This window comes from Gordionus sp. m RMFG-2023, chromosome 2, assembly GCF_954871325.1.
Source record: "Gordionus sp. m RMFG-2023 chromosome 2, tfGorSpeb1-WG-v2, whole genome shotgun sequence".
In the NCBI taxonomy this organism is placed as follows: domain Eukaryota; kingdom Metazoa; phylum Nematomorpha; class Gordioida; order Chordodea; family Parachordodidae; genus Gordionus; species Gordionus sp. m RMFG-2023.
Genome location: NC_088776.1, coordinates 6,422,939 through 6,548,447, shown reverse-complemented (window position 1 = coordinate 6,548,447; position 125,509 = coordinate 6,422,939). Strand labels below are relative to the sequence as shown.

At 27.0% G+C, this 125,509-nt stretch overlaps 4 protein-coding genes and 1 long non-coding RNA gene across 5 annotated transcripts; 3 read left to right on the top strand and 2 right to left on the bottom strand.

Moving 5' to 3' along the window:
- Positions 1 to 12,554: 12,554 nt before the first annotated feature.
- Positions 12,555 to 60,493, top strand: LOC135924022 (uncharacterized). The gene is made up of 30 exons (XM_065459070.1): positions 12,555 to 12,604; positions 18,041 to 18,198; positions 19,341 to 19,446; positions 19,532 to 19,755; positions 19,807 to 19,977; positions 20,726 to 20,887; positions 20,935 to 21,036; positions 21,151 to 21,273; positions 24,644 to 24,764; positions 24,999 to 25,211; positions 27,081 to 27,298; positions 27,722 to 27,884; positions 28,317 to 28,498; positions 28,783 to 28,888; positions 30,499 to 30,565; positions 34,751 to 34,850; positions 35,017 to 35,122; positions 37,129 to 37,352; positions 37,398 to 37,568; positions 38,103 to 38,264; positions 38,387 to 38,467; positions 39,593 to 39,661; positions 39,778 to 39,898; positions 41,343 to 41,555; positions 42,369 to 42,586; positions 43,539 to 43,701; positions 45,201 to 45,385; positions 45,468 to 45,573; positions 60,042 to 60,256; positions 60,360 to 60,493. Exons 1-30 carry the CDS (start codon positions 12,555 to 12,557, stop codon positions 60,491 to 60,493), a joined length of 4,434 nt encoding a protein of 1,477 aa, XP_065315142.1.
- A 4,304-nt stretch (positions 60,494 to 64,797) lies between these two features.
- LOC135924021 (nitrilase and fragile histidine triad fusion protein NitFhit-like) lies at positions 64,798 to 73,833 on the top strand. Its single transcript, XM_065459069.1, has 9 exons — positions 64,798 to 64,914; positions 64,962 to 65,117; positions 67,860 to 68,072; positions 68,246 to 68,629; positions 68,849 to 68,968; positions 69,867 to 69,989; positions 71,167 to 71,289; positions 71,513 to 71,717; positions 73,231 to 73,833. Exons 1-9 carry the CDS (start codon positions 64,798 to 64,800, stop codon positions 73,413 to 73,415), a joined length of 1,626 nt encoding a protein of 541 aa, XP_065315141.1. The 3' UTR covers positions 73,416 to 73,833.
- A 1,334-nt stretch (positions 73,834 to 75,167) lies between these two features.
- Positions 75,168 to 75,787, top strand: LOC135923301 (uncharacterized). The gene is made up of 3 exons (XR_010571179.1): positions 75,168 to 75,292; positions 75,342 to 75,465; positions 75,733 to 75,787. It is a non-coding gene; the product is annotated as an uncharacterized LOC135923301 (long non-coding RNA).
- Positions 75,788 to 76,068: 281 nt separating this feature from the next.
- LOC135923716 (uncharacterized) lies at positions 76,069 to 89,874 on the bottom strand. Its single transcript, XM_065458623.1, has 12 exons — positions 89,857 to 89,874; positions 89,258 to 89,445; positions 88,061 to 88,318; positions 82,866 to 82,959; positions 82,472 to 82,654; positions 82,316 to 82,408; positions 79,895 to 79,966; positions 79,452 to 79,614; positions 79,238 to 79,379; positions 76,633 to 78,931; positions 76,287 to 76,381; positions 76,069 to 76,186 (listed from the first exon to the last, which is right to left on the bottom strand). The coding sequence occupies exons 2-12, from the start codon at positions 89,414 to 89,416 to the stop codon at positions 76,130 to 76,132; spliced, it is 3,615 nt and encodes a 1,204-aa protein (XP_065314695.1). The 5' UTR covers positions 89,417 to 89,445; positions 89,857 to 89,874; the 3' UTR covers positions 76,069 to 76,129.
- A 22,550-nt stretch (positions 89,875 to 112,424) lies between these two features.
- On the bottom strand, positions 112,425 to 116,984 carry LOC135923961 (putative uncharacterized protein DDB_G0282133). The gene is made up of 10 exons (XM_065458992.1): positions 116,945 to 116,984; positions 116,691 to 116,885; positions 116,597 to 116,647; positions 115,952 to 116,554; positions 115,640 to 115,855; positions 115,339 to 115,547; positions 114,626 to 114,773; positions 114,227 to 114,283; positions 114,048 to 114,139; positions 112,425 to 112,919 (listed from the first exon to the last, which is right to left on the bottom strand). Exons 1-10 carry the CDS (start codon positions 116,961 to 116,963, stop codon positions 112,671 to 112,673), a joined length of 1,839 nt encoding a protein of 612 aa, XP_065315064.1. The 5' UTR covers positions 116,964 to 116,984; the 3' UTR covers positions 112,425 to 112,670.
- Positions 116,985 to 125,509: the final 8,525 nt, after the last annotated feature.

Sequence of the window (125,509 nt, the reverse complement as noted above, 5' to 3'; positions counted from 1 at the left end):
GAAAACTGATGATATATAAAATTATTTTTTGAATATATATTGGACACTATATTATAAAGAGAGTAGTATAAGCTTCCAGTCCTCTTTAAGGACATCCTTATTCATTTATTAAGCAACATAAATAATCCGTTCTGTTATAGCTGCAAAATACGCAAATCCAGAACATCTATACATATTTTACAATAGTATTATAAATCTAATAATAATAATTTATTATCATTTATAAATATGAATATGCTTCATTGATTGTCAATTTTTACACAATTTGTTACGTTCTTCGTGTAGTAACCTTTGCAACACGGAGTCGGTTTTAGACATTCCTTGAATAGGCCTCTTATATAGTTTTCTCCATAGATTCTCTGGCTGTTATATAAAATTGAAAATTGATAACATTGATAATTCTCGGCATTTAATACAAAATATTCATTAATTTTTCAATATTACTTTGGGACAGGATGCCAACAATAGTATTCTTTTGTAATATCGCAAATTTTTAAATTACACGGGAGATATTGGGTTTGAGAGCTATATATATTAGATTTAATAGAAATCTCGTGTCGAATATTTTTTATTTATTGAATGATCATTAAGAAATTCCTCAAAGACTAAGGAGGTAATTTTAGGCTTAGAAATATAATGTCTGTTCATTTTTATATATTTTTTTAAAATTTATATCTTAACATTATTATCTCTTTTATAATTGCTAATTCTCCCATCCCTAAAGACCTATTGCCTAATTAAAGCTAAATATTCATTCACTTATTGCTGTTGTTTTATAAAGTAAATATATGACCACAAAATCTAAAAATCTCTCTGATATTCCAGATGATGCCATTTATTTAATATTATCTAACCCTCGCTGTTGGATATTTTTTTTTGCACCCAGTAACATACATCCCGGGTTGGCCCCATAATTTGCCCGCATTAATACATTAGCTCATGAAATCGAATAGTTGACGCAAAAATCATGTTATATCATAAATTTTAATGATAAAAATCAGCCAATGGAACTTACAGATGTGCTTTAGGACACGAATAACATTTCTTCCTCCTATATTTAAACCCACAACCTCCGCATGGTTCGGTACAAGGTGACCATTTTGTCCATGATTCCCAAATATGCGTATCATTGCTGGAATTTTTTAAAGGTTGTGCTTCTTAAATGATATTATTCGTGTTTTTTTTTTAAAAAAAAAATATTTTGCATGAGTGATTGCATAAATCATTCTTCACTTGTCAAAAATTATAAATTTTCAATCATCCCTTCTCCCACCCCCTCACTTTCAGCTATTAAAATTTTCAGTTTTGCTTAGAAATTTTAGGAATTATTAGATTCTATTACTTCTATTAGTATGGGTAGATCTATATCCCAATGGTATCAAGGAAAAGTTGAGCCTTGGAGATTTTACGAAACCTGGATATTTTTTCGCTAATTGATTGATGGGTGTGAGGTTTTTCGCCACTACGTCGATTCTCATTTGTTGTGGAGGGTTTTTGTGAGATTTTATCAAGTTATAATTATATATTAATGGCATGCTTAATGCTATTGAGTTAGGATTAAATAAATGCCTGAGCTCTTTAGGCCCGTCGGTGTTTCCATCAATCACTAAATTTATGAAGTTATTTCTTGTCAAATATTTTGCAACGTTACTTTTATTTCGTATAACCGTGTCAGTATTAGCGTGATTATATAAATTATTCGCATCGTAAAATGGATATAAAATGTCATTTGAAACACCATCTAATTGACTTTCCGCAAAACCTAAAACACGACTATTATGATATTTATTTAAGTTTTTAGAGATTGGAGAATGGTAATACCTTGAGTTGATGGAAGTCACCGTGGCTTTCTTTTCGTCGTGAGTAATGAAATCTATCAGCTCGAAATTTGGGATGATGCCGACAGATGACAAAGTAGTACTTAACTGCCTTTTAAAAGGCGCCAAATCGCTATAATTATCGGTGTATTTGGGATTGGTTATCGATTGGTATTGCAGAAAATTGGCGCTGGTTACTTTGTTAAAAGCATAAGTGTTTATATAATTACTGTAATCAATCAAAGGATTTCCATCATACTTTCTATTATTCTCAGAATAGTATGCATTATAAGATGGATCGTGAATGTAATTATTTTGTCCGTTGCTATTATAATAACTGATCTCCGGGTACATAGGTAACGGTATCATATTAGGGAAATAGTATGGTTGGTAAGGATTATATCTAAAATCTGAAGGCTTATAAAAGGGCATACTGTTAGATGCCCGGTCATGCGGATAATAAAACGGATAAGGCCCAAAATGCAATGGATATCTACTTAGTCTATACGGATTTATTGGATGATAGTATGGAAATCGAAAATCATTCGTGTTGTAATCATAATCGAAGTTGTTTTGACTTAATTGATCATAAGCGTTTCGGTATCCGATTGGGCTAAACCCATTGTTTTCATCATTTAAATGTAAATGGGGTTGGGTTTGGCGATGACGTTTCTCAAAATGATTATTCCAACGACTTTTAATGCGATAATTTTTATTTTTAATATTTGGTCTGCTTGTAATTTTTGAGTAATACGGGTGTTTATATTTCGGTTTTTTTATCCAATCCTTGTTCTTAGCATGATGAAACCTAGGGGGTTTGTATGTTTCCTCTGGGTATATCGGTGCAGGCTGATATTTATCCTTAATGGGTGCGCAATCGCAAACATTTTGCTTTGGAATCCTTTCAACGTCGATCCCGCAAACTAAAACCACGTTTTTTAAAATATCGAATAGTTTAATATTTGTTCATGTCAATTTTATTTTAAATCTTTATATTAATTTTTTTTAAATACTTATTCGAATTAGGGACCAGCCCGTTTCGATTATATCAATACAACCGGTGCCTAAGCCACATATGGTGAATTTATTTAAATAAAAAGATTTCACATTTGGACGAAAGCCTGATGTGTGTTATAGTACACAGTAGATAGGCCATCTGATGTTGGATTGGTGTTTCAAAAATATAATGCGAAATTTCACGATTTTTAAATTAAAGAAAATATATTATAAATAATAACGAGATTAAAAGGACTCAAAAACATCCGTAGGAATAAAAGTCTTAGGAAAATATATCTATATATATTTTAAAAAAATATAATCCATACTAAGCTTAATAAAGCCAATAAAATTTAAGGGAAGGTAGAGAATTTGTCACCTAAGTAAAGTCCATCTTGTCGGCCCTAATTAGATATTAAAAATCTAATACAGCTCAGAACATCCAGAAGATTGGGCTAAAAATACGAGCCGGACAACTTAAGCAAATTAACCGGGTTGTTCAAAATATTTTTTCGGCGCCGGCCAAAATTTCGCATTTTATTTAACCCTGAACAATGCAAGATCATGATTTTCCCTTCACAAAAAAATTATTGACTTGTTTGCATTTATTTTAAAAAAATTATGAATTATTCAAAGTAGTTTTGTTAAATTGTTTGAGTAGATTTTTAAAAATGGCCTGATTAATATTTTAGCCTAAATAAAATTATGTAAGCCTCGAGATTTGGCAAATAGAGGTTCGAACATTTCTACCCCATCTAGAAGCTAAATTTCCAGGCTTACATAATATTATTTTGGCTAAAATCTTAATTGGGCCGTTTATTAACACTACACCCTGTTTAATTTTATTTTTTCACTTCAAATTTTCCAAGGATCATGCAGATCTCCGATTAAAATTATCTCACGTTTATCCTAATAATTTTTACCTCGCCTATAAAAATTACTGCGCGTTGGTAGGTTAATATGATTATTATGAATTTTCGATTTACCAATTGAGACTCTTGCTCGAAATCCTTTTCCTCCATAATTTGATATCTCGCTCGAAGAGTCAAATATTAGAAGCAGCGTATCCTCCTCCGAATATATCGCGTCGGGAACATTAATGCTCGAACATATTCTGATAATTATATGTATATAATATCTATATGTTAGCCTCAATGTGTTATACTCTTATCAACTTTAAATCGTTTTATTGAGCGCGTTTATTTTTAATTTAAAATTTTGATTTTTGCCGAAAATGTATTCCAGCATGTTTAGAATACCTATCTCATGAATTGCGAGTCATTTATAATTTATATACAAAATATATGGAAAAATTTAATATAAATTATATTAATTTTAAATGTTCATGGAAAAATTGTCTGAAATCCATTGCTTAGGTATTTTCCAAACATGACAGAATACATTCCTGGTAAAATGATTTTTTAAATTTTTTAAAAACTCGCTCATTAAATGATTCAAGGTTGAAAAAATAACACATTGCCAGAAAAAGCACGAAGAAATTATCACTTTAAAAATATTTTTTGGATATACCGTGCTCCGGTTAACCCTAAATCCTTCGAATATTTTATTTCTATCCAATGGGCACAAGCACCTCCCTTAGATAGTGGTAATTGCAGAGGAGCCGATTTAACAAACATGAATTTGAGACGTCCATTCGTACTATTTTCACAATCGGCCTAATTTAAGTTTAAATACACTTGTTCATATAACAGGTTTAGAAGAAATAAATATTATTTATTTAGAATTGATTTGACGATTATGAATTAGTAACTTTCTTCACCGTAAGGTGTTGATTTTTTAAATGTTATTTCTTTGAGAAAATATCAAAATACATCGGTGATAATATGAAATCAATTTTAGAATGGCAGCTGGGTTTAGATAGTTAACAATGGTCCCAAGACCCTGGTTTGATTCTACATTGAGACCAGTGAGGTTAAGGTTGGGATAGGGTTAATAGAATTTTTTTAAATGGAGGCATACTTTTTATTATTAAATAAAAGTATTTTGGCCTAAATTTTCGGGCGAGGCCCTAAATCATTTTAAGAAAATTTGTCCGGTTCGATTCCGAACAAATTTTTTTTTTCATCTGTCCCAGAAAAATTCGACCCGAAATAAAAAATATTTGTCTACCCGATTTGGCCCGAATTCATTTAAATATAGAAAATTTAACATTTTTTAATTGTAAAAAAAAATATTCCACAAATAAAAAATATTGGCACCTAGTTTTTTTTAAGATATATAAGCTTATTTCCCAAAATTGAATGATATCATATTTAAACATCTAAGCCCTTTTTAAAAAATGGGCCCGAAGCCCTTTTGGGCCGGGTACGAGCCGGAATATGCAGATCTTTAAATTGGATATTTTATGAAAAACACATTTTTAAAAAAAAACCCAACTAGTCCGACGGGGAAAGTCACTAGCCAACATTTATCAATGAAATTTAATTTTATTTAAGAGAATATTTTAAATGTATCAAACACTTTTCCATTTGGATCATCACCTTGATTAGCCATATGCATTCCTGGTTTAGCGTATAATGTTGAGGATGATTTGGCGATGAGATTTCAATGTGACGGAAACTTTGATTGAGATAATGAAGACCAACATTTTCTGGGCATTCAACTTTTATAATATAATAACTTATTTATATTCATTGTTTTACCTTTAAACATGACCTCTAGATGTTAATTACCAATATTATTTTAGCATATTAAGCATGTAGAAGTAATTAATTTAATTCTCTCTCACCCCCTCTTTTTCCTTCTCCTTACCCAAGATAAGAAAATTTATAGCGAAGCATAAATTCAAAATTTCTATGACCCTATATTTTATATATAACTTTTTATTAGCTATTAAGGGAATGGCAAGGAGGAATTTACATCCATCAGAAAAGATTATTTTTCTATATATGATCATCTTTTATTCATAAAAGGAATATATAGATCGTTCGTAGGAGTGTATTCAGGACTATGCATCATAGACCAGTTAGCAAATTTTAAAAGCTTATATCATCTATGGCGTGCGTTTTTTTATTATTTTGAAAGATCCAATTTTACCGGAAGCGTATTTCGGCATGTATAAAGTATAACTACTCTACATTAATTTTCGGCAATTTCGTCATAAATTTTCATTTTTTTCATTTAATTAATTCTTAAAATTAAGATCTGATGTTGAATTAACATTCAAGAGAATAGCTAACGCAAAGCTAAATTCCCGATTAGAGTTCCACGCCAAGGTTTTAAGATGGGGGGATTGCCTCTAAAAATTTATGTCCATCATTGTTCAAAGTAACGAAAAAATAGAATAGTCAACAGATTGCAGATCAATGTAGAGTTAATCAACCAACGGTATCTGAAATCATAAGTGCTTGATAGAAGTGGGAATAGGAGTGTAGAATAGTGTGTTGCTACATATGGAAAAGAAACAGCCTCATCTAGTAAATGATCTGGAAAAGTAAAATGAACGGCAAAGCACGCCTAGATAAAATGGATCCGCAAATCAATAATGGATAATTGAAGACCGAATTCCAATTCCACCGTTGGAAGTGAGAAGTGTAACTTGAAGCCAGAAGAGGTCATTAAAACGAAGATTGGCTATTTTTTCATTTCTTTATATGTTTTGAGTTTTACGGTAAATTTGAGGATAGCAATGGGTATATTTTCCAGGTTCGATATTAAGTGTCATAATTCAGGTTTACTTGTATTTCGACTTAGACCGATTGTGAACCCTCCCCCCTCCCCTTCATCTATTGTATTTTTTGTTTTGTTTAGTTTTTTATATTTTTAAATGAACAAGCCTCAACTTTCTTAACATCCAAAAATTATTAAATTTTTTTTTGTTAATTTACCGGTTCCTGTATCTGGTTTATCGCATTTGTTTCCCGTTAATCCAGTTGGACATAGGCACCTCTTACAATTTTTCGGACTTGGATAACCTGAGTTTAAACAAACAGTATCATTTGCCGGACAAGAACCTAATAGAAACGAGTATAAGATCGTTAGAAAGTTAAAAAAAAAAAATTTTTTTTGGTTTAACTATAATTATTCTCATATTTCATATCAGATTTTTTTGAAGATGTGTTTTGCTCAAAATTTTGAGCAAAGAATCTTTGAAGATCATAAATGTAAAGAATTTTTTTCAAGAAGATCTAGTTCCATTTTTAAAAATATTGTGACTCCATGTAAGATTTTTTCCAATTTTTTTTTTTGGAATTTTAGGTAAATTTGATCAAAAATCATGTTAGAGTATTCTTAAAAATATCTTCAGAGATTCAACAATATTTGAAGATTTTTCATTTTGAATAGCTTATCAAACTATCTATCAAATATTAAAATTTATTATGCTTTTTACTTTTGCAATACAAGTTGTTTATACTCATGCTATCATAAAATGAGACTTTGTGAGAGCTTCCCATAGTTGTTTGATAATAAATATTTGAACTTAATATTGTAGGTTCCTTCGTAAACTTTTTTTGGAACATCTATATTATTCAAAAAATAAATAATCTAATTAAGATTATCATCATAGGTTAAGGCTTAATTGTAGCGTTTAGACCTTTCAATTTTAATGTAAAAATAAAAATTAGCATTGAATAGCTCAATTTCTTGATCGCTAACAAATGCTGTAATTAGGCCCTAGCCACAGAAGTATAAAGGATAATATGAAGAAATATATATTAAATTTTACACATTAAAGGAATTTATTATTTGATGAATAAGATATCTATCATACAATGCGAAAATTCTCCTATCGATTGAAAGAAGTTTTACAGATATTTATACTTAAATCAATCTAGTAGGGATTGCGCCTTTAAAATCAGTTACGGAAAAGTTTTATATGATAGATCAATATTAGACATGTTATTTCAAGCATCTTAAACTTAAATAAACTTACGTATTGAGGTATATGCATCAGGCTACCATAATCATATGGTATATTCATGAGGTTACCTCGATCAATGCTAAATGCCTCGTAATATTGAGGATCTGCCTTAATATTTTGTTAACGTATATAATTAATGCGTAAATTATTTTCACCCCTTTGCTTTTCAAATTAGAGATAATAGTTATAAAAGCTTCTCCTTTTATATATAGTATATATATATATATATATACTGTTTGAGAATCTTAAAAAAAAAGATTTTTTATTTACATATAATATCATATTATCATTAAGTATATAGACCCAATACATAGTGTTGTTAAGAAACCCGATTCAGGTGGATTTTAAAAAACTGCCCGATTAAGATTATAACCAAAATAACGTTATGTAATCCTAAAGATTTTGTTCATAGCTGGCAGAAATGCTTGGACATCTATCTGCCATCTTGATGCTCACATAATATTATTTTAGTTAAAATCTTAATCTCATTCTGAAAAAATCGACAACAACACTACCAATACTTTCATTTATAATAGATCTAATTCAACGTATCTATTTTCTCAAACGTAACCTCTAACTTATATTTTTATTATTAAATAAAATAAGAATTTACGTTGAATATATGGAGATACAGATGATTATCTCTATCGGTGCGAGTGTGTGTATGTAACAATCCTAAAGCGTGTCCGACGACTTTTATAATGTCACCTGTCTAAATATGTTTAAATTAATGAAAAAAGATGAATATATAAATAATTTGGAACTTAAGAATTTATTGGTTATTATATTTAATTTAATAAATCAAATTAAAGATTGTATGTGGTGGCATTGACTCAAAATAAAAACCAAAAATTCTCATAACTAGGTGAAAAAAAAGGAGAAGAATTATTGGACGCGTGATAATTTGAAAGATTCGATCTTTATTTCTTATAAACCTTAGAGTTACTTTTTTTAAAATCAATAGAAATTTAGATTAATCACGTGATTGGCGCCCTAAGCCAATTGTTAATATTTAATATTATTTATTTTTAAGAGAAAAAAAAATTAACACTAACATTGGCGCATTTTGGAAAATCTAAATAGACCTTTTGTTGTCCTCCTACTCGTCCAATATATGAGCGACACCTTAGAAGTTGATAAAAAATTTTTTTAATAAAATAGGGTTTTTTTAAAAAATTATATTTGGTTGATTTTTGGATTAAATGTTGTTTAATTATTTTTAAATAATAATGGCAAAAAAAATTACGTGTCATCATTCGTATCTTCGAATTGGATGTAATGGTCGGAACTTTTGGTCAACCTAAATTCTAAACACGTGTAGTCTGTCCAGGCTTCGAGAGCCAACCTTAAAATTTGAGTGTCGATATCGGCTTGCAAGGTTAGAAAATAATCAAATTGTCTTTTTTTTTAAATAATAATAAAAAAGAAAGCTAAACGCTGCAGGTAAACCAGGCCTGCAAATAAGCTCCATATAGAAAGATTAGGTCAAACATACCGGTTCAGTTTAGAATCATAGCCGCCCTAAACTTTATATATATACGTATACCTTTTTTTGATAAAATCAAGCAGTTATAGGGCTATTTGCTGACAACCGGTTTTATAAGTAAGCTAGCTAGATTATTATATAAATCATGCTGTTTTACATCCTATAGAGTCTCCTATTTTGTAATTTATGATGTTAGAAGTCCACATAAATTCATCCATAGACCCGGTAATCGCGTTCCTCTTAGTCCGATATTTAAACTTTGGCGGATCGAAAAATGAATATTGTTCGCGATCTATCATGATGTCCCCTTCAAAAATCCCTTTAAAGTTTTGCACATGCTTCAATAAGTTTGAGTATAAAATATATTTTTTTAAAAAAAATTGATTTATTATTGCAAATATTTTAAAATATGGTATAAATATGTATATATGTTAGAGGCATAATCTGTTTTTCTTCCTGCAATGTGTTATTTTTTGAGCGTGTTTCTTAAAATAAATCTGATTTTTGTAAGAAATGTATTCCATCATGTTTGAAATCCCTACCCTATCAGTCTTTTTTCCCTTGAACTTGTGACTTAATATATCTATCTTATATTAGTTTTTCCATAGATTTTTTTATATAACTGATAAATGACCTAAAGGTTAACTGCAAAATTATCTGCAATTCATAAGATAGGTATCCTAAACTGCTGGTGTATACATTTCCCATAAAATCAGATTTTAAAATTTTTAAAAAAAAACGCACTCAAAAAAATGATTTAAAGTTTAAAAAAAATAACACGTTGCCAAAATAAACCAGGAAAATTTTGAGCAAAAAATTTTTGAAGATCAAAAAAATTGAAGATCATTTCGTAAAATTTATGCAATTTTATTAAAAAAAACATCTTGGGAAGTTTTTTTTATTCTTTTTAAATAAAAAAATAAAGAGAAAATTATAGATTTTTTTTTACTAAAAATATTTTTCAAAACTCTTCTTTGAGCTTTCTCAAAATTTTTAAAATCTTCACATTTTTTGATCCTCAGATCAAGATCTTTAAGGGTTTTAAAATTTTGAGCAAATGTTAAACCCTGAGAAAAAAAACACATGATTCATTGCTCTATTAATTGTAAGCCTAAATGTAAAAATATTTAAAATAAATAAATGCTATAAAACAAAACTATTATAATTCACCTTTAAATAGGATCCTTGAGCCTGGTAACTTCCATAATTAGTTAACACGTATTTCACCCTTTCCCGATATAATTTTCGGAGTTCGTTTAAATCTTCGGCCGGTATTCCATCGATTATGAAAGTATGGGACTGAATTAACAGTTTAATATAATGGTTGGAATATTATAATTTTGGGTAAGGCGATAGTTTAATAGGTTTTTCCGATATACGGAGTAGGTTTTGAATTTCAAATTGAAATTTCTTTAAAGATTCATTATAAAATTGGCTGAAATTTATAGGTGTATTATACACCTATGGAATTCCTTTCCGGTTAAAATCAGATTTTTAAGTTTAAAATGAGGCGCTCATTTTATACAGAAATTTTAATTTAAAATTCAAAACCTACTGCGCATGTCGGGGTAACCTATTAAACTATCATCTTTCCTAATTTTGAAATGATTTTTATTATTCAGTATAGAAACCAATGGTGTTGTTAAACGTCTCGATTTAAGCCGAGTTGTATATATTCTTAATTAATTTAAGATATTTCTAATAAAAAATAAGTCATTTATCATAAATCCTAAATTTATGCAAATTGGTCCTTATGGGTACTTAAAAACTAAGTTTATTTTTCTGAGGGATGCTCATAAATATTAGTATAAAAAAGATTAAATTGGTTATTTTTTGTTTTGTTATAAGTGTTGGAAACTTTAAATTTAGTTAAATATTATAGATAACCTTAGGGACTCAAAAAATAAAATTTTAGTATGTCTAGTTCTATTATTTTGTTCTCTATGCCACTCCATTCTGACGTCAATGCCCTTCTAGAGCATCATTTTCATCAGTATTAATCCCATAAAAGAATAGAAAAATAAATAAGCTACATCTCAAATATTAAGACAAATAATCATTAATACTAGTTTTAACCATTAAGAAATTAATAAAATTTCAAAAAAGTGTGTATTTTTTACATCTTCATTTTCATAGTATTCCTTTGAATGAATAATAGTTATAACGACAATCAAAAATTGTATCGAAGCGATAAGCATTAATTTAATTAATCACATCAATTGCTAAATAGTCCCAAAATTTAAACATTTTTTTTTCAGAATCCAATATAATTTTTTTTAAAAGCAATATTTAAATTTATTGTAAATTTTTTTTTTGAAAAGTATGAACAAATTTTTTCGTTGTTACAGGTTATTTGCAAAGTGCAAATTTATCGAATTACATATAACTTTATATTGCAATATTTGTTTTAACTTAAATAGTATTCTCGCATTTTTTTTGCACCTTGTTAAAATTAATTTTAATTAAATTTATTTTTCACCTTAGTAATTTATTATTGAGGAAAAAAAATAAATTATATTTTTTATAATAAAGAATGGTATTTTATTTTTAATATAATCAGGAAAAGTTGAATTCGATTATATAATTTTCCACTAGGAAGAAATAATAATGGAAATTAGAGGTTTGCGCTGGCTTATTTTCGCCACGCTTACACTAAAGAAAATTCACGTCAATTTTTGTTGGCCCGACCCGACCCTTTGAATTGCAAAATTTTTATCACGCCTGTCGATAAAAATAAAGCAACAGCTTGCGTTTTTTAAATTGTTTTTCAATTTTACACTATACCATTTTTTGTAATGCATTGTGGGCGTTTTGCAGCAAACACCCAATTATGTTGCATTATTTTACATCTTCGCAATTGGTGTTGTTTTTAAAAAACGGCCCGATTAAGATTATAATTAAAATAACATTATGTAAGCCTATTTTGCTCATAGCTGGCAAAAATGTTTGGACATCTATTTGCCGAGTCTCGATGCTTTCATAACATTATTTTAGCTAAAAAAAAATTATATCGGGTTTTAACAAAACTACTCGCAATAATTAAAAATTCGCTTAATAAAGTCATCACATTTATATAAAACAAAATAATTATTATAATGCGTTCGCCTTTCAGCTAGTAAGAGAGATTATTGATTACAGAATAATCGTTCCAAAAAAAAGAGGAAAGATTTAAAATTGACAATTAAAAAACTAATAAAGTTATAATGGAAATAAGGGTTTTTCTATATAAATAAAATCCCGTTTTGGGTGTAGTGCTAAAAGTATTTTTTGGGAAAAAATCTTAAAATGGGTAAGGTTAGAGGTTAGGTTAAATATATTATTTTCGATTTTCTGTGATTCATGTAAAATTTCTAATCCCCGCTGATTTGTTCTCATGGCATTTTTTTACGGTCCATGCCCATCTCTAATGGAACTTGAAAAGAAGTAATAAAGAAAATAGGCCTCATTAAAGATATTAATTAATACTAACCTAGAAAGAGGATTCATTAAAAGTGTACATACACAGACATAGACTGCTGCTCAACTCCCAATTGAATAATGTATAGTCAATCTTTTGGGGGCTATTTTTAAATTAGCAGGTTTCCATTATCATATGCTTAACATAAGGTTAAAAAAATCTTAAATTTTATCAAAAAACCATTAGAACAATACTTTATCAATAATATTGTATATTATTTTGCTCGAATAAAAAATATCCGATTTCATCAAAAAGTGATTTAAATATATTTTATGAAATTATTACCACATATATTTGGATATTATATGATAACAATCCTTTATAATTATTATAAATTATTAAAGATAATTTCAAAGTATTCTCTTAATTTATATTTTATAAAATAAATATTTCTTTTAAGTCAATATCTTTTTGTTCAGCAGATTTTTTAGCAGTAGACATGGAATAAAGATGTATACTTCACAAGTAAATTTATTTAATTTTTAAAATAAAATTGAAATCTAGTTTTTTTTAAAATTATTTCTTGATTTTTTCAATATTTTAAAACCTAATTGTACACATTATTATCTTGATTATTTTATATAATTTAACTTATATCAATACACAAAAAATATTAAGAAGTTGCCTAATTATAACCATGATCTTGATTATTTTCAATAATTTAAATATCAATAAAAATATATTTTTTGCCAATAATTAATTCTTTTTTATATAAAATATATATTCTAATGTTTTTTTTTTACAAATTTTTATGTTTATGAATTATTTTGGTTCTTTTCTTTCATTTTGTAATTTTTCAAATTTACTCTTCCAAAATACTTTGCATAAATTTTTTTTAATTTAAGCAATATTTTATAAAATAAATATTTATATTTTGTTGTAAATGAAACCGGTATTTTTGTTATATAAAAAATATAAATAAAATTTTTAAAAAAATACTCCATCTTGCGGAAACTTCTTTAATATTTTATGTTTCCTATTATAATATTATTTTAAAAATTATAATAGCATCATAGTCGTAGCCAGGATTTTCCTAATGAAGAAATAAATAAATCTCTGGGAAAGACTTCGCTCTCCAGACTCCCTTTTTGTCTAACCTTCGGCTCGCTTTTGCGTGCTTTGGCCGGGTTTTCTTAGCCTATATATAGCTAGAAATTATTTTTTTACAGGATGAAAAGGTTAATTTAAAAAACAACTCATTATCATTATTTAAAATGTTTATAATAATCAGATATAATTTTTATTTATTGACGAATAGTTATAAATTTAACTGCTTGATCATGGTTAAATTAGGATTCATCAATAAACAACTAATAAAAATTATGTTAATAATCAATTCAATAACTAATCTGTATTTTATTTAAGTTAACACAGAATAAATTTTTCTTTAGTAAAACAACAAACAAGTTAAATATTTTTATAATGCCAATCGAAAATGCTTTGAATATAATTATTGACACAAAATGTTGCCGAATGTATAGTCTTTACAATTTTTTCACGGCGCGGGCCGTGAAATTACGCGTGACCCATCGTGTCACGTCACAGCGTGAGTGTGAATAAATTTTAAATTCCAAGGCGTGATTGGGCGTGACGGGCCTTCCCAAAATTTTCCCCGGACGTGATCGGGCGTGAACATAAATTTCCCGTGAATCACGGAAATTTTAATTTTTATAATTGTTTTTTTATAAATATAAATTTGCAATTTTATAATTATATTATATATTTTCTTATTTAATTTAGTTCTTTTTTAAAAGAGAATATTTATGAAAACTAAAAATCTTCCGCATTTTATAAACAACATCCGGTAAAATTTCGTTAGTTCTATTTTCTTTTTATGTTTAGGTGTATTTTATCAGAGACTCTATGCTAAATTTTTCGTAAATTTTTTACAGAAAAGTCAGTTATATTTTATTTGTAAAAATCTTCAATCTTTAAATGCATCAGAAAGTGAAGGATTTTACAAGCTAGGCCAAAAGATAGTTGGTGTTACTATGGATAACAAAATATAAAAGCTGTGAACCGGAAAACTCTTATAAATACTATAGGTCCAAAAATATACAATGAAATAAAATTTAAGATTAAAAGCATATCAATAATAATTACTTGTCCATAATCACCGATATTTGGACGGATGACTATAAAAATTAAGTTTTTAACCATTACAATTTTAAATTAAAAACATTTGTTTTGGCCACAGGACAATGGGTGAAAAAAAACGTCAATATTAAAAGTGTAGTAAATTTAATTTTAGGAGAATATACAGAAGTAGAAAATTACTTAAATAAATGTATAGTTGTGAATGATAACGGAGCAAATCTTATAAGTGCATTCAAAGGACGAAACTCTAGCATGTATATGCCATATACTAAATAATATTATGCATTATATTTTTGACAATTGTTTACTGAAATAGCCTTAAATATAAATGGTGTAAAAAAAATAGTACAATATTTCAAACAATCTACAGCTAATAGCAAACTAAGTCACACCCTTAAACAAGATGTAATAACGAGAATAACAAGATGGAATTCTGTATATATCATGATATAGAGTTCTTAAAATTATATTCTGAAATACATGTATACTTGTTTTGTTTAGCAAACAAGAATTAAAAATATTAGCCACAATTAATATCAGCACATATGATAGTTAGATAAATTTTTATCAATATTTAAATAATGCTCGGATAATCTGAGAGCAAATTCTCGTCCCACAATAAATGAAGTTTGTCTATGGAAACAAAAATTAGTAAAATTTTGTTAACCTTATGAAGGTGATACAATAATAATCAAAACCTTAAAATGCAGAATAAGATTTCTTTTAAAAGATTATTATGCAGCCACTACATAAGGTAGGCTTAATTCTAGATCCTAATTTCAAAAGACTTAAGTTTTTAATAAAAGAAGAAAAGGATGTATATATATATATAAAACAATCTTAAAAATGCTAAATGATATAAAATTAGATGATATGCATAAGTCGATGCCAACTATCATTTATAACTTTCCTAAATTATCCTAAACTCATAAAAAAACCTTATATCATTTATAACTTTCCTAATCATCCTACACTCATAAAAGACCGTATATTCTAAATAAAAATTTAGAAAATTTCTAGATAATTCTGATTAAACATCAACATCACCGATGAAAGCTGTGAAGATAAACTTAAAAGATTCATATAAGATAAATAACAAGACAATATTTTGAAGTTTTGGAAGCAGGAATATTTATTTCCTTTTTTGAGAAAATTAGCGAGTAAAATTTTGTCAGCTGCAAGTTCGGCTTCTAGTGAAAGGTTATTTTCTGTAGCCAATCTCTTATTAGAGGAAAGACGTACACAATTGAAATAAAAAAAGATGGGCACTCTTCTTTTTCTTAATAATTTCGATTTATAGATTTATTTTTTGTTATTAATATGAATTATGAAATAAGAAAAATAAATAGAATAAATTCAAAAAAGTGTAAAATTATAGCAATAGTTTTGAAAAATTTAAAAACACCGTGAATTTTCGGGCGTGACGGGCATGAATCAAAATATTGCTTTTCGTGAGCGGGAGGGTTGGGTCAAAAATTTTTTGGTAAGCGTGAATGGGCGTGAATTTTTTTTATTCCAACCGTGAGCGGGTGGGCCGTGAATGATAAATTAGGCCCGCGCCCACCTCTAATCGATTCATTTGCTTTTATCCCATTAACAATTTGTGATACTCAAATAACAAACATTTTTTTAAAAAAAAATTGAATTTATAAATTGAAAACTAAAAATTGGCCAAAAATAAAAATATATGCCAGTTGGTCCATCTCTGAAGTGTGGCATTGAAACTATCTAACAGATCACTGTATAAATTTACTAAAAAAATCTAGAGATATTGATAAAAAGGATATATTCAACTATATTCTAATTTATTGAAATATATTATCGCAAAATGTTGTTCAAAAATGAGATTTTGAGTTTAACATTACTTTTAATATTAGGCAGTTTTTATACCCATAAATTTGGCCCCCTATTGTGCGAATGAGGGTCGTAAATTATTTTTTTCATTAAGCAATCTGATTTTTAATTTGTATGAAAAGAGCCCACATCTCCTGATTCTCTGCTACAATAACTTCAACGTCAGAAATGATTCTCTCCGATCTTTGTAAACGATTGTATGTCTTGCAATTTTTCTAAGCGATGCATGGGTTAAGGAATGATAGGAGGCGATATTAAAAAAAATTCCTCATATATCGTATATGTTATCTTTTATCAGAAATAATCTTTTAAAATGTTATATCAGAATCTCTTAGGCATTTAAGAACTCTCTTAACCTCTTTGAGGTTCCAATTGGAAAAATTTACGAACGTTCTAGAATTTAGCCACTTTTCCTGAGAATATTTATATCATTTATTACAAAAAAAAATAAATCTCATCTTTCCAGATGATCATGACTCACGAGGTTGTTAGTATTACAAAAAGGATTAAACTTCCATAATCATATGAGTGACGCACATTTTTCTGAAAAATCCCTAATAGCTAAAGAAAATTCCGTAATCATTTTAAAGGTAATTCCCCTGAACGTAAAACTAATTTAATTCTTATTATTTACGAATCAAACTTTAAAATTGGAATCCGGAAAATAAGTGTTCTGGTGTATTAAGAAAATAAATATTTAAAAATAACGAATTATGAAATATTTTTACATCTTAATTAAATTTACTTTCCTTTTACATCGTTTTTTTTTCTAAGTTTTTAATTCTAAGAATTATTATCAATTTCTATGTTATATGGTTTTCGCAAAAAAAAAAAAAAAATTTTTAAAAAATTAAAACATCTGATTTGAGTATAATCTATTTTATAATTATTATCAATTTATATATTATATGGTTTTCGCAAAAAAAAAATTCTTGGAAATACATCTAAGTTGAGTATAAGCTAACTTTGTCTTTCTAATACATATTATAATTATTATCAATTTATATATTATATGGTTTTCGCAAAAAAAAAAAATTCTTGGAAATTAAAACATCTAATTTGAGTATAAGCTAACTTGATCCTTCTAATACATATATTATATGTGAAAATATTTATACATTAACATAATATAATTTAATCATGAATTCAACATTAATTTTGTCATATATACTACTTACCTAGTAAAAAAATTGAGGAAGAAAGTAATTTTATGTTTTGTAAACTATAGTCTATTAATTTAGGTTAATGTTTTATCGATTTAATTAGGAATGCCGTGTATATAATTTTAATAATCAGGAAATGTGATTTTTTTTTATAGATATGACTTTTTAATCATTTCTAAGAAATTTAAAGATTATTTTTTTATGATTTTACAACTTATTTTTTTAAAAAAATATATATTATATTAATATGATAATTTTAATCTTTGTGCTTTGGTTATTAAAATTTAGGGATATTGGAGCATCTATTCAATATGAATTCCCGGAAAATTCGCAACCCACTCCCATTCATTTAGAACATTACCAAATTTTAGAAGCCATATCGAATGCTGAGGCGCGCGTTTGGGAATTGGAAAATAATGGCGCCTTGTTGCAAATTCTAAAATTAGGTATATTTTTACTAAAATAAATTTATAAATATATACAGAGTGATAGTTATGTTTTCAACTTTTTAAATGTATACTATATTTATTTATATTATATTATATAATTGTCTGCATTTTTAAAATCAGTATATATTTCCCATTTGGACAATATTTCTAATTCATATATCTCTCATTCATTTATTAGTAACCTTGTTAGGAATAAATGGACATCATTATTTGGGTTTGAAATTTTGTGTCCAAGTAGGTAGGAGTCAAATTATACAATTTGAATGTATACTATACCATGCTCCATCCATTTTAACATATGGGTAGGGTTGTTAAAAAACCCGATATTTTAGCCAAAATAATTTATGTAAGCCTTGATATTTTGCTCTTAGATGGCCTTTGGACCTCTATTTGCTAAATCTCGAGGATTACGTAATATTATTTTGGCTAAAATCTTAACCGGGTCGTTTTTAAAAATCCCCGAATCGGGCTTTAACAACCCTCCATATGGGTTTAAAGATGTTTAGTGATATACCAAAGCCAAATCAATTATTTTTTTCAGGAAATAAATTAAATAAAATTGACGATTAATTAGTTTTTCTTGAAGAAAAAACATATCAATTCCAATTTAAATTATTATCATAAAACATTAGATAAAAATAAATACATCTTAGACATAGGCGTATCCATGATTTTGCCAATGGTTGGGAAAGCACTATTAGGTGAATTACCCCATAAATTTTATTGGAGATCCTTAGGCCCCACTTATTGTAGGCATTGGCTATATTTTATCTAAAAACTATAGTTTTGTACCTAAAAAATTGAATAATAGTCATTTTCGGGAGAAGAGGATGGTAGTGGGGGGGGGGGGTATAGAGGGGAAATTTGTATTAGCTTAAAATGTTATCTACAAGAACAAGCAAATTTTGGGGGGGGGATTAGTTTCTTACTCTATAGCTATAGCTATTTACCTAGTAATGTTTATCATTTCAAATTTCCAAGGTATCATTTGTATAAAATTCTACTAGGGAAAGTTATAAATGGTACTTTTCAAATGATCAACTTTATGAAAATAATATTTTATCCCCCAAAAAATGACATAATTTAAATCTAATCTTTCATCATTTAAATGATTGATTTTTTTTTATTCACAAACTTAGATGAAATAGATAGCGTGATACTGAACAGCTCTCCTCATGTATTCAGAAAAATACGCTTAGGATTTATAAGCGTATTCGCGTCCGAAGCTTTGGCACATTTATTAAAGTCGGTTATTTAAAAAAAAATTATATAACGATCATTAATTATTTATAGCATTTCATTTTTTTGATTCATTTTACTAAAAATCCAGGGATCATTATAACAAATACCAATTAGCAGAATACCTCAATAGCCTGAATGTTTATAACACAACTTTGGATTGGGATTGCCCGTTTACACCATCTGTGTTTAGTAGAAGATTTTGTAATTCGCAATACCGAGAAATAGATGGCTTCTGCAACAATATTAAAAATCCGATATGGGGAACTACATTCAGTCCTTCTATAAGATTTATTCCCCCGGATTATGGAGATGGTAAATATTTAATAAAATGCTAATTTTCATAAATTAGAATTTTGATTATAGGTTTAAACACTTTGCGTCTATCGCATGATGGTTCAGAATTGCCTAACCCAAGATTGATAAGCACCGAGATATTACCAACTAAAACGGTAGAGGACCCATATTTTACTAGTATGGTTATGGTATTTAGTCAAATGATGGATCACGAATTTGCCTTAGCTTCAAGTCCATCTGGTAATTAATTCAATCCTTTTTTGATGTAGACATTATATATTTGTCATATTAGGCTATGGAATCCATGGGGATTAGGCATCTCTCACTTTTATATCATTAGAGATTTTTAAATTTTAAAAAAGTCGGATTTGATTATAAATTTTAGACAATTTAACTATCAACTATGGCGTATCTTTTTTGAAATCTTTATGAAAATAGAAAAAAAAAAAGAAAAAAAAAAGAAAGAAAAAAGAAAAGAAAAGAATAGAATAGAAAAGAAAAGAAAAGAAAAGAAAAGAAAAGAAAAGAAAAGAAAAGAAAAGAAAAGAAAAGAAAAGAAAAGAAAAGAAAAGAAAAGAAAAGAAAAGAAAAGAAAAAAAGAAAAGAAAAGAAAAGAAAAGAAAAGAAAAGAAAAGAAAAGAAAAGAAAAGAAAAGAAAAGAAAAGAAAAGAAAAGAAAAGAAAAGAAAAGAAAAGAAAAGAAAAGAAAAGAAAAGAAAAGAAAAGAAAAGAAAAGAAAAGAAAAGAAAAGAAAAGAAAAGAAAAGAAAAGAAAAGAAAAGAAAAGAAAAGAAAAGAAAAAAAAAGAAAAGAAAGAAAGAAAGAATTCGCAGCGTGGATGCCCTATATTTGAAATATATTCCCGGTCAAATCAGATTTTCATATTTAAAAATCGCGCTCAGCAAATGATTCGAAATTGAGAGAACTCGAATCTCATGAATTCCATATTTCAATACAAGTTACATCATTCATTAATATTATATAAATTAGGTTTTAAACAAGGTAGATTAAAGTGTTGCGACAAAAATTTCGGACACCCCCAATGTTTACCCGTTTATTTACCAAAGAATGATTATTTTTTTAGTAAATTTCAGCAAACCTGTATGGAAGTAGTGAGATCATTACCCGCCATATCGAGAGACTGTCGGCTAGGCATAATAAAAGATATGTTCATTATGTATATAATATAATAAATTTAGGAATTAGACAACAAAATAACGAAGCTACTTCTTATATAGATGCCTCTCAAATCTATGGTTCAATCCATTCAAAAGCTAACAGCTTGAGAACATTTCATAAAGGTTTCTTCTCATAATTGATTTCATTTTTTTTTCTCTTAAAAAAATATAAAAATTTGTTCATGTAAAATTTTATCTTTAAAATTTGATTTTTTTTAAAATTATTATTATTATAAGGATTTTTAAAAAGTCAACCCAATCCCTTCAATCCTCATGGAAGAGAGTTACTTCCTGTTGAAATGAATCCAGCCTCCGAACAATGCGAAAACAAAACAAGAGAATTTAAATGTTTTGTTGCAGGTCTATTGTTCTTAAAATACTTTAGATGGTGAGCTTTATAAGAATTATCATAGAGTTTAAAACCGTTTAAATATAAAGCGTTGGGAATTTTCAAAAAAAAATTTATGCCATGATTTTAAATTTTTTTTGGTTAATTCATGTATATGTTAGCGTTAATTTGTTGTTTCCAGCAGTTATTTTTTACAATTTTAATTTTTTTGAGCTCGTTTTTAATAAATTTAAAAATCCGATTTTACCAGAAATATATTCTATCATGTGGAATATATGAACTGTAAACAATTCTGCTCTTAACCTTGTCAAATTAAGAAATGTTAAAACTAAAATATGATACTAAATCTTTATTAAATACTTAAATATAAAGTGAAAACATAATCAAAATAAAAGAAAAATAAAATTAACATAAATTAAAATTAAAAGTTTACAAATTATTAAGTTCGCAAAATAATCATCATTATCAAGTAAAATATCCTCGATTATATATACTTTTCTATCCTATTCTTTTACATCGTCTTTACTCAAATAATATAATAATTCGTTTGTTTTTCTGTTAACAGTCGATTTGAATATTACTTCTTTTTTCTCGATTTTATTTCAAAGTAAATTTACATATTACAACACCTTTACACTCAGATTAGGCCCCACATTCTGCGAATTACCAATATTCGTGCATGTATCATTACTGTTTTATTTCCTTTGCTCACTTACATCACCGATAGATTCTGTTTCTTGTCTTAGTCTGTTATTGATGAGCTCTTAGCACTGACAACTTGACGCATGCTTTTAAACGATACACGATTGCTAGTCAACGATTATCGATACTACGTCTTAAATTCTCCTGATAAATTAATTTTTTGCTTGTTTCTAACGTTCTCTTGTAACTAATGATTATTGCTTTATCTTGATCAACGATGTGCGATGCTTGATCTGCCATTTTTCACGAATTCTTATTTCTTAGATCATCGATTTTGTATCTTATACTAAAGTTTTAATAAGCAATTGGCGATAATTTGTCAACGATTAACGATTGCATCCTGGTATTGACCACTTGTTTTACCTAGTCGCTTGTCAATATATCAACTTCGCCTTAAGATCTCTTGTACGATAAAGATTTCTTTTATCTTTTGATCTCAAATAAAAATTCGATCTCTACATGAGCTCGATGGCATAAATTTTCTACTGACGAAAAGCCGTTTCTCTTTATGAAGATTTTGGTAAATCCACAACCTAATATTATATAAAACGATCACTTGTACCTATAACGAACTCTTGTGACGATTCTTTTTAGCTAAACGCCTGTTGCAAGTGAGTGCAAGCTTGAGTTGAAGTTGCGTATAGAAAGTTGATTAATTTATTATCGATGTTAATTAGATCTCTCACTTAGAATTCTTATTATAGTGGAATCTAATAAAAGAAAGAATAAAATATATTTAAATAAATTAGGATAAATATATATATAATATAAAAAGAACGAATTAATGAACTTGACGATTTTATTTCGATAATGAATAAAATATAAAATTTAGAAAAAATTATAATAAAAAATTTAATGATTCGTTAATGGTAAAAAATTAAAGTTTTTATACTCATAAATTAAATTATTTACAGTTATCGCTATTCAAAAATATATTTAAACAATTTATAAACTAAAAAAACTAAATATTCAAATCTATTTTCAATTTGCTTTTTTCTGTTTATCATAAATATAATCTACCGTTAAACATGAAAATTACCCAAAATAAAATTTGAATATATCGACAAATATTATGATATAATTAAACGAACTCATAACAAGAAATATTTGCATAAATAAAATAATATTGTCTAACTATCTACATAATCACGACAACGACTAATTCTATTCTTTTCCGAATTACGACCATTAATATTAATACCATTGATTTATTGCTCTCATTCTTTGTCTTCGATGGTTATTTCATAACCCTTCTAGTGTTGTTAAACGGCTCATCGGCTCAAAACGAGCCATTTAACAACACTATCCCCTCCCCCCTTTATTTAGAATTTCTTTTCAGAGTTAATTAGACTCTCTACTCTCCAACATCATTGTCATTTTATGAAGTGTCATTTAGACTGAATATGCCCATAGAACATAATGTTTCGGTAACAAATGTTGTAGTTGAGAATTAAAGAGAATACAAATAAATTGTATAAATAAATTAATTACTAATACTTTATTAATTAATATAAATTGTAATTACATAATCATAACTAAAATAAAAAAATTAAAAATATTAAGTTCGCAAAATATTCATTATCAAGTAAAATATCCTCGATTATATATACTTTTCTATCCTATTCATTTACATCGTCTTTACTCAAATAATATAATAATTCGTTTCGTTTTTCTGTTAACAGTCGATTTTAATATTACTTCTTTTTTCTCGATTTTATTTCAAAGTAAATTTACATATTACAACAAACCTTTGAGTGATTTATAATTTATATAAAAAATATACGGAAAATCGAATAAAATTTTTAAAAAAAACGCGGTCAAAAAATGATTTAAAGTTGAAAAAATAAACACATTGTCGCTAACATAATATATATAATTTTTGCTTTTTTTTTTCTGTTTATATTTATAAATAATTTGGCTTTTGATTTTTATCATTTAGCTATTAAGCATTCATTTTGGAGAAAAATAATAACAATAAAAATCATTTTAACTCTATTAATAATTTAGTAATAAATTTCTTTATTAATTTCCGTCATAATTTTGTTCCCAAAAAGTAGCCATACTTATATTTTCTATTTAAATTTTACGCATATATAAAAATTCTTTAGCTTCGTCTGTAAAAAGCCTGATTTTTGTGCCTGATCTTTAATAATTTAGTTTAATCTTTAAAAATCACATTGCCACATTATTCAAATTCCCGTAAATTTTATTATTTGAGTAGATTACCAATAATTTTATACCAAAAAGTCCATCATATAATGTTAAGCTATTATGAAATTCATTATCATTATTGCCTTCTAGTATAAAAGAATTTTTCTATCATATTCCAGCAAGATGTTAATATCATAATTACTTTATCTTTATTGAAATGTTGCTTGAATGATATATATAAACTTGATTTACAACAGATCAAAAATAATAATCGATATTATTCAACATTATATGAATATAAAAGAAATTTAGCTTCACATTTTTATCCAATAACTTTTTAAGCAAAATATTTGAACCGATTTGTTATTAAATGGATCCAACTATACTATATCGCTAATGTAATGAGGGAAGGAATACCTTGTTAGAGTTGAGGTTTAGCCATTCCTAAATTTTAAAGGGCAAGGTATTTAAAAAATAATAAATATCCAATATATAATATCATTTATTTAATAAAAAAAACAAATTTAGGTGATGAAAGAGCAAGCGAGAACTCACTATTGGTATCTATTCATACATTATTTATGAGGGAACATAACCTAATCGTTAATAGTTTAGCGCATTTCAATCCCCACTGGGATGATGAAAAATTGTACTAAAATATAGTTTAAATAATTATTGGATTAAAATTAACATAATATTAAATTTATATGGTTGTAAGTTTCGATATTCATCAAAATTGTTAGCTATATCTCAGTTTAATTTCTAAGAATTTGTCAATTATATTTTAATATCAGTATAATTCTTAAGGATAATGTTGAGAAAAAAAAAATTATGTTTAATCTTATCGTAACTTATCAACATTTAATATCGAATCATTATATAGGTATCAAGAAGGTCGTCGAATAGTGGCAGCTTTAATTCAACACATCAGTTTCAAATCGTTATTACCGATTATAATCGGCGAACATTTTATACGACGTTTCAAGTTGGAATTAGCGGACACGGGTTATTTCGGTGGCTATGACGAGCATATTGATGCTACTGTTGATCATGGATTAATAATCGCAGCCTTTAGATATGGACACAGTATTCTTAAGTAATGTTGAGTTTGATAATATCATTGGAGTAACTTGGGTACCTTTATCACGGTGCGAGGGGGAGGTAAGGAACCAAGGTTTTCATTAAAAATGAAGGTAATAGGGGTTTGTGAATACATTCCTCCCATTAGATTTAGATTTCCTTAATTTGAATGTTAGAGGGTGGAGGCCTAATATGGTCATTAGATTAAAGCAATGGAGAAGTGCTTGGAATAACCTGGGGAAGTGGGGGAAGGGGGGATTTTCCCTTAACAAATTTGCAAGTTTTTAAATATAATTTTAGTTATTATTAATTACTTCAACACTTCTCTAACCTCCTATCAATAAATATAAAACATTATAAACAATATTTAAATTTATGGGGGACACCACCCCCTCTCCCGCCAAAAAAAAGAGAATAAAATCTTGGATAAGTTTATGAATAATATGATAAATCTTATAAATTTTTGCTTACAAAAATATTGAAAACTCTATGATATAAATTTACCCGTCATTTAACATCTATTCTTGTATTTAGCAAGGACTTGCAATATAACAAGTAGAAATAAAAGAGAATGGAACAACATTATTTTTTAAAATTATCCAGAATTAGGAACTTTCAGAAGATATTCTAGAATTTTCTGAGTTCTTATTAAACATCAGGGCTTCTCGTAAAGTTTTGAATATGAAAATTTGGAAATTTTTCCATCGTAAAAAAAAAACTTAATCGAAAGGTGTACCAAAAGCCAACAAGAAAGTTTTAATTTTAAAGGAACTAATCGGGAGAATAACACAAAAATACTATTGTAAACGTTCCAACTCCCTGCTTAGTATTTAGAAATCATGATATAGCAAATTTTTTATTATATTCAATACGTGTAAAAGTAATTACTTATTGATTCTACTAATAAGGCTAAGATTATACCAGAGATTTTCGCAATTGAGCGCTCAAGCATGTTGTGTTTAAAAAATATAGCTAGACAAGAGGTTTAAGTCCATTCTAAAAATTTAGATATTTCGGTAAGTCACTGAAACTAGGGGAAATTTTTAATATTATTTCTTTTTTTTAATTTTTTTTTTTTTTTAATTTTAAAATAATAAATATGCGATTGGGTAGCTATTGGTGGAAATTTTTTGATGTAATAATAATTCAAAATTTCATTACTCAAAAGTTTTAAAAATTGTATAAATTTAGTAAAAATTTTCTCAATTCTTTAATTTTAGATTAAAAATGGCTTATTTTTCGTTGAATTCGCGTAATTTTCGAGATTTTTTTTTTTTTATATTTAGGATATAGTCTAAAATATATTTTTTTAACATTTAAAAAAAGGCGTGTGATATATTGGATGCTATTAAGTTAGGGACTATTGAATCAAATACTAGATAATTAAGCAATTATAAACAACGATATTATCGATAGATATAATTTTAAGGAAAAACTTTAATAGTTCTATATAAATTTATATCATTTTACTTAAAATGACATTTCTTTCTTTCTTTTACTTTCTTAAACATTCACATATATATAAATGACAGGAAATTTTATTCCTTCGCCTTAGAATCGATCCCTAATACACCAAAAAAAATAAATATTAAAAATTTCCCCTAGCAGTGTCTTACCGTTATTTCGAACGGTTGCTTAAAATCTTTTATCGTCTGCTCGCTAGTTTTAATTGATTTCAAATAATTTCGATGTTTTAAAGTAATCGATGAATATGATAATAAATTTTATCAAATGCCTTATTTCTCAAAAGCTTACAAACTGGGATGCTATGGTGGTAGTTAATACAATTTATAAATAAGATAAAACTCGAATTACACAAATATTGCAGATTCCCTTTTTTTATAATAATTTTAATATCTATTCTATGAATTCATGTATACACAAGCAAGGATATATTTCGCGTTAGCCGTAATCGCAAGTACCAGTCCCCTCTGCACTTGAGAACAGACTTTTTCAGAACTGAAAATATATACACTGATGTATTTCCCAAAGGGATGGATTCTATCGTGCGGGGAATGTTTCATCAACATATTCAATTGATGGATAACAATATAGCCGAAGACGTTAAAAATCATTTATTCGAATTTGATGATAAGCCCTTTGGTATATATTTAATTTTTTCAAAAATAAAAAGAAAATGTAAGTTAATATTATGACCCATATTTCTGTTAGGTTTTTATAGAAATAGTATACAATAATTTTTTAAATTTTGGATTTTTTGGATGAGGCAAGGTTTCCATGTCTAGGCCAATGTAAATATGTTAAGAACACAAACCCATACTCTTAAACAAAATTTTCATTATCAAAACATCATCAAGATTTTAACAATAACAGATGACCCTTAATTTCTAACTAAATAAAACATTTGACTAACCATTATGATTTAGTTAACAAGACTAGAGCGCTTCTTAACTAGTCACTGCTGGATTAAGTAAACAAACTCCTTTAAACGACTTCTACTTAATTTTAATGCAATTTAATAATAAAAGAATTAGACATAATAAAAAACTTTAAAAAAATAATAAGGAATGGATTTGATGGTTCTCAATTTGATGAGAGGCAGGGAACAAGGCGTTCCTGGATATAATGAATGGAGAGAGTTTTGCGGATATAAGAGATTTGCTGACTTTTATTCAATGGAAGCTGAAATGTATACCGGAGCCGCCGAACGCTTTTCTAACATTTACAAGTTTGTCTAATGTTCCATAAAAAAGCATTAAGCCTGTGTCCAGGTTCCTCTTAGTTTTGAGACCTATTTCGTATAGCCCAAGCTTTTTGAACTAGTGCACCCTATTTTGGTTTGTTTTAAGTGTGTGCATTTAAGTCAATATTTTGGTTTGGTGAGAGTCACAAGGGCACTTTACCTGCTTAAATTCTAAATATCATTTGCCTTATTAAGATGGTTAGAAGAGGCTACGTAGATAGCTAAATAGTCTACTTGTTTAGAAATAAAACAAGTCAGGACACGGTATAAACTCTTATCTTAAAATTTGAAAAAAACTTGTCTAAATTATTAGTTTTAATTATAATTAAAAAATTATTTTCGAGTATATATGTTATGTTAAGGCAAATTGATTTGTTTTCATTTTACTTATAATAACCCCCCCTCCCTTCAATTCAGTCATCCAGATGATATCGACTTATTTCCTGCTGGGGTTTCAGAACTTCCAAATGGAGCTGGAATATTAGGGCCGACCTTTTCGTGCATCATAGGATTACAATTCCATAATTTCCGGTTTGGGGATCGATTTTGGTACGAAAATCATCTTAGACCAGGAGTTATTGACTATCCTTTTCGTCCGGGTAAAATTGTATAAATGATAATATTTGATCATTTATATTTTACTAATTATATTATTCGTTAGAAATTAAATTAGTATTAATAACAGTTATTTGATAAATAATTAATTTTTAAAAAAATCTAGACTCATAAAAATCAATCCTCAATGAACAGGAATGTTCGAGAAGAAACTAAATTTATTTAAGGAATTTAAAACAATATTGAAATTTACGAGAAATTATTTTCGTTCAGGCCTAAAAAAAACTAATAAATAATTAAAATAAATAATCATGTTTATTTTAAATAGAACAATTGCAAGAAATAAGGAAAATGACGCTAAGCAAAATCGTATGCGAGAACACCGATACCATACTAGAAATACAAAGGGATATATTTAGAAAGTCAAGTCTGGAGTAAATATTTTTTTTTATGATCCACGAGGATTTCTGATAATTCTAGCCATTAATTTTTTGGGGTATTTTTTTTAAAAAATTTGTATAAAAATACATAGCAGCTCAAAACAAAATAATTACGGCAAAATTGGCCAAAAATAAACGCTGACAATAGTTCAGACATTAGAATATACATTTCTCGTTCAAATCAGAAAAATCAAAATGTAAAAATTGTTCTCGGGAAACGATTTAAATATTAAGAGAATCCGATGGCAATATGGATTCAATTATCTAAATTTATATATTATACAAAAATAGGGATGTACCGATATTTTTATCGGATCGGGCCGATATTTCACCCATTTTAAAATATCGGTTATTGGCCAATATTATAAAATTTTCCGATCCGATATAAAATGGCGTCTTTAACAAAAATTAAATGTTATAAAATTAAAAAAAAAAATTATATCTAAAATCAATCGTAATCTATTTTTATGTATATTTTTTTTTATAATAATAATTAATTAATAAACATTCTGCCATACTGTTATTTTTTTTGCTCATTCTGTTTATAAAAGTGTGCGATAATCTCTTCAGAAACTGGTTTCAGTGAAGCTGGTGATATTGAGAGTTACCATCGCCGCAGGCTGACCTCTGATAAATTGGTAATTTGGTATTTCTAAAAAGAAATCTTAGATATATTAATGTTAAATATTATTTTAAATATTTATTTCAAATTTTATAATATATTTGTTTATTACTTATTATGGATTAATGTTAATACTTATTATATAATAAAATGATTTAACAATAAAAATATTTTATATACTTTTAGAATAGCGATTGAATTGAATATTAACTATAACTGATCATTATAATATATTTAAATGACATAAGTTATGGTATAGTTAAATTATAGATGTTATACTAATAAAAAGTATTAAAAACCATTGGTACTTTTACAGAATACAAAATTAGATATGATATCGGATCGGTAATCGGCCGATATCAATTTAATATCTGGAATATCGGATCGGCCTCCAAAAAGTGGTATCGGTACATCCCTACAAATAAATTTAAAAAAATTTTTTTTAAGCATTTATACGTAATGATTTTTTTTGAATGAGATTTTTCTTTTATGTTTGAAGGTTTTTTTTTAATTTAACTTATAAACCAAATACGAGTGGAATAATGAATTATTCGTATTTTCTAATTCTTAATGGCTCGAATAAGAGGAGTTAATTTTATTATTTATACAATTGCGAAAGAAAGAAAGAAAGAAAGAAAGAAAGAAAGAAAGAAAGAAAGAAAGAAAGAAAGAAAGAAAGAAAGAAAGAAAGAAAGAAAGAAAGAAAGAAAGAAAGAAAGAAAGAAAGAAAGAAAGAAAGAAAGAAAGAAAGAAAGAAAGAAAGAAAGAAAGAAAGAAAGAAAGAAAGAAAGAAAGAAAGAAACGAATTCGTTTTTAAATGGGCCTAAAACTTAATATATTAAACAATAATATGATGGGTTATGCCGAGGGTTTGGATTTAATGTTAACTATCGATTATTATTTGAATTATTTTTTTCCTGTTTTAGTTTTATGATAATATCTCTGTAGTTTATTCGTGTTCCTAATTCATTTTATAATTCAGTAACCCGATTTTAAATTGCGAACACATACCCAACATTGACTTTTCGTTTTGGAAGGAAGATACGCAGGCTGGATGAAACGTTACATCGTGAATCAGAAAAGATATTTATAAATATATTTTTTAAAAAAGAAGATATTATGCCACAAATCGCTCATTATTATAATATACATAGACATATAAATAATAAAATAATATATAAATCAATTGTCATTGTTATACTCCAGCTACCTACATAAGTAAAATTGCACTATAATCTTCCTAAAACAAGAAATATATATATAACAATAATATTTTTAAAAAAAATAAGGAATAACAAGGAGGGAAAAGGGAGTGTTTCGAAGAAACACTTGTAGTTCCCTTTTAAGATTTCGAATTGAATTTTTTGTATGAGGGATAGGGACTCGTTTTTAACCCATGTCCTTATTGAAATTTTTCTACCCAATTGATTTTAAAATTTTAGGGATTGGGGACCGGGGTTTCCCAAAACGCTAAAAATTAGAGGAATAAAAATAATAGAATTAAGAAGAGACCTATATTTATTGCATTTATTGATTTCTTAGAGTTCCAAGGGATCAGTATTATTATTATTATTATTTTAATCTAATTCATAAATGAACCTTGTTATTTGTACCTTGAATTTCATATATAATGGATAATTTGTTTGAATAATTAAGCCTCCCCCTCAGAAGGTGCAAATATATATCGTATTATCAAAAAAAAGGATAAGAAAAACCGTCTAAGGAGTAAATATAAGTGATTTAAATAGCCACTCATAAAATGTGTTATATAATACGTTGAGCTCGTGTTTCAAAGGTTTTATATTTTTATTTGAATCCATAGTTTGCACACTTATGTTTATCAATAAATAGGTTTTGATTAATGTATTCAGGAAAATCAAAGTCTAATATATGGAAAATTATTTAGGATTCTATATGGGGTAGAACCTTGTAAGTCAACTAACTCTACTAAAAGCCAAACCTCGGGACCAGGGTCTAACATTAAAAAATGAGGCGGGCTTAGGGCTAAAATTTAAAATTTCGAGGCTAGTCAAGCTGGGGCTTGAAAAAATGTTTAAAATTTCTAAAAAAATAAATGTATATATTCGAATTTCTCTTGAAATTAGAATAATTTAAGAATTTGTATTTTATTCTATATTTTATATATAAATGCGCTCTAATTATATCTTTTAATTAAAAGTTTCGGGGAGAACCAGACTCCCTGTAATAGGGGCAGGGTCTGGATATGGATGAAAAGGCTAAATTTGCAGGGCTTTAGAGGGACACTAGGGTTGGCGAATTACCTAGTGCATAAAAAAAATTCAGCGAGAAATATATCATTTTCGGAGAGGCAAGCGTAGCAAAGCTGGATGTATATATAAGAAACCTACAGGCCCTGCCCTAAGCCCGGCCCGAGTACACGGCTGGGCCTTATTTTGATTTTTTAAATATACTCGGGCCGGGTCTAAAAATAATTTTAAAAAAATATTCGGGCCGGGCCGTATATTTTAAAACCAAATTTTTGAAATCGATTATTAGCTATAAAAATCAAAAATAAATAATATATTTCAAAAAAATTGGGGCCGGGCCATAAAAATGGTATCACTGCAGGTCTCTGATATATATATATGAATGAATAATTTTTAAATTTAGGACTTTTTAAAAAAATATTTATTTGTTATTTTTTTTAAAATATTTTGAAATAATTACCTCATTTATGAATATAAATCACTTTAATTCATTTTTTAACTTAGTTTTATTGAATAATAATCACTTCTATTCTTTTTTTTTATTTCAGTTTTATTAAATATTATCCTTTTTTATTTCTTTTTTATTCTCAATCATTCTAAAAAATGGAGTGTATCTACTTAGAATAATTTTATCGATTTAATATATTTTTTATAAATATGAATATTCAATAGAATGTAGAATAGAGATTTGTTTGGATCGTCACTCTCACATATGATTATAATCTATTACAAATAAATTGGGTGTTTTTCGAGTGGCAGGTAAAGTTCAGACATGTTGAATCATTATGAGAACTAGGGTTAGATCCTGTGAAATCATTTTTTGTGTCAAGGTTACCTAAATATTTCTGTGCTGCTGGGTATATGATATATAGCAGAAAGGAAGCTAGTATATGATTTAAAGTAAGTATCCATATTTTAATCTAAATTAAAAAAGAAAATGTACATTTTAAAAAAAGGGATTATAAATCATTATATGGCAATTATAAAAATCTCTTTCTATATGTATACTTAAAATTTTTTTATTACTATTTTAGAAATTAAATGCTAGTATCTCACCAACCCCGGTATCTTATCACCTCTAGTCTTCTTCAATAAAAATTTTAAAAATATAATGTGAAAAGGAGAATAATATTTCCATCTATCCCAAATCGATTTTTCTGTTATTCTTAATATGTTCGGCTTATGATTCCAAGTTATTAAAATTATATAATATGTGATCATGATGTTTATGGTTACATTATATAACGAAGCATCAACAGTGTATAATTTAAAAAAATTTATGCTAATTTAAATATATTTTTTTCTTGTAAGAAGTGTATTTAAAATAAACTTTCACTTCGTACTAATCCTTTTGAAAAGCGATTACTTCTAATATAGGTTATAAAATTTTATAGAATATAATTTATATTTTAGTTATTATGAGTTTTCTTCTTCCTTAACGCAACAAAAAAAAATCCATAATTAACTTTAAATAATTAAAAGATTAACTCTAACCTATATATTAATTGATCAAATTATTTGTGTTAAACGACAAATGAAATTTTTTTGTAATAAAAAAAAAGAACCAAATATTATTCTCTAAAATATTTCTAAACAACAAGCAGTTGGGTGGAAAAAAACGTGATTTTTTGAAATTATAAGGTAAAATTTTTATTACAATATATATTTTTTTTAAATAACATTTTAATCAATTTACTATACGTTTGGTTGGAAAAACCAGAGTTATTTAAAGTGAAAACGATATAAATATATTTAATAGGGATTTTTTTTTTAAATTTAGGATTATACCTCTTTGATCCTTTAAGCAACTTTATTAATACTTAAATTATTTTTAACAGACCATTTTAATTTTGACGGAATCTTGTTCTAGCATATATTGATTATTTACTCTGTTAATTTTAGACTGAGCTCCAATCATGAATTTTTTTTTGATTTACATGAAAAAAAATATATAAATTAAGAATAGTTCAGTCAGAAGTATAAGGTAGAATTGTCTGAATCTAAGGGTAGCTAAAATGCGTTTGGGTTAAAATCAGATGCATTGATTTCAATAAATTTACCGAACCCCTACCAAATAAAACTCGCTAATATTATCACGATAAAAAATAATGATTTGTCAGCATATAACATATTGGAAAATCTGGCAATACGTGCATCAGTGTAAAATGACTCATACATATACATTTCTGGCGGTCACCATTTTCAAATTTTAAAAATAGAAATTTAAATTTATATTGATTTTTATATATAAATTATAAAATATAAAAAAAAGGTTTATGGCGAAAATTCTCTTAAAATTCATAAGAAAAGTTTTAATTTTTTTTTTAAAGAAAGAAACAGCTTCAAGTCTGTATATTTTAAAATAAATGAACAGCGACTTCTTCGTGGGTGTGAGTGGTAGGGGGCCGGATGCTCCAAGAACGTCATTAAAATTGGGAAATTTTTATTTGGATTTTCATATTTTGCTAATTTTGATGATGGGAATAGGAGTAATATCAATCATTGGCTAAGTAATTTGTAAAAATTCCAGTATATGGAATATAGCAGATTTGCATTTATGGTAATTACCTTGACTGATGTATCATTCATTGAAATGCATTTTTGGAGCATCATTTAATACAAATCCTCAGCTGATGACGGCATTTCCCATATAGGAATTTTTTTATATAATATTTTATTATAGCTCGACAAAATTAGTCAACGAATTTCATTATTTAGGAATTTAGGTTATCAAATGTATACAAGATAACTTACAAAAAGGCCAATTTTAGTTAATTAAATTTTGGAATCATATGTTATTCGAATTTTTGGAAAAAAATATTTTTCCTCCCCCCAGTTCGACTAAATTCTGATATACATGTCATATATCTTTCGCTAATAAATATATTGAATAATGTTAGGAAAATGAAATTTGTATTGATTTATTGGTTATCGATATGGACTTGCCAATATATCGCAATCGTTTCTCCAAAATTCCGTTTTTATCCATTTGAACAACGATCTCAGAATGTATTAACACCTTACGAAGTTTATAAAGCAATCCAAGACGCCGAAAACCAGGTCAACGAGATGGAAAAAACGGTGTTGAAGGATATCTTGAAAATAGGTTTTTTTTCATAATTGAAATTTGGGTATATTTCGATGAATGGAAGACAAATAGTTGAGTATAGTTAAAATTATAGATAATGAGGGAAAAATCATAAAAAATAAAAATTATTCAATAGATACAAAAAAGAAAAAGATAAAAATTTATTTTTGTTTCAAAATTTTAGATGAGAAAGATAGCGTCATTTTAAACAGTTCGCCATACACCTTTAGGAAGATACGTTTAGGGTACATCAGTTCGATTGCAACAGATACTCTTGGATCCCTACTTAAGTTATATAGATACTATAATCTTTGTATCATATGAAAAATCGATTCTATTCAATGATTTTTCTAATTGGTTAAAATTGAATATATCTTCCAATGTTATTGGATAAAAATATATGAATATTTCATTATTTTTAGATAATATATATTTTTTACCATATTATTTTGAACAATAATCAATAATTTAATTTCAATTACATTTAATGCATAAAAAATTTTAGATAGGATATTTATTTCATCATATACCTTTAAAAAGTTTATTTGAGTTAGAGGTATGCAATTAGAATGGGGGTTTTTAACGCGAACAGCCGCTTACAGATTATTTGTAAAAATTTTAACCGGCTCGAATTCCTATAATTTTTATGCCAGCCTACTCGCCTCTAGTTTTAGAACAATTTTTACCGCTCGCTTAACTGCACAATTTTTAAGATTTATTAGCCCATTCTCCCAAGCCCGCTCATAGTATGGGTGGGTGTCGGCGAGTTGGCTAAAAATCTTACTGCTGCAGACCTTTAATTTGAGCATATCTATTCCATAATTATATTTAACTTAGTAACATATTCCTTGTCCAATGGGTGCACATAATACCGGAATAATAAAGTTTTTGGTAGAATAATTTAAAGATTTAATTGGAAGAGATGGGGCACCGCAGAATTAAAAATATCAATTAACAAAAAAAAAATGGTCATAAATTATTTGGAAGAATGATCTAAATTACAATAATTAGAGGCAGTTTTTAACTAACTGGGGAAAATTATATAGGTCGGTTCACTTCTTTCAGCGGATCAATATGAGGGTTCGGTTACTGTTGACTAAATGATAGGTTCCGATTAGGGAATCAGTTTGTCATAGCGATGAACTCCCTCGTATATTAATTGATATAATTAATCATTAAGATCGCAAAATTAAATATTAAAATAATATTAACCTACTGCCGGGTATGGCTGGCAACGATGCCGATATTTTTTTTGGTTTTCAATACCAAATGCGATCCAATATAAAATCAAGCATTGTACAATGATTTTTAAAAATAATTTCACTCAATGTTATTACCGATAACTAATATATCGTTCCTTAATGATATATTGGTTTAAAAACAATAGCTCCAATACAATATTATTTAAAAATTATTAAATAAAAGATTTTTAAAACTTTTAATAATAATAACCAAAACAAAAATTAAAGAAAATAAAGTTAAATTTTTTTTTTATTTTCAAGGAATAAACTTAGTGTTGTTAAACGGCTCCTTTTGAACCGATTTTTAAAAACGGCTAACTCATTATTTTAGCCAGAAAAATATTACCTACGCCTGGAGATTTTTCTAACAGATGTCCAAATCTTTGTGCCATCTATGAACAAAGTCTTTAAGCCTGCGTAATATTTTTCTGAATAAAATATTGAGTTAGCCGTTTATGAAAATCGTCCCAAATCGAGCTGTTTATAAACTATTACATATGTTAGCGGCAATATGTTTTTCTGGCAATGGGTTATTTTTTCAACCTTAAATCTTTTTGGAGAGCTTTGATTTTAAAATTTTAAAAATTTGATTTTAACCGGGACTTTCCGTAATGTTTGGAATACCGGCCCTATTCCTGGAATTCAATTCAAATCCGATTTTTTGAATTTAAAAAACCGCTCAAAAAAATGATAAAGTTGATAAAAATAACACGTTACGCGAAAAAACACATTGATTCTATGACATATATAACAACTAAAATTACATATAAATTTATATTAAAATTTTTTAAATTATGTTAATCATTTTAAGATAAATAAATAAATTTAAAAACCCGTGATAAACAGGTTTAAACCGTTCCAAGGTATTTATAATGATTTGGTTCTCTCCTTTTTAGATTTTATTATGATAGTTAGGTAGGTTCAATACCCTGCTTCAAATACATTAGTAGGTGATCTTAGAATTTTGACTAATCAGAAAAATCCTTTGTAAATTAAGTGTTCCCGAAAAAATATATATATATATTATAATTATATTTTTAAAATACATAATTTAGTGGGCAATTTAACAAATATCAACTCGCAGGCTACCTAAACAGTTTTCCACTTAATAGCACCACTATCGGCAGGGGTTGCCCGTATACATTCGAAATATTTAAAAGGCGAATATGTAACCTTATGTACAGAGAAATAGATGGATTTTGTAATAATCTTAAAAATCCCATTTGGGGCTCCGCCATTAGTCCACCAATACGTTTCATTCCTCCTGATTATGGAGATGGTATTTATATTTTAAAAAAATATATATATATAAATAATTAACTAGGCTTAAATTCCCTTCGCTTGTCTTTCGATGGTTCTGATTTGCCAAATCCAAGAATTATTAGCACCGCTATATTGCCTACCCGAACTGTGGAAGATCCAACGTTTACGAATATGGTGATGGTTTATGGTCAATTTATGGACCATGAATTCGCTCTAACCTCGAGTCCAACAGGTTAAAAACATAGGCAATTAAAAATATTCAATTTTATACTTAGAGTCATCAATCTTTTTTGAATCATTTTATTCCGTTTCTTTCTGGACTAAGTAATTTCTCATTAAACTAGAAACCCAATTAAATAAGTTCCATTTTGAGAACGCAAAGCTTGTGAATCTGCCTTTAATAAACATTTTATTTGGGGTCGCCGGACATATAAGAGAGTTTTTTTTCCTAAGAAAAAGTGATGTTTCAATGTCAAAGTTGCCTATTGTGGACGTGACAAAAAGGGAAAAATATTATATTTTCTAGGAAGGAATATTTTAGCCGTTTTGAAGTTTCGGCGACTATGATTAAAGTGAAGTGTTGATTTAATTTTGCGATATACTTCCAAACTTGAGGTAGCCTGGAGTGAACGTTATTCCACTAGGGAGTTTTTTTTATTCTAAGGTATTGATCCCTATAAGTTCTAGTCCCGACAAAATAAGAGTAGTAGATAGGGCCTTTATTTATTTATATTCTAAATCATTTTTTTCTATAATTGATTATCAGGGTTTAAACTAGGTAAATTAAAGTGCTGCAACACGAACATTACCCATCCTCAATGTCTACCAGTTCATTTGCCACCAGATGATCATTTTTTCGGTAGACTTAATCAAAATTGTATGGAAGTTGTCAGGTCGTTACCGGTGATTTCTAGAGAATGTCGATTAGGTATTATTATACTAAATGTTTTTTACTATTTAAATCGAGACTTAGAATAAAATGACATATTTTAAAATATTTTACTTTGATCTTTATATAAACTACCATTTAATTATTTTTTTTACTGCAAGGTTTCAGACAACAAAATAACGAAGCAACTTCTTATATTGATGGTTCTCAAATTTATGGTTCTATCAACTTAGTCGCTAATGGTTTACGGGAATTTGAATATGGTGCAATATATTATTTATACGAAATAAACTATACATCATGACCGTTATTAACACTAATTAAAAGTCAATAAATTAGTAAAAACTTTATACTAATACTTTAACCTTTCAATGGCAATCTCTCTTCCTTCTCTTTTTATCTATTTATATTTCACTCCGATATATAGCATCCTAACCCGATCATAACACATTATGTTTTCTGAGTCTTCCTCTGTCATTCACATTTTTAATCTTTGATGCTTATCCCATTTCCCAGATATACCCAAATTTCTCTCATTGGTATTTCTGATCCATTAAATTGATGAGCCTTTTGTTTTATTGGGTGGACCTTTCTCTCAGGCAATAATATTTTAATTTCAGTAACACTCATGACTGTAACCCTAGCTGAAGTATCTAATAACACGATATTTTTCCATCCAAATTAACAGTTACTCTCGGGTATATTTCATATAAATTTACATCATCAATTCCGTGAATTTTTAAATTTTTTATATATTTTTGATTAAACTCTCTTTAGTGAGATTCAAATCATATCCTTCTTTATACCTTCCTTTCACCCTATCCTCTAATATCGTATCCTTTGTACCTATTATTCCTGCAATTTTTCGCCATATATCCTACCTTAATGTAGATATAACACCCTACCGTATCTTTACTCCAATAATTTCTTGAGTTTTCTTACTATTCCTTTGTATTTCTACTAGAAAATGCAAAGCCTGAACCCGTTTAAAAACCACCTCCCAAAGGGAATTCTGTAGATAAAATTTATATTAGCCGAACCGGACAATTTATATATAAAATATCAGAGCCATATAAGAGAATATAATATAACATATAAAAGCCTTAATTGATATTGGGAAAAAAATTAAATACAGATATTAATAATGTGAGGGCCACAAAATTCGTATAAAAAAATTAACGCTGAGTTTTCGCGGGCTTTTCCATGATGGGCCAATGATATTATCACCTTTCTTATTAATATATATAAAAAAATTTATATCGTAAAAAATTAAATGGTGTATATATTAACAAATATTTTATAGGATTATTGAAAACTCAATTCAATCCATCAAATCCTTCTGGGCAAAACTTACTACCTGTGGGTAATAATCCCGCCTCTGAACAATGCGCCAATAAAACGGGCAGATTTAGATGTTTCGCAGCAGGTATGTAGAGGTAATTACCATCTTTCATTTTAGAACCCCTTTATTGATTGTGCATATTAAACAATTTTTAATCTATAATCCAAAATACAAGTTTTTATTATTATATTACCAATGTGTTTATTTTAGGAGATGAAAGAACTAACGAAAATTCCCTCTTGATAGCAAGTCATACTTTGTTTATGAGAGAACACAACCGAGTCGTACGAAATTTGGAAAGAATCAATCCCCATTGGGATGATGAAAGATTGTAAAACGTCATAAATAAAAAGCATTTTGTTAATTTTAAAGTTAAAGTGTGTATATTCTTCTTTTTTTTGAGCTGACTAATCTAAGTCTTCTCACAAATGTGAACAAAATTAAATAAGCGGCAAATGGTTCTCAATCCCCTCATTTAAAATAAATGAAAAAATTTCTTTAGAAAATATAAAAAATTTATACAAGTCTCTGTTTACTCTGATTTTTTCAATTTTAGACTAGACAGAAAAATTGATCAATGAAATTATTTTTCATATTTTCTCGATTTTTTTTATTTATTCTTATTTTTAAATTATGTAACAAAATAGCCTTTTTTTACACGTTATAAAATAATGATAACGCAACCGTTAACCTATTATTTATTTTTTTTGAGATAACGACAATAACTTAATTCATTTTCTCTTTGAATAACGGTAACCGTTAATTTTATTTTCGAGTAACGTGCTCAACACTGATTAGAAGAAGTTATTAATTGGCGATATAAATACTCTCATTATAAATATAATCTAGACTGGTATCCATTTATTAAAATACCACTTTAAAAATATTATATACATCGAAAGTCGTGACTGGAAAGCATTTAGACGAAATGTGAAAGACATTTTCTATGTTAAAAGGGGTAAAGTGGCTTATGCATCAAATTATTACTGCGAGGAATGAAACACCTCCATAAGATACGCCCCCTTGTCATTTTGATGCACTTTCTTACTTGTTTACCTTGGTTATTGGGGTTGGAGACGGGGCACGGGATTACAAAAATAGGATTAGTATACCTCCTCTGCAAGTTATCGCAATGAGCAAGGTAAACAAGGAGGAAAGTGTATCAAAATTTACTAAAACGGCTGTGTCTACTCTCAGAAGAACTAAGAGTACCTACCCCTAAAGGGTGGGAGATATCCACTAATATTAATAAGCGACTAGCCTCTGAATTCAATGTATAAACATTAATAAATGCATTGGTTAGGTTAGTATGAATGTCATAGAATACTTTAGTTGTCGATAGACGAAATTACTTTTAGTCGATCCACTTATTAATAATCAGAAAATTAAGAGAAATAAAAATATTTGATGGAAAATTCTATTTAGTTTTTTTTAAAAACTATTTCATAAAAATAAGCTTGGCCAATGTTTCGTTAAGTTATTTTTTTTAATATCAATTTATTTTTCTACAAAGCAAGAAATTGGGAAAGAGGCCTAAACATTTACTGAATCATTTGATAATATTTTGGGATAGTCTAATAATACCGTTTCAACTTGAAATTACTATTTTTTTTAATGTGTATACAGAAACAAAACTCCTAAAATTCAATAGGGAAATATTCTTATTTATAATTTTTAAACAAAAAATGCATAATATATCACCAATAGACAAAAAAACGCGAATTATTCATCAATAAATATTATATTTGTTTTAATTAAAATATTTCGCAAATAAGGTATCAAGAAGGTCGCAGAATAATAGCAGCCTTTATTCAGCATATTACATTTAAAGAATTCGTACCAGTTATAATAAATCCTGGTGATATTAAACGGTTCAATTTAGAGCTGGCGGATAGCGGTTATTTTAGCGGTTACAATGAAGATATTGATGCTACTATAGATCAGGGATTTGCCGTGGCTGCCTTCCGATTTGGCCATAGTTTAATAAAGTATATTTTTAATGGTAATAGGAAAAAAAATCTTTAAAAAAAAATCCCGGAAATAGAGTTCCCATTTTAAATGGCCAAAACAAAAATTGCTAAAAATTCGATCTCGATTATATCTTCTAGAATTGATAATCAAATTGGAAGCATATTTCTTCCATTTTTAGCGATTTTCTAACAAAACTCAATTTAGTATCAATTATTACTAATATCAAATTTACTAGAAAAATTTTCTAGGAAATATAAGCGAGATACCCAATTTTTAGCAATTTTTGTTTTCGCGATTTAAAACCTATCCCCAGAAAAGAGCATCAATAAATAAAAAATAAATGATATGAGCATTTACTTGCATATATTGCATCAGAATTTGATTTTTTATATGTGTCTTTAAGAATATTAAATAGCGTTATAACTTTATCCTTATATATACAAAAAAATTTGATGTTTTCGAGTAGCGTCTGTGGCCTAGATGGTTTAGTGCGTGAAGCACAATCCCATAGTCTTGGGGAATCCAGCAGGGATCATGTTTTTTTCTAAAGCCAACTAGATAATTCCGTTCTTGGCAGACGCGTAGCCAGCTGGAGGGGGGTAAAGGAAATCCTCCCCCTCGTAGCAAAATATTTTGAAAGAATTTAAAAAGGCTCAGGCGGGTAGCCAGCTGGAAGTGGGAGAGGGGAAGAAAACCCCCCACCCCCTGGAGCAAGAATTTTTGAAAAATATAAAAGGGCTTTATGAATTGTGAATTGCAAAATATTCTATTTTATATAGGTTAGTCAATAATATATTGTATTTTATATTTTTAAAAAAATTAATCACAAGTAAGGATATGTTCCGGATAAGTAGAAATAACGATTATCAATCCCCACTTCATCTTAAGACCGATTTTTTCAGACCTGAAAATATCTACGACGAAAAATTTCCCAAAGGAATGGACCCTTTAGTGAGGGGAATATTTCAACAACATATTCAACTTATGGACAATAACATTGCCGAAGATGTTAAAAATCATTTATTCGAAGAAGATCACGTGCCTTTCGGTAATAATTTTTGATCAAAATATTTTTATATTAATATTTTAATATTTATGTTTTCATGATACATTAATAATTTTTAAATTAAAACAAGAATGCTAAAGCCTAGTTTGGATCTACTTTTAACTCTGCTTTTATAACGCGTTCAATGTTAAAATATAGGAGTTAAAATCCTCATTTTTAACTTTTATTTGCAAGTCTTTTTCCATTTTAATTTCACATCGATAGAGCAAATGCACCAGAGCCAGCTAGGCATGGACTTTTTGGATCATTTGCCCGGGGTGGCAGATAAATTTGCTATTTATTAGGGTGCCAACGAAATCTTTTAAGATTAAAATTAATCAATAAAGATATATTTAGGTGGACTATGGCAAAGGAGAGGCTTAAATAGTTTATTATTTGCCAAACAACCTGAAAGTTATTAGAAAATTTTGTAAATCTAAAAGATAGAAGGAAAAAAAACTCTTTTTATGGTATGACATCCTGAAAATTTAAGAACTTTCGTAATTAGAAAATTATGAAACGTCCAAAATCTTCCGATAAAATTTTTTAAAAGTTTTGTAAATTTTGAAATTCATAATTTTTTACCAGATTATTTTTATACTTCCCATTTTTATTATTATAACTGCCCATTTCTTATTATAATTTTAAAAAATATAAATTAATATACTGCTTAGGCTTACTTTTTCTTTCGTAAAAATTTCGCAACTTTATAAACTTTAAGCTAAAATTTATTAAATTTTTATAATTTCTTTAACATTAAAAAATTAATAAACTCTCGTAATTTCCTAAAAAAAATGATTTTGGCCACTGTTTTATTTTTAAATTAAAAATACTTTTTTCGATAAAGTTAAGAAAGTATATTAATTTAGTTTTTTTAATATTTTGGTCATAGCCTAAAATAATATTTGATTTTTTAGATACATTGAAATTGTATTTTCTTTTAATTGTTAATTAGGTATGGATTTAATGGTTCTCAATTTAATGAGAGGACGAGAACACGGAGTTCCTGGTTACAATGAGTGGCGCCAATTTTGCGGATTCACTAGATTTGAAGATTTCTACTCAATGGAAGAAGAAATGTTTCCAGGTGCTGCAGAACGTTTCTCCAATGTTTACAAGTATTTATCATTCATATAGATCAATTTTTTTAAAAAAAATTATTTATATTTTTTATTAAGGTTAATAACTGTCGCCGATCATAAATAATTACAGAAAAAAATTGATGTGTGTCATGACATAAGTGACGGTAAAAATTCCGCCTTAAAATTTTAACTGGCAGGTCTTCAATTATTTTTTTCTTCTTAAAAATTCGTAATTCGCAACCTAATGGCTATATATAGTTTCGTGTTAATTATTACGTAAGAAAAACATAATCCAGTTTATGATTGACATGATAATTTCATTAGTTGTGTTTTTATCTATGCCCTTTTTAGAGAGAAATTTTCCATTTGTTTTAAATGCATAATTTTATTTATGAATGTTAAAAAAAAAGAATAAGAAATCTTATCAGCAATTACATTGATACTAATCTAGTTTGAAGATTTATTTCTTAAAAGTGTACATAAACTGCAGCTGTAGTCAATCAATATCATTAGCTGTAGTAGACGCCATTGAAGATTATAACTAAATGCCTTTCAAATTTGGTCTAAACATCTTTCAATGGCAGACTTCAATGTATGCGTCTTCTTTTATAGATTTTAATGTATGAATCGTCAGCTAAGTTAATAGTATCATTGATCATTTGTTAAATTATGTTTCACGGGATATGAATTTTATAAAAATTTTACTTATTCAAATGTACTATCATCTAGTGGATTTATTTAATAGGTTCTTGAGTGATGAGCGGTTGCGTCATCGAAGCAACAACAAAAAAAATGGTGTTACAAATTCGCGAAATTCAGAATTTAATATTTAAAATAAAATGGAATTTTATTATATACTTTCCTTTTTTTCCTTCAATCATTTTCCAAAACCCCCGGAGTGTATACTTCTTAATGTTGTTAAAAAGCCCGATTCGATTCGATTTTTAAAAACCGATTAAGATTAAAACCAAAATAATATAATGTAAGCTTAAAGTTTTGCTTATACAGATGGCAGATAGGGTTGGAAGGTTATTTGCCAAATCTCGAGGCTAACATAATAATTTGAATAAAATATAAATACTAATACTTCTAATCTAATTTAAAATTATTACAAATCAATACTTATATTTTAATATTTTTAACTATAGTAAGTGTTAAGATTCAATATATTTATTTTCGTAATAATACTTCCCGCATTTAAACTCAAATGGCCTTGGATAAGGCATACCCAAAAGCAAAATATTAGCTTATATCATATTTTTAAAGAAATTTGTGGGAAAAACCCTAGAATTGAAGATGTCTCAGGAAAATAGCTATTCTATACAGAAAAAAAATTATGTTCAATCTAACTACCAACATGGTGTCACCTACTTATTACATTAGGACATATTCATATATTATATTAAATTCGTTTAAAATAATAAAATCTATTTATTCTTATAGCAACTATTAAATCCTTATTCTTGTATCAACGATTATTATTAATAAAATATTCTAAATAATAAAAATTATATTCATAATTTAAATTTTAACAGACACCCAGATGATATCGATTTATTTCCTGCAGGTGTCTCTGAATTACCTACAAATAATATTGGCATTCTAGGTCCTACATTTTCGTGCATAGTCGGTTTACAATTCCATAATATGAGATTTGGTGATAGATTTTGGTATGAAAATTTTCCCAAACTCGGCATTATTGATAACCCATTTAAACCAGGTTTTTATAAAAATTATATTATTAATTTCAAATATTATTTGACTTTAAATTTTCTGGTCACAACAAAATAATATCCTAACAGAACAACTACAAGAAATCAGGAAAATAACTTTGAGCAAGATTACTTGTACCAATACAGATACTATCACAACCATACAACGAAATGTTTTTAGACAACCAAGTTTAAAGTATATTTTAGCATTTGATTCGATTTTATATATGTCGTATTGAGATATGAAATCTATGGTGAATTAAGAATTCCCCGATTTTAAATCATTTACTGAAGCTATTTTATAAATCCTATTTATTCTGAAACGTTATTCCAAAATGTGTAGAGTATTGACCCTATTAATTTCTGACTTTTTTCGCCATAAACCTTTGCGTATTTCTTAATTTATATGAAAAAAAATTTTAAAGTCCGCGGTAAAATCGTTTGAAATTCATGTGGGTACTCTTAAGAAATGCTGATATACATTTCCGGTCAAATCATAAAATTTAAAAATCGCGCTCCGCAAATGATTTAAAATAGGGAGAATCCGAATCCCCACGGATTCCATATCTCAATTAGAGATCTGCAAAGTTAGGCCCGGCCCGAGTCCGGCGTACGAGCTTCAGGCCGGGCTCGGGCCTATTTCTATTTAAAATAATCGGGTTCGGGCTAGGCCGGGCCTAATATTTTTAAAAAATTTCGGGCCGGGTCGGGTCGGACTTTAGAAATTTTATTAAATATATCTAAATTTATCAATTTTATATTGAATTTTTTATGTAAAATAAAAAAATTTTGATTTAATTTATTGAAACTAAACGCTATATAACATATGTCTTTTATTTTAAGTAATTATAAAAATTAATTTCTATATTTAAATAAATTCGGGCCTGGCCGGGTCGGTAAATTTTTTTAAAATAAATTTCAGATTCGGGCCGGGCCGGCAACACTTTTCAAAAAAAATTCGGATTCGGGCCGGGAACTCGGGCAGGCAAAACTTTTTAAAAAAATTTCGGATTTGGGCCGGCAAAACTTTTTAAAAAAAATTTCGGGTCGGGTCGGGCTTGAAAAATTAGGCCCGATGCAGATCACTAATCTCAATACATATACTAACCAAAAACAATTCGGGTTATTTATTTTATGCGATTAAGTTAGTAATATTAAATATACTTCTAACTGCGCATATAAACAAGAATTTGTTTTAAAAAAAATTGAATATGTCAAGAGTTACAGCATAAATAAAAATATCATTTTGATTCGTGTAATCACATGCTAATATGGGTCAAAATTTAGAAAAGTCCCTTTTAGATCTAATAACGAACTGAAGCCTTAACATTGTCTCGAACAATGTCTTGCGGTGCTTAGATTTAATTTTCCCGAACATTTTTTATTTATCAGGATGGAATGCTTTATTTGGCTTGTGTACCACATTATTATGAATATTCTCATATTTCTATATAATCTTAGACCCGTGGCCAAAAACAACTTTGACTATTTGATAAGGGTACAATCTTTATATTTCTTTGCGAAATAGTATCGTTTCTTCTTTTGGTTAACTGTTAATATATTTTTTTCCTTGGCCTATAAATTAAAAAGTATAGTTACGGTATAAAATAAACATTTTATAAAATTTAAGAAAGTCGTCCTATCTCCTAATTTTTGAGTCAAATAAACAATTTGTTGTAAACTTTATCCATGGATGTTGTCACATTTTGACGCCAATGCCAGCAAATATGATGGAATCAATAATTTGTTAATAATGTCTCTAATCGCTTATCTGGCCAGGTGGATTTTCTCGGTTATGGCTAAATTAATTCCTTCATGTAAATCAAGAATTTTCTCCTGGATAATAGGTTCAATTGCATTCCACGAGGCATTTGAGATTAGAAAAACTAAATGTTAACTATTTTTAGCAGATATTTAAAAGCGGGTGATCTTTCATTCACTCTGACATTTTATGACCATTTAAAACATGGGCTTCGAACAAGTACAGCAGTTTGGTTTTTAGTTAAAAATTTTATAAAGATTTTGCTCCATTTCGGTTTTTTTATGAAGAAATTTTATCAGTTAGGTTTAGAATTTATAACTGTTCTTTTCGGTTCATCCCGGTTTTCATAAATTTGATTTTTAAAAAAATTAATCATAAACCATATATATGTTAGCGTCAATGTGTTGATTTTATAACTTTAAATCATTTGTTTGAGCGCGTTTTTTTTTAAATTTAGAAATCTGCATATTTGGAATACCAACCTTGTGAATTGTAGACAATTTTGCTGTTAATCTTTGAGTCAATTATAATTCATATAAAAAATATGGAAAACTATAAATTATATTAAGTTTAAAAGTTCATGAAAATATTGTCTGAAATTCATATGGTGGGTATTAATTATGGCATACATTTTCGGTAAAATCAGATTTTTAAATTTTGAAAAACGGGCTCAAATAATGAACTGAAGCAGAAAAAGTAACAGACGTTAACCTATTCTTAGAGAATGATCTTTAGAATTTATATTTTTATAATTCTTTATTTAATTTAATCGTAAAAATTATTTCTTATCTAATTAACTAGTAATTTACCTGATCTCTATAAAATTGAGTATATAAAGTAAAAATTATAAACTTGGTATTGAATGATATGAAGATAATGGCGATTTAATTGTATAAACAATTTTAATCACGAATTTATTTATAACAGTTCAGTTATCTCTTTTTATATTCTCTTTATAACGGTTGGGTCACAATTCAGAAAATTATATCGATTAGTCCGGTTCGAAACCCTGTTTAAAACAATAACTAAACACGAAATTAGAAATAAAAACTCGCATGTAAAGATTGCTAATAAAATGTAAACCCGAAATTATTTTTTAGTTTGGGTAGTATATAATTATCATTGTTAGCGGATAAGATTTAAAGGTAAACGTTCAATTATAATAGTTTTTAGTTGATTTATGACCAACTTTTTTAAAATTTTGAAAGGTATGTTTGCTCGTAAAAATTACTCGAAAATATTACGAGCAAACAAATTTTTTGATTCGAATAATAAAATATTGAAAATATATTAGCCTCGTTACAGTTAATCTTCATTATATAGCGAAAGAAAAGGAAACCGTTTTTTCGATTATTTAAAATAAAAAAATGATGCAAAGATATACTCTAATTGCCTTTATTCCGGATATTTAATACAACACCCATGTAATTTTTTTCAACAGCAATATCAAAATGTTGGCATAGGCTACATCATAGGAGTGGGAGGCTAACCCTATTAAAATGTTCTACTAAATAGATCATACTATAAACATAAACTATTTCTTTCTAATTTACAGCCTCCATCGATATTTCTACAAGTCACCTCATCAGAATTCTAGTAAGAATCAGAATTGTCGATATATTAGCCTGATTGGTAAATTGATTGCAAAATACAGGGTGTTCACTTACATTTCAATATGAGTGCTGATATGATTTAACTAATTTCTTCTAAGATTGTTAATTATTATTATAACCTTAAATAAATTAAGGTATTAAAAAATGTCTTAAGCATGTTTGTAAAATACTATTCTGAAATAATCTTTAGGATTCATAGCTCTAAAATATAAAATAGTTAATTCCCTTTTGAACCGAAAGGAATTCTCCTAATTCTTTAAATTAAAGAAATAATCTACAATAGCCATTAAAAAGTTTCTCTATTATATTTGGTACCGTATTTATTTAGTTTTTGCTTCCTCCATAAAAATTCTATGCCAATCTTCTAAATGCCTATATCCCCTAAGCAAATGATGATAAAGACTCTGAAAACTAGTAATATATGAAATATAATTTTAATTATGCAATTGCACAATCCCCCCCCCTTCCTAACGTTAAAGGATAATGTTATGCATTAAGTGGACAGTTATATTTTAAAAAAGGGTTACTTGCATTTTGACGTCATTGTTTCCAGTAACCTTTTTGTCTATCGTGGTTGGATCAATTAATATGAAGTAAAGCCAAATTTTTGAAATATAATCAAGTCAAAAATGATTAATTGAAAAAATAAAACACTTGAAGCTTGCAAATTAAATCGTTTGTTATATTTCAAATATTTTAAATGAAAACGTCTTTTGACTTTAAAAAAAGAGAACATTGTCTGCTTTTTGCATTTCTTAAAAAAATACTGCTCAAGTTGAAAAGAAGAAACGTTTTTTTTAAATATAAGAGCTTAAAATGTTTAATTTGAGGTAAGAAAAACCCAACCTTACCTTTTGATATTTTTCCCATCTAGGCAATGGAGGTTTAAAAATTTTAATATCGTAGAAAAAAATGAGGACTATCACAAATTCATTGTCGTGACGTTATATAATCGATATTATTCATCAGAAGGCCTTTTTCTTACTTTACAACATTATGAAAATATTAATTTTTGTAATTTATTATCCGTAAATTAATAGGAATTAATTAAATATTCGTATTAGTTGTTTAATTCATATTTTCTTATTGCTAAGTTGAGAAGAGATATTATAATATTTTGGTATTTGTTGTAACACATTCTAAACATCAAAATTCGAAGGTTTCTTATATTAAAATTATTTATATTGAACTTGAAAAAAGGGAATTATGCCGATAATTATTTCTCACTGTCATTTAAATTTACTCTAAATATTTAAATCTAGAAAGTTGATCATATACCCATTATATAATTGTACTTTTAATTCGGTTCATTCATATTAATCTGCAAAATTTTAAAATTATAGCAATCCAGTGGTCAATTGTGGCGAAATACCTGATATTAATTTCAAATTATGGAAGGAAAATATACACAAATAGATGGAATTATAATAAACACTTGGACATAGTTTAGGGAAATGTACGTTACAGGAATACCAGTGAAAAAATATATATTTAAATTGTCCTTTTGTAATAAATAACAATTTGTAAATCGTTCAAATTCGACAATAATATATCATAAAAAACAAATACTTATATCAATACAATCTAGTTGTACTTTAAAATTCTTTTTGAGAATTCGAATAACTTTCATTCTGCACTAGGAAAGCAAGCGCTGTATATATTTAATTAAAACAAGCGCAATGCAATCACAATGCAAAGTGACAATTATAATATATTACTGTTTTTTTTTAAGGATATTTTTCCAAAACTTACGCCGATTTAAATTGCATCTCCATAATGCATTGGAATAGCATTGCGCTATATAGTATTGTCTTTTTGGATTAAACGCAATGCAACCACAATGCACGGTGGCAAGGATTTGAAATTGTATTGTAAGTGGGAATATCGAATTGTTGGTATAATTGAGATATTGAAGTTTTTTTTCGGCAAAGGATTCCTAAAGAATTTGGTCCAAATTGGATATTATCTTCTAAAATATATATATCTATTTTATAAAATAAATTTTAATTTTTTTTTAACGAATAAGTGAAATTTTAGTTTTTAGGATTAATTTTTGCCCCAATAAACCGTTAAGTCATCATGACGCATAGAATATAAAAAGGAATAATGAAACAAAATAACTATAATTAATTATGCGAAATTTTTCAATGGCAACAGCGGGCTAAAATTATTATTTTTTTATTAATTTTTATAGTTTTGAAACATTATTTTTATCATTTTATTTATTTATTTTTTGAAACATTTTAATTCAAATTCAAAAAGTTTTTGTAATAAGAAAAAGAATAAATAAATAAAATGTAAAAAGAATTTAAAATTTTTGCCCATTTCCTCCTTCATTAATACCCCCCCCCCCCTTCCAACAAAAAAAGCAAATCTCGCATAAATTTTGATTCTTTTTTTTTTGTAAGACCCCTCCATTTTTTCTTTTTGTTTGTATTTTTTTTTCGGGGATACAAAAATAAACAAAATTAAAAATAATAAAATAAAAAAATTTTTTCGTAATTGGGCATTATATCTGGCTTTCATTTTTTTTTTGCCTTTTTTTTCGCGCATAATGAAAAATAAATTTTGAATGTCAACGTACCGCACTTATTTTTTCGTATTAAATTTTTTTTCACGATTTTTACAAAAAAAATAATATTTTTTATTTTTATAAAAAGAAATTAATATTATTCTTTTAACAATGGGTTTTTGGGTAATTCTTTTTTAAATATATTTATTATCAAAAAATAAAAAACGAAATAATTTGAAAAATAAAAATTAATGCCTTTTTTTTATTTACGTCTGGATATTTTTTTGGGAGGAAAAAAAAAGAAAATAAATAATAATTTTATTTTTGGCGAAGCTATGTTTTATCGTTATTTTTTGCTTTTTATTATACAATTTTATTTTCTACATATTATTTTATAAAAGAAAATTATTGCCAATCTTAAAACTTGTTCCTCACCCCCCCCCCCCACTTTCCCTCATTTCTATTTTCCTTTTGACTTTGAGTAAATAAAAATAATTTAAGGCCCGTATAAGATTTTAACCAAAATAATATGTAAGGCCTCGAGATTTGACAAGATGTTTAAACATTTCAGCCATCTAAGATACAAAATCTCCACTTATATAATTGTATTTTGGTCATAATATCGGGTTTTAACATTATTAGTTAGAATGGAAGGGAATCAAGAAGACATGTAGATCAAAAATTGCTTATGTCAGACATTTTTATAACTATTATACTCACGTATTACGAATTAAGAAATGTCAAAATAAAAATATAAAATATCTCCTTAAGGTAAAAAAGAAAAATTTGATCATGATTTTAGCATATGTTTATTTATTTAACAAAAAAAATAGGAAATGGAAGAAAATTATTATATTAAAAAAAATGAAATGATTACATTATACCTTATTATTTTGATTGTCGCATTTTAGGCCCCTACAAAAATGATTATTTACAAACATGCAAAATTTTTGGAAACGAAAAAAATTTTTCAAATTCAGATTTGCATAAAAACTAAAATATTCAAATTTTTTTGTTTTAAATATTTATTTTTATTTTAAAAAAATCGGTTGGTTTTTTTTCGTATCCCATTTTTCAATGCTGAAATTTTTGGTTTTATGGTTTTGTAATAATAATAATTTTCTTTTTTTTATTTATATAATTTTAAATCAATATCATTAATTTTTGAATGTGAATATATAAACAGACGACAAAATATTTTGCAATGTTTTTAAATCGATTATTAGCAGAAACCTATCAATTATTATTTGGAAAAATTAATTTTTATATTTTAGAGTAAATTGGATTTCCCAGATCTCAAATGTATAATGTATTTAGAATAGCAAAAATATTTGTTGTAAGACAATTATGTCATTTGGGAGCAAGGCGCTCTGAGTAACTTATAATCAATAATTTTGGCCAAATTTGATTATTTTTATAGTTTTATTTAAACCAGGTAATTTGTTGGGAGAGTAATTTTACAACTAAATTTTGTTTTTTAAAAATAAAATATTGCTTAAAAAACGCTTAAATTTTTATTTGACAATTGTGATATTTATGTATTTTTGTCTAGGACATCAGTGATTCATTATTTTTCATCCCTCAAATACATTGTGATAATTTATATTTGGAGTTATAAATATTTTAGCAACAAATTTCGCCATTTGTAAATTAATTTGCATATTACTATAATGAGAATTGTTGAAATAAATCTCCTGGACCAAAATACCCCAATTATATTTTACACAATTTACTAATTTTTTAAATAATTTAAATTTTTTTAAAAAAAATTGAGCTGTTTTTGACCAGTTTCTATTTGTCCGAAATACTTTTATTCGGGTCCATATGTCTAGGGCATTTATATCCGTGATTCCAGAAAAAGAGATATCACCAAAAATAGCCATAAACATGGAATAGTTCTGATGACTGATACATTAAAATAGTGTTGTTAAAATGCTCGATTTGAGCAGATTTTTAAAAATGGCTATTTGAATGTTTATCAAGAAAATATTATGCAAGCCTAAACATTTTGCTCACATATGGCTCAAATGTTCGGACATCTGATAGCGGAATCTGGAGGCTTAGGTAATATCACTCTGGCTAAAATATTAAATATAAAGCTCAAATTAAGCCGTTTAACAACACTATCTAAAACACAATACTACAATATTGAGTTATCTACCTTTTTATTAAACCCTTCTTATTAAATATATATATTGTATATTAACTCTACCCCCGTATTAGTGTTGAACGGCTTTTCTATGAGCAAAATATTCAGGCTTGCTGAATGAAATACTGAGTTGCCGTTTTTAAAAATCGGCCCAAAAATAACACTACCCCGTATCCATGCTTGTTAGCTACCATTTTTCTAATCTTTAGCCAACCTCTCTTGCTGGGTAATTTCAAAGAAGGAGGTCCCAAAAAATATTTCTCCCAATGTGAGTCGAATCACCACCCTTCATTTTTCACTTTATATCTTTCAGCCCACTGGCACTCGTCATTTAAAAAAAACACTTTTTTTATGTTATATATACATTTATTAATTGTTTACGAAAAGACAACTAATTTTCATTAACAAATTTTATTTTGCAGTTCTCAGAATATATATTGACATCACCCCAATTACTTCGCGTATTTTCGCTTTTCTTATAACGAGGCAGTCATTATTAACGACTGCTCACCAAAATATATTTTTTTAGTAAAGATTGATACCTATGTGTGAAAGAAAATAATATGTATTTTTCCAAACTCCCCCCTTCCTTCTTATTTCCTAAAAATTTAGATATTTTTGTCCAGTTTCTTTTTAGTCCCAGGTATTTTTGCCCCAGGGAATTTTTTTGTTCCAATGTCTTTTTGTAGGGGGTACTTTTGGGCTCAGGACAACTTTTGACCGATTACCAAAATATTTATTAAAATTTCGGTATTGACCGAGGTGGTATTTTTGTCCAGTATTTTTTTTGCCCCGAAATTTTTATAGCACCCAGCATGTTAGACTTGTGTGTGATATTACATAAAAATAAAAACGGTTAAGTATTGTATTCTAGAATTTTCGGTAGCTCTATTAAATTTATCTAGGAATAAACATTCCAAATTTTTTTTATTTTGATTGGGTAATTTTTAAGAATGAGCATTTTCGTGACTGATCAGGGCCTGTGAAATCCCACTAAAGTGTTTGCGCAAGTTTTTTTTAAACAAAAAAATTCCCATTTAATTTTGATTTAGTGTTGTTAAACCCCGATTTGGGTCGATTTTCAAAAAACGTCCCAATCAAAATTTTAGCTAAAATAATATTATCTAAGTCTGCAGATTTTTCCCCTAATGACAGCAGAAATTTGCTAAATCTCGTGTGCATAATAATATTTTGGCTAAAATCTTAATCGAGCGGTTTTAAAAAATCGACTCAAATCGTCGTTTAACGACACTAATTTTGATCAATAATTATTAATATTAAAAAATTTCGGTTTTAATATTCAATTAACTTTTTTGTACCTAATATTTAAAGTTTTTTTTTTGCATAAGTAACCATCATTTTCAGCATTTTTTAATCTTATTCTAATAAATTTAAATAAATAAATATTTTACCAAAAGGATGAATAGAAATGGAGATATTATTCGTTTTAAATAGGGGTTTATTAAACCCCATTGGAGCATTTACGTTATTTTTTTCACCGGAATAATGAAGAGTTTAAAAGCCCCAAAGTGGTGTAATAGGTAAGAAAGATACAACTTTAATTCATATTAACTATCCCGTGTTTATGCATTCGATTCCGGGTTCATTTTTCAGGCTGCCCTTTTCTAAAACCAACCGGCACTGAGAGATTTAGCTAGCCAGCAAGTAAAAGTGTGTAGGGTTTATATATATTTTTAAAAAGGTTTCAATAATATATAAACATAATATTGCTTATTATGGGTAAGAAGCTAGGTTAAAGCTTCTTAACTATCCCATGTTTGTGCCTTCCCTTTACGCCGAGGCCCGTTTTTTAGGAGCCATTTTTTGTGAGGTAAGCCCCGCCAGTAGTTCGAGGAGGGCTGGAGAGAGAAAGCAGCTAGCCAACACTGGTACGAGAGTAGGATTATATATTTGAAAATGGTTTAATAAAATTTATCTCTTTATTCTATTTGTTATTGGAACACCTAATGGTGCAGCGTCTAATTGCTTATAAATTTAAGGGGGTAGGGGTAGGCATCTCAGAGGAATAGGGGGTAGATGGTAGGCATCAAAGGGAGTAGGAGGAGAATTTAAGGTAGGTAGGCTAAATTTATTGGAGGGTTACGAATTAAAATTTAAGAAGAAATATTGTGAAATAAATTGCTGTTAAAATTGATTTAGTAATTTTATTATAGGCCTATTTAATATATACATACATAGATTGCTAAACATCGATCAAATTCTTATATTTTAATACAAGCGTAGCCATTGAATAATTTATAAAAAAAAATTATTTCTGAATAATTTTATGCTATATTTTTAAATGTAATTAAAAATGGAGATGTATACATTTTATAAGCAACCTTAAATCCATGCCAAAGAATGCACTATAATAATAAATTCCTCGTAAATGAGTAGAAAGTTTTTAATTTATATTCTAAAAAATAATGTATTGAGCTTGAAACAGCGCATCGTTAGTGGATGGCCTTTACCAAGGTTAGGGCGTGTTCCGTGATTGCTTCGCATATGACCATATGGGCGCTCTCATGCACCCTTTTAATGATCAATTTTTCAACTTGATTTCGTTTTAAAATTGGCTCAAATCGAGTCGTTTAACAATATTAGGTTAGAGGCTAGGTTAACATATCTGAGCTATTCCGGATTTATACGTTTGTTTCCATGCGAGACTCATTTTAGGAATCTCTTTTTCTAAAGAAAAACCCGTGGTTAACTAAGGGTTAGAGAGATGGCAATTGAGCAAAATCTTTAGGCTTGTATAATATTTTTCCGGATAAAATATTGAGTTAGCCATTTTTGAAAATCGGCTCAAATCGGGCGATTTAATAGGAATAGATTACATGATGTTTTATTTGAAATTCTTATTATATTAAACAATTCATTATTTTCATTTTTCAATATGATTTATTTAAAACAAATTTGATGTTTGCTTTATTTTTACTCAATATTATTTATAACTATATTATTCTGCGTCTAAAATATAATTCAGAAATGCAATAATTAAGCTCAAATTTATATCATACAATATTCTATAAAACTGTGCAATTAATGAAATTTGCAATTTTAACATAATTTTGGTGATATGCTGCTGCAATAAATATAGTATGTGTAATGTTTATATTACCATTAAACCTACCGAACGTCCTGCTAAATAAATTTCTCTCCCGCGAAAAAACGGTGAAATTAAGATAATTAAAAAATCCCGCTAAATAATCATAAATCTTAAAATTTCATAATATCTCTAGTTTATTCATGGAATTTAATAAAAAAAAATTAATATAAAAAATAGGTGTAAATTTTATTCATATTTTATCAATTTTCATTATTTTCCTGCGAAATTTTGAAAAGAACAACTTTAGAAATATTAAGATTGTATATTTAAATCATGCAAACTCTTCAAGTTCAAGAGCAAAAAAAACATGTATATTTTATGTTCATTATATATAATATAATTTTTTATATCTATTTTAACAATGTACACATTTTAATTTGCTTTAATGATCTAAAATATATTAAAAAAGTTGTAATAAATGCGAAAGGTAAGATTTTATTATATTTTAGCATAAGGTTCTTTTAACATTAACCAAAATAGCACTAATAAATAATTTAAAACTTATTTTATTAATATAAAGGTTATGTTTAAATATGAAAATTCTTTAAAAAATTAAATTTATGTATAAAATGAGAATTTTTCTAAACCCAAAATATATGTATGTATAATTGTATAATTGCTCAGATTTAAATATAAACCTTGCTAATGCTATATTTTTTTGTAAAATAGAAACACTAAGAAAATTTAAAAAAAAGCTGCAAATATGTTAAAGATTGGGAAAGGGGGTAACTAGGATTTTTAAAAACGACCAATAAACATTTTAGGCAAATATATACTAGGGATTTTCTTCATAGATGGCAGAAAGGTTTGGATCTCTATTTTCAACTTAAAAATATAGATATCGATGAATATGTTTGCAGAGTTTGTTATACTTTCAAAATTCGTAAAAACGAAGAATTTATCATTTTTATCTCAAAAAAATTGAAATTTTTTTTAACTTCTAATCAACCTTTAAATTTAGAAAAAAAATTGTAATTACGTATTTTCGATTTCTCATTCAAATGTGGCCTAGGAGAGAATATTTAGTTTAATAAACAAATAATGGTGAACAAAATCGTTCTTTGCTCTCATTTGATCTTTTAGAAGCGGAATTTAATGATAAAAGCAAAATTTTCACATGAATTGTCAAGAATTCTCAAAAATTTCTATAAGGATAAAAATATTTTAAATAAAAAGTAGAGATTTCCGTTTAATTTATTTTATATTTTGATTTTATGGATATGAAAAATGTTGAAATAAAGATTGATAAATTTATAATTTAATAAAATAAATTCTCCAACACTCATAAAATTTAATTGCGTTTATTCCGCATAATCACGCTATTTAAATTTTTTTTGAATATTTTAATCAATGAAAGTTCCCGCGAACTCTGAAGATTCACATATTTTTTTAAAAGTTTAACTGATAAAATTAAATCACATGTGAATTTGGATATATAGTTTAATTTTTTTTATCTAAAATTACAATTAGATATAATCTGAATATAATAATACGCCATCTAGGGATTACATTTTAATAATATTTTAAAAACAGTTTTTATTTTAAAGAAGAGATATATATATATATGTTAATTATCTTAAGATATAAATCTTTTTCGTTATCTCAATTAGATTAACTTATTAGCCGGCTATATATATTTTAAAGAAATCACGATAATTTTCGCTTTCCTTCCCCATTCTTAGTAATATTCCTTAGATTATAGGATGTAAGAACTATTAGTCCAATTTATAAAACATGGAATATATGGTTCCACTGGCAGAATTCCAACATCTAATAATTTTAAACAAAGGTTTATATCTTATTAAATTTTTAATTATAGCAAAATCTTTCGTATGAAAATAATATTATTCACACTATCCCTTTTTTTTTCTTTATTTACACATTCTCTTTTAAAACAATAATAAACAAAAAATGTTATTAATTTATCAAAATACATAACACTCTAAATAAATCACTATATATATCCCTCTCTCATATAATCATGATTACAACAATATATATATATATTTTAGTTTAATTTATCGAGAAGCTAATATATTATATAGTATATTTTTTAATTGGCACTAGCGGTGTCGCTTAACTACTATTATCCACTGGCTCTATAATTCCCTCCTGTACCCATCTGTCTAACTTCTTTTCAATATCAATCATCCCGCCATTCAAAAGAAAGGCGACGAGTTTGAAATACTTAGGTATCGAATTATCTCTCAATTTTATATTCACCTTAAAATTATTTAATGTACCCAGTTCCTTTATAAAAATCTCATTGTATCGTATCAATAATTCCTCCATCTCTTGTATATATTTAACTTTCAACACTTTATTGATTCCTTCACCATATTTTTGTAACTTGTTGCTATTACCTTAGTTGCGTTTTTATTTATCCAAACCTTATTCCCATTTACAATATCTTCTTCATTATCCCCTCTTTGAACCACTCTCATATTTATATTATCATTATTTCTGGTATTCTCCCTCAGTATCCTTATTATTATCGGTTTTGATATTATCTTAATTTTTGGTAATGTCTCCCTCATTATGGTTCTTTTGTATTATCGTCATTAATCCTTTGTAATTGTTCACCATACATCCCTTTTATTCTCTCATCTATATTTAATAATTTTTCTTCGCCGATTGTCCTGAGAATAAGCTATCCTATCATTTAACATCTCCATGTCAAAAGTTTCATTATCAGGTATATTAAAATTATTATTATTAAATACCCTCTTCAATATTGAACATACAAAATCTTTCATTACTTTTATACCCTTATTACTAATTTTAACCTCATCCTCTACCATACCATTAATTCTCTTCATATTATAAGGATTTTCTAGTTTATCATTAAGTATCTTCTTATTTGATTTAATAATAATGTCTCTCATATTACCCCGATTATTATCTCCCTTATACAATGTAAGTGCACGCGTATATCTCTGGAAACCATTAATATTAAAACCCTCAAAATTCATTTTATTTATTTCATTAATTTTATATTTCCTCCATATTAATACGATTTTTAACATGATCATTGTCAACATATTTCTTCCCAATAATATAATTATTATTTCCCTCTTCCCAGGGTTGGGCAGTATCGCGGATATTTGTATCTAATATACAAGATTATCTTGTATCTTTTTTAAAATTTTGGAAAATATCTTGTATCCAGTATCTAAGATACATATTATTTAAAAGTATTTGTATCTTAACCAACTTTGTATTCAAAAAGATACAGATACTTTAAAAAAAATTTATATTGGTTAATTTAAATAGTATTAAAATTTAAAATGATATTGTTTTAAGATTTAAATGAAAAATTTAATCAAAATTTAGATGATAATTTTTGATATATGACGTTGGTCGTCATATAGCAATTTGCTAACAATTAAAACTACCATATTTGAATCTTTTTATATCTGTCTATTTTAAAATTATGGAAGAAGAAAATAGAATAATATGTTTATCTTCGTCTTCAGATGATTCTTCAACCGAAAATTATAACAATAAATTTAAACTAAGCATACTTAATGGCAAATTTTTTGAAGTACTTCAAGATGATCATAATAAAGAAATTCAACGTGACTTTGGTATTGACGAAAAAGTTATAGCAACTGTTACAGATAACGGCTCTAACTTTAAGAAAGCTTTCAAGGAGTTTGGATTTTCTATGGAAGCTGTAGAGAATGACTTTGACATCAATGATGATGAAGGTATAGAATTCGAAATCATTGAAAGTATTATTTAATACTTCTTTAATACTTCTTTAAAATTTATTATGATATTGTAAATTTTGTAAAAATTTTTATTCAAATAAAATTATTTATTTGTTTATTTAAGGGTCTAAAGAAGCCTCAATAACATTACCTCAACACATTCGTTGTTTGTGCCATACGATAAAATTGCCACAACAGATGTCGAGAGAGCTATTAAGGATTCTCCTAACATTTCTAAAATTCATCATCCTGCAATAGCTAAATGTACTAAGCTATGGAATGCAAATAATAGGCCTAAAACTGCAGAACTTATCAAAGCAGTTTTAGGAAAACAATTAGTTACACCTTGTTGCACTAGATGGAATAGTTTGTATGATAGTCTTCATAGTTTATTAAAATTTAAAGGCGAACTTCCTAAATTATGTCAAAAATTAGAATTTCCTAAATTAAGAGATATTGAAATTCAATATTTAGAAGAATATTGCAATATAATGGCCCCATTGGCTATAGCGATTGACAAAATACAGAGTGAAATCAACTGCTATTATGGAGAATCAGCTCCAATTTTAAATGTCGTTAAAATAAAATTACAAATTTAATTCAAACCAATCTACAATTTTGCAAACCATTAGCTGTTGCCATAGAAAATTATTTAAATAAAAGATTTAAAAATATATATGATTTTGATAACAATGTTAAAAGTGCATTTTTGGCAACTATTTCTCATCCCTATTTTAAAAATCGTTGGATTGATGGTGAAAAAGAAAAAAAATATCTTCAGGATTTGTTATTATATGAAGTTTTAATTGTTTTTAAAAATAATATTGAAATTAATACTTCAACAAAATCTTCAATTGATGAAGATGATTGATTACTTTTGCCTTAAAAGTACCACATCCAATTCTAATAATTCAATAAATGATATTGAAATAGAGGTACTAAATTATATGAAAGATGACATGCGGAGTATAAATATGTTAAATAGTTATAAATATATAAAAGAAATATTTATTAAATATAACACAATATTACCCTCCTCAGCCCCCGTTGAAAGATTATTTAGCTTTGCTAATATGGTTAATAGATCAAATCGTCAAAGATTGAACGATAAATCATTTGAAAAATTAATAATATTAAAAAATAATGCTGATTTATGATACTGATTTATGATGCTGATTTATTATTATTTACTAATTATATAATTATTAAATGGAATATCGCATTATCTTTTATAATAAATTTGTTATTTTCAACAATTTATTTTAAATATTTTTTTATAAATTTATATTATAGATAAGAAATAAAGCTTTATACATTTTGATTTTGACTATTTAAAGTTTTTTAAAAAAGTATCTGGTATCTTAGATACTTTTTTTTAAAAAAATACAAGTATCTTGTATCTTATATCTTATTAAAATTTTTCTAAAGTATCTAGTAACTTGTATCTTAAATACAAAATTTTACAAAGTATCTGTATCTGTATCCGAATACAATTTTCTGAAAATTTGCCCAACCCTGTCTCTTCCTCCCTGCTCATCTTTACTTTTTTGTACCTTAAATAAATTCCTTCATGTATTACGGGGTCCTAACACCTTAATATTATCCCACCCTATTATCGGTTCAGTCTTCTGAGTAGTCAACCATAATTAAATACTGCTATTAATGTCTGGTAATTCTATTACATCAAATCCCAAAATTACTATTGTCACCTTTATCCTTTCCTTTCTAAATATATGCCCCTGTCAAATCTTCTTAAATTGCTTGATACTCATGACACTTATTACTAAACCCATATCTAACAAAAATTTAACTCTCTATATCCTAGTAACACGAATTCAACTCTAGGACACTTATCCTCTAGCTCCTCAAAATCTATCTTGTTTATTTCATATTACAATTATTTAAATTTATATTATATCACAAAATTTTTAATTATTACTAATGCACTAATTTTGTTATTAATTATTAACAATTTATTATCTATATAATTACTTAATAATCAATAACTATTAATTTTATTTTCTAGTCATTTATTCATATTTACAAAACTTTTATCTTCAAAATATCCAAATTTATTACACTTATTGCATTCTATGGCTGTATAATTCCAATATTAAACAAAACATGTTATTAATTTATTAAATACATAACATTCTCTAACAATCACTATATCCCTCTCTCAAATAATTATGATTACAACGATATGTATATATTTTAGTTTACATCGAGAAGCTAATATATTATATAATATATAATTTTTTTAATTTTAATATCATGCTACAAAATAAATTTTTATAGCCAATTTTATTACGAACGATATATATTATATATAATAGAGATCTGCAAAAGTAGGCCCGGCCCGGCAATCGGATTCAGGCCGGGTGGCGCCTAATATTTTAAAATAAAATTCGGGCCGGGTTGCGACAGGACTTGGGAAATTTTTTTAAATATATTTAAATTTATCTAGTATTGAATTTTTTATGTAAAATAAAAATATTTATTTATAGAACTAGAAGCCATATATATAACATATGTCTTTTATTTTGAGTAATTATAAAAATTAGTTTCTATATTTAAATAAGTTTGGGCCTGGCCGGGCCGGTTCTTCTAAAAAAATTCGGGTTCGGGCCGGGCAGGCAAAACTCTTTTTAAAAAAAAATTCGAGCCTAGCCGGGTTTGAAAAATTAGGCCCGATGCAGATCACTAATATCTAATATATATTCCAAATTTCTAAAATAAGAATAATATTGTGTTATTATAATCTATTGTTATGAGTAAAAAAAAGGGTGTGGGATGGGGTGAATAAAGATTTGTTTTTTATAAGGAAGAATACTAATCATAAGGGTGAATGAATAAAAATGTAATTTGCCTTAAGAATGGCTATTGCTATCCTTTGTCTTAATTTAACGCTTTCACAAGGTTCCCATAATTTTTCCTGATTTCACGGTCTATGTTTTTAAGGAAATTCTTAACCAAATCCCCATATGTTGTTAAAGTGGACTTAATTATTGGTATGTAAATGTAATCGAATCTGCAATAGAAAAATGGTGTGAATGATAAATTAGAAAAGTAAAAGGTTATCTTCCATTTAGATAATATTAATATATTAATTATATAGTGTTGTTAAAAGTTACTTTTGAAATTCACTACAGTTACCAGTTCCATTCTTAAAAGGGTAACGAGTTATAGTTATATTCCAAAAGTAACGAATTTCTTATAAGTTACTTCATAAATCATTTAGATAACGCATAATTTTTAATGTAATATAAAAAAAACACGATTTTAATCAGGCATCTAAAAGAAAATATACATAATTTTTAATTCATTTTTAATATAATATATATTTTTTAAGTATTTAGTGTATATATATCATATTTTAAAATATATAAAATGATTTGAAATTTTAATAAAAAAAAATTTATTTACATAAAATAATAGCTTTGAAAAAATAATATTGAGAGTAGAATATATTTAGATCGAAATAAAATATTTATTTTTTACAAAAATTTACTTTTAATAAATTTTTATTTGCTTTAACAATAAAATATTTCTAAAATATCTAAAGGACGAGGTCGCTTCTCTCCGAAAATAAGCTTCCCTAGACTGAACAAAAGTTCTAAGTAGAGTTGTTAAACAACTCGATTTGGGTCAATATGTAAGCCTCGAGATTTGGCAAATAGAGGTCAAAAATTTTCTGTCATAGTATTTGTAAATTTATAATATTATTTTTTATATATAAATATCAATCAATAATATTGCGTATTGTTGATTGGTAGAAATTTAAACAAAGAAATATAATAAATAAAAAAATAATAATATATTATTTACTGCGAATATATTGTGAATATTTATAGATATGTATTTTTTAGTATTTATTCTATTTTTTTGAAGATTTGAATTTGTTTTAAATTTGAATAAATTCTTAATAATAATTTTAATGAAATAAATTGAAAATTTAATATTTAAAAAATAAAATTTTAGTAAGAAAATTGAGTTACGTTGAGTTTAAGAAGTTGTCATAATCATGTTGAATTTAAGTAAAGGCCTTAGAAATTTTCTTCTACCAATGAGCAAAATCTCAAGGCTTATATAATATTATTTTGGCTAAAACCTTAATCGGGCAGTTAATACTAATTTTTAAGGGAGAACTGGGTGTAAGGACAACATTATAGTCAATAAAAAGTAATAATTTAATCTTATTTTCAATTATAGTCAACAAATTTTATACTACTTTATAATGATTGATAAGAAGAGACGTTGTTCTTCTTTTACATTTTAGTAGCATTTTTTACTCTCTATTTTATTTATATTAATTTCAAATGTCAATCTTTTTGGAATGATTTTTTTACCTGATCATGAGGATAATTATTTACTAAAATTACGCTAAATTTCTAGTCAAAATTTATCATAAATAGTATTATATTAATATTCCAAATTTGAGAGTTTTATCAAGCAAAATGTAAATAAAACCAATATTTAATTTTATTTATTCCTAAAACTACTTTTATGTTTTTTGCATGTTGCTAAAATTTTCAAATTCGTATCATATTGTTAAAAACCGCATGGCACATTCATCTTTACGAGTATCTCTCTGTCAATTATCCTCGGTCCATGATAAAATAGCAAATTTTCAAACTTGTAGCAGATTAATTTTGGAATCAAAAAAAGAAAAAGCTAATGTTAAATATTTGCTTATATTAATATAAATATCAACTTAATTTAACAGATGGTTTTTTTACCTGAGTGCTTTGATTATATGTCAAGGAATAAAGAAGAATTAATAGAACTAGCTGAAACACTTGATGGGCCTTTGATAGCACAATATAAAAATCTTGCCAAGGAAAATACTATATGGTTATCTCTAGGAGGTTTTCATCAAAAAGTTTTTAACATTTTATAAATTTAATCTATCAATATTTATTTATCTATAGTTACAACCATTATGATTACCCCCCCTTCCTTATTCTTATCCATTGCATAAGATGTTAAAATTTGGTCTATGATCCTTTAAAATTTTGTTGACAATAAGTCCAATATTTTTTTTTCAAAATTAATTGTTTTTATAAAAGTAACTTCTTGTATAATATCACAGCATAATAATCTGATATAATATCCAGGCCCATGTGAAAGGGGAAATGGGTGAAACAATTATTTAGAGCCACTAAAATTAGAATATTTAAGGAACATCTAATTATTTTTTATACATTTAAAAATAGAAGATAAATTAAATAATCATAGATTATAATTTATATATAATATTTATTTTATATTGAATAAATATAATGATATAAATAAATACTTTCAAATTAAATAGCCATGGAAAAATTTGTGTTTTTAAAAAAATTATTATGGCAATTTTTTATTTTAGAAAAATTTTGAGCCTAAGCATATCAATTTTTTAAAATATTCTATAAACAAAAAGATACATTTTTTTAAATTTAGGATAATCTGTCAGCTGACTCCTTCAAATATTTTCCAGCACCATTTCATTTCAGTGTGTACTACTAAGCTCTAACTTGAAATGGTTGTTTTATATATAATTTTATACATCCATAAATGCAAATGGCCATGGTTCACAAAACAAAGTATGAAGTTACAAAGATATCATTAGAAAAACCTAGAATTAATGAAGTTTCAGGATAATGCTACTTCTGGAATATCATTTGTTTTTTTAAGCAATTTAGATGAAGATTCTTTATCAAAAAATGATTGAACTATAAAAATATTGAATATTTTGAACCAAAATAAATTCCCTATTTATTGAATGTAACATACTAATCACACCTTCAGCTTCTGCAAAATTGGGCTTAATGTAGCAAATTTTGTTTATCAAACTCTCTTCCTTATTAGGGGAAAAATTTTATATTTTAAATTGTATTTTATTGTTTTAAATTTTTATATGTTATATTATATCATACAAAATAAAAAATATTATATCCAGTTTAACATGATATTATTCAGCATTTTTTAAAAAAGGTAAATATTAAAGCATGTATCCTGGATATTAATAAAGCACCTAAAAAGTATGAATAAAACAAAAAAAATAAAAAAATAGGAAAATTAATAATACCACAGTTTGGTGTTGTTAAACACTACTTTCAAAAGTAGCTTGCTATTTATTGCTAATGCTATTTTCCCAAAAAAGTAATGTGCTATTAATTACGTTTTACGCTACTCTAAAATATTTTTTACTTATCTCTATTTCCATAAATAAAAATATGACTAAAATTTTAAATTTATATATAATTTATTTATTTTTATTGCATTTTTCCATATTATCATCCCCAAGTCTAGAGCGATGATCCGAAAGTGTAAGTTTACCATACTAAATAATTGCTCAACACTTACACTTGTAGGCAATGTAGTATTAAATTTATTATACATATTTTTTATATAATGAAAATCATCAAAAATATTAATTTGAATATTTTTAGATTTAAAAAAATGCATCTAGAGGATTTTCAATAGTATTATTTTTTTTAGAAAAATCTTCTAGTAGGTGGCGTTTTTGATATTGCTAGGGTCAGTCTAAAAATAACAGTTAGAATAAAAATTATGTAGGTGATAAGTAGCATAAATGTTCATGTTTGCTGATTTGGCCAGACTATAACCCTTTATCTTTTTTATCTATTGAACTGATTTCTCTCAAAATTGGTCAAAATTTGAAAGGATTGAAATAAATATTTATCATGTTTTAATAAAATTTAGAAATAGATGAATGATTAATTTTAAGCATGCTTAATTAACATCCAGATAATAAAGATAATAATTTATGATATATTTTTGGAAGATAAATGAGTCTGATGATAAAATGAGATCTTAGTATTAATTATTTAGATTTACTGTAATTCATAATATGGTTAGTTGATATATCATGTTTGGAGGGGACTAGAAAATCAACTTTTACATAAACTCATCTAGCTCAAAAGCTATTATAGATACAGCTTTGATTCAAATTTTAATTTAAAGATTAAGGATTGGGCTACACATTGACATTAAATTTGTTTGATATATTTCCTTTAAGTTTTCTCAAGCTGAGGCTACTAATCTTATTTGATGATAAAACCTTCTGGCACATCTTACAACGAAATTTATATCCTGTGTTAATTTTTTTTTATCGAGATTAAAATATTTTGTGAATTTAGATAAAGGAAATTCCATATTATCATCATTTTTCAGAGAAATTACTTTTTCGATATGATCTATACTAAAATTATCGACATTTTGAATTTTAAATTATTTTGAAAAATAGATGTATAATGCAGATTTTTAAATTTTAAAATTAAATTTAAAAAAAGATCATGATTTTAGAATTGATTATAAAATTTGAAATATATTTTATTAATTTTTATGTTTATTTAATGTATAAAATTCTAAATTAGTAGCGAGCTACTGCTGCCACTATTTTTTATAAAGTAGCATGCAATTTTAACAACACTGCAGTGGCGTTGTCAGGATTTATTTATGGGGAGGGGGCGGGGTTGGTTTAAAATTAATCTTCTTTATGAACATTCAATTGTTTATATCTTATACTAGTACAAATACTTTTAAATGCTTATAATTATTTAATTATTATCGTCCAATTCCAACTTATATTTCGTTATGAATCAATTATTAATTTCAGATTTCTAATGAAAAGGATGCCTTGAAAAAGGTATATAACACTCATATTATAATCAATGACAAAGGTGAAATAGTCAGCACTTACAATAAATATCACCTTTTTGATTTGGATATTCCAGGAAAAATACGACTCAAAGAGAGTGACACAACAGCATCCGGAAAAGGTTTTGTTAAACCTATAGAAACTCCTTTGGGCAACATTGGATTATTAGTAGTAATATATTTATATCTATTTTTTATGATTGTTTTTACAAAATTACATAAATTATTATTTTTTAAAATAAGATCCAAATTTGTACTTCCTTCTTCTGAATTTAATTGAAAGATCCTAATATATATATTTATATTATTTTATAAAACAATTGCCATCACGATAAAACTCTACATTGTTACGATATCCGTTTCCCTCGAGCCTCATCATTGCTGCGTTTTCAGGGCGGGGCCCATATTCTGACTTACCCATCGGCTTTTACCATACCGACGGGTTCCAAGCATTGGGAACTTCTGAACAGGGCCAGGGCCGTCGAAAACCAATGCTACGTCATATCGGCCGCCCAAGTGGGGATTCACAATGATAAAAGGTCATCCTATGGTCATTCCATGATTGTAGATCCGTCAGGAAACGTTTTACTAGATATGGGAGGCCCGGATCAAGCTGTCAATCAATGCAAAGTTATAGAGTTGGCCACTAGTAAAGAGGAACTAATGGGTCTTATCGAGAAAATCAGAAGAGAAATGCCTTTAGAGAATAGTTTAGCCGTAGAAAATAAGGTGAAATCTATGATTTTAAAACTGATTTAACTTTTAGACTTGTATCCCATACATTATTGCTTACACAAAGTAAATCAACTGTTATTCATGAGATTTTATTTTTTGGAACGTTTTAAGATGAAGCTAATTTTTTTTTCTTTTTTCAATTAAAATGCAAATTATTTTATTATTAATCGTTTTTTCTTAAAAATAAATCTACTTTTTTAATGGCATTTTTAGAATTTCTTTTTCGACCACGACGTTTACAGAAAATTGATTCAATGTTCCAATTTAGACCACGATGAAACGGAGGAAGAGGATCATTACGAGAGCTTGTTACCTATTGACGAATCGATTAAAGTTCAATAATTTGTTTTATACACTTGCCCCACTTATTTCTTCTTTTAAAAAAAATTATTGTATGGCTATGTCTAAAACCAGATTAATTTTAAAAAATTTATCGGATAAACTATTATGTGTTCAATGGTAATATAATTCACTTTATTTTAACGGAAACCTTTACGTCCAATTATTACTAGATATATTATTTTATTTTGAATCATTCTTATTTAGGATTAGAAGATTCCTTGAATAACTTTAAACGAAGTGTTCTTACTTTTATGATAAACTTACTGGACTCTTCTTCAGGTGAAGAAGAAAATTCTAAGAATCATTCAACATGAATAAATAGGTGGTAACTAATAATATAGATGTTAGACAATTTACATATATATGTATAATAGATATTTGAATTCTCAAATGGGTCTATATATGTAGAGTAAAATAGCTATGCGATTTTATAAATTATTATTTTGAGGTTCAAGTAGAAGAACTCTCAGCATAAACCTCTAAATAGAAGATAGGTTAAAGACTTCTATACCCATCCCTCCCCCTTAAATAAAAATTATCGAAAAAGGAAATCCTAATCAAAACTACTCCCCTTCATTTTCAATGACGATTTTGCTTCATAACCCGTTTCCCCCATTTTCTTGATAGAAGTTTCTAAGAGAGGCCATAAATAGTTAAACTCTTCAAAAGATCTGTGTAAAAAAAACTTTGGACAATTGTTTCTTATTCTTAATCCACTAAGAAAGAGTAGTATTTTTTATGCTAGTAGTAATCAGGTTTGGATGTAGCTTTAAATTGATATGATAAAACTATTACATTAGCATTAGAGACCAAAGTACTCGAAAGCTTGTTTTAAGTATATTTAAATATTTTTATACCTTACTGATACTTATTTTTATTTTAAATCAAGTACCCTTTCGGTCCTGAAGTAACCATCCATCCTTCTCTAGTGATTGCCCGAAATCTTCACGCTTTCGCCTTCCCGAATCGGTCACCTCTTTTACCCGGCCACGTTCTCATCACTACCATTAGGGTATATAATTTATATAATATCGAAAAGTCATGAATAAAATTATGGCAACAACACAAGATAATATCTTGAATAAATTAATGAACAGTTTTAGTAACGTGTCTAAGATTTTCAGAATCCATCCAAAAAAATTCGAGAGGTTTAGCCCGCAGAGATTCTATTTACGGTTGGCTTTGAGTTTGGTCAGTAATAGTCGTTGTGGAGATCGATGACGCTTCTTTTCGCATACAAATTCAGTCTTTTCTTTTAATTGAATAGATTAAAATTTTGACAGTTAAATAATGCAACATTTGCATTTGGGGTTGGGTAAAGTTAGTTTTAACTTATCTGTCAACTATCCAATTATTGTTTAATCAATAGCAATGCTATTTATTTTATTTTACTTTACATTTTTATATATTACCTTTCTTTGGGGATCTTAGTTACGATAAGATCCTAAATGGATATGTTTAAAACCAATGCCCAGACATTTGTAGCATTAAACGCCATCCCTTTTGTAGCTCTTAATGCCCTGTCTTTTGTAGCTCTAAATGCTTTGCCTTTCGTAAGCCTTTTGTAGCACTAGATACCAAGTTCTAAATACCCTACCCTTTATAGCTCCATTTTGTATGACTAAATGCCTATACTTTAATGCCCAGCTTGGATTTTTTTAAATTCTTTATAATAAACGAAATATACAATTTGCCTATTATAAAAAAAATTAGATATAAGTTAATGTTATTATGTAAAAAATATGCATTTTTTAAAAAAATTAAGCTTCACTTGTTATAGTTAAAGTAGGCAGGGAGTTAAACAAAATTAAGAAAGTATTTTAACATTTAATTTTCTTTATTTAAAAATTTTAAAACTACTAAATCTAGTAAATTTTACATCTATATTTATACTTTACATAATCAGTTAATATAAAATCATTTTAAACCAAACTATTAAGTTAATATTATAAGATCAGTCCGTAAGGTTAATATTAAGTTAATATAATGTAAATAAAAGAAATAAAAAAATCAGTCCGTAAGGTTAATATTAAGTTAATAGATAGTGAAAAAGAAATAAAAAAATCAATCAGAATATTTTAACAGTTATATTTATATAAATTCACTGATTATTTGAAAAAAAAAGCTATTCGATATCGCCACCATTTTTTTATTTATGTATTTTTTTAAAACTGACGTGGAATTTTTAGATCCATAACCCTCCTGAATCGCTCATGTTAGATTGTTCGCGGAGCGAAGTAGCGGCTCTTTTCGATTTGGCTAAAATCGTGGCACGCAAGGCGTTAGCTCCCACGTATTTTAATAACAATCCAGTAAGATTTTAATTACAAAGATTATAATCTCATGCTTATAAATATTAAATTATTAAAAAATAACTTTCTTTTAAAATTATCATGCATAAATTCAATTGTAAGATTGGTTTGGAATGTTTGATCAGTTAAAATTCAAACTAAACTTATATTTTCTTTGAAAAAAGAATCACTTTTAACTATTAGTGTTGATATCAGTCCATTAACTAAATACTTATTTTTAAAGAATAGTGCACCTTCGAAAAAACCTATCCTTTCACCCGCCCAACAGATTGGTTCCCACACGACGACACCTCACGCTAATTTACAGCTAATTGATTCATCAGGTCCCGCTTTCACTGTGACGGTGCAAGACGGTAAAGCAGCGGGTGCTACGGTGCCTCAAGTGCATGTGCATCTCATACCTCGTCACAAAGGAGATTTGAAGAAAAGTTAGTGGCAAGTTACTTATCATTTTTTTTTCGCATTTCATTGAAACCTGAAGCCATGTTAATTTTATTTTCTTATATAATAAAATATTGGAATTTGTCTTTCATTAACTGACTATGCTTTATATCACTTGGTGATAAAATGATCACATGGTTCTTCTTTATCTTTATTTTCATATAACGCAGTTTATATTGGATATTTATTTTAATTTTTTATTAAAATATTTTTAAAATTCTTATTTCTCTTTTTACAGAACCATAACCACATTTGAGTGATCATCTGACGACTTTTATCAATGTTTCATAAAATAAAACGTACCTGTACATTTTTTTTAACGCACATTTTATAAAATTGAATGTTGTATGAGAAGCAAATATTTAAAGGAAATAGTTTTTATTGATTTGTCTCTAAAACATTTTTTTAAAAAAATATAAATATTTATTCACTGCAAAAATAACTAATTATTTTTTTTAAATTGGATAGATAATGAATTTTAAAAAAATTTAAATTATTTTGATTATTGTATCAATATAAATTTCCCAGGGACCCAAAAAAAGACTGGCTCTGTGCCGGTCAAAACATCATGTTTTGCTTCTGTTTCGGAACGTTCTATGAGGCGTTCCAAAAAAATACATAATTTTACTTCTATTAGATCTAAGTATTAAAATTAAGATCTCCTAATTATATTTTTTATTTACATTCTGCGCAGTTGTATTAATATAAATTTGAGTGCAAAAAAACGCATCACTAACTTGGTAGCAAATTTTCCATTGAACTTTGAAACTTTTTATCATAATATTAATTTTAAAAACAATTAAACTTATCTTAAATTTTGAATTAAATTTTTATTTATGTAATCTTTAAATTACAAGTATGTAATATTATTATGTGAAGCAAACTGGAACTAGGCCTGATTCATAGTAGAATCAGAAACCTTTATTGGCTTATGGGCCTAATCTTATATTTTCTAACGGGTCTAGTACGAGAAATATTATGCTTCTCCTAAAAAAAATTTATGCGGGCTATGGCCGAGCTTACTCAAAAAATTAAGGCCCATGCAGATCTCTGAGCGGGATCTGATTTGACAGCTGAGACGGAGACATTTTATAAATATTTTAATGATTTTTAATTTAAAATCTATAATGCTTAGATTATTATCATGAATAAAATTATAGAAAAAAATTATTACTAATAATGAGAAATTGATTTCATAAACAGATTTTTAAAATCGATTAGCTGTTGTTTCGGATTGGATCCTACTATGAATCCAGCCTTAAATAAAGAAAAACAAAATATTTATGAACGAGCCATTACAAGTATTGTATATTTAAAATTATTGTAATAAATTAAAATAATATAATATTCATATTATCTTTTGGAAAGTTTTCCAAATCACCCCTCCCTACTTATAGCATATAATTTCCCCCAAGTTTCCGGTCCCGGAACATTCCGTTTAATGTTCCCTGGTATTTCCTAAAATTAATTATCCTTTTATTTTCTTCTTATAATGATCAGAAGATGATTCTAACGCGGATGTTGATGACAACGAGATATATCGCAGATTAGCAGAGCGTGATGCACAAAGCATTAAACCTGAAACAGGGAATTGGAGAACTGTAGATGATATGGCTAGGGAAGCTGACATATACAGGAAAATTTTGTACAAAAACGGGAGTGATAAAAATTATTTTTGTAGTTAAAGAAGAATAAATTTATTAATATTGATAAATTTGCTTTTATATTAATTTCACCTTAATAGTTACAAATGTATTTGGAAGTATTTATTATAATGTATCAAGAGTTTAATATAAATCAATTATTCTTTAAATGTTACTCATTAGTCATATTTATCTAAAATAATTCTTTTTTATAAGAAAAATTTTTGGCCTGGATATAATTAAAATAAAATATTCTAGATATTTTTCTAAAAAGTTTTTTTATTGAATAAATCCCGTTTTATTTATTAAAAAAATATAATTTATTGAAATTTATGAAATCGAGTTTGGCCGCATAGTGTATAAATGCGAAAATCATTTATTTTTTCTTGAAATTTTTTTTTGATTGCCACCAATAAAATTGTATAATATTTATATATTTTCCATCGCTTCAAATATATTGGCGGCCATTAAAATGTAAAATTATATATTTTTTCATCGCTTCTTGAATAAATTTTTTAAGTGAAAGTTTGATAAATGCATGTTCTGAAAACGAATTAGCTTTTGTTGCATGGCTGTGAGTTTCATTCGTTGAAGTGAAACAAATCTCTTAGCATTAATGCATGCAATATCAAAAATTATAGCCATATGATCGATTATGTTTTTTTCTACTTGTTTTACCTTTCGATATTAATTCTGGTTATTAATTTTACGGCACAATATTATAAATATTTTGATATATTGTTAATTTACTTACTCTTATCTAACAAAATTACTTATTTATTCTCGAAAAAAAAAATCTTTCAAAAAGTGAGGATCCCCATAATAAATTTTCAAAAACAAGGTTTAGTTGTTTTTAAAATAAGTTATTTTTTTGGAATGCAATTACAAAAGTAACGAGTTAATTTTCATACTACTTTTAAAAATTATGATGATTTCACAAATTTACAATTACTGTTTTATTAAATTTGAAATATCTGTCTATTAAATATAATGTATCATTTAAATCAAGCACTCCTGTAAAACGTTTTTTTTAGCATAGGAAAGCCTAGCATATATTCAAAGTAAAAATTTGTATTAAAATTAAGTGATAAAATAATCAGATATATCAACGTTTCTACTATCGTATAAATGGTAAAAGTATTAACGGTAAAATACCGGTTAAGAATATTCGTGAATTTGTTAATGCATTTGATGATTTATATAATGAAAATATTGCAGAAAAATGGGCAATGAAAAGAAAATGGGAGAGTCATATTACTCCTCGCGATGTTAACTGAGGAGATAAAGGACAGAACAAACGATAATTTAGACCACAAGTTTCGTGATGCTAGTTAGGGAGATGAAAAAGGATTAGGAAAATAATCAGGAATATGACAAGAAAAATATAGCTTCCATAGCATTTTTTAGAAATACAAATCTATATTTTTTTTTACTATAGTGCATCCACAGAAATGTTAACATAATTTCATTAGAATAAAATTGAGAACATTATGTTTCCATTTCCTTGGCAACTCGCCTGAACTATAAGTATGTCTCTAGTTAAACCCATCATTTTTCAAAAATAAAAATTTATTTATTTTTTATTCCTAGATAAATTAGATATTTCATTAAAGCCAAAATATTTATATTAAGATATACTAACCTTAGTTTTTTTTTGTGGAATACAATTAATTATAATTTTATTTTTTTAAAAAATTTATATTTAGTATATTATTGTCTTTTAAAAAAGTTGAAAGTATAAAATAAAATCGTCTGCTTAGTCGACTGTTTTATATATTTTTTTAAAAAAAAGAATAAAAATGGCTAAAAGCAAAGATATAGAATTTTCTCATATCATAAACGAAATCAATAACAATATAGATCAACAAAGCAAAGAAGTCAATAAAAAGCTACACGCCATACGTGCCTTAAATGACAAAGTTAACTTATCTAATATATTTTTTTTATCAATTGTACTTGATTTTTAAGATTGCCATAACAAATACATGTGTCAATTCTTTAAGAGAAAGGTTAGAATATCTGCGGTGTCAATCAAGTATAGCTTCATGCGAAAAGAGGAAGTTGAATAAAAGTATCGCTGAACAAGATTTAAGTATATTAAACGATTTTTTTATGCTCAGCTCAAATGCTAAAAATCTGTTTTAAATCAAATAGTTAAAAATAGAAGATTCAAACATAAGAATAGAATTGGTAATCTTTAACTTTAATTATAGGAGATAACTTTCTAGAGTTATTAAAGATACATACATATATAAGTATCTTGAAACTGTTAAATTCATCAAATTCCGATAAAGTTATGCAATTTTTTTTTAAAAAAATGTTTAATTAATTAATTTTGTAAATATATTTTTATATTTAGGATTAGACGAATCAATTGTTGAGAAAATGAAAATCGAAAACAATGTTAAAAAGATGCAAAATATAATTGATAACTTTGAAAGAAAAATTGTCAAATTTTCTAATAAAAAGGAAGGATGATATTTTAATTTTATTATCTAAAAGTTGAATCGGATCAATTCAAACTTTTCGACACTAAAACACAATATTTTTCCAATCATAAATTTTAGGAAATAAAGAATATTTTAAACAAATTACTTTTTTAATAAAAAAAAAATATGAATCTTTATTGCACTCTATTATTATTATCTAAAATATTGACAAAAATTATATAAAATATATAAATAATTTATCTTTTGTTATAAAATCAAATAAATTGATTATTTATGAGAAATAATAATCTTGATTCAGCTTTAAATTTAACAACAAAATAGTTTTGCCCATGAAGATTTGATATAGGGTGAAGTTGCGCCATCCTAAATCAAATAAATTATTTTAAAAAACATAACAGATTTATAAAAAAACAAAACAGATTCATAAAAAACAAACAACAGATTTGTAAACATAATAAGATACTTTGAGCACGGGTCGGTGCATCACATCATTTATTCCACCACCGTTGTTTTTGCTTATAACTTCCACTGTTATTGGTTGGCCTTTTAGATTTTTGTCTATTATTCACAGTAAAAAAATTATAGCTGAGTTATTAAAGTGCTTTAAACGCACTATTTAAATTGAGCTCACATTGGCAAAACTAAACAAATTATCAAATATATCATAAGGAATACATGATTAATATTATGACAGGTCTTATTCGGTTCGATACAAGTTTAAAAAATTTTAATAACTTTATTCTTAAATTTCAAAAATTTAGAATTACAAGTACACATAAAAAAAGCTAACTAATATTAGTAAAATTTACTTTTATTCATCATTTTCCTATTTTTGATTTTATCAATAGATTCATAGTGGTGGTGAATGGGGTGTATTTGTTCTCGAATTTCATCGTAAGCCGGGCTTGATTTATCAGTGCCCAATAAAGAATATTTATCTTCCGTTTCACCGGCGCAGACTTCGTATTCGGTAACGTTAGTCCTGTTTGGACTCGATTCGTAACCACTGCTTCCGTTCTCTCTAGAGTTTACTTTAGGTAAATTATGAGCTGTCACCATTTCCGAGATGTGTTCATAGTTCAAAGAGGATGTCGTTTTTTCTTTTTCGTAAAAATTAAAAAGAGATCTTAACGAATCTTCTCTACTCAAATTTGATTCAAAATTATTCGGAGGTTCGATTAGAAAATGATTGGCGTTCTCGATATCCGTGGGTTTATATTTGTTCGATGTAATCATCAATGTCGTGTCATCTCGACTTGGATTATCGGCCGTAAGATGTAAACCTAAAAGGTTGTTAAAACATGAACACGAAAGGCTATGTGTTAAACAATTTGTTGACAACTGGTTTCGATTCACGGATTCCTCCCCTTTAAATTTAAAATTTAATTTAAGGGAACTTTGATTTTTAGTTGAAGCTATGTCACGGTGCGGTAAAGCAAGTTTCTGCGATTGCCCGCCAAGTAGAAAATTAAAATTATAACAGTGAAATTGAGGATTATTTGAGCATTGAGGTCGTTCCGTAAGATGCTGATCGTCTAGACCGTAATAACGTGTTTTCAGATAGTTCTGAGTGGGCGTCTTCGTTGTATAAGAGATGTCTGTCATACTATTGTTTAGATAAATTTTTTTGTCGCGATGACGATTATTGGCGTAGATATCGTTTTCTACGAATATGTTGGATCTGCCTATATTTTCACCTTTCACCCATGTGCTATTATGAATATCTGCCGATTCTTTTGTACTATTGTCATGCCTTTTACCCATGTGACAATAAGTTGACGTGACAAAAGGATCAACTTTCATTACCGGTTTATGCTTGGCCGATAACTCGCTTATAGAAATCGAATGAGAGGTGGTTCTAAGGGTTTCGGAAGTCAAATGTTTTTGAGGTTGACTATACAAACACGGTTTGGTAAAACTGAATTTTACGTTATCGTGATTATTCTTTAGGTTCAGAGATTCCGAGAGGTATGGAATGTCAACGAAGGAAAGATTAAAATCCGTCATTGTGTCTTCAGCGCTTTCGCTCATAAATACATTTTCTAAATCTTCGTGTTTCTTGAAAATGTTGTTCAATTCGTCCCCTATGACTTGCAACTCTTTTATATTTATTTCCAAATCCGTTTTGTTCGAATGTTTAAGCATTAAATTTTGGGTGTCTAGTGATGACGTGACATTTGGTAAAATCATGTTGGATCGCGAAATAACCTGCAAAAGTGAATCACAATTCGTAGAAGTGAATTTTTTTAATTTACTCGTTCTGCGTTGACCGATAGATGGATTATCAGTAAGCTCGCATACTTTGGCCACAAACGTATTATTACTTTCATTAACTGGGAACGAGTTGATATTGGAATTTTTATTCATGGCAACTTTATTTTGTATATTCTTTAAAAAATCCGGGGAATACGGCCCGTCAATCCAAGTTTCTTTCAAATTAGGCGCCGTGCTCAATTTAAAGGGACCCTGGAGTTCGTTTGAATCTTTAATAATATCCATAAAACCGTTAATATTATCCAGCTGCTTCCGTTCTACGGATTCTTGGTGAGGCCTTGTAAAGTGCTTAGACTCCCTCATTTTTACGTGCTTGCGATTTAAACTGCTGTACATTTGACCTCTGTCAAAACTACCGTCGACTTTGAAGGAATATTTTTTGTTTCTGGGAGGTGGCGTAGAGGATAAGCAATGCAGAGGCTTATCCTTGACAAATTTTTTCCGGCTAGATATATCGCGGAGGGGCGCCTTGCCCGGTTTTATTATAACTTTGTTGTTGTAATAGTACGTTTCGCTGCCGTTACTTTCCAGAGAATCATGGCTAAAATACTTTTTATTCCCTTCCACCAATAAACCCGGTCTAACGTTTTGATTTTTCTCCCGATTAGTGAGGTATATATTATTCTTGGATTTGTTTAATTGAATCGGCAGTAACTTGTCCAGATTATCGTAATTGTCGGCATGATATTTGCGCGAGTTTTTCGATAAGTATATAACGGTCGGGTAGGATTCTTCGGTGCTGGAATTAAAATCGTCAAAATAATGGTGAAACGGATATCTTTTATTTGATTTTTCCTTGAGCAATGGAGATCCCATTTTATTAAAATAACGGATCTAAATATTAAAAAAAAATATTAATTCAGGGTTCTGGACCCTACGTTCGGTAAGAGTTCAGGTTTGTATTTTTTAAAAAAAATTTGGGTTCACCAAATAGGCCGACCAAAGGGGTCCGGTATAAATATAAATTATTATTATCTATTTAAACTATTGATCGAATAAAAGAAGAATCGGGTTTGATTTTATAAATAGAAATGTTATCGGTTAACGGTTCTATGAGTCCCGGATCCAGAGGTCAGGGTTTGGTTTAGAACCCGGTATTATTTATTTAAATTAAAGATTGAATCCCTATTTTCTTTAAACCTGTTTGGATTCCTTGTTCGTATAAATATCCGACAACATTTTTAAAATTAAATGATTGTATACGTATTCATCTTGAGTGTTGTTAACATGGCTAATAATATTTATTGCTGAATTTTTAATTTGATCGTAATTTCGAAAATCCCTGTATACAATTTTATTTCAAAAAAAAATAAGATAAGATAATTATGGGTAAAAATTTTTTTTATATTTATACTGGTTATGATAGGAATCATCTCGAGGCAGATCCAATAGAGAATATATAACATCTCTTAGTTCAAGGTATCTCTTAATATCGCGGCCATTAGGTCGAAGATATTTATCGTAACTTTGGTTATTGGCCAAACAAAGTACGTTGATTCTACTGTATATTTTACTATCTAATTAAATACATAAATTAAATAATTTTATCATTTAAAATAAAATTTGAATCAGCGAGAAAACTATATATAATATTTTAAACCGCTTTTAGCATGTTGTCTGATTCGACTCGGATTTTTTAAAAAAAATTGTCCGGTTTTTTTAAACTCATATTTTTATGGTTCAAGCGCGTATTTGCGCGGCCATAATTCTTAAAATTACACCATTTATATCGAGCCTATTCGGGACGGATTTCGGTATGGGCATGCAGGTTAATATTTATTATGTTAGAATATTTACTGTTCGTTTTGTCGGCTAGATAAAACCTTTTCAAACTTATTACATAGAGCTGGTGATTGGTCCGCGAGTGATCTAATATCATTATATTAAAATAGAAAATGCTTTTAAAAAATAAACAAATATATATATTATTTGTACAAATTTCGGAGAACTGAGACTATATTATAGTAAAAAATTAAATCATCGATGCAAATGACGAAATTTTCAAGCCCGGTTGAAATTCAGTATTTGAACCTACCCGGTCGGTTCAAATTTGTATAGCTATGACCGGTTCCTACTAAGGTTGTCCGGCTCAGACGGGTTTTTTCCAAATCCGTGAAATATATCCTATGAATAACCAATAATGATGAAGATTTAGGTTTCATGATTTTCTTATAGCAATAAACACAAAATGTAGGAAAGGGAGGGGAGAGAATCGTATTTATGAATGAATGATCATAATAGCAGGTTTAACATAGTTAGGCTTTGGGAATATTTCTTTTAATTAAGACCGCCGGGCATTATATTCTTTGCAAGCCCCGACCCCAAATTTCATACCCCAATGTAGTCAAATCGAGAATATTAAACACAAATCAAGTTGATATATTAAAAACTAGTGATCTGCATCGGGCCTAATTTTTCAAGCTCGGCCCGGACCGAATTTTTTAAATATAGAAATTAATTTGTATAATTACTCAAAATAAAGGATATATGTTATATGGCGTTTAGTTTCTATAAATAAAATCAAATATTTTTATTTTACATAAAAAATTCAACATTAAAATTGATAAATTTAAGATATTAAAAAAATATTTACAAGGCCCGACCCAGCCCGAACCCGATTTTTTTTAAAAAAATAGGTCCTGTCCGAAGCCCGTTCTAGGACAGCTTTTAAAATCTTTATTTAAAAAGTATTTTTTTAAGGGTTTTGTAAAATTTTAAAATTCTACGATGGCAGGTATTAATGATAACCACCTGATAGGTACATATAGCAACAACTCACACGATTCCAAGTCAGACCACTCCACCAACTCTTTTAATTCATTAATTCTTTTCGTTGATGAAATAAATTCGTTATTTTAGCCAAAATATATTTACCTAAGCCTCGAAATTTCGCCTGCAGGAAATCACAGATTATTGATATCAGTTTACAAAGGTCCTCCAAAATAAAATATTTCGCCTTTTTTTTACATTTTATATACACAAACTTCGAAAATAAATTTTTACTTTGAAAATCAAAATACATTATTACAATTTTACCCAATATATATAATTAAAATATTTTGATGATCAAAAAAAAGATTATTTTATATTGGCAAAAAATTAATGTGTAATCATAAAAAAACCAAAAAAAAAAGAGAGTATTGCTGGAAAAATTTTATATTTTTGATATTTATTTTCAAAACAAAAATTTGAGGGAGGCTACCATTAAAGGACAAGACAAGTTATATTTTAATCGATATATTTTCATATTAATCAAGTTATTAAAGGACAAGATAATTTGTATTTTAATCGATATCGATAAATTCATACTAATCAAGTTTTACAAAGAACAAATTTTTATCAGTTTAATATTAATGATTAGATAATTTTATTTTTTATTCAAACAAATCCTTATTTATTTTTTTCAAAATATTAAATATAATTTATATCTAAATTTATAATCTTTTGAAAAATATTTTGTTTTTAGACATAATATGCTTTTCGAACAAAAATTACAAATCAAGATTTTTTAATTTCTTCTTTTAAATTTCGCCCCATAATCTTATTACGAATATCAAATATAATAAAAATTAATGTCATGTCCATGGTCTAGATCATATTCGCGATAAATTCAAATAATTTTATGATAATATTTTATTTTTTTTAAAATATATATATATTATATTAGCAAAATGCAATCTTATAATCTTTGGGGAAAAATAGAAAGAAGAAAAAAAAAATTGCTTATTGGCGAAAATAAAGAAAAAGTAATAATGTGAAAGTGATTTAATGTCGATATTTTATAGTTTTAAAAAATATATCATTATAATATAAATGTCTACATAAATGATGGGGGGGGGAGGGGTGTAGAAGGCGCCTTGATTTCTATATCTTTCAGATTTTATGTAATTAAAGGTAAATCTAGAGCTAGCCTTGTTGGCTTCAAATTTTTCTTTCTCTCATTAGGACGCTACTAGATATGAGTTCGTTTTAGTCGGGTATAATATATTAAACCGTTACAAATTTCAAAAAATAAGTGCATAACATAAGCGGGGTTATTTTTCAGATTTTGTGGAAAGAGGTAAATATAAAGCTAGACTTGTGGGCTTCAAATTTTTCTTTCTCTAATTAGGACGCTACTAGATATGAGTTCGTTTTAGTTGGGTATAATATATTAAACCGTCACAAATTACAAAAAATAAGGGCATTAACATGAGGTATTTGTTTCAAATAATATACTTGAATGAGTGAGGTATTCGTTTTTAAGTGTATCGACTAATAGGGAAGAGGCACGGTGATTAAGAACGATCGAAAATTGGATAGGCGCAACAACTTAAAATATATAATATTCATATAATTTAAGGTTTATATATAATTATATAAATATATATATACTTTCGTTTGTATTCGATTGAGCTAACGGGATCAAGGACTTAGAAAAAGTCAATTCGAAATGAGGTAGTTCGGATTCTTTTTTATATCCGATCGAATCGATTACTTTGGAAGTCAAATATATCGCACCCGTCAATAGTCCGGTTTCGTGAGCTCCAAATCTGCCTATCAGGGAATCCAATATTTCTGTTTAGAAAACAAAATATAAAAAAACTTTAATTTTTTTAAAAAAATAGAACAAAACATAAGAAAAGAATTAATCACTTTTTTTTGAAGACTGTATATAGTAAAACACTTTCTTTCCTTCTTTCTTTCTTTCCTTTCCTTCTTTCCTTTCATTCTTTTTTTTCCTTTTTTCCTTCTTTCTTTAAAGAAATATAATAATATATAATCTAACCTTGGTCCGAGGTACCGCTGACTACAATGGTGGAAGATTTGCCATCGAAAAAGTCGGGAATTATATCTTTCAAAATATGAAAAGCATTTTCGGTCTAAATGAGATTGTTATTTTTTTTTGTGAAAAAATTAAAATTACGAAATCAAATTCTTATTACTATTATAAAATCTTTTATATTTGACCACACAATTATGAGCCGATAGGTTCGGTTCGACTTAGATTTTTATATCATTTTTGGCTTATATTTTATAAATGCAAGATAATGAATTGGTTAAATGACCTTTTATATATCATTTTCCAACTGGTTATAACATATATATTTTTTTAAAAAAGGTCTGAACGACGCGGCCCGAGTATGTATTTAAAAAAAATATATATTTAGATAAGCGCAGGATTGGATGCGTAATTTTTAAGCCCTGGTCCTGATTTTAAAAAGTATACAATTTACGTCTCCATTCCCAGCAGCTCTGAGGACGTATATTTAATCCAAATAATAAAAAAAATTGAGATTAAAGTTCATGTCACAAGTCTAAAAAAAGCTTAATTTTGCCGTAATGAACGTAACTTAACTAGAGGTTATAAAAAATGGCTAAAACATGGTGCCTAAATTTAAATTTATTATTTTTGAAAAAAATTTGTGGAAAGAGTAGGGTCTATAGCTCCACGTGGCATCACACCGATTAAATTTAATAATACAGTTATGGCATCCTTTAGCGATGATCACCGCATGATTAGAACTACTATCTTTGTCACTATAAATGAGGCCTTACCCTGCAACTCACAGTTAACGCGAATTCGCGACTAAGTATACAAAAATTAATGTAATCATATTTTATATACTTCGCAAGCGTCGTGTTCACTGCGAATACAGGGTTATGGCGGCTTAAAGTGTCCCGACAACCTTAAGATATCAATACTAATATTATTTTCTTGGATAATTAACTGGAAAAATCATTTTTCTATTATGATAAAAAAATCATATATTCAGCCTATCATTTATTTCAATTATATTTATATCATCATACATAATATATTATCTGTATATAAAAAAATAATTTTAAATTAGTAAAAATCAAATCAACAATTGATATATCTTCTCAGTTAAAATTTTCACCCCCCCCCCCCTCTTCTAAACATTACTATTTTTTTAAGATGAGTCACGGTAATTATGTAATTATATTACTATTAGTAACGAATGGAAAGGGAATATAATTTACAAGATTAAAATAAAAGTGGAGATGAAAAATATAATCGGAATTTGTCGGGGGAAAATTCTTTAAGATTTAGGTATGCCCCGTGGATTGAATTTAAAAAAAAATATTATAGTTGTTATTAGTGTTGTTAAACGGCTCGATTTAAGACGTTTTGTAAAAAAGGCTAACTCAATATTTGAGCCAGAAAAATATTGTCTAAGCCTCGAGATTTCGTTAATAGATGTTCAAACCTTTGTGCCACCTATGAGCAAAATCTTAAGGCTTGCATAATATTTTTCCTAATAAAATATTATTGTGTTACAACACTAGGATATAGAGGTATAAATGAAATCTCAAACTCAAAATATGTATATATAATTATTATATTTTTTTGGCAATAACTTTAATATTTTTAACGATGTTTATCTATTTAATCTCTCCATCGACAAATACTGCAGATAGAAATCCTGAAATCCCTAATTTCCAATCTCATAGGATTTTCCATCATAAGATTATCATTCTTTTCAGTTAATATTTCCCGTCTCCCTATTTTTTTTTAAATTGTGATATTTCAATCAGGACAAAAAAAAGGAAGAATAGGAAATTCGGGTCACGAACCGGGCAAGCCTGTATAAATCTTAATCTGTTTCTACTTCGATTTTTTATACCTTTTTTAAAAACATCATTGATAACCCAACGTTAGCTTCGCTAGCTCTCATATGCTTTGTACCAAAGAGATTACGTTGCGTTAGCCACTCGTTTTAGCGTAAATAAAATGAAATAAATGGTTTTCATTTAAATAATCTTGCAAAAAAAAACAAGTAATAAAATTTGACATAATTTGGGAGTTTAAACATTTTAGGATAATAATTAGTGTTGTTAAACGACTCATTTTGAGCCGATTTTTAAAAAACGGCTAACTCAATATTTTATTAGGAAAAATGTTATGCAAGCCTTAAGATTTTGCTCAGAGGTGGCACAAAGGTTTGAACATCTGTTAACGAAATCTCGAGGTCTTAGACAATATTTTTCTGGCTAAAATATTTGAGTAAAACCGTTTTTAAAAATCGGCTTAAATCGAGCCGGGCCGGTTAACAACCCTAATAATGATTATACAATAAGCATAAATATTATGCGCTCATTAAAATCAAATTTTTTTTAAAAAAAATAAAAAAATATATTCAAAATAAGTATATTCTTTTTTAAAAACAATTATAAAAAACGTCCAAAAAATATTTAAAATTTAATTATTATATCATTTTTTTTAAAAAAATTTAGTCATTTCATAAGTATAATATAATTGACATTTTTATAAATTATACGGTAAAATTTCACTTCAAAAGTTTTTTTTTGTCCCCTCCGCCTTAAATAAATATTTTGATATATTTTAATTTAATAATTATTATATTTTCCTTCTATTTTTCTTTGCCTAATAAATCTCAAAAATAAAAAAAGAATTAATTCTTAATTTCTCGCTTGAGAGAGCATAATTAATGGAATATGTCCATTCCCAAAGATATTCATAATTGTTATTAACATAAAAAATCTTATCATATTTTTTTAAAAAATTTTTATATTTTCTTTTCTTTTTATTTTAAAAATATATAAAAATGTAAAATATAATTGGTCTCAGAGGTGCCCATTTAAGAAGAAGAAAATATTTGTCCCTTTTTTTTAATATTTATTATATTATATTATATATATATGAAAATATAAATTATATATTTATTTAAATTTACTATTATAAACAAAAAATTAAAGAATATAAAATGAAGAGAATATTAATAAAATTAACGGTTTTAAAATCAATATTCATTTTTTTTAACAAATCTATTAATTCGACTAGTGTTGTTAAACGGCACGATTTGAGCCCATTTTAGAAAAATATCAAACCCTGAAGATTTTGCTCATAGATGGACATAAAGGTTTTTGGACATCTATTAGCGAAATCTCCAGGAGAAAAATAGAGCCATTTAACAAAAAAAAACTAAAGGTGACAACTGAGTCTGCTATACCAAATTATGGATAGTTTGGATTTTAAAAAAAAAATAAAAATATAGATATAACTCGAAACTTTAATTCTACGCCAAACCTTTAAAAAAAAATTAACCAATTATTCATTTATTTAAATTTAGAAATAAGAATAATAAAGTTATCAATCACCTTATACCCCCCTTATCATTTTTTTTAAACAAACAGATTATGTTGTTTCGCTTTTAAAAATATGACCACCCGACTGAGATTTATAGCTAAAATAATATAATTGTAAGTCACGAAATGTAGCTTATAGAATCCATTTGCCAAATTTCGAGGCTTAGAGAATATTCTATAATGGGGTATTTTATACAGGGGTAAAGGTGACTCGAGCCAGAGCAGAGTTTATTATTGCCAGGGTTTTTTTTTTACTTTCATGATTTATATATTTTTTTTAAATATTATAAAATTTATAAACTAAAAAAGATTTAAAAAATTTCAATTATCAAAAACAGATTAATTAATTTTTTTTTTAAAAAAACAACCTCATTTATTAATTTCATTTATCTTTTTAAAATGTAAAATTAAAAATATTGATAAATTTTTCTCGATATTCAAATATTTTTCCCTTTTTTTAAAGACTTTTTTGTTTTAAATGTATGTATAATAAGTAAGAATAACATATCCAATTTCAATAGCAAAACCTTTATTATAATCATCATAAAATAAAATATAAATGTTATAAGTTGGCTGATCGTAAAAAGAATAAATAAAACTTTTATATTCTATATTAAAAACATTAATTGTAAAATTACATTGCGATTTGCAGATGCAAGCAGTGTTTCCATTTTCCAAAATAGATGGATGGAAACTTTAAAAAAATTTTTTTTTTTTATTAGTATTCATTATTATAAAAAGATTTGTTTTATATAATCCCCCCCCCCCTTTTTCCCTTCAGTGTCAAATTACTAACAAAAATATTTCATTACCGTTCCTCATCTTTTTAATATAATAAGCTAAATTTTATATTTAACCCTAAACTCTCAACAGTTATTGATGCAAAATCGTTCCATATGAACGGCTATCTCATTATTGAGGAAAATATTAGAAAAGCCTGAAAATTTTGCTCATAGATGGCACCAAAGATTTGGGCATATATTTATAACGAAATCTCGAGGCTTAGGCAAAATTTTTGACTAAAAATCGGCTCAAATGGGGCAATTTTGCGTCACTACTAATGGTCATATCAGATCTTTTATACATGTTTATCAGGAAAACATTAAATGTATATTATTTAAAATAATTCTTTCCACTTCATCTAATTATTCTCTCTTTTCTTTCTTTCCATCTTCCTTATCTATCAAATCTAACTTTGTTTTTTTTTTTAAATTTTATAATTATAAACTTAAAAAAAAAAATAATTTTAAGAACAATAGTTAAATTTAAAAATATTTATTTGTGTGCTCTGCCTAAGGAATAGGAATTCCCTAGGTTCGGATGTCTGCAATTTAATTTTGTGAGCTAAATTTTTTTTTTAAACTGAGTTATAGGAGAGAACAGGGTATTGGTAGACATTGCAATTGGTGAGAATATAAAAATACTGAGGCTTTTGTAATTGCTTATTTTTTAAAAATTTCTGCTTGAGTAAGTAGAGACTATTTATTTTGGTTGGGAAGGATGCGACACGTATATAATCCCAAATAAGGAATTTGCTCATAGCCCAGGGGATAGTGGTCATCTGATCTTAGGCCGCCATCTGTTGAGAGGTTGCAGGGTTCTAAGATATTAGGTATACGAACTTTTTTTAAAAGGAGGCTTAATAATTTATTTATTGAATAGTGTCGTTGATGTCTACCTTAACTTATGATGCAATTGAGGGCAAACGTTCGAACCTAAGGAATTACTCGTAGGCAGAACATACAAATAAACATTACTAAATTTAACAATGGTTCCCCTTTAGGAACCCAATTATGCTTTTCTTAAAATTAGTTTTTTATATTTTTCTTTGTTTTGTGTTTAAATTTAAACCTTGATGGAGCCGGGGGAGAAAACGTAATCAAAGGAGTAAGTCGGAGATTTATTCAGAGATCTAAATCTCGCCTTTAGATCCAATACCTCTGCGTTATTATCATCATCCAACCAATCATCGTTGATGACGGAATCGTTCAAATGTTCGATAAATTTTAATGAGATTTTATTGCTCGCGGTGCATGATGAGATGAACGAATCACTGGCATCATTATTCTTATTTTCTCCTTGTCGGTACAATTTTACATAAACCTTAATCTTTAAGAATTTTTATAATATTGTATACCATTTCTTTACACAAGAATAGAAATTAATTCAAATAAATCCTCCTATATAACGCTGAATTAGATACTAACTAAGCACTTAAGAATGATATAAGTTTCATCGTTAGTGCTTTCAATCAACTTTTAAGCGTGAAGTTGGTACAAATTTTTATTTTTGCTTATAATTTTTTTTTCTTAAATTCGGCTACTATACGGATTGAAGCACTAATAAGCAATCACGAAGCACTAAAAAATGACATATTCATCGTTAGTGCCTCCAAATGTTCGGCCAACTTCACGGAGCTTGAATTAGATCCTGAAAGTTTTTCGTTATGACAGTTAGAACTTAATGAGTAAATAATGTCAATCAACTTGTCGGGGCGGGGTTTATTATTTATAAAAAAACTGGACTGGATTCAAGTTAAAATTCGTGCCAATATTTGGATTTTAAAAAAAAATTCTAACAAATTAAATAGAATGATGTTTTTCTAGGAATCGCAAAAAAAAATTCAGGGTTTTCGCTAGAGGTTTGGTGGTGCCTGTCCAAGACAAAATTTATTTTGATGTACATGTCTAGAACTGTTTTAATTTTATAAAGCGATAAAATTGATGGTAAATTATAATTAATATTTGGATAAAACTTTCTTTTTTAAACTAAAATTCTTAGGATAATTTGGTATCTTAACACATTAATCGCATTATAAAAGTTTTCAAAACAGTTGTTCTAAACATTTAGGGTTACTTAATAAGCTACTCTTTTTTTGATGATTTACTTAAGATACATATAAAAATAAATTTTGGCGTTTAAATTTATAAAACATGTAAAATTTTGTTTAATTTAGGGTTGTTAAGTAAGCCACCCCCACCCCTCCGCCTTTAATGCCAATGCTTCTAAGGATATCAAAAATTATCTAAAAATCTAAGAGAATTTTACCTTAGAAATCGGGATGATTCCTCCACGCACACGCTCGCTTGGAGGATCGGGAGGTTCCCATAAATTATCGACGGATTCTTGACGAGAAATTTTCTTCACGATATCTGACACGTATGAAGGAGTAGGAATGGATCCTAAAATATTGTTTGGATCTTTCATCGATATTTTCTCTCACGAAAACCCTTCTTCTTTTTTTTTTAAAAAAAAAATGATACGTAATTTTTTTATTTTTCGGGAGGAGATAAAAAGGTTGTAGTAGAAAATGTCATATTTTTGATTTTTTTAACTATTTACGGAAATGGAATGCAAAAAAAATTTTTTTTTTGGATTACCTAATTCACATAAGAAAAAAAAAATCTAAGTTTAACTGAAGAAAAAAAAAGATAATTTACTTTAATAATTATTTATATAAAAAATTATTTTCTGTGAAAAAAAGGAAGATTTTTTTTTTACTTTTTATTTATTTATTTTATTTTTTTTAAAAATAAAAATAAAAATAGGGAATTGTAAAATTGGAAGAGGGGGGGGGGGAGATGGGTTAATCCTGACTAGGAATTGAATGATCATTGTAAAATTAAAGAAAAAATTTAAATGATTACATGAAAGATTAATTTTTGAGAAACTTTTCCAATTTTTATCTTCCTCGCATAGACCCATAAATGATAGATCCTATAAAGAATATAATTTTTTTTTTTTAAAGGAATCATTTCATGAGTTGCGGTGCTTAAAATGTGAATTCGGGCAGGTTTGTTTTTCTTTTTTAATTTTATTTTTTTCTTGTTTATAATTTCGCGTATTAATTATTATTATAAGCCTAATTTTTATATATAAAAGTCGTTAAAATGTAAAAATCTTCCTACATATTAAATACATTAATTACTATATATAATTTTTTTTAAACATAATTATTTTGTGTGCTAAACGCATTAACTTTATTTTTAAAAAGAAAATTTTTATATGGATCAAATCAAATGTTTAATAATTATTATGTAAAATGTTTATTAACAATAAATATAGAGGGAAATATTTTTATTTAAATTATTTATATTTAAAATATTATATTTTATTTTTAAAAAAAATTTGAATTAATACAAATGAAAAAATGAAATACCTAAGATTTCAAAAAGATGAAAACCTGCCCCATTCACGGATTTAAAAAAATTTAAAGCCCTGTTGGAGTTTTATTTTAAGGAATGGCTTAATGCCTGGCCTACCTGGGGTTTAATAAGCGTCTGCATGCATCGGGTCTCTGAAAAAAGTAGCGCAGTATGACCCATAGTAAATTTAATATTAATTTTTGTGGATCGTTTAAAGGTGTGCAGGTCTGACCATGATAACCCAATTTTAAAATGCCTAGAAAATTTTGAATTAATAATATGTTTGAGAGCTAGAAAATATTCGAATATATCACTCTGTTTAATCAGCTATGTCTAGCAGCGTTAGCCTAAAACGAGATTCTTAGGGTGTCATGGGTTAAGCCCCGCAAGTCCACTCAAAACAAGGTCCGGTCTAATAATTTAAAAAATGTTCCCGTGGGCATGAAGAATTTTAAAAAATATATAGAGAAATGATTATTTCTTTTTCTATAACAAAAAATAATGATAATTCTGATAAGGACAAAGCAAAAAAGTTACTAACCTTCATATTAAAGGCTTAAAATGTATATATTTAGATTAAAAATTTCGGAAGGAAAAAATAGAATCTGAAGTGCTCTAACCCAGAATGTAAGAGATGATGCGTAGTTTTAGATGAAAGGATTAGAATTTTTAAGCTACCTAATATATCAATATAGCGGTATTTTCTCTTTAATATAATTTTCCATTTTTGAATATAATAAATTTCATTTTCCTTTTTTTTAAAATTAATATTTTAATATTTAAATTTTCTTTTTTTAAAATATAATTTACATAATTTTGTTTTATTATCTTCTATATATAATAATAATTAATATACATAATTGCCATTTTTTCACATTTATATATGGGAAAATTGGAAATTTATATGAGGCTAATGACATTACCCTACATTTATAAATGCTCATTCCTTCTTGATTTCTAGGAATAGTATAAATGTAGAATTTGCAACAATATGCTTAATAAAAATTTAATTTAAAAACTCTTCTTCCACTTCGCTTTGCGCGCTCTCTCTCTCAAACTCTGTTTCACACATTAGTATAAAGAGTAACGAGAACGTAATTATACAATTTAAACTAGGGCTTACGTTCGCTCGCCGCACTTGTGGGCTAAAAACCCGCCCTTTGCAGACCCCTAGTTTAGATAAACCCTATTTATTAACAAAATAAATATTAAAAAAACGAAAATTATAGAAAAATATTAATTAAAATTTCCCTTTTTAACCGATTTAAATTTGAATCATATGATTCTACCATCTTTTTAAGATATTATTTTGTTCCGATATATTTAATAGTTATAGAAGCAAATCTCATTATATAATCAGAAATTTGATATGAATTTAAATCCCACATTAATACGAGTCCTATCCTATCATAAATTATGTGCTACATTTGAAAGTTCTAATGCTAAAGTTTAGACCAATGTTAGGCTTATTAACGAAGTATATATATTCCTTGGTAAACACGGTATAAATAAAAAAATTTTATTAGCAAAATAAGAAAATATCGAAAATTGATACCCAAGATTCAAGTTAAAACGAAAGATATAGCAGAAACTTAAGCATGAAAGAAATGGAGGCATTAAAGCAATGGATTTCAAAATTTGAGATTCGTTGTCTCTGACTGTAATCTTTGATGATCCTATTATTTAGTTGCAATAGGCATGCGGCATTTTTAAAAAAATAAGATTGATTGGTTAAGGTGACATTAAAAACGATTAGACTATCAAGTGGTAATATTGAACGATTGTTTAGTAAAGTTATAAATACTACTAACTAAGTGGGCCTGTCATATATCAATCAGACACGAATTAGCGCTTCAAGGAAGCGCCTTGTTTCCTAAAATAATAATTAAAATCGTTGATTTTTAGGGTGTTTCTTTTCATGCACATTTTTAAATAAGAAGAAGAAATTTGTGAGTTAATTTTATTGTAATTAAAGTATAAATTTAAGGAGGTTTTTCTCAATTTAAATAGAAATACAAACAGATATTTTCGTCTAGATATCAATACAAAGTATTATGGGAAAAAAAAATCTTGCCTTATCATATTTTCCATGTGGGGGCGATGGGAAGGGGAGTGGATTGTTTACGCCACTGATACCAAAAGGGATTTTTTTTTCCCCTAAACATTATAAGAATGATATTCAGCAATAAACAAAGCCTTATTTTTGATAGAATAATCCAAAAAATATTTATGTCGATGTCGCCCCTGCAAAATAAAGTATGTGGGCGCCTTTGCTTAGACGGGCTGATTGCGTGTTAAAAGTGTCACAAAAAAAATTGAAACATAAATATAGAGATAAAATATTACAATATAATCATAATGTAAAACTCACAATTAGCTAGATTATTTATACTGTCCTTTTTTTAGATTAATAATGATTATTAACATTTTTAAAGCTATTATAAATATTTATTTTTTTCATTTACAATATGGGTAGAATAATACTTAAATATAATATTTCCAATATTTTTATGTAACAAGCTTAACAAAAATATGTATAAAAAAATGAATTCGAATTTATATAATTATGAATTGGAAACAATAGGATTATTGGGATTAAATAAAAAAAATTAAAATGAACTAGTTTAGATTTTATTTAAATTCTAATATATCATTAATACCTAAATATTATTTTAAATTAATATAGTAATAAGTCTTGTTAAAGTAGCTAGTCACTTTTACCTTTATAATAATGTAAACTTGTAACTCTACTAAGAAAGTAAATTTTAACAACAGTGTTTAGTAATATTTGAAACTATGAACTAGTTTAGATTATATTTAAAATAAAATATAACATAATACCTAAATATCATTTTATATAATATAGTAATCAATTTTGTTATATTGTAACTGTACTAAGAAAGTTAATTTTAACAACAGTGTTTAGTAATATTGAAAAACTCATTTTTTAAAATGTTTTTATTAAAATAAAATTTTAAAACACGTAATTTTTTTTAAGTCGATGTGTAAAAATGACTTAGGTTAATAGTGTTATTAAGTCACTCGATTTAAGGCGGTTTTTTAAACACTGCCAACTCAATATTTTAGCCAGAAAAATAGAGCCTAAGCCTAGTGATTTTGTTAAAAAAAGTCTAAATGTGGCATATGAGACGAAAATCTTCTGGCAGCTTGCGTGATGTTTTTCTGGTTAAAAAATTGAGTTAGCCCTTTTAAAAAATAGGCTCAAAACAATACTTGGGTTTAAAAAAAAATATAAATTAATTTTAGCGCCGATCAATGTGTAATCTGTTCAGTTTTAAATCTTTATAGGCAAAAAAACGGAATTTTTCAAATTTAAAAATCTTAGTAAATTAATTAACCCTTTCGGTCGCGGTAGTGCAAATATAAAACCACCTTTTAACCTTTATATCTTCTAAAGGAGTAAATCATATAAAATGAAACCACCACGAATATATATTAAAAGATATTCTTTTTCATATGTTTGTGGAGGAGTTATTTTTTAATTTTTTTTTTCGCGCCTTTATTTCAAAATACGTTTTTTACGGTGATTTTTCTTAAAATTCCAATTTTAATTATAAGTAAGTATATTTATCAAATATTTTTAAATGTATATATTCCTCACTATTTTATCTATCTTTCTAATATTTATTTTTGCTCAAATAAATAATATTTATATATTATTTTGATCTCTTTAATGTGGTATATTAAACTAACCACTGCCACCTAACAACAATATTTTTAATATTTATTTTTTTAAATAATTGATAAATTTTGCCAACTCATTTCGCAATAATTTTAGCTTGTTATATATATGGATGATTATCTGGACATTCCATCTGAAGGTTCTTCGTTAGACAACTCATCCACTGATTCCGAAGATGATTATGAATCGGATACACGTTACCAAATTGATAGTGATGATTATGAATCGGATACACCTTATCAAATTGAAATTGATCGATTTAAAAAAGAAAGGTATATATGCTACCGGAACACTAAACAAAAATAGGAGATACTTGCCCATAAAGAATATGGAAACAAAATTAAAAAGAGGTGAGTTTGACTGGAGAAATGACAAAAATAATATAAGTATAATTAAATGGCGAGATAATCGTGACGTATTTATAATGCCCAATTATATTGATCCGAGATCAGTGGATACTGTGAAGAGAAAAAATAAAAAAGGGGAAGTATTTGACGTAAAATGTCCAATAATGATAAAGATGTATAATAAATATATGGGGTCTGTTGACCATTTCAAGTCTTTATATGAAATTTCGCGAAAGTGGCGAAAATGGTGACTACCAATATTTTTTTGGCTGATAGATGCGGCGATTATCAATTCATTCATAATATACAATATTCTTACAGATAATAAACTCTCATCGAAAGAATTCCGAAGACAAATAATTGCTAGCGAATTGGCATACTGTAAAAATGTTAATAGGGATGATAATATTCATAATGATAATAATTATATATCAATGCAAAGAAAAAATAATAAAGCTTATATCCTTCCAGAAATTAGACTAAAAAACTCAGCTCATCAACCTCAGGCAGGAACCTCACGAAGGTGTACCTTCTGTAGTACAAAGTTAAATCCCAGAAGAACAAGGTGGTCGTGCAAATCATGCAACGTACCACTATGTCTAAATAAAAATAGAAACTGTTTCGAAAGTTTCCATAAGGTGTCAATGATATGAATTTGAAACCACCAGGGAGAGCCGCCATTTTGAATTTAAAAAACTTTTTTTGTGTGTTTTATATTATATTATACTAGAATCAATAAAAAAATTACTAAATATCGTGTTGCAACATATTAATTTTATGAGGGAACCTAAAGGGTTAAAAATGAGAGATTCTGATCATTAGATTTCATATCTTGCTACCAGAGCATCATCTAATAGATGCCTAATTTACTACACTAGAATCTACCTAAAACTATTTATCGATTTGATTTTCCTAACAAAATTATTCGACTGAATTATTTCTAATTGAAATATTATTCGTTAATAGTTATGTTAAACCACTCGATTTGAACCAATTTTTAAAAACGGCTACTTCAATATTATAGCCAGAAAAAATATTATGCAAGCATGAAGATTTTGCACATACATGGCCTAAAGGTGTGGACATCTATGAATGAAATTTCGAGGCTTAGGAAATATTTTTTCTGACTAAAATATTGCCGTTTAATAAACATCAATTCGTAAATATTCAACATGTTTTAAGTAATTTTTTATTTGATTATCCATTTTTTCCACTTTTATTCATTGAGTACTTTGGTCAACGACACGTCCTGAGTAGAACGCGCGTAAATTATGCGAGCCCTCTCCTGGAATAATCGCGCCGGTTTATTTTATTGAGCCGCAAAAAAAAATAATATTTAAATTTGAATCTAATCTGAATATCAATACGAATCGAATCGAATTGAATAGTTTTTTTTTAATTATTAAGCCGTATACGAATAAGGCATAAAATAAAGAAAATAAAATCAAAATTCTACGAGATTTGGCGAATAAACCTTCCTGCCATCTAACGTTATTATTTTGGCTAAAATTTTAATCCTGTTTTTTAAAAATCTTTATTAATAATTGAATATAATATCAAATATTATACTATTAACTCAATTTTGTAGGCCCAAAGGTCGGCGTGGGTGGGTAGATTTTTAACATGAAAATAAATGAATAGAAACCCAAACCAGCCTCGAAATAATTTTTTAAACATTAGGCGGACGGGTTGAACAAAATTTGCGGGTTAAAAAAATTATTCAAAACAATGACACCACCTTGAAGACCTCTTAATCCCGTATCAAGACATAAAACTTTTTTTTCCCCCTTCCTTTTCTACAATTTTCCCCCAATTATATATTATATATTTTTTTTTTTAAATATTACATTTTCTATCTAATAACACTTGCTTCTTACCTATCAAAACGCAACATCTTATATATAATGATGATTTTGTTAAGAGATTATTTTATAAAATTCCGAATAAAATTTTTCCAATCCCTTTTATTGCAAAAAAATAAAATAAAAGCAAAAGCAAAAACAAAATCATATGAATATTTGTAATGTTGTAGTTCGTTAAAAAATTTGTGATATACCCTAAAAGTATGGTTAATGAAACGCGCAAATGTTTGGCATTTTTTTTTTGGTAAATTCCTCAAGATTATTTGTTGATTTTATATTTTTAAAAAAGGAAATTTGTACGATATAATTTTAGAGCTTAAATCTAGATATTATATACTTAAACTTAATTAGTAATTATTAGATAAGTTTATATTTTAAAAGTTTTTTTTTGAAAGCTGGTAAAACAATTTTTTTAAAAATTTTGAAAAAGTTATAACGTTCCCGTTAATAATGTTCTCCTACCTTTTATCGTTTTGATCGATTTAATTAATATCCAAAATTAATCACTTTAAGTTTAAGCAAAACTTTTTGGCCTTGAATGATAATTTCCCCGAACCTGCTTTCGCCAAGGAATCACTAAAATGACCCCCCGGAAAATTATCTTAGTTAATTTGACTTAATTTTGCCAAAATATTCAGTGTTGACTTTTAAAGAAGAAGTTTATGACTAAAATAAAGTAAATTAGATTAAACTTTGTCACAAACAAAAAATAAAACTGAGTAAATATCAAAAATATTTCTCTGAAATCAGAGCGAGGAAACCTGGAGTACAATTCCCGATTCCTAAAAATTTGAAAAAGAGGTTCCCAGCGTTTCCGGTTCTTTTCCACAAGCCCCTGAATAAGCTGAAAACAATAAGTTTCGACTTCCGGGAATTTTAGATTGGTTCCTGTTTCTATAAATGATGAATAAAGAAAGGATTTCGGGGTCTAGGTTCTAATTTTTTAGATTTGTTCTGGCTTCGATACTTCTGGTTAGAACTCAACTAAAAAAGTAACGGACAACCCCCCACTACAATTCCGGTAGTGTAAGAGGAGAGGGTGGCTCAAGTCAAAGGTTTACATAACGTGTAATTAAGTGATTTATGAGAGGGGGGGGGGTAATGAACGAATTGAAGAAAGTGTGCAAAGAGTTAAATATTAATAATTTCGCTTCACTGTATATGTTTATGTATCATGTAAATTAATGGCCATTCATATTTTTTTTTGATTATTAATTTCCTTAAATATAGATATTTTTTTTTAAATAATTATTTATTATGCGATACATTTTGCCTTTAAAAAATCAAAATTAATATATTTTTTTTTAATTAAAAGAAATATTTTCATGATGCTTACTGCAAAATCCGCGAATGCCAGAGTGGATTTATAATAAAAGAAGCCAATAATCAAAGAATTCCCATTTACATAATATTCAATATATAATAAATACAAAAATTGTACTTAAAATTTGACAGAGAAATTTTATTATTATTTTTTTTTTTTAATGATAGAGTATAATTGTCACTTGAATTGAAAGTTTGCCGTTTAAAGTGTGTTATATTTTTATTACTTCTTATTTCCCATAATAAGCCTTTTTTAATAAAGAAAATATTTATATTAATTAATATCATTGTTAAATGTACAATTATATTTTATAAAGAAGTGTATTTTTCAATATGAATATCACTATAAAATAAGGGTTCACTCCTTTATATAAAAATCATTAAATATAAAAAAAAATAGATTTTTATATATTCTTAATAATCGTTTTAAATAAATCATTTTTTTAATAAAAATATCATTAGATTAGTTAGTTTTTCTGAAAAAGATTTATTTTTTATGTTGCGACTGTTGAAATATTCCAGCAAAAGCGGAAGAATTCTCGGCACTCGAAGAAAATGAAAATAAATAAAAAACATTATGTCATTCATGAAGAGAATATTTGTTAAAAAACATTAGGAAAAATAATTAAAAATTTTTGTCAAAGTCTAGGTTTCAGTTTAGATACAAAATAAGTTTAAAAATCAGGTCCTAATCTGACCGACCTAACATAGATCATTAGGATTGGATTCAGTTCATGGGCACTAGCTTCCAAACATAATCCTTTTTTTCTTGACCCATTCTATATTTGAATAGGATTGCGTAAAACACTCAATTTTTTAATGGCGGTTGTAACCCTTTTATAAATTGCCGTTTAGCCGAGTCTTGGAAGAACATCATGTATCTGAATTTGAAGGATTACCTCTAAATTATTACCTAATCCGTAAATATATAGTCGCTTGTGATTATTATACCAATGTTAAATCTCCGCTCTGATTTATTTATTTTTACAAGAGAGGCTTAAAAAATTTTATTTAAAAAAAAATCTGTATCCAATTACCATTATATAGATGGTTCCTCGATGTAAGCGCGAAATATCGCTCACGCTGAAATCTATTTCCGGTAAAATCGGAGCATTTAATTTAGAGAATACAAATCAGCACGGGAGTATAACTAGAGCTGTAACGAGTAACTCTAAGGGTTTTCCTAAAATAAGGATACTGTGGGGGAACATTTGGAATTGAAATTTATAGATTATATGTATGCATAATGCACTCCAAGTAACTGTTTAACTGATCAAAAAAATCCCTGATTTCCTTTATGGGTCACAACATTCCCTATTTCTAGCGAAACCTTCTAAGACATGATAAAGGTTATGAGTTATTTTTTATAAAATGATTAGATAATTTTAAGATCGCTTTTCAAAATATTTTTGTAGCCTGAGAAATGCGTAAACTTATAACAGTGTTAAATATTATAATTTTGATGTATGTTGTTATTGTTTGAGTAATGAATTCAGTAATGAAATGCTTAAGCATATATAATAGTTTGTACTATTTATTATTTTTTTTATATATAAATTTAACTTTTAATATAATTTATTGATTAAGGGGTGTTGAAACAAAACCGATATATTGGAAGTGATTTATTAATCTTAAAATTGATTTTTGATTTTTATTCCTTATATTATATTTATTTTTTTTTATAATAAAAAGAAGGAATTAAAATTAAAATTGGTGAGTCAATGAATTCTTGTTTAAAGATTTATCATTTTTTCCTTATCGAATTTTTTAAAAAATAAAAATAATTTAAATTTTAAAAATATAACATTTTGATGATTTTAATTGATATCCTTAATAATCTTCCCACTCCACCCATATTTTAAATAATATAGTATATAATCAAAATTTCAATTAACTTAACAAATTCACATGTGTCAATGAGGGCAGGGATGGGGCAGATTGGTCCCAATTTAGGTAAAAACAAACTTGTAAAAAAACTTTGAATAAATTTATATAAAAATAAGTTGTTTTCCCCCTTATCAAAAAATTTTTCAAAAATTGAATTCTCAAACTTTTGATTTTTAAAAAATTTTGATTTGAGTCTTTTTTTTGGTATTTATTTAAAGTCCACCTCAGGGGAATGACCGTTACAACAGTTGATTTATTTAATTTAGTCTATTTTTAATCACATGACCTGTCAGATTTGACAGGTTATTAATAAAAAAATGATATAATTTGTAGCAAAAACGATTATTATTTTTTTTAATATTGAGCGTTTGCGTTTTGCCGTAATTTATTATTAAAAAACTTAATAGAGCGCACAAATTGAGCGTTTCAAACGCTGCGTTTCAAGCGCAAATAATGCATTTCAAATGACCTCGTGCAAATTGGTAAAATTAGAGTTCGGCGTTAGCAACCATTTAAAAAAACGCAAATAGGTTATTTCATTACTTTTTATTATTATTCGCTGTGTAATATTATATAAAATGTAATATAAATATCTTACTTATATCCTTAAAAGGAATATTTAGAAATTAAAGAAATAAAAACACAAACGATAATATAATTTTCAAAAGACAAATCCTTTTTTTAAAGAACTTATTTAAAATGTTGCGTTTGCAACGCAGAGTTTGAAACGCTCAATTTGTGCGCACTATAACGCATTCCTTGTAAATTCAGGTTGCCTTTTTATTAATATCATCAATTCAAAATTTTAAAAAAGTTCTAAAAAAAAATTATTTTTATTTGAAAATTATATTATCGTCTGCCTTTTTATTTTTAAAAATTTTTAAATATTCCTTTTTTAAGATATAAGTAAGTTATTTTTTTAACATTTTATATAATATTTCAAAATGTAGAATAAAAAAGTAATGAAAAAAAACAAAACTGTTGGCGTTTGTTTAAATGGTTGCTAAAGCCAAACGGTAATTTTACCAATTTGCACGATGCCACTTGAAGTGCATTATTGGCGTTTGCAAAGTAGTGTTTGAAACGCTCAATTTGTGCGCACTATAACCCATGTCTCTTTAATCTTTAATCCCACTGCTTACCTTGGATATTTATTTAATTTCAAATATATTTCGTCCAATTAAAAAAAAAATCTCCTTCAGTTGAACATTCCTTGTGCTATTATCGTCTAAAATTAATAAATATTTTACTTGAATCGGGTCGGACAAATCGGTAAAAATATTTCAACTGAAAACCGTGATAAGATATAAAGGTCTCGCCGGTTCGAGCCAACTTGTGCTGATAAAATAAGAATATTATTATTTTATCTTTCCTCCTGGTGGATATATTTATAATATAATCAGCTGACACCAAATTAAAATATGTTTATAAAATAAGAATGATATAGAATCCTTTTTTTATAGCAATCAATGTATGAATATTATTAGGGTCAAATATTGAAACCGTTTTAAAAATAAACATTATCACTACTTTACCGCAATGCTACGAATTGATATGTAGGTTTATGCTTTTATAATTGCGAAAATTTACTCTCTTTCATTTTTACTTTTGCCTAAACAAAAATGGTGTTATTGTAATTAATGATTTAGATTTTGTGAAAATAATGTCAAACCTTCTGTCATCTTTTGGCTCATGGCTTAAGTATGATAAAATTTTGGCTCTAAAATCTTGATTTTTTTTAAAAAAACCTTTAAATTGAGATTTTTAACAACATACTTATGTGAACTCATAGGAAATATAAGAGGTTCTTCATTCCTCCTCTAGTAACAAATTTTAAATAGGTAATATATTTTTTTTTAATATTTGAAAAAAAAATTGAAATATAATATTTATTTATTTTTACCATTATTTATAAAATATCAGAAACCTGCAGAGGTACTATTTGCATGGCCCGGCACAGCCCGGATTTTTATTTAATCGAATAATATATTTTCCTCATTATCGAATCGCTATTAAAATAGGAATCAAATCAAAGGGATAGGTTCCAAATCGCTAAAACAAAAATGGCTAAAAAATTATGAATCTCGCTTATATATCTCCTAGAAAATTTAATAAGTAATATTGAAAATAAAATAATATTAATAGATGATAGGAAGTAAACACGTTTATTTACATTGATTCTTTTTTAAATGAGGGAAATATCTTCAAAATTTCTAGAATGATTCAGAGCCATTTGGAACGGGAACCAAATAAAATATCGAATAATTCGTTTTGGGTATAACATTTTCATGAAGTAAAGTTGGAGATACTACTATTTTTTGCAATACTTACTTATCCAACATGAAATAATAAAATAATTTACCATTGATTTTTTTATTTGTAATGATTCTGGAATATAGGAGTGAAATTCGCATATTTTGGGGACAATTAAAATGAATTTTTAAAATTTTAAGGTATGAAAAGTTATTGCTAATTCTTAGTGAATAAATCGCATTTCCTTAATATATATTTTTTTTTATTGTCAAAAGATGAGTTTATATATCTTCAATTCTTTTCTACCTATTCATAATAAAAGTATTATTATTATATAATTATTTATAATTGTTTTAACCTTTTTTTTTCTTTTACTATAAAAAAAGGATATTTTTTTAAATTTTATATATAAATATTTAAAGCTTGGCATCGGTATCGTCATCGCGTTGACGCATACTTTACCAACGTATTGTTAACGCGTTAATAAAATTTAAAATGTTTTAGAAATTAGGAGAAAGCGAAAAGTCGTTAAATTAATATATTTAAAATTTTAAAACAGGATGAATTTGATTAATATTATTATATTAAATTAAATTTTTTATTCCCCTTAATGAACTTTAAGGATTATTTTTTTCATTCTTTTTAAAATCACCTTTTCTATAAGCAACAATAATTGTATAATATTTACTTATAGATCTCAGAACAGAGAGTTTTATCCACAATAGAAATTAAACCACTAAATTTAATCATTTCAAATTTATTAATTAGTAATGCTATAGATTAAAAAAAATTCATTTGTTATAATGGTATGAAAATAATACAGGTGAAATTAAAATTGATTTTAAAAATTAATAATAATTTTGAAAGAAAAGAAAATTATGTTTTGTTTTAGAATATTTTTTTTATAGTTATACACAAAAGATTTAAAATATTTATTAATAAAATATTATTTATATATATTTTTTAATATTAACTATCATACAAATTAATTTAATTTTAAACTATATTCTTCTAGTTAGGGAAGGGGCAATCATACTCCTTATATCATTCCCCATCCATAGTCATAAATTTCTAATAAAACATCAGGTTTCATAGCTGACTGAAGTCCACTCTATAGCAAATGAGGGCTATTTAATTCGGTGATTAAAAAATATAAATTTAAATGCCACACTTTTAAGTTAAGTACTTTTTTAAAAAATGGAATCGGTTAGTTCTTAAAAAATATTACATGATAAAATAATATTGAAAGATCTTGCCACTATGGATCTCAGGCAAATCAGCATGACAATACAATACTATTCAAAAATGAATCGAATATTCGGTTCGAATCGAATAGTAACGAACACGAATAATTCGAGTATTAGATAAATTATTCAATTAATTTGTTTTATTTGAATTTAATTATTTGATCGAATATTAGGATAAATAAGATAAAATTTATTCTTTTGTAATTCTCGATAACCTATAAATTTGATAGCTGATGTGATTAACATGGTATAATAAACCCTTGTGAAAGATTTCTTTTATTTTCAGTTGGAACTTATTTGCTGTCAAAAAAAAATCTAATGTTTTATAATGAAGAAATTATACGAAATATTATAATGTCATATAAATTGGCCTGCCATTATAAATTAAATCAATGCGCATTATCATTTCGTTAATAATTTGATCACATGTTCCTTCTCATCAGGTTATATTTAATTTTCTGTTTTGGATATCAGATTTGCAATAAAAAAAAAATAATGTCAATTTGAAAAAGTACGAAATCATTCAAATAATTGAAACTGAGTACAAGTAAATTATTTAGTTAATAAATAGTCGACTGAAGCCAACTCATCGAGCCAACTCATAAGGCTCATCCGAGTAGCTCAATTCAAAGGGCGTTTTATGACTCTTGAATAGAATTTAGGCTAAGTCAACATGGCTTAGCTGACTAAGAACACTAGCCCATAGTCCATATCTAATTTTGGTTTAAATTAAGATAAAGGAATTAAACGAAAATGAATATTCGTTTCATTTAAATAAGATATAATTCTTCAATATTTGAGATTTAAAAAAAATTATACTTCATTATATATATATTTTCCCAAATAAAAAGATTTTGCAAAGTTTCTGACCAATCTTTTTTTAGGAACACGGTCTGAACCGGTTTATTTTTCAAGAGTCGCGACTTAGTACATCTCCACTGAAGTGTAAGAGGTTCTTTTATCTTTTTCTTTCTTTTTTATATATTAATTTAGTACAATGTAAACCTTATTAGAGTAAGTTAAGTGAGGTTGTAAATCTAAAAGTATTGCCTACAGTATTTTTTTCTCTCTTAAGCAGACTATGAATTGTTAGATATTTAGAGTGCATCCAAAGTCATTAAAAATTTGAAATTAAAAAAAGATGATATTTTAAAAATATGCGGCCAAACTGAAAGCCTAAATGTTATTTAATATAGTTGGCTAACTTGAATTCAAAATTCTAGAATGATTAAAAATGTTTATAACCATATTTTAGCAATTTGTGTCCTAACTGAAAGAATATTATTTAACATAGTTAGCAAACTTGAAAATTTAAAATACTAGAATTAGAAAACAAATTTTTAAATTATTTTTGGACAATTAAATAAATGTTTATTTTTTAACTTTAGACGTACAAATAATGGATTAAACATTAATTGTTGATAAAAAATTGTCTAGTATAAAAGCGCAATATTTGACGCTGTATATACTTTTGAGGGCCATAGAGTTATTGGTTTCAATTTAGAGTCGGCAATGTTTGTCAACTAGAATAAATTTTAGGCTTATTAATGATACCGATGCAAGTTCATCAAATTTATAGCATTCAATAATTTTATAATGTATTATTTGGAAATAATTTATAAATAATTAACTTAACAAATACATTTATATTTAATTTACGAAGTATAAGCACGGGATATGGTATCATTGGTACTAGGTTGAATAACGGGTGTCGCCAGATCCTTAAACCGCTTGAGAACGAGTATGTGTCTTAGTTATTTTATTACTACAAAATTTTATAAAATTATTTAAGTTTCATTTAATGTATTACAAAAAGTATTTATTTTCACAAAACGAAATATTCAAATTGCTAAATTACCAAACCACAATTATAAAATTAGGCTTTTATTTAATGAATAAAAAATTTTAATTTGATACAAACACAAAATTTTGTGCCTTTTTATAGGGAACTTAAAAGCGTAATAAAAAAAATAATCTATCTATTTTGGCGTAGTAAAGTAGAAAAACACTTTGCAACTTCAGAATTTCTATAATATGTGTTGGTTTTATCCGAGACGATTTTAAAAATAACCCCTAATAACATTCTTCGATTATAACATCCCCAGTTTCAGAGCGATCTATGGGTAAATATATAATTTATAAAATACGAGATTAAATATAAAATTATACTAAAAACTAGAAAAATTAAGAAAAATTAAGAAAACACAAAACCTAAAATGCCATATTTTTATCAGAAATGATTGACGTAAACACTGGACGTACAATAAATTAAAAAAATATAATCCTAAGCCCAAAATTATGAGTAATAATAAAAAAAATTTACTATATTTACTATATTTAAAATAGCAATAAATATTGATAATATATAGAATATTTACAAATCAATATTAAATATTATTATTTGATTTAACATTAAAATATTTTCAAAGTTTTTATCAAGGAGATATCTTATTTTATCAGTAAAGCAACATCTAGCGACACTAATATGCATAGTTTGTGCGCTGAAAGCAGGTAGCCACGGGAAGGGGGCCCAGGGTGGCCAGGCTCGACACTAATATGCACTTAATTAGGGCGCCTGGAAGCAAGGTTACCAGATCCTGCTTAGTGGAAAACAGAATGTATTATTTTTTATGTATTATTTTAAATAAGACAAGAAAAATTAATTGCTTTCTCTTAATTGCATATATCAATAACTTAAAAAATAATAGTCATAATTTTTGTATTACATATTTATCACTTTCCAATATTTTTCTTAATGAATTTAGTTTTTCTCTAAATATTTATAAAAATTTTGGGATACAAATTATTTAAAATAATATTGTGTTAGATATAATTGCTTTTATATATTCCACTGATAATTTATTCCTCTCATTTGTCCATTCACTGTTGATTAAAGATATTCTTTTAACATTATCATAATGAGCTGGTATATCAAAAATGAATCTTGTTAAAATTAGAAGTTCACTGTGTTGCTCAAGAATTGGAATATGAAATATTGTAACCATTTGGAGAAAGTTTGTAGACTCTTCTAAATTCATTATATTAGTAATAAATAATTTAAGATTGCGGAATAGACAGAATAACTTTGATCTGAGTCATTTTACGAAATATTAAATTTCACTAGCTCTGATCATTTTGGAACATTTTTAATTTCCATCCTTATTCTATATATACATGAATTATTATAATCGTCAATTAGATATGGTTATAATTATTATATATATTTATGATTTAATATAATATTGGGTGAAGTTAACTACCTAACACCCATATCATCCATTATAATGTGATATCAGGATCAATATATACGTTATATCCTGCTTTTATTTGTATGAGTTATATGGATAAATAAATATTGTGTTTGCAATTATTCCATTTATTTACAACCATTGAAAACATTTTAATTCCTAAATGCCAAGTGTTTTCTGCTGCAAAACTTCCATCATCTCGCTTATACATTTAGATATAAAGAATTGCGTTGCTTTACCCGAATTAGCTATTATATCAGTTTTATTTTTGTTACAGATTGAAAATGAAACATGGCAGGATAGACAAACATTCTTTTTTCTTTGGCTTTAGGTTGAATTACTGTAACTCTTTGTTGAATATGTACTTATGTTTTGCAGATAATTATAGTGATAAAAATTATTTTTATATTGAAAAATATATATAATTGCTTAATTAAAAGCCATGATAAAAGTTTAAAAAAAATTAATACAAAAATAAGAATTAAATTTTTAAATTGCCTATTTTTACTTTTTGAGCTTTCGTTTAAAATATTTAAATAAAAAATAATAATATGATGAAAAAAATATTGACAAATAAAACTTAGAAATATATTTTTATATATGATTTTAATAAATAAAATATGACAAGTGATTGACCTGATAGTAGAAATTTTGTTTTAAAAAATATTAAATTGGAATTTATTTTCAAAGAAGAGGACATATTAATAAAAATAAAAAATAGATGCCGGACCAGTTTTTTAAAATAAGACATGTCCTCTTTAAAGAGGACGTCTGGTAAGCTTAGCTGGCTGGATTGGTACATATACTATGTTTAATTCTTAAAACCATGTAATCTAAATTAATTCTTAAACCATATTTCAATTTTGTTAACTTTTATAATTCATTTTTTAAATAATTACTACCAGTATTTTATAATTAAAATATAATGTATTTTTATACATATAAATTGGACTTTCTAATGGATGTATAAAGATTAATAACATATGAAGCAAAATTTAAAATTTTATGAGAAACCTTTTTGTAGGCATTATAATAATAGTGATGAATGTTTTATACATTTATCTTTATTTATATCAACGGAAAGTAAAGAAATTATAATATAAAGTATATATATTATTTCATAGCCGAATTATGATATAAGAGTAGATAATTTTTTTCTTATTGAAATATCAAAATCAGCTCAAAAGATTATCAAGCATAATCCATTTATATTAATAACAATTATTAATTCGCCATTTCTACCTTTGGCCAAAAATTGGTTGTGTAATGTTTACCATATGCAAGATATTCTTTCCAATACATTTATAATAACCACCGATATAATAGCATATCAAGAATTGAGACAATTTATTAAGAATCTTCACCCAAATTTTTTAAAGCTATTATACTATCCCATTGATATACATGAAGAGCTATCATATGGAAATGTTGATTATTTAAAATTTATGTATTTTAGGACACTGCTTCTGCAAAATATTTTACAATTAAATATTCCATTGTTATTATTTGAAGTTGACTCTTATTGGGCCTCCAATCCATTACCTTTTATTTTGTCAAATTATTTTTATTATAATTCCTCTATTAAAAATTATCAAACTAAATATGACATTATTGGTACCAAAGTTTCACAAATTAATGGAACACTTTTAGCTGGAGGTTTTTTATGCCTAAAGCCATCATCAATTACCATAAAAATTTGGAACAATTTAACAGCAAATTTTATGTCATATATTACCGAGATTTCAAAAAAATATGAGAAAGAAAAGAAAGAAATTATTTATCCAGAGATCAATGACCAAACAATATTAAACAGTATAATAGCCACAAATAAAAATTTGGCTAGCTTCAATTATATAATTTTGAATAATAAATTTTTTGAAAATGGCCTCTGGTATAAGGGGAACAAATCAAAAATGGAAAATATAACACCACTTGTGATCCAAAACAATTTTATAATTGGAAATGATCAAAAAATAAAAAGGGCAAAATATTTTGATCAGTGGTTTTTAGATCACAAGATGCTCTGCAATAATAAGTTTATTTACTAATATTAAAAAAAACGGTTATAACAATTGAATTTTTCAAGTTATTGCTATATGAATATACAAAAAATAAGTGTTATGAAACTAGTGCACTACTAAGCACAGTTGTCATTTGTAGTTTTAATAATAATGTGCTGCTCATTTTTGAAATATAGCTTTACAATAGTACTGGCACACTATTTTTGAAAAGTGGTATTTAATTACACAAATTATTTTTATACAACTTCCTTTTTTTATACAAATTGCTAATCAGATATTGATGTATTTTATACTACTTAAAAAAATATATGTTCACTATTAATTATATATTTATAGCTAGTAAAATTTGACATCCATTTTAAATTTTAAGATACTGGTCAATATAATATATTTTATTTTCTAACACGATTTTTACAATGAAATCTCCATAAGATGATCCCCACTCAAATTAAATTTATCACATTTTTATTTTTTTTTAAAAATATAATATTATAAAGTGCTATCATTTTTTTTGCCTCCTAAGGTTAAAAATTATTCTTACAAAATAAGCACAATGATTATTTATTTTTTTTTCACAAATTACAATTATTTTTATAAAATAAAAATTAAATGGCCATGTCCTAATTCGTCATATTTTTTAAACTTAAATATATTTAGCATATTTTGGTTTGTTTTAAGTAGTGCTGTAAACGTTTTAGTGCCCACAAAATGAACGTTTAAATGCAGCGTTTAAATATGTAAACGCTGCTATGTTTAAATATGTAAACGCTGCTATGTTTAAATTGAAGCGTTAATGCCCTATTATATTTATTTAGGAAATTTTTTTGTAATATCATAATTTCATAAGCTAAAAATAATATTATATCATTTAATATAACCATTTTACTTTTTAGAAATTGTTGTATCCATGCTATTACTTTAAAATTTAAAAACGTTTCAAAAAACGCAGATATAAACTTTTTTTTAGTAAATAATTTAAAATGGATAACGGAAATGTTTCCAATTTGAACGATTGCATTTGAAATGCATTATTTGCGTTTTGAAACATTGCGTTTAATTAAACGCATTACTCGCGTGTTACCTTCCAAAAAAAGTTCACTCGCTATTTTTAAAAAAGTAGACCGTTACTCGTTATTTTTTATTTTTTTCCCCATAGATAATAAAAATGAAATTTTACAAAAATAATATATTATAAGATGAATTTTTTGTAATTTATTTGTAACAACAATTGATTTTCAAAATTTTGATCAGATATATATATATAATAGTTAATGCTCAACATAGCTTTGGCTGTGCTAAAGCTAAATGCATGTTCAACTGGCACAGAGGAATGAGAAGATTGTATTATATTTTAATAAATAAAAAAAGAAAAACTTATTGGATCATCTTTACAAGAATCCTCATCAAATTTTTTTAAGTATCTTTATAAGAATTTAATCTGCATTCATATTTTTGCCACTTTACGCTCCTGGACATCGTGGTTTTAGTATTTAAATTACAGCACAATCTATACTTACAAAGTGTAAGGTTGTAATCGTAATTTTCTATATTTCTGTAAAATCTTTCATAATGGGGTCAGGGTGAAATTTAAATCATTGGGAAATAAATTAACATGTATTGTATTCATTATAAAATAAATGATAATATTAGAGAATATAAATTTGCGTCGATCTAAGAGTGCTCCACTTGCAAAATTGTTAAAACTGGGAAAAACAATTTTAAAGTTTAGATTCAAATATAAGAAATTATAAGTTTAAAAAAAATGGATATTTCCAAATAATAGTCCCCCCAAAAAAATTATACTCAAAAATAAGAATTTTATTCGATAAAATCTAAATTCAGGCACCTTATGAATTTTAAGTTCAAAATTCACCATTTCAACTTTATTTATGAGAAGTGAGAACAGGTAATTCCTAGAAATCATCAAAATTATATTACAATCTTTATTCAATCCTAATTTATTCATAGAAATAAAAATTTATTTGAGTAAAAAAAATATCCCAATATTTAACTGACAATTTTTTCCATACATATTTTATAGTCATTTTTTATAAAATTTTTTAAAAAAGTTCACAACGGGTGATTATAACAATTTGGTCACCTATTTGTGAAATCTCGAGACTCAGGCAATATATTTCTGGCGAATGCTTTGTGTTAACCGTTTTTAAAAATCGACTCATATCGAGCAATTTGACACTTCTTCTTAGGTATGTTTTATTCTTGCTGAAAAAAAAAATGTTCTTTCATTGGTAGAAGCGCCAATGGGTAGAGTTGCCAAAATGTACAATAATTTTAAATATTAGGAAAAAGGTTTAAAATTTGTATGAAATTATGTGAAACATCTATTTATTTGGAACACCATTATCTATAGGTAATAATACCATAGTTAATCAGCTATTACAAGGGATACTTTAAAATCCTCACAATAAAAATCTATTAAAATTTAACTCTTACCCCATTAAGATTTGAAAGAACGATAATAGTTAAGTGTTGCCTGATTAATTAATAAGTTTTCATTCATTTGAGTTATAAAAATATTGTGGTGGATAAAGAATTTTATTTTATAGTATAATTCTTCGACTATTAATATTTGGAATGATGGGCTTGCCTTGCTTCGAGTCGAGGTAAACAAATATTAAATTTACGGAGCTCTGCTTTATAAAATAATCAATAAAACATTAATAATTTTGAAAAATATTTTAGACGACCTCTGATTTTTTTGGCTTTGGATAGGTGGGATTGCCTCTCCTTCCCGCTACCTACGCGCCTTCTTATCTTTGTTTGCTTATTTGGAACAATATGTTTTATTTGAATAGCTTTTGATAATTTCTTCTGTGGATTTATGGACATTGCTAACAGTTCCTTTAGAATTATCTTTGAGTATAATAATATAAAAATTTAATAACCTCAATTTTTTTTCCAATTAACGATAATTCGTTATATTTGTTTTCTTGAAAGGCAGATTTGTATTTAGACGAAATGTCTTTGACATCTGACTGACTTCAATATTATATACATTTTTAATAAATGAATTATCAGTTTTAGGTTAGTTTTAATATTCTTGGATCTGTTATATTTTTATTAATTTAGTTTTTATAGCATATCGTCTATAATTTTTATGAATAAACTAATAAGTAATATTAAAATATTTGATGGCATTGTTATTTTTCGTATTTTATTCTCATTTTTTTATTATATTTTCTATAAAACTGTAAAAAAATAATAATGGAAGATTTCGGACATGATTCATAATTTTATTAATTTGCGAAAATTTATTAATTGAAGATTTTTTCAATATATTTAGGGGACACACACAGTCTTAGGAGAGAATTTTAAAAAAAAATGTTTCTTGTATTTTAAGTAGAAGATTTTACAATTGCTGGCTATTATATTCTAAAGTAGCGTTAGAAACAACTGTTTAAAATGTTGAGTTATTTCAGAATTAGAACTATCGTATAAAAATAACTCGTGTAAGTTTCAATTTTATATTTAAATTATTAATAATGATATCATTTTTTAAAAAATAGCTTATTATATTTGTGAATATTGGGATTAGAGATCTGCAAAGTTATGCACGGTCCGAGTCCGGCCCGAACGCGGATTCTGGTCGAGCCTAATATTTTTACAAAAATTTCGGGCCGAGTCGGGTTGGACCTTGGAAATTTTATTGATATCTAAATTTATCAATTGTATATTGAATTTTTTATGTAAAATAAAAAATTTTGATTTAATTTATTGAAACTAAACGTTATATAATATATGTCTTTTATTTTAAGTAATTATAAAAATTAATTTCTATATTTAAATAAATTCGGGCCGGGCCGGTAAATTTTTGAAAAATAAATTTCGGGCCGGGCCGCAAAACTTTTTAAAAAAAATTTTGGGCCGGTCCGGGTTTGAAAATAGGCCCGATGCAGATCACTAATTGGGATTAAAGCATCTTTATATTATTTTTAGATTAAAATAATGTTAATTTACCTAGTGGCAGAAACACAAATTAGGTTATTTAAAAATACTAAGGATAAAACATAACAGCATTTCGGTAGTTTAAAATGTAGAGTCAAAGTGGACAAAGGAGGCCTCAAGAAGAGAAGTATATTTTTTTCAATCAAACTCAAAACGGTTTATTATAAATAATTTATCTATCGTCGGTCGTATCACGGTGTTATATAAAAATAACATAATCACGAAAAAGAATGAGGAAAATAGACATATTTATATTTTCGAGGAATGTTTTATACAATATATAATATGAATATAATATGAATATTTTTTTTAGGTATATATAATAATACTTCATTTTCAAGTTAAAATGATTGCGGTAAATATATTATAAATATCTTATTTATTTTTTTCAAAAAAGATAAAGACTTGAGATAAGGAATTCCTTTATAAAAAATAAAATAGTCGTATTTCATGAAACGTTTATTTCTTCCCAAAATCACTAAAATCTCCGCCATTTTCAACGGCTCGCCAAATATTGATGCAAGATCGGTGGTAAAATATATCGGTATCGCCAGGATCGCTAACTCCGGCCCAGGCATCGAACACAATAGACGCGACGCTATCGATCTCGCCCTCCCGAAATTGTAAGAAACAGATATGGCAAAATCGGTTTTCGATTGTAGCGAATTTAAGGGAATTCAGAGCGGCGGGACACGAAAATTCGAAGGTCTATGTTTTTTGTTTTGTTTTAAAAAATCATTTACAATTAATTAATTGTCTTTAAAGTCATAATATTTATAACTGCCTTTTCATTGGCCGAAATTTTTAAGAGGATAAAGCCTTATGATAGCTAATGATATAAAAAGAAATTATGACGACAAATAATCTCGCTGTGCGTGAAAGTAATAAAATTTTGACTAAATATCCAAATTTGTGTGTTAATTATCATCTTACCTTCTAATGATAACATGATTAGGGGCTAAGAATTGTCAGATTTCTCAGAAAAAAAGGGTAAGAATTGTAGCTACTACGCCGATCTTATCTCTTGGATTATGAAGTAAAAAAAATTATCGGTGATTCGAGAATAAATGAATCTAGCCACTTGGAGATAACGTGTTTACTATGAGTGCAGCGCATATTTTGTTTCTTTATTCACTAATTATTAAATGTGGAGAATGTTTATGGTTTGATGTAGCGTAGAAACGGCTCCAAGCCTTATAAATTTCGCCAATAAATGCCCAGACCTATCTGCCAACTTTTTTGGGTAAATTAATTCTGACTAAAATCTGGTGCTAGCCTCTTATAAAAATAAGCTAAGTCGTGCCGTCTAACAATATTATCGGAATGTAAACTCATTAGACATGTTAAAAATCCATTTTTTTTGCTGCAGATAATACAATAAAAATATATTATCAAATTCTTTTTAGCTACATCTTTTTTAAAAATAATTTGAATTTTGGTTCCTTTAATTAATTAATTATAATTATGTGTAAAATAAAATAAATCAGATCGGTTTTAAAAAATATCGAATAGGGTTATAAAAAATAGCTGATCGGTTTTTAAAATATCCGTCCCGATCAGATTAATATCCGCACAGCCTTAACAAGATGGAATGGAATTTTTATGTAATGTTTTATAACATGCAAATTTTTATGTTATTTCTTTTATTTGGAGTTATAAATAATATTTTTAAAAAAAATTAAATAAACAAAATTCTTATGTCTCCAAAAAAAGATAATTATATATCTTTTAATATTCCATGTGTCCCAAGTTGAAGACCCGAGGATAATAGCAAGAATTAATCAGGTAAACTATGAGGGTTCCATAAAATAAATAAACATGTTCGTAATTTAAAACCTGAATTCCATTATCTTGGTATAATTTGAGCAAACTCAGAGCCATCTGATCTATATCCGCGTTCAAATCTTGTATACTGGAATATTGAATATCTGATTTGTGCAAATAAATAATATATATATTGCTTATAAAGAGAGATTTTTATAATCAATAAAGATTTAATTTATTCATTCATTTACCTAAATAATCAAATGCTTTCTTGATCCTTTGAGAGATAATATATATTTCGTGTAAATCTTTACAAAACAAAACATAAAAACAATAAGGAAATAAAAATTATTTATATCATAAGAATAAGTAAAAAAAGATTACACCACCTAATTAGTATTTATATTATTTAAAAAATTACATAATATTTTGGCATCCTACATGATAGGTTGTTTTATTATAGGGGTAGGAATAAAAATAAACTAATCCTACCATTTCATAAAAACAAAATATATACAACTAATCATATTATTATTTTGGCAGGTTATTTAATATTAGGTTGCCAATATCTTATTAACTTTAGCATTTCATAAAACAAACAATAATGAATGTATATAAATTTTAGGAAAAAAAAATCAAATAATTAAAACTTGCAGCATATTTATGGATTTGAGGAGAATCGAGAATCATTTTTAAGCAATCTTTTTTGAGCGTTTGTAACTCATGCAAAAACGATCTTAAATAACTCTTGCATCGATCTAATACTATATGCCATTCCGTAAAGGAAGGATATGGCACCTAAAAAATAAATGTAATGAGATAATATATATTACCTTAATTGCCAGGACTAATTTATATTACTTTTTGATAGCTAACTCCCTCAAATTATTTATATTTATTACCCATTAAAAAATATAATAATCAAATGAGATTAAGAAAATCTGATATGTAAACTGTAATAGGGAGAAGAAGAAAAAATCTTGGGGAAAAATATATAATAATATTTGGCTTATTTGCAAGTGGAACATTAAATATTATAATGAATAGTGTTTAAGTGCTAAGGCTGAGTCATATCTCATCTTTATTCCATTTAGAATTCTAAATAGATTGTAATTTTTTGACTAATAAAATAATACATTTTTGGGCACTATTATCACCTTATGTCAACTTAGATAACATTTTTTCTTAAATGGGTTCCTAGCTGCTCTTCAGAATAAAATGCTCAATTCAGTTAGTTAATAAAATCTAGACATGGGCTAATGCTTAAATGTTGATGTGGGTAAAGATAATCTAGGCTAATGTTTAAATATTTTACATTATGCTGAGAATTGGAAATTATTAAGAGAATGGTCATTTCACTAACTTCATTTCTCAGAGCTAAATAGTTTGGTTGAGCTACTTTCTCACAAATATTATCGACACTTTTTAAGGTTTCATTGAGGCATTTGGTTGAAAGTGGAGTTTCATAATTATTAAATTTCAATGAAAAATTATCTGAATTATTGATATAGGCTTTACTATGGCTTTGATAACTATCAAAAGGTAAGAAATCATTCCCATCAATATCAGTATCTATAAAAATATTGATAAATATTATAGAAAGTTATAAATATGTTTAAACAGGTAGTTCAAAATTTTTCTAAAATTTGCTAATATGATTTTACTAGGTGTACAAATAGGTATAGATGGGGAATAGTTTGGTTGAGCTACTTTCTCACAAATATTGTCAACACTTTTTAAGGTTTCATTGAGGCATTTGCTTGGAGGTGGAATATTGTAATTATGAAATTTTGATAAATTATCTAAATTATTGATATAGGCTTTATTATGGCTTTGATAACTATCAAAAGGTAAGAAATCATTCTCATCAATATCATTATCTATAAAAATATTGATAAATATTATAAAAAAGTTATAAGAATATTGTTTAAACAGGTGGTTTAAAATTTATATAAAATTTGATAATATTATTTTACCAGGTGTACAAATAGGCATGGGTGGGGTTAATATACTAGAAGATTTGATATTTTGTGATAAGATTACATTTTGGTTCATTTTACTATTGAATGAATTTGATGTTGGTAATGAATATAAATCCAAGCTAAGAATTGATATAATGTCAGATGTAGAGGAGGAGTGATCTTCATTGGAATAAAAATTTGTTTTATTTTCATTTTCTTCAGATAAGATAGAATTTTGACCCTTCTCATCCTTTTTGTTGGTATGATTAATTTGTTTTAGATTAGGTTCAAATTCGTTATTAAATTTGCAGGTGTTAGGTTGTAAAATATTTATATAAGAATCATTAATTAAAATATCATTTTTGGGTAGTTTAGGCAAAACACGATCAGTCAAAATATCATGTGTTTTATGTATTAAATGAGTATTTGAATTTATATACAAATTTTTCCCTGATAAGGGATAAGATTTAACTTGGGGACTAGTTATGGTGCTCATAATTTTATTATCTATAAGCATAATCTTTTTATCAAGCCCATTAATTTGACTAGCAAAAGGCAAGTAAATTTTATTCAAGGTGTCATTTATTGCATAGGATTCAAATTCACCAAAATCATTATCTAAGGCAATATATAATTTATACATATAAAATGATAATTTACCCTTATTATCTTTAGAGTTATGAACACTTTGAAATTCACCAAATTCATCATCTATATTAATTTATAATTATCAATATATTGTTAAAAAATTTACTTTCAGAAGAAAAAAGTTCATGATAGTTATCAATATTTTTCCAATGTGCAGCTTTTTCACTAGATTTGTGGGATAATTGATTGGGTTTAATTTTTGTGGGATTATCTTTATTAGTTTTATGTATACTTTTGCTAAATTGCGTTGCTTTTGAGGGGCAATTCAAATTTAGAGATTTATTAATAAGGTTCTCAATATCTATTTACAGTATAATAATTATTCATATATCATATCCTTTTATTATAGAATAGTTTTACCTTTGTGCCCCGATTGCATTGATACCTGATTGAAATTGAATGCATGTATTCAAAAAATGGATATGGGCTTGAGTCCTAAATAATAGTTATCATATGTTTTCATAAATTTCTAAATATCTATATAAGATCAAGATTTTGAATAATTTTTATTACTATATCAAAATAAAATATTATTTTATCATAGATAGATAAGTTAAAGTGATTATGCATTTTATTTATAAATTTTCTATTTAAAGAATGAACCTGTTGTAAAAAAATGGTAATTTTGAAAATAATTATAAAATATTCTTTTTGAGACCCTTGAGATTTAGAAAGGACACCCCTGCCTTTACATGGTTAATGTTTAATAGACCATAGGTGTGTTTTATAAGTAGAACCAGTGAAGTTATGAAAAATGCGTTCTGTAAAAATATTGTAAAGGAACAAAAGACAAAGAGGATGGGATGCATTACCCCATGATTAGTCATAGTCTCCTTATAAGAGGACTGGATAAGAGGCATGTGGATAGTATGCTTAATAGAAAATGTTCTAGAGGCTTCGAGATTTTGAAATATTAGAGCATTTCGGAAAACAATAAGGCCTTTACTGCAGGCTTTTTTATAAACTAAAATTTAAGAATATTATAATTGACTGCAAAATATAAATAAAGAATCTTTTGACACAATGACAAACGGAGCATCAGATATGCGAAGTGAATTTTTAGCCTATAAGCTCAAATTGAACAAGTGGCAGCGGTGTTATAGCCAATCAATTTATGCGTTTATGCATAGGTGTTTTAAAAAGCCAGAATTGGATATATTTTAAAAAAAGCCCAATTAAAATTTTATTCAAAATGATATTAATATTATGTAAGTAAGCTAAGATTTTTCTTAGATGGCAGGAAGGTTTGGATTTCTATTTACAAAATCTCGTATTTTGGTTAAAATCTTAATAAGTCATTTTAAAAATCCTCCCAAATCGGGCTTTTCAACATTACTAATAGGCATGGCCAGAAGGGAAAGGTATGCAAGGAAATACTTTGTCAAAAATTTGCTGTTCTCGTGGATATCATTTTAAGCTAATACAAATTCCCCCCTACATATCCCCCATATACTCTCCAAAAATGTATTAAATATTTTATATATGTGTAAACAATAATTTGAATGATAAAAGACATATTTTTAAATGAAAGTGAAAAGCCAAAATTATTCCTTAAAAATATAAAATAGCAGGGACTTGCAATATGTTCACTATCTTCGATAAAATGTATGGTAAAAAATCCAGGCTAATAGCGCTCTCCTCCATATTCATGACTACTCAAAGTCTGTGACACATGTAGGAGATGTCTGCGTGTAACTAAAAATTGCGGGAGTCATCTGCTGAACGGGCGCGAGGGGACCTGACAACCCTGATCATATAACAAAACGAAATTTCTTTAAATTTAATTCCATTCCCTAATATTTAAACATAAATAATCATATGATATGTGTTAAGTATTAGTTAAAAATGTGTTTTATTTTTGTATTTTTTGTAAAATGTTTATTTTTTAATATTTTTATTATATGAATTTGAATAGAAAAAGAAAATGCGATTTCGAACGAATAAAATAAAAATATATTTCAAGAATAACTTCTAATAATACATTACAATATGTTTAATTCAAATTTTTTAATAAAAAAAAGGTAAAATTTAAATTTATTGTTCCAAAATTAAATTATGTCAAAATATGAAAATTGTAGTTTTGGTGCTAAAATTATTTTTCCTGAGCGATTCGTCATATTTATATTAAGAGTTTTACAAATGAAAATATGAATAAAAATTCTTTATAAAATCTTTTGAACTTAACTTTTGAAAATCTTGGAATTCTAAATATTTATATTTTATCAGGTGGTGTTTGTTTATTTTAAAATATTATTTTTTTTTCAATGTCAAAATATAAAATAATTTTTCAGTATTTAATAAAATAAATAAGGGGGAAAAATAATAAAATATTTAAAAAAAGCATTATGTGTGGTTGAACTAAGAAGAAAAAGGGAGTGATGTGTTATGACCTAAGAGGAAAAAGAGAGTTTTTCTAAGAAAAACTTGTAATACCTTTTTAGGAATTCAAATTAAATTTTTTGTTCTAGGGAGAGAAACTTTTTTTAACCCACGTCCTTATCAAATTTTTTTTTGCCCAATTGATTTGAAAATTTTAGGGATTGGGGATGGGGGTTTCCTAAAACACTAAAAATTAATGGAATAAAAAATAAAAGAATTTAAAAGGACCTATATTCATTATTTTTGGGAGTTCCAAGAGGTCAGAGTTTCTATTAGCGAGAAATGAGGTAACAAATGGTACATCTAAGACAGGTCTTTTACTACCGAGCCTAGATTTTAACAAGCCATCGGGTCGTTTACCATCCTCATTAAAGAGACCTGACGTCTCCAAAAAGAAAAAACAATGTCTAGAAAATGGATCAACTTGCTTAGCAGCACAGATATCAACAGACCGTAAAATAACCTAGCCTATGGCCAATGACAATTTGAAACTAATCGTTTGTGAGTAGCATTTCCCTTTTTCCACTCTGAATCGCGTCAAGCCATTCATTGCCATTAGGATTTTTTTTGCGTTTCTGAGTAATTGAAGGTTAGTCAGATCGAGACATAAACAACGTTTTTCAAATGCACATTGAAGCATGGGAACTGGAAAGCTCTTTAAATAGAAACGGGTGTTCTATAGGAGAATTAGGGTAGGCCAAGGTTGTTTGGCCGAAGTTAAAAATGGATCGTTCAACTAGATAAGCCAGGATTTAGAGTCGTCAAAAAATATTCCTGAAGAAAGAAAACAAGCAATTGCCATTAAATTGGGGAGGAGGGGGACAAAAATCCAAGTCCACCCTAAGATAAGCCGGCAAAGAGGCAAATGATCAATTACAATCAGAAAACTTTAGAACTAAAAGGGATTCAATAAAATGTTTAAATTGCATTCGAAGGACTTAAGGAGGGAATTATATTTGAAAGCCGGGAAAGATTTAAAGATGTGCAAGAATTTAGGTAAGAAAAACTTTTTTGGAGAGGTAAAAAACTGATTCTTGGGAAGATGAGGATAATTTTTTTAGAGAATTAAAAAAAGATTGAATCAAATTTTCAAAGAAATTTTGATAAAAGGAAGCTTAGAAGCCGATAGGAGAAACATAGTTCTTCCTGCGGAATGATTTTAAAATTTGGAGGAGGGATAAATCCTTATTTTTGAGGCAAGATTGTTCACATTTTTTTTTATTTAAGAGAAGACCAGTTTTCGAAGCTCCAATTAACGTACTCAAGACATAACTTGAGTAATCCGCCAAAAGAGCCATCGTCAAAATACCATAAATTAAGGTTTTATTTGAAAGAAGGCTTTAAATTTATGATCAAATTCTGAATACCTATAATAAAAAGCAAGGGATCTAATGGATCACCTTGCTGAATCCCCTCTTCAGAGGATATTGAAAATTCCACGAATGTGAGTAACAAAATCCATAGCTAAGGAAATTCTAATATTTGGGGAAATGTTGTAAGAAAGAAAGTAAAAATGAACCCCTATGAATGCTGTTGAGCATTTCTGACTTGCAGAAAACCTTATCCACTAATACTCATAAAAATACGCGCTACATTTGAGGCCACTTCGCACCCACCTCTAACTCCAGAACCTAACTGGAGGGAAATAAGAAGAAACTGGTCTTAGACTGGATCCTATTTACTATAACCCTGGCGATTAATAGACAGAAAAATGACCTTATGGTTATGGGTCTAATACCAGCATGAAGTTTGGTTAAAGAAAAAAACGCGTACCAAAAAGAATAGGGTTATACAAAGAAGAATTAAGCGTATGAAGATATTATTACAAAGTTGTTAATGATTTTAGTAAAAGGTTAATAAAACCATTATAAGAGCATTGGATTAAATAAGCTAAAAATAACATGGTATGAACCCGTATAAACCACATGTCGTCTATTTTTTAAAGGACTCATGCGCTTAAGAACCTTTCATTACAGTTAAAGGAAATAGAAGAGCCGTGGGAGAATGTTAGAAAGGGACGCCAATAAGTCAAAATTCGGGCAGCACCGTTAATATCTCCAGGGTCTAATTTTTTCGGAAATCCCTTTTAATAAAGTCGTAAGAATTGTTGAATTAATTAATTGTAATAGTTTTTTTTATAATTTATGCAAATTATTTAAAGGTACATTTTTATTTTTACATTTAACAATCTCTGTTGCCTTGGAACTTTTATCTAGTTTCCTTTTGAAGAAAAGTAAAAATATTATTTTTTTATCTATTTTATTTCTCTTTTTCATATCATATATATAACATTTTTACAAAAAGAAATTAGAATATATATAAAAAGGTTAACTTAAAGTAAAACTAAAATGAAAATATAATTTGAAAGTAAAACTAAAATAAAGATATAATATGAATAATACATCATGTTACAATTTATAAAACTAAAATAAAAATATAATATGAATAATACACGTTATAATTTATATTATTCAACATTCTCCTTCTTCTAAAAGAAGCCTTCTCATAATTTCAATTAAGCTGTCATAATTAGTTTGTTGTTCAAATGGTTTTTCTTTTTGACCATCAAGTTGTTTCACAAGTCATAGTAATCGTTGGCTTGTCCCAATCGTTGGTTTGTTTAAATAGATTTAGCACGTTGGTTTGTTCAAATCGTAAGCTTGATATCCTTATCATAAGTTATCCTTATAAATCGTAAATTTGTCATGTAGCTTGCTTGAATTGTTATTATCATCAGTAAGTTACGAATAATGAGAAATAGTTCATCAAGTTAGATATAAGAAAAAATGAAGAATGATAAAGATTGTTATATAATATTTTTAGCGTTTTTATTTTTTGCGTTTTAGTGTAAGCATTTAATAATTAATTTACTTTATGCGTTTTAATATTTAATATACTTTTTGCGTTTTAATATTTACTTTATTTTTTTATTTTAAGTTATGTCTTTTAAATAAGCAGGTTTTTGTTTAATTCGCTCTGGTCTAGAAATCGGTGTTATATCATTTTTATCAATAATTTTTATATTTTTGTCCACACTTCCCTCCTTAAAAGAATCCCTAGAGTTATAATTAATAAGTGTTAAAACAGTTTCTTAATCTTAATTGATCTAAGTGTCTCCTCAAAATACCTTTATCTATCTTAATTTGGAACATCATGTCACTTTCTTTGTGTGTGACCATGCCTTATCACCATTTGTCATCACCTTGTACTTTGTACCAAACAAAATCTCCTACATTAAAGGTTCTATTTCGTGGTAAATTAACGTTTATTTTGTTCTTCTCCTCCAACGGTTTTAATAAGTCTCTTTTTACTCTTATATCTCGATTGAACATTATCATTACTCGTATTTCTGTAATTAAATAAAAATTTGATAAGTGCGATGTCTAAGTCAATTTGATATTCCTTTTCATATGTGTTTTGAACGTTCTCACCATGCGTTCTACCTGGCCATTGTTGCTGGTGATAAGCAGATGTGAGCACATGTTTGATACCATAATCATTGCAAAATTTTTCAAAATCGTTACTTGTAAAGTTAGTGCCATTATCAATAACTATAGTTTCAGGTATTCCATATAGCGAAATAGTTTTAAAAATTTCTTTCAAAGTAACATCGGTCGTAATATTTTTAACATGAACAATAATTGGAAATTTACTGTAGGCATCAACTATTATCAACCAATTTCTTGTGAAGAACGGACCCGCATAATCTATGTGTATCCTTTCAAATGGTTTGGTTGCCGAAACCCATGGTTTTTGTATCTTTTTGGGATTGTCATGATATACGTTACAATCGTCACAACTTTTCACTTCCATATCTATGTCATTATTTATACCAGACCACCACATGTAATCTTTGGCTAAGTATTTGATTTTTATTGCTCCCAAGTGACCTTAATGTAATGACTGTAGTACATTTTTTCTCATAGAAGACGGAATTATGATTTTGTTGCTTTTGTAAAGACAATCCTTAATTATACTTAATTCCAATTCAATGTTTTTATAGATGTTATTCTTTATAGGCCTGTTGTTCTTAATATCATTTATTACTTGTTTTAATTCAATATTTTTCAATGTTTCATCACGAATTTGATTAAAATTGATCGGTAAATCCCCATAGTCATTTATTATTGTGACATTTTCAACAATTTCATTAAGACATTCTTGTGGCAATCTCGAGAGACAATCAGGAACGACATTATATTTACCGGCTTTATATTTTATATTAAAATCATATCCTCCTAATGTTATATTCCACTTCTGGAGTCTTAAGGACATGGTACTATTATCCTTAAGACCCTTGGTAAAGATGTGAACAAAAGTTTTATAGGCAGTAATAATTGTATATTTTGTGCCGATTAAGTATTCCTGGAACCTCTTTATAGCGAACATAATAGCGAGAGCCTCACGCTCAATATTGGTATAATTTAATTCGGATTTTAATAAAGTTCTCGAAGCGAAGCTATGGGTTTCTTTACCGTCTTTTTCAGCATGAAATAACACGGCTCCTAAACCACATTTAGATGAGTCAGTGGCTATCCCTATAGGTAATTCAGGGTTAAAATATGTCAAAGCAGGAAGAAGACTAATCAACTTCTTAAGATCATTAAAACTTTTAGAGTGTTCTAAGTTCCAAGCTCATTTTTCTCTGTTGACGATTTTACATAGAGGATCGGCTATTTCTGCAAAATAGTTCAAAAATTTTCTATGGTAGCCAATTCCCCGAAATGTTGATAATTCAGCAGCTGATTTTGGTACTGGCATATTAATTATTGCTTCAATTTTGTCATGATTAGCATGAATCCCCTTGGCGTCAATATCATGACCCAGGAACCTCACTTTATTTTTAAAGAACACACTTTTGTTGAAATTAGGTATTAGCACAAACGATGATTTTCTATCAAACACTTTTTTTATGTTATTAAGGTAGGCTTCATCGTTTTTCCCAGTTATTAGTAAATCATCAATATAAAATATGACGTCATCCATGTCACAGAAGATTTGATCCATGATCTGTTGGAAGATTGCAGATGAGGTCTTTAGCCTAAAAGGAAGTCTAGTAAATTGGAAATATCCCTTGTGCGTAGATATAGTTAAAATATTTCTGCAACTTTTATCCATCGGGACCTGTAAGAAAGCATTTTTAAAGTCAATCTTCGTAAATTTCTCTCCTTCTGAAAGTTTAGCTATTAGATCATTGATTCGTGGTAGAGGGTATCTGAAATCTTCAAGAGCTGGGTTTACAGTGTCCTTAAAACCAGCACAAAGCCTTATGCTCCCATCATCTTTGTAGACGGCTGTGATAGGACTTGCCCATCGAACATCATTTACCGGCTCATTAATTTTATCATATATTCATTTTTTAATTTCATTGCTCACAAGATCAATTTTTGAATAAGGAACACGTCTAGGTGTTATAATTATAGGTTGGACATCTCTTTTTAAATGTAACTTGACACTTCCTTTTTTGATTGGCTCATTAGTCAATTTGGACACACTCTTTAATAAATCTTTTTACTTCATCTTCGTAATTAGTGTCAATATTTGCTATAAATTTAAATAAAATATTTTTGAAAGCGTTGATCCATGTACGTCCCAACAAGGCATTATTTTGAAACGACTACCACTTGTAAATATTTTGAGATACCTTCATAAGTCACTTTAACTTGTGTAATGCTGATGATCTTTTAAATTTCCGTCATAAGCAGGTAAGTTGTAACTCAGATTTCTTAACATCTCTAATACCAAGTTTTTTAACCAGACCATGAGGTATGATAGTATGTTTGGGACCTGTGTCGACTTGCATAGTTGTTGTAACAATATCATTCACTTTTAAAGTAGTCATAAATGCATTATCTTTATCAGGATATCCTCAGATAAGTTGTTAATATTAAAATCGTTATCATCTTTGTTCTTTGTAGATTCGATTTTCTCTTCAATAATTTCTTCAATATTCATATTATAATCATTGTTGTTGTATTGTATTTACTTTATATTACTGTTGGCGCTACCACTATATTTATTTGAATTGTTGTTATATTGTATTTGCTTTATATGACTGTTGTCGCTACCTCTATAATGATTAGAATTGTTGCTATAGGATCGGTAATTGTTACGATTTCCGTCACCATATTGGATCTGTTTTCTTAGATTATTATCATACCATGTAATATTTCTTAAATTGTCTTCCTTATATAAGATTAAAAAAAAATTTTTTTTTAATGATTTGCATGTTAAACTCACCATAAAAATAATATGGAATAGATCAAAAAAAAATTTAAAAAAAATGTATTGCATAGTAGCGAGTTTTTTTTTGCCATCCTCAACCGAGGCAGCATGAAGTAAAAATATTATTTTTTTATCTGTTTTATTTCTCTTTTCCATATCATATATATAACATTTTTACAAAAATGGAATTAGAATATATATATTAACTCAAAGTAAAAAACTAAAATGAAAATATAATTTGAAAGTAAAATTAAAATAAAGATATGATATAATATGAATAATACACGTTACAATTTATAAAACTAAAATAAAAATTGTTGT

Coding starts and splice junctions, on each gene's coding strand:
- LOC135924022 (XM_065459070.1), top strand. CDS start 12,555: ATGGCATTTTTTTACGGTCCATGCCCATCTCTAATGGAACTTGAAAAG. Junction 39,899..41,342: donor CATTGGGATGATGAAAGATT/GTAAAACGTCAT, acceptor TTCGCAAATAAG/GTATCAAGAAGGTCGCAGAA. Junction 45,574..60,041: donor TTTAGACAACCAAGTTTAAA/GTATATTTTAGC, acceptor ATTTAAACTAAG/CATACTTAATGGCAAATTTT.
- LOC135924021 (XM_065459069.1), top strand. CDS start 64,798: ATGGCACATTCATCTTTACGAGTATCTCTCTGTCAATTATCCTCGGTC. Junction 68,073..68,245: donor GCAACATTGGATTATTAGTA/GTAATATATTTA, acceptor AAAACTCTACAT/TGTTACGATATCCGTTTCCC. Junction 68,969..69,866: donor CTATTGACGAATCGATTAAA/GTTCAATAATTT, acceptor TTTTAAATCAAG/TACCCTTTCGGTCCTGAAGT.
- LOC135923716 (XM_065458623.1), bottom strand. CDS start 89,416: ATGAAAGATCCAAACAATATTTTAGGATCCATTCCTACTCCTTCATAC. Junction 82,409..82,471: donor TCAATCGAATACAAACGAAA/GTATATATATAT, acceptor ATATATTTTAAG/TTGTTGCGCCTATCCAATTT. Junction 78,932..79,237: donor CGAACAAGGAATCCAAACAG/GTTTAAAGAAAA, acceptor TTTAATATTTAG/ATCCGTTATTTTAATAAAAT.
- LOC135923961 (XM_065458992.1), bottom strand. Junction 114,140..114,226: donor GAAAGCATTTGATTATTTAG/GTAAATGAATGA, acceptor TGCACAAATCAG/ATATTCAATATTCCAGTATA. Junction 112,920..114,047: donor ACCAAGATAATGGAATTCAG/GTTTTAAATTAC, acceptor CAAAAAACATAG/ACCTTCGAATTTTCGTGTCC.